The following is a 144179-nucleotide window of genomic DNA, read 5'->3' as shown; positions in this document are numbered from 1 at the left end:
ATTTCCTGATATCAAGATGATATATTTTAAAAAAAGCTTTAGAATAATTTACAGGACTAGAGACATGGCTGAGCCCTTAATATAAGTTTATTCCCAGGACCAATGTCAGGTTTTTGATGACTTCTAGTAATTTTTGGCCACAAAAAGGGTCTAACCTGTTTGGCAAACAGAATGCACATGCACATACCCACACAAAGACACACTGAAAGAGCATAATTAAAATTAAAACAAATCTTTAAACTAATTTTCACTCATGAATGTTTTTCTCTTATAATTCCTGTAACATAGGTGTTGAGGCATCTAAAGGCTTACAGGGTTTTTCTCGCTCATGAACTGGTTCATGTAATAGAAAGCAAGCATATAGGCTTGAGGTCAGGGAAATCAATCATTCTCAGTCTGTGATATCATGTTTGAAGATTTAGAAAATGCTGCCCTGCTAGAAGAAATATTTCACTGGTGGTTAGCCTGAGAGTTTACATCTGCATACCATTTCCAATTTACACTTTCTGCTTCATGCTGCAGGTTAAGGATATGAATTTTTAGCTCCCTACTTTGGCTGCCATGTCTGACACTTGTTTCCATGCCACTTTCATGGTGATCCTGTATTGCTCTGGAATCCAAGGACAAATTAAACATTTTTGCAAGCAAATATAGACATGATGTTATACCACAGCAACAGGAAAGGCACCAATATACGTACAAGTTTTACACCTGGATTCATTATCTCATGTAATTGAGAATTATGAAATATAAAAGTTACTTTATCATTTAAATTCATAGGCCTTGTGTCCATGTGAGCTTGCAGGTGTAAACAAAATAAAAAGAAGGCCTCATATTGCTTGAACCAATTGTTGAAACTTGTCAGATTGTTTTCTCCAGAATAACTAATTTTGTGTAATGTAAGAGGGTTGGCTAAAAATACTACCAAATCCTTTATATTCAGATTCCCTTCAGCATGAGTTTTTCCAGATCCTCAAAATCTAATGCTATATTCAAAGGCTTTAACAGAACAATTAAATATTAAAAGTTACTCATGTAGGTTTCTCTCCAGTATGTGTTCTTTCATGCATTTGAAGAAGACTACGATATGCAAATACTTTACCACACTGATTACATTCATAGGGTTTCTCTCCAGTATGTGTTCTTTTATGTATTCGGAGACTACTGTGACATGCAAAGGCTTTACCACATTGGTTACATTCATAGGGTTTCTCTCCAGTATGTGTTCTTTTATGTATTTTGAGATAACTATGATATGCAAAGGCTTTACCACACTGATTACATTCATAGGGTTTCTCTCCAGTATGTGTTCTTTTATGGATTTTGAGATAACTGTGATACGCGAAGGCTTTACCACATTGATTACATTTATAGGGTTTCTCTCCAGTATGTATTTTTTCATGCATTTGAAGATGACCTTGTTGTGCAAAGACTTTACCACAGTGATTACACTCATAGGGTTTCTCTTCAGTATGTATTCTTTTATGCATTTGAAGATTACTTTGTTGCCCAAAGGCCTTACCACATTGATCACATTCATAAGGTTTCACTCCCGTATGTGTTCTTTTATGTAGTTGGAGACAACTGTGTTGTGCAAAGGCTTTACCACATTGATTACATTCATAGGGTTTCTCTCCAGTATGTGTTCTTTCATGCATTTGAAGAAGACTATGATACGCAAAAGCTTTACCACATTGATTACATTCATAGGGTTTCTCTCCAGTATGTGTTTTTTTATGTATTTGGAGACTACTGTGGCATATAAAGGCTTTACCACATTGATTACATTCATAGGGTTTTTCTCCAGTATGTGTTCTTTTATGTATTTTGAGATAACTATGATATGCAAAGGCTTTACCACACTGATTGCATTTGTAGGGTTTCTCTCCAGTATGTATTCTTTTATGTATTTTGACATAACTATGACATCCAAAGGCTTTACCACATTGATTACATACATAGGGTTTCTCTCCAGTATGTGTTCTTTCATGCATTTGAAGATGACCTTGTTGTGCAAAGCCTTTACCACACTGATTACATTCATAGGGTTTCTCTTCAGTATGTGTTCTTTTATGCACTTGAAGATCACTTTGTTGTCCAAAGGCTTTACCACATTGATTACATTCATAAGGTTTCTCTCCAGTATGTGTTCTTTTATGCCACTGAAAAGAATTGTGATGAGCAAAGGCTTTACCACACTGATTACATTCATAGGGTTTCTCTCCAGTATGTGTTCTTTTATGTATTTTGAGATAACTATGATATGCAAAGGCTTTACCACATTGATTACATTCATAGAGTTTCTCTCCAGTATGTGTTCTTAAATGTCTTTGAAGATGACCTTGTTGTGTAAAGGCTTTATCACATTGATTACGTTCATAGGGCTTCTTTTCAGTATGTACTCTTTTATGCATTTGAAGATCACTTTGTTGTCCAAAGGATTTACCACATTGATTACATTCATAAGGTTTCTCTCCACTATGTATTCTTTTATGCCATTTAAGAGAATTGTGATGAGCAAAGGCTTTACCACACTGATTACATCCATAGGGTTTCTCTCCAGTATGTGTTCTTTTATGTATTTGGAGACTACTGTGACGTGCAAAGGCTTTACCACATTGATTACATTGGTAGGGTTTCTCTCCAGTATGTGTTCTTTTATGTATTTTGAGATAACTATGACATGCAAAGGCTTTATCACATTGATTACATTCATAGGGTTTCATTCCTGTATGTGTTCTTTTATGCCTTTGAAGATGACTATAACGTGCAAAGGCTTTACCACATTGATTACATTCATAGGGTTTCTCTCCAGTATGTGTTCTTTCATGCATTTGAAGAAGACTATGATATGTGAATGCTTTACCACATTGATTACATTCATAGGGTTTTTCTCCAGCATGTGTATGTTTATGTATTCGGAGTCTATTATATGATGTTAAGGCTTCACCATATTGAATACCTGCATAGGGTTTCTTTCCAATATGAATTCTTTCATGCCTTTGAAGACTATGATATGAAAATGCTTTAACACATTCAGTATATTCACAAGTTTGCTCTCCTGTATGACTTCTTTCATGCCTGCAAGGATAATTGGCACATTTAAAAGCTGTAACACATTTATTACACTGTTGAATCTTTGTATCTGTATGAGTTAATTTTACAATTTGGTCTAAATGTAAAGAGGAATCAGATCTTAAGGTTTTATTACTTTGCTTACACTCATGTTGTTTCCCTTCATTAAAGATTATTTTGCATAATTGAAAATGCATATAATGGTAAGAGCCATTACTACCTGGATCACATTTATGGCATATTTTTTCTATGAGATTTTTCACATATTTGAAGACAACTGGTAGAATTCAGACCTTTACCCCACTTATTCCATTGATAAATTTCCTATACTGTAAGTCATACTACATTTGTAAAATGAACCAGGACAAACAGAAGTATTTACATAATACTAGTACTCATAGAGCTTTTCTGCAATGTGTTTGTTGATGTATTTCCATTGAAGCTGGAAAACCAATTACTTGTAAATTTGAATTACATTCAGCAAGTCTACTCAACATGAGGACTACTACATATCTACTAATTGTTCTGAGATGGAGAGAGGTACATTGCTTCTTTCTATATCACTATGTGTGGTGAAATTTTATTTGTGCTGAAATGTGATGATATTTTATTTGTGTTTTAATAAATAAAGCTTGCCTGGAGATCAAAGGAATAGGAACAGCTATAATAAGTAAACAAAGAAGTCAGGCAATGGTAACACATGCTTTTAATGCTATTACTTGGCAGGCAGGGATCTGTCTGGATCTCTGTGAGTTCAAGGCCACACTGAAAACAGAGCCAGGTGTGATGGCAAACAAATTCCAACACTAGTTAACCATGGAGGTCTGGAGGTCTGTACAGAAAGACAGAAAGTGACAGAGCTAGGCAGGAAGGAGGAAGTGATGTAGCTGGACAGACAAAGCAAATCAGATGGCAGAACATCAAGGCATATAGGCATGGGTAGACAGGAATTAACTTGTATTTGGAAGCTGAAGAGTTGGTGAGGTAAGGCTAGCTGAGGCTTTCCCTATTACCTTGATCTCTCTCTATATATATCTGGTTCCATGTTTTTTAATAAGATCATTTAGAAATGTGTCTACAACTATGCATATATGGCTTGTATCCAGAGTAACATATGATGTACCTATTAAAAGAAGAATAACAAATAAAAGATTTCTAAATTGCATTCACACAGTTTGACTTTCTGTTCCTCATACACATGGTATAGGAATTAAGGTTTCTCCACAAAAACTCTCACTAAACTCGACTCTAACTACCCGTCTCACTAAACTTAGCAATGATAGAACCACTAAGAGTAACACTGGTTTTACTATGAACTATTTGTTTATTAGAAGGTTTTGGACATACACTTATCACATAAGTCAACATGTAAACCTTTTGTAATATGAGTGGTATGAAACTAAATGTATTGGCAGTTCTACAGAATAGCTCTGATGGAGTTATGATTCAAATGGTGATACATGTTAAGGCATTGATTTCTTGTCTTCCTTCTTGTTTTTATTTATTTATTTTTTTGTTTTTTGTTTTTTGGCTTTTCAAGACAGGTTATCTTTGTACCTCTGAGCCTTTCCTGGATCTTCCTCTGTAGACCAGGTTGGCCTCGAACTCAAAAAGATCTGCCTGCCTCTGCCTCCCGAGTGCTGGGAATAAAGGCTTGCACCACCACGCCTGGCTTGTCTTCTTAAAAGAATGACTTGCAAACACAGTTCACTTACCTGTCATTGAGGTATATGGGTTTGTGAGCAATCATCAATGCAATTTAAGCTGTGATTATTTACACTGCTACTTTTCTTTAAAACTTCCAGATACATTAAAATATCTCCAGAGGCACATTCGTATCAGCTTGTACATAAAAATTACCTTCCGTATCTTTGAGAACTTTGACAATGTTCTTCAACTTTATGATCTTCCCAATTGTAGCCTAAAATATAGTATGAGGAAATATATGAAATAGTACTATAAATTGTGCAAAATTGAAGTTACTATCATCAGTGATCCTTAGAACCATGCATGATTTATTCACCCCATTCTTCCTCATTCTCAATCAACATTAGAGAAGCACATCAATAACCAAAAAAAAAAAAAAAAAAGTTGTCCCCTTATTTTTAAATGTGAAGGAAAATTTATAGCATTACCTATATCAGTGAGGTTCATATAGATCTCTAGCATCACATCTCTGTAGAGATTCTTCTCAGAAGGATCCAGCAATGCCCACTCTTCCTGAGTGAAGGTGACATTCACATCATTATAGGTCACTGCATCCTAAAATATGCCAAACATAAATATGCCATATATATACAACAAAAAGCATAATACTGATAATATTGTAAAAGTACACTTCTTTGACAATAGTCATATAATTCCTCTACTTCCCACCCTTATTTTATGACATAGACATTATAATATAATCATCAAGTCATTTTAGAAGGAAATTGAATAGAATGTTTACCTCTATCATTTCTGAACACTTTGAATGGGATATCACATTGCAAGAAAATTACCTATTAATAGACATAGAGAGACAAGCAAACACATCAACAGTATTGAGTACACATCAGAGAAATTGTATAAACAATTACTAACTGTGCAGTATTGTGTTCCCCAAAATATTGTGGACCCTAATAAACTTATCTGGGGTCAAAGAACAGAACAGCCATTAGATAGAGGCTAGAAAATGGTGGCACTCACACCTTTAATACTAGCATTCCAGAGGCAGAAATCCCTCTGGATCTATGTGAGTTCAAGGCCACATGGAAACAGCCAAGCATGGTGACACATGCCTTTTTAATGCCAAGAAGTGAGCCTTTAATCCCAGGGAGTGATGGCAGAAAGTAGAAAGATATATAAGGCAAGAAGACCAGAAACTAGAAGCTTTTAACTGGTTAAGCTTTTAGGCTTTTGAGCAGCACAGTTCAGCTGAGATTCATTTGGATGAGGACTCAGAAGCTTCCAGTCTGAGGAAACATGATCAGCTGAGGAATTGGCAAGGTGGGGAAGCTGTGGCTTGTTCTGCTTTTTCTGATCTTCCAGCATTCACCCCAATAACTGGCCTCAGGTTTGATTTTATTAATAAGACCTGTTAAGATTCATGCTATAACTAACTACAAAAAAGATGAGCAAGCTGGGTATATTGGTTCATGCCTTTAATCTCAGCACTCAGAAGGCAGAGGCAGATATATCTGCTTCTGAGTTGATAGATAGCCAAGGCTATGCAATCAGTTCCTGGACATCAAGAAGTAAATATTAAGTAAATATTGTCTCCACTGCAAAAATCAATCAATCCAACAAAAAAGTTAGGAAGAAATACTGAAGTTCCTACAAAGAGTTATACATTCACTCCAGTTCTGTATTCATCTTTCAGGAATATTAAGTGTTCCAGTTTAAACTGTAATTTTAATAAACCTTACTAAAAGGAACTGTGCATTTAAACACTTACAAATATATAGATGAAAACATTAACAATATAAATTTTGATCATAAATAATCAACACAGGGCAGGAGAGATGGCTCAGAAGTTAGGAGTTCTTGCTGCTCTTGCATAAAGGTCGGCTAAATTGCCAGTACTTACATGGGCTATCATAACTATTCCAAGCTCATGGATTTCAAGACAATATTTTGACTACTGTGAGGACCAAGCACATGGTTGGTACATATCCATATATACAGGTAAAAGAATCATATTTATTAAAAAATTAAAACAAACACAAGTAGGATGAATGTCACACACCTGTAATCTAATGACTCAGAAGGCCTAGGCAGTATTAATGTCATGAATAATACTACCATCTTGGGAAAAAGAACAAAACCCTCTGCCAAATTTCAAAATTAAAGCTGAGAGTGAAGCTCAGCAAAACAGTATATGATTGACATGTACAAAAATATATACTCTAGGCTCATCACCCAATACCAGGAATGTTGGCGAACCTTTAATCCCAGCATGTAGGAGCAAGAATCAGGTGAATCTCTGATTTTGAAGCCAGCCTTGTCTACAGAGCAACTTTCAGAACACCCAGGGCTACTCAGACAAACCATCTTCAGAAACAAGAATAAAAACAATAAAATTTAAAACTTCAGGCAAGCAAAATGGCTTAAGATTTAATAGCAATTGCTTCAATTCTGAATATATTGTGTGATTTAGAGATACCATCTATGAAAGTGGTGAACTCATGATAGCACAAGAAGGGAGCTGGCTGATCTGTTTCAACCATAACACAGTAGATACAAAGAACAGAAAATGGGTAGAGGCTATTGACATTCAAATCCTATCTCCAATGTGGAATTTCATCTAGAAAGATTCCTCCTACTAAAGGTTCTACAAACAACCCAAACAAAGCCACCAAGGAGAGACACATGTCCAAATACCTGATTTTATATGATAGCTTTTTATTCAGTCAACTAGCTGCTGACCCAGGTCACTATAGGCTCAGGGTCATCTATGAAGAAAACACATTTAGTCACTTCAATGATCCTCATACTCTGCAACAGCCCCTACACTGTCCAAATGTCCAGTCTTTTTTGACACTCAAGACAATCTCTTGACTGTGTCATCTTGTAAAATCAGAAAACAAGTTAAACCTTTCAAACATCCAAATGGCACAGAATAGACATTCCCATTCCAAAAGAGAAGAAGTGAGACATAGTGGGGGAAGATTGTACCAAGGCAAGGCTGAAACCCAGCAGGGCAACCATCAAATCCAGTAGCTCTGTGTCATACACATAAGGCTTCAGATTCAAAGGGCTTAGATGTCTCTCTCTCTACAACTTTCCTTATATCTCTATCTCTGGTTACTTCCACTCCATATATGCAGCTCTCCCTGGAAGATGTCTCATAGCTTAAATAGCTCAGCACTTTATGTTCTCAAAATACAAACCAGGCTTCATTATCACAGCATCAAGTCTCCTCACTGGAGCTCTTACTATACCAAACACAGATGCCTACAACAGTGCTGAACTGAAAATACACAGTAAGAATGTATGGCCTTAAAGTTTGCATCTTTCTTGTTTCCAGAAGCAGTTAAACATCAATGATTCCCCCAAAATTTGGCTTCTAAGTTGTGATGGACCCTGCCATGCTTGGACCAGAGTTGCAACAGGCTTTGTATGAAGTTGCTTCCTGGGACTGGGAATCACTTTGCTCAATTCTTCCCTTAACTTACGGCATAGAAGGATGGATTATTGCCGTTATGGCACCTTGTTAGTCTGCCAGTGTAGAGTAAGGCCCTTCTATTTAATGGTAATAATCTCCCTTAAAACCCCTGAAACTGTTCAGCACTTGAGGGTCAAATGGAACTACCTAGTGTTGTTTTTGTCTTCAACCCACAGACTTTCTATTTATTTTTGACCCACTTGTTCATTTTTTCACTGTAGTCCTGAATGAATCATAATAGCCATCCAAGAGTTAGTATTCCATCTAAGATATCAGCCCCATTATTTTTTAATTCTGCCTTACTCAAGTTCTTGGGGGCTTGAGCATAATAAGAAAGGTTAGGGGCCAAAATATCCCACAAATGACCTCTAGCTTAATTTATCATGGAGTCTATTTTCCACTAAGATCCTGTGACCTTGACTTCCACTGTTTGCATTACTCCCCACAGTCCTTTATCTCAAGTCTTCTAAGACTAGCTGATTAAGCTTTGTGTGTAGCTTTCTATGTCTTTTGTCATCTAAATCTGGGTATCTTCAACATTCCTCCAACAGTCATCATTCTCAGGTTCTTTGCAGCAACAAAATCACTTTTGGTGTACCACATTCTGTTATATTGATAGAAATTCAAGCTAGCACTGGAGGCAAAACATATGAGGAATCTTTGTTTCCTAGCCTTTTCTCTTACTTGGAATTTTCTTATGCTCAGCTAGCTCTCTTATCCAGTCCAGGCCAACTTTCTTAGTCTATTGCACCCTCAGAGCTTTCACACCTCAATCGTCAATCAACAAAATTTCTTGAAGACTTAGCAACCAGCCATTCTAATGGGGGCACATCCTCAACTGATGTTCCCACAGATGACTCCAGGCTCTGATATGTTGTCATCTGGAAGTAATTAAGACACAGAGACAATAATATATGAGCAGGTTTTACAAGCCTAAAACCAATGTATCAACCTCATCAATAACGTAAATAGCAAAAACAAAAACATTGATGATAGCAACATCTGGAAAACACAGACATGCCAAGAAATGATGAGAGATAAGCTCTAAGATCAAGAATAGTAAATTAAGACTGTTTCTCCAGAGAAAGTCTCCAAACCAATAAACTTAAGGAAATCATGATATGTTGATTAGTGAGTTCCCAGTTTCCCACTACTATAGCCTGAGCTATATTCCTCATGCCAGACCTGGGGGGGGGGGGTGTCCTTGGGCTTTGCGGGCACTGACTCATTCTCTCTCTTGATGAAGGGGTCAATGCTGTCAGACTCCCGGGTGGTCCTTATGCTATGTACGCTCCCAGCCCTTAATCCTCTCTTGACGAAGTGGGGAATAACCTATGCTGATTCATAGATCCTTCTACTTCAGGGATGACTGGGACTAGAGTCTGATCCCAGTTTGTTATTTTAATTTCTTATTTTTCTCTCTTGGCACTGCGGCCATGGGAAATAGGGGTGAGTACCAGTAAATTTGGCTGTTTCAACTCCAATATTTTATGGGAATTATCTAACTTCTGCCAGTGAATGAGCAAATGAAAAGAGTTACCTTATCCCAAGCTTTCTACTGAAGCTCTGAACCCTTCTCCTCCGTTTCTGATTCTTTCCCTGCCATGTGCAACCACTTCTGTCTTTCTGACTTCTGCTTTCCCCTCTCTGGCATTGGGCGGGCTTTAACTCACCTTAACTCCTCCCACTTGTTTTCAAGCTGCCCTGAGAGACACAGATGGGTCTGAAAGCAGGTTAGGATCCATGCAAATAGTTTACAGTAATCAGGATGGCTCTGTAGCCAGAGATCAGTTTGTAGACTGCCTCCTGCTGGGTCTTCCTAAAGCTGCCCCCAAGTCAGCAAACATCAAAAAAAAAAAAAAAAAAAATCAAGACACGGAGTAAAATCCGTCTCTTGTTCCCCAGACCTCCCCAACCCCAACATAGGGCTAAAACTTAAGCATCTGGAAAGCAAGGCTCCTGACCCCACAGATGAAAGTTTCAAATGTGGCATTTAAGGTGTACCAGGGAGAGATGAAAAAAGCCCAATAACAGAACTGCCAAGTGCTGGCACACGCTGGCTCCCAAAAGCTGTTGGGTCCCTATTTTAAATGCAGGGGGGGAAAGACCACACAAGCTAGTGCATACCCTGCCAGGTTATCAATTGAGCCTCATTCAAAGTGCCACCTAGAAAGACAACTAGTCAGCTGACAGCACCCAGGCACCAAGAGGCAGGGGGACAAAGACCTCCAGCAGACCTCTAGGCTTGGCCACAGGCTCATTTGCAGGAAACACAGAATGCAGTATGGAAGTGATCCATTTCTTTCCTTCTGGACACCAGAGCCACTAACCCAGTCCTGGGAGTTTTGGGGTCTCACCTCTGGTTTCCCTATTGTCTAAGTAGGGAGGACAGCCTTACTTACCTACCAGATTTAATTGTACTTTCAGGGTTACTTAATGAGAAAGATTTTCCAGCTAAGATAGGAACTTCCATTTCATTGCTCCCTCCATGTGCCTCACTCCTGACCTGTCAGAAGTACTTCTCCTCATGCACACAGACAGGGTCCTGATCTCTGCTTTGCCCCTAATTCCAAAGAAATAAGTTCTCATGCACCACAAGCTTTTCTCTTCCCAGTTCCCTTTTCTAATTAACTGCTCAGCTAATGGCTGCTTTGGACCACCATAGAACTGGAATCTAGGAATCATCAAGTAAGAAACTGTAACAGCTAAAAGATATTTACATCCCCAGACTCAAAAGTATCTGAGCTCTACAAAAATGGACTTTAATATAACCATCTATTACTGTTAAATGCTCTCAACAATTGATCACCTGTGTCTCCTGGATGCTAAACTAGTAAAGGAAACAGGTGCCTTAAATAATCTGTCTCTGATAAAGCTTAAAAACATGTTCCAATCTCTCTGTCTCTCTCATTAACACTGACCAATATAAGCAGAGTACTAAACACTACAGTGGTCACTAATTTTCTCATGCCTGCTTCTTAACATGTTCAAAATTTTTTCCCAAGCTCCAGAAACCAGCTTAAATCCGTCTGGACAGGTCAGATCTACTTCAGGCTTTTTCTGTCTCACCAGCATTCTGTCAGACACAAAAGCAGCCAGAGTGCCAAGCCAAGAGGGATGGATGACTCCAGGGCAGCAGGACAGCCCACCATCCCAGGATGCTTGTCTACCTCAGAAGGCCCCCTTCCCTACCCCGTCCCAAGAGCCAACTGCCACCCACCAAGTCAGCTGGAAGCAGTTTTTCTGGGAGAAACGACACCAGTATTCCTATTTACTCACTTTTTTTTATAATAAACAAACAGTCTAGAATGTTAGGATCCTGCCCTCACTCCTGCACATGCGCAGCTCAGGGTCTTGAGTCTTAAGTCATCAGGGGGCACTGGCGACTACATACACACAGTATGGTCATGCAATCTACACCTTAAAAGTCAGATGCAGACCCTACACTCTCTCTGCTCTGCTCCCCTCTTCCCCCACCCTACCATCTTTCTCTCATCAAGCCTGGTCCCCACTGCCTCCCCCTTTTCCTCCTAATAAAGCTCTGAATACTGATACTGGGTTCTGTCATGACTGTGACCTTTCCAGGTGGTAACTGGCACTGACACCAGCACCGATTATCATCCTTTCAATATTAAATATAGAAGTCCGGCAATGTTAGCACATGCCTTTAATACTAACATTTGGGAGGCAGAGATCCATCTGGATCTCTGTGAATTCAAGGCCACACTGGGACAGAGCCAGGCATGGTGGCACACACCTTTAATTCTGAGCAATAGTTAATCATAGAGGTCTGGAGGTCTGTACAGAGAGACAGGAAGTGATATACCTGGGCAGAGAGAGGAAGTGAGATGGCAGGGCAGAGAAAGGATATAAGCATGAGTATAGAGAAAGTTGGTCTCTCTGGAGGCTAAGGAGTTGGTAAGATGAGGTTGGCTGTGGCTTGTCCTATTCCTCTGATCTCAGTTTTCACCCCAATGTCTGGCTCTGGGTTTTTTATTAGTAAGACCATTTACCAATTCATCTTACATATTCCATGATAAAGTCAAATTTAAACAATATCTATGTACAAATCCAGCACTATAGAAGGTACTAGAAAGAAAAATCCAACCCACGGAAACTACACACATGAAAACACAGTAAATAAATAATCTCACATCAGCAAAACCAGAAGGAGGAAAACACACATACACACACAAACCAAACAAACATACTCTCATACACATACCACCACCACCAAGAACAACAAGAAAAATGACAAAAATTAATAATCATTATTCCTGATATTTCTCAATATCAATGGCCTCAATTACCCAATGAAGACACAAATGAACAGTAGGAATTCAAAAACAATATCCAACCTTTCACCACATACAGAAAACACACTTCAACACCAAGGATAGAGATTACCAAAAGGTAAAGAATAGGAAAAACATACAAAGCAATTGGGACTAAGAAGGAGGCTTGTGTAGCCATTTTATTATCTACCAAAATACACTTCAAAAACAATTAATCAAGAGATGGGGAAGATCACTCCTTGTTCATCAAAGATAAACTCCATGAATATGACATTTCAATTATTAATACCTATGCCCCAAATACAAGGTCATCCATTTTTGTAAAAGAAACACTTCTACAGATTAAATGACACATTGATTCTCACACAGGGTTTGATATTGGTAGACTTCAATACCTCACCCTCAACAATGGACAGGTAATCCAGACAGAAACCAAACAGAGAAATACTGGCACTAATGGATTTTATAAACCATATTAATCTCAGATAGTACAGAATATTCCACCAAAAGAAAAAGAATACACCTCCCAGCACCACAAGAATTTTCTTCAAAGTTGATGACACACTTGGACACAATTCAAGTCTCAACAGATACAACAAAACTGAAATAATTCCCTGCATCCTATCAGACCACCATGGGTTAGAGCTGGATATAAAAAAAATGAAGAGATCTCATACAAGCACTTTAACAGCACACATAAAAGCACTAGAACAAAAAGAAATAAACATACCAAAGAGGAGTAGACAGGAAGAAAGTATCAAATGAGTATAAAAATTAATAAAATAGAAACAAAGAAAACACAAGGAATCAGTGAAACACAGATTTAGTTCTTTGGGAAAATCAAAAAAAACAGACAAACCTTTATCCAAACTAAGAGACATAGAGGATATCCTAATTATTTAAATAAAAAATAAAAAGAGAGCCATAACAACAGATAAGGAAAGCCAAATAATCATAATGAAGTACTTTAAGAAGCTGTACTCCACTCAATTGGAAATTCTAAAAGAAAGGGATAATTTTTTTGGTAGGTACCACTTACCAAAGTTCAATAAACATCACATAAACAATGTAAATAGACCTATAACTCTAGTAAAATAAAACGAATCATTCAAAAAAAAAAAAAAAAAAAAACACACACACACACACCTAAAAAACAAAAACAAAAGAGCCCAGGGACAGGTAGTTTTAACAGAATTTTACCAGATTTTCAAAGAGTTGAAACCAATACTCCTCAATTTTCCCATAAAATAGAAGCAGAAGGAACACTACCCTATTCATTTCATGATGCCACATTTATACAGATATTCATAAATTCAGGCTCTTGTTTTTAAATGATCGTAGGTAATTTATATCAGATGCTGTTACATCAGATATGTTGAACCTGAGAAGGGGTACAGTGGAAAGTTGTATTGGCCCTTAACAATCTGGAGACTGCAAAAATCTGGAGTTAGACAGACTCTGGGGATTCCAATTTCAGGTATTCAGTAGATTATAAATAGAGGTGGAGCTTTCTATCCTGTGTGACTGATTATACCCAGCAGTCACTTCACAAATTACCACACAGAGGCTTATATTAATTGTAAATCCCTGGTCGATGGCTCAGGCTTATTACTAACTAGCTCTTACATTTTAATAAACCCATTTCTCTTGATCTATGTACAACCACATGGCCCATGACTTACCAGTTCTCTGGCATCTTGGGTCATGGGCAGCCGGCTGGCATCTCCAGACTTCACCCTTCCTTCTCTGTGTATCTGTTTGGCTATCCCACCAGCCATATTCTGCCTAGCTATATGCCAAATCACCTTTTTTCATTAACCAATGAGAGCAACACACATTCACAGCATAGAGAAGGATCCTCCTACAGCATTTCCCACTTTCTGTCTAATAAAAAAGGAAGGCTTTAACTTTAATATAGTAAAGTTACAAATAACAAATAGTCATTGAGCAAGAATTACAGTTACAATATCTAGTCTTTTATTTGACAAAAGCAGAGAAAACATTCAATTATCTATCCTATCTTGGTGAGTCTAAAGTTTTATATCTAATTTATTCTTTATCATAATTAAGGAAACTATAACTATTTAGTCTTTAACTCCATCAAAGACCTGAGAAGAAAATAATAATATCTGAGTAAGCAGGAAGTACAAGCAAGCAACTTTCAAAAAGTTTAAGAAATGACAGAAACAGCTGGCTGCCTGGACAGACACCCAAGTTTCCTCTGTAACATCAGGGCATGCAATTTTGGCCTACAGGCCTACCTAGCATATCTGACAGACTTTCTTGTGATGCAGGAAAAAAGTTAAGAACTGTCTTACCTTATCTTGGCAAGGTTTGGCAGTCACCTTTCTTGCATCCTGCTGTTCCAATCTGGCCAATAACTATCATTAACTGAGTCAATGGCAGGTTCTTTGACAACATGGCTAGCTTTTGTCATAAAGAAAACAAACCCCATACAGATTTTCTTTGATGCCCATCATCTTTTTGTACATTGATGCTGCCAGGAGCAGATGTGTCTCAATGTTATTAAAACATTTTAAATGCTATATTCTGTAGGTCTTTGAAGTATCCGAAGATTATTTATCTGAAACATATCTTTGTATACCTAGGAAACTTAACATGAGTATAAGTTTGATTATTATAGATGACTATTAATCTGCATCTTTAAATTATACATTGCATTTTTATTTTTAAAATATGTATGTATGTATGTATGTATGTATGTATGTATGTATGTATTTATTTATTTATTTATTATGTATAGTGTTTTGCCTGCATGTCAGAATATGGCATCAAATCTCATTATAGATGGTTGTCAGCCACCATGTGGTTGCTGGAAATTAAACTCAGGACCGTTGGAAGAGAAGTCAGTGCTCTGAACCTCTGAGCCATCTCTCCAGCTCTACATTACATTTCTAATTGAGCTGCATAAACATAATACCTTTAAAAGGAGGAAAAATATACATAGAGTATGACAAAATTGACTTAAATATCTTGAGATTAATAGTTGTCTTTTGGATTAAAGTAGATTCAATAATCTACCCCTTCTCTATCATTTTTATATCATATTCCCCTTTCTTCTTTAAAAAGAGATTGACTATGACCAATAATGATTTATAACCAATCCCTTTAAATGAAAAGAAACATTCATAAACAGTATTTTGGGAACTTGGATGTAGTTCTCTAGACTACTTCCTGCTGATTGGGCACATTGGTTATCTTATGGGGACCCTGAGAAAATTTGGAATTATGGTCAAGTCTTGACTGGAGTATTTTGTGAGGTTGGTCCATCTTAGCCAGCAGCCTTGAAGCTGCTTTGGCTGCAGAACTCAGAGGAAATTATAACAGGTATATTGAGATAGTAGGTCATCTGGGCCATTTGTTTTTAATGGTGTCTGGTCCCCTTGTTCTGAAAATATGTTCTAAAACTCAGTATTAATATAAACTGTGTATTGTAAACAAGCCAGCCAAAGATAATTTTTTGTTTTATGTTTGAGCAGGTAAAATATACATCACATGTCTTGTACTTACTTTAGGTTTATTTTCTATGTCTCTAGTCAGGATTTTCAGGGAGTCTTCCTCAATCAAACCTGATTTTTCTTACCTGAAATGAATCCATATCCTTTCCTTTCCTGTGGACATAAAAGCAGAACCTCTTTCCCAATGTAACATATCTAATTTAGCAGATTTTATAATCAAATGTCTTTTACCAGTTAGTTCATTAACAGTCAAAAAATCCAAAGAAAACACAATAAAATATAAAGTCCAGACTCTGTGCATTTCCCATTTTAACATGGTCTTATGTTTTTATTACTCTAGTTCTTTTGTAAGGACTTTGCTATCATTTAATCTACCCCCTTTCTTCTCTCTCCCAAGCCTACACATTTTTTAAACATATTGTAATGCTTTTAGAGGCCTTTTTGTATAAATTTGTTTTTACTATGTATATTTAACCCCTTTTTGTCAGTGTGAGCGCAAGCCTTAAACTCACTGCAGGTTCTGTACCATGACCTGTTTGTGACTGCAAGACTCTATGTTGCAGCTTGAGTTGCATACCACCACAGAGGCCAGGGGACTTGTCTCTGTACCGTGGCCTGCATGAAAGACATGAAATATGAAGCTGCTCTTAGCTCTGTTTTTGTGTGCCTAGAACCCTTAAACTTTCTCAGGCTTTATGTAGATGTACATGTGGCATGTGACCACATGATCAAGGGAGTAGTGGCTTGAACTGGAGCACACCAAGGAATACTCACACCATTTCTTTCAGGCTGTACAAATCTTAAACATGGAAAATAAGAGTTCTGTTAGGCAGGGCCACACAATTTATCCAGATCTTCTATTTTAGTTGAACTAGAGGAACTACAGTAATTTGGTTTCATGAAAGTTCAATTCTTTATCCAGATTCTTGATTGCCGGTCTGTGACCAGTCAAGACACTTGGTGATCATCTAAGATTCATTAATTTAGTACTCACTGCTAATGTCCACTACTGTCACAACAGGAAAGCTTTCACCTCTTTCTTGCCCATCCCTTTCTTTGCTGTGACTACACTTGCTTTAAAGTTACACAGGTTCCTCTTCATTTATACATTCCCAATAGAAGCCAGAGAGATTGGAGGACTCTCATCTACCAGTATATTTCTCCTTCACACTGACTAGTGAAGGCCCAGACTAGAAGGAGTGGCAGGACTGTCTTTGAAGCTCTTGGCAAAAGAGGCAGGATTAAATGATCAAAGTGTGAAGCTACCCTAAACTAATGGAGAATCTGCTCTAAACAGAAATAATCAATAGCACCTGAGAAAAAAAGGAAAGAAATTCTTAATGACTGGGAAACATTGGAGAATAAAACAAATAAGAAATTGGAGCAGTGATGCATTTGAAGAAAATTTAAAAAGTGAAATCAATAACTGACACACTCTGGTAGAGCAAATTGCATTAGTAAAATACATTTTGTTTGACCTTGCTTCTGTGTGAAATGTTAGCTGCTGAGATTTATAACCAGACACACCTATAGACAATGGCCTGTCTCAACCCTCTGACCTAACAAATATGCAAAGAAGAGCCACCTGCTTGGAAAGTGGATGTTCATTAACCTCCCAAAATTGGATACCCACCAATCTGGTCTGCTTTCATTCACATGACATGAATTAATACATGATGAAAAATTACAAAATCACTATACCTGCTACAATCAGGTCCTTTTCCAGCAGCTGATATCCTTATATTATTTACCCCATGCAGTATACACAATAAACTATTCATCCTATTCTGACCGAAGGCAGAAGCCATGCTCCACACACAAATCCTTTTGCTGGGACTGCAATCGACGGTTGACTACAGCCTCTAAAGGGTAAAGGGTGTCAGTGGTGGGACAGTCCATTAAGAATTTAGTTGGTTTGCTCAAGAGCAAAGTAAGGTCATTGTCCTAGAGAGCAATAAGTTGGAAGAAAGGCCATTTGAGTCAAGATAGTAGAGCTTATGTCAGAAACATTCTCTAAAAGGCAGGATGTACAGCTGTTCTCAAATTAATATGTCCTCCCAAGGAGAATTCACTCCACATAATTAAATGATTAATAAACAAAAATCTCTTTAATAACAGCAGGAATCAAGCTTTGGATAATGCTCAAAGAGGAGCCAGCCTAGAACACATTTTACATTCCATATATGATATCATCTCTATAGCTCTTTTAGTAGTAGGACCCAGGTTATACTTTGAACAATTTAAATAAAGACAGGAGACTACAAGTTTAGCCACTTTGACAGATACAGATTTATAGAGATTTCTATCTATCTTTTAGATCATACATTATGATCTACAGTTAAAAGATGTATCAACACATTTAAAAGATATCTCATTGCCTTTAATTCTCACACATACAAAGGACAGAGAACACAAACACACAAAACATCAAGGAAAAGTCACATATTAGCACTATGTATGCTGTTCTTAGGTGAGCTATTTTAACTTCAGAATAAGGCTGCTTTTTGCCTGTGAGCATGCCGCCTCAGAGGAAGTACAGTTGCTTCCATGCAGGACCTGAGAGAGTTCACTTTAACTAGCAATGCCTGCTGTCTGCCTAAGGGCTGTGACATCACTGTAGGAAATCATGGAGGGCCACCTCCCACACTTATTTACCCCAGGGACTCTTGAAGAATGAAGGATAAGAGACTTAGTTAGAAATACAAAGGAGAGAAAAAACACAGGATAGACTTATGTGAGCCTGGATTCTTATCCACTGGCCCAGAACTTTATTCCAAAGGTCTATTTATAACAATATTAAGGGATGAAGCAAAAGACCTCCCCCTTGCTAGTTACAGTACCCTGGCACCCAGGCTCATGGTCCAATCAACCTCTTATGCAGTTATGCTAGGTACAGTCACTAGGAAACCTAGTAGGCTCCCACAGGAAATTCCATTTTTGAGCTTTATTTTATTTTAATTATATGGTTGTTTGTCTCCAGGAATCTGTGCACAGTACCTGCAGAGGCCAAAAGAGGGTATGAGATCCCCTGGAACTGAAGTTACAGAAGATGGCTAGCTGCCAGGTGGTTTCTGGGAATGGAACCTGTGTTCTCTGTAACAGCACCCAGTGCTCTTAACTGCTAAGTTGTAACTATATGCAGCTTCATTTAACATTTATTTTAAGCAAAAATTTCCCCCATCTTTGTCTTTTCTCCATCCCTCATCCAATTTCTTCCCTTCCAATTTCTTCCTTGTAAAGCATGTATGATTATGTATGTACAAATATATGAATAAAATCTGCTGAGTCCATTTCTATTGGATGTGTCTATAGGGTTTCAGGGCTGAACGCATTATATTGGATATACAATAAGGGAGCTCATCCCTGACTGAGGCTAATTCTCCCACCTACAGGAGAATTCTACTCTTTAATGAGCAACGAGAGTATGACCCCAAAGTGATCTATGCTGCCTTGGACAGGAAACATTATCAAGAATAGAAAATTTGGGGTGGTAAATACCTCAGCTAACAATTTCAGGTGCCATGGCCCTGAAGGTCTGGAGCTGTGGGGAAGACTATGGACACTCTCCTGAGCCAATCATAGCCTCCCTTGGTTCTGTGGTCCTCCTACCATACCTCATTGGCCATTCTCATTTTAGATGTCTTTGAAAACCTGGAATTCTTGCCTCCACATTCTAAGTACCATGATTAAAGGCCTATGCTAACATGCTTGGCTTAGGTGGCTTCAAATGTATTTAGTGACGCATTAGATTGATGGATGAGGAACATGAGCAGTTACACTTAACTATATTCAAAAACTAATTATCTCTAGGAGCCTGGGTTTCACCATTTGCAGAATAAGGAAAGAACTCTTCCTAGGTCATTGATAAATTATAACAGACTCAATAATAAAGAAAAATAGAAGTTCTGATAGTTGGAAGATAGTGGAAGACAGGAAGGCTGCATTTGGTGGGAACCTTCTTCTGTTACTAGAGATAGGACCAGAACCTGTGCCCTGGTGACCCTAACTAGCCAGGCTCAGCCATATATCCTTAGAAAGCCAATTAAATGAACTAACTTATTCTGGGAGGTGATATCCCCACCTATAATTCAGGCACTATGGAGGTAAGGTAGACAGATCTCTCTTATGTCCTAGGACAGCCTAGTCTATAGTGTGAGTTTCAGGCCAGACAGGGAGTCATAGTTATACTATTCTTTACAAAGAAGAAAATAGAAAAGGGAAAAAAGCAAATTATTAATGAAAATTTAAAACATAATATTTGACTGATTTGGAATAATAAAGAAAATATAAGGTAACTAATCCATGCTTGGGGTCCAAACAGGTTTAAATAGAAGGCAAAGATATGCAAAACTAAGTAATCTAATGAAGCCATATAATGATTTTTTTCCAATCTCTAAAACCCTCCCACTTTCTCAGCTTCTTTCTCCTGCAAGGTGATCAGATAAGAAGTAAATGTTTTTTCAATAGAGAGATTCTCATCTTGGAGGATTCAGTCTTTTCCCACAATGAGATTCCCAGGGAAATTAGAATTTCTTGTGGTCCACTGTTTTACTAGTTATTTGCTAAAGGGAGAGAGATAAATGTCTCTTTATAATACCCTTAATCGTACCAGAAATGTAAGTTATAGGGATTGACAAGATGGGGACTGAAAAGTGTTAAGGCCCAAGTTAGGACCACAAACTGTGGGACTGCAGGGAATTGTCACTGACAGCTACATATAGTTGTCAAAAACAGGAAGTGTTGAAGACCTGGAGTGCACTTGTTCACCACAGCTGAGTGTATACAGAGAACACAATAGAAGCTAGCTTGTCCTCAGTTACAACCCAAGCATTCTTCTCTGGTCATTTGATCTTGGGCTTTCACATCCAAAGCTCCCTCCCTAACAATACCTCTATACTCCATAGCTCTTTGTAAATGCCTGATTACCCCAGCCTTACTGACTTCTGTTTTAAGTCTCAGGATCTCCTGACAATTTGGATGTCATTTGGAGTCACCACCATTCAGGGTTCCTAACTGAAAGTTTTACAAGTATCAAGACAGCAGAATACCATACCGTTCAGACAAGACAGTCTTCATGCATGCAAGTTCCTCATCTCTCCTTACAGGAGGTATAAACTCCAGCATGGGTACACCTGACAATTGTCCTTGTGGGCTCACATTGCTGCTCATTTACGGCATTGGAGATAAACTCAGTCTTGTTGCTTTCATCAAGCTATCAAACACTTTAAAGATTTGTACTGTCAGTTTCTCACCTCATCTTTTTTTGTATTCTTTCCTCATTTTGTGGAAATGGGGCTTGGAAATTTCTTTCAGAGCCATTCTATGTTTGTTTTGGGTGCTGTCAATTTTGTATTTCTTTTGGGTGATTGTAGTTAGAGTATTCCTGCCTGGCCCACAGTCAGGACAAATCTCTCTTACCCGCCAGTCCCACAGTCGCTCAGACCCAACCAAGAAAGCACACAGAAACTTATATTGCTTATAAACTGTATGGCCGTGGCAGGCTGCTTGTTATCTACTTCTTCTATCTTAAATTAACCCATTTCTGTTCATCTATACTTTGTCACATGGCGTGTGGCTTACCAGTGTCTTTACATGTTGCTTCTCATGGCGGCAGCTGGCGGTGTCTCTCCCCAGCCTCTACTTCCCAGAATTCTCTTCTCTCTTGTCCCGCCTATACTTCCTGTCTAGCCACTGGCCAATCAGAACTTTATTTACACAGAGCGATAGCCACAGCAGGTGATCAAGGCTGAGGTAAACATGAAATCAGGATCATCTATTCACACCTACTGCTATGACATGTTCATAGGGCTGTATAGATGGTTCAACACCTGAAAGCATCAGCTACTCATCCACAGTTCCCCCTCCCTCCCTTTCTCCCACCTCCTCACCTCCCTCCCACTCTGCCCCCATCCACTCCTGAGAGTGGATAAAGCCTCCCATGGCAGTCAACAAAGTCTGGCATACCAAGTTGAAGGAGAGTCTAGCCCCTCCCCATTGTATCAAGGCTGAGCAAGGTCACAGGGAATGGGCTCCAAAAAGCCAGTTCATGCGTCTGGGATAAGTCCTGGTCCTGCTGCCAGGGACATCAGCAGGTCACCTTATCCGTCATGGAGACACCTGTCCAGGACACACAGGTGTTCTGTCTTAGGTTGGTGAGTGCCCCCCCTAGGCATTACCCGTCTCTGAATACTCATTATCATACAGGTTCAATTGTGTGAGAGCTGCAGAGTTGACTGTTGCCAAAGATCTCTAAGTGGTGCTGGGCTTGCAATCTCTGTGTTTGACTCAGAAAAGACTAACGGAAGTCTTAATCCACCTATAGCTGGTAGGTTAAAGGCAACTGAGCCATTCCCTTCCTTAATGAGTTTTACTGCAAATTGGAGACCTTGTAAGATGGTATCCTGAGAGCAAGTGGAACTTGAGTTTGTAAATTTATAGCTTTCAAGGCCAATTGAACTGTATATAACTATTGATTTCAATTTGTCATGCCCAATAGAATGAAAGATTAATTCACTGTGGTAGCTACTTTTGCTTCCAGGGTCCACACTGTGTTAGCTGCAGTAACCAATTATGAAATGGCAATCCCCGAAACAGTAATAGCAGTGGTTGCCACTGTTATACCAGCAACAATGGCAGCAGCGATGTCAAATTCTCTTCAGGAACACGAACTGCTAAGACCTATTATTCTTGATCCCAGCATGACCCAAGCTGGCAGCTCTTAATATTGTGATGTTTCATTGAGGGTTGCTCAGTAATTGCGTAAAACCAGATCTTATTATAAGCAACAGTCATCCTAAGATCCTCCATGTCATATATATATATAGCCTTATGGTTCTGTGGGTTGCAGTCTGATTGTTCTTTGCTTTCTATCTAGAATCCACTTATGAGTGAGTACATACCATGTCTGTCCTTCTGAGTTTGGGTTACCTCACTCAGGATGATTTTTTCTAGTTCCATCCATTTCCCTGTGAATTTCATGCTGTTTTGTTTTTCTCTGCTGCATAGTACTCCATTGTGTATATGTACCACATTTTCTTAATCCATTCTTCAGTTGATAGGCATCTACGTTGTTTCCAGGTTCTGGCTATTACGAATAATGCTGCTATGAACATAGTTGAGCATGTATCTTTGTGGTATGGTTGAGCATTCCTTGGGTATATGCCCAAGAGTGGTATGGCAGGGTCTTGAGGTAGTTTGATTTCCAATTTTCTGAGAAACCACCATACTGACTTCCACAGTGGTTGTACAAGTTTGCATCCCCACCAACAGTGGAGTAGTGTTCCCATTGCTCTGCATCCTCTCCAACATTGACTGTCATTAGTGTTTTTGATCATAGCCATTCTGACAGGTGTAAGGAGGTATCTCAGAGCTGTTTTGATTTGCATTTCTCTGATAATTAAGGATGTTGAGCATTTCTTTAAATGTCTTTCAGCCATTTGTTTCTTGTTTTGTGAATTCTGTTTAGCTCTTTAGCCCATTTTGTAATTGGATTGTTCAGTATTTTGATGTCTAATTTCTTGAGTTCTTTATATACTGTGGAGATCAATCCTCTGTCAGATGTGGGGTTGGTGAAGATCTTTTCCCATTCTGTAGGCTGTCTTTTTGTCTTATTGACCGTATCCTTTGCCCGGCAAAAGCTTCTCAGTTTCAAGAGGTCCCATTTATTAATTGTTGTGCTCAGTGTCTGAGCTGCTGATGTTATATTTAGGAAGTGATCTCCGGAGCCAATGCGTTCAAGAGTACTTCCTACTTTCTCTTCTATTAAATTTAGTGTAACAGGATTTATATTGAGGTCTTTGATCCACTTGGACTTGAGTTTTATGCACGGTGACAGATATGGATCTATTTGTAATCTTTTACATATTGACATCCAGTTATGCCAGCACCATTTGTTGAAGATACTTTCTTTTTTTACATTGTATGGTTTTGGCTTCTTTGTCAAAAATCAGGTGTTCATATGTGTGTGGATTAATGTCAGGGTCTTCAATTCGTTTCATTGGTCCATATGTCGGTTTTTATACCAGGACCAGGTTGCTTTTATTACTATAGCTCTATAGTAGAGCTTGAGGTCAGGGATAGTGATGCCTCCAGAGGTTGCTTTATCATACAGCATGTTTTTTAGCTATCCTGGGTCTTTTGTTTTTCCATATGAAGTTGAGTATTGTTCTTTACAAGTCTGTGAAGAATTGTGTTGGAATTTTTATGGGGATTGCATTGAATCTGTAGAATGCTTTTGGTAAGATTGTGATTTTTACTATGTTAATCCTACCTATCCATGAGAATGGGATATCCTTCCATTTTCTGATATCTTCTTCAACTTCTTTCTTTAGAGATTTAAAGTTTTTATCAAAAAGGTCCTTTACTTGTTTAGTTAATGTTATCCCAAGGCATTTTATATTATTTGTGGCTATTGTAAAGGGTGATGTTTCTCTGACTTCTTTCTCAGCCCTTTTTTCATTTGTGTATAGGAGGGCTACTGATTTTTTTTTTTTTTTTAGTTGATCTTGTATCCTGCCACTTGACTGAAGGAGTTTATCAGCTGTAGGAGTTCCCTGGTAGAATTTTTGGAGTCATTATGTATACTATCATATCATCTGCAAATAGTGAAAGTTTAACTTCTTCCTTTCCAATTTGTATCCCTTTGATCTCTTTTTGTCTTATTGCTCTAGCTAGAACATCTAGTACTATATTGAATAAATATGGGGAGAGTGGACAGCCTTGTCTTGTTCCTGATTTTAGTGGTATCGGTTTGAGTTTCTCTCCATTTAATTTGATGCTGGCTTGCTGTAAACTGCCTTTATTATGTTTAGGAATGTTCCTTGTATTCCTGATCTCTCTAAGACCTTTATTATGAAGGGGTGTTGGATTTTGTCAAATGATTTTTCAGCATCTAATGAGATGATCATGTATAGTTAGAGTTTTCCTGCCTGGCCCAGTCAGGACAAATCTCTCTCACCTGCCAGTCCCACAGTCGCTCAGACCCAACCAAGAAAGCACACAGAAACTTACATTGTTTACAAACTGTATGGCTGTGGCAGTCTTCTTGTTATCTACTTTTTCTATCTTAAATTAACCCATTTCTGTTTATCTATACTTTGCCACATGGCTTGTGGCTTACCAGTGTCTTTACATGTTGCTTCTCATGGCGGCGGCTGGTGGTGTCTCTCCAGCCTTCTACTTCCCAGAATTCTCTTCTCTCTTGTCCCGTCTATACTTCCTGCCTGGCCACTGGCCAATCAGAACTTTATTTACACAGAGCGATATCCACAGCACTTCCCCTTTTCTTTTTTTTTTTTTTTTAAGGAAGGTTTTTAACTTTTACATACTACAATTACATAAAACAATTATCAAGCAAGAATTACAGTTACAATATTAAAGAAGATATCCTATCTATCTTATATTTCTGAGTCTAGGTTTTATATCTAACGTATCTTTTATCATAACTGAGGAAATTATAACTATCTAGTCTTCAACCACATCAAAGACCTCAGAAGGATATAATATTACCTGAGAACCAGGAGAAGGATGTAAGCATTTTTCAGGAGTCTTGCAAGAGTAGACAGAGACAGCTGGCATCCTGGACAGTCACCTAATGTTCCTTTGTAAAGTTGGGGCATTTGTCTTCAGCTCACAGGGCTAGAGTCTCTCGGTCACTTCTCTCAGTGTCCTGTAGAATGTCTGGCAGTTTCCTCTGCGAAGCAGGAACCTGAAGGACCATTTTGTCAAGCAAAGTTTTGTGGTCACCTTTCTATGGGTCCTGCATGTCCAGTCAATCAAGCAGTCCAAGCAAGAACAGTTTCTTACCCAAATGGCTATTTTTGCCAAGGTGAAGATAAACTCCATATGAAGTGTCTTCAATGCCCATCCTCCTCTCTGAAGTAAATCAGTGCTGCCAGGAGCAGACATGTCTCACTGTCCAGAAAGTCTAAATTTTAAAAGTATTTTAAATGCCATATTCTGTAGGTCTTTGAAGTATTTGAAGATTACCTATATATCTGAAATATCTCTGTGTATACCTAGAAGACTTAACTAACATGGCTACAAGTATGATTATCCTAGATGACTAATTATTAATCTATTTTTAATTATCCATTACAATTTTAAATGAGCTATACAAACATAATACCTTAAACACAAGTAGAAATATATACATAGTATAACAAAATTAACTTTAAGTTTGTATCAATAGACTAAAATCTATACCAATGTAAAACATTTTAAACAAGTTGTTGCTCTTTAGAAGTAAGTTCCTTAATCTACCCTTTCATCCTTTATATCTGTATCATTTCCCCTTTTCTTCTTTAGAAAGAGATCTCATTTATAATCAAACTGCTTTAAAGAAAAATATTGGTTTTTCTCTGTCCCACACCAGAGGGCTCTTCTGATTTGGGACACAAGAATCTCTTAACCTTTTCTTTTAGCAATATGTCTGGGTTTAGAGAAGGAGTGAGCTAATTCCATCTCCAAAGCCAGCTTGATAATTTTGGGAATGTGGGCGTAGTTTCTCTTACTACTTCCTGCTGGAGGGGGTCGCTCTATCTTATGGGGACAAAAAGAAAATTTTAGGATTATGGAGTAGTCCATTAGGGTGAACCTCTGAGTCAGTTGCCTTGAAACCATTCTGGATGTTGGATCATCTGGGCCATGGTGTCATCGGAGACCTTTCAGGTGGTCTTGGCTGATCAAACCTGATATATCTTAATCTGGAACAAATCCACAGCCTCTGGCTTTCTGTGGAAACAAAAGCAGAGACTCTTTTCCAAAGCAACATATCCTTATATCCAAATTTTGAAGTCAAGTTACCTTTAAAATTTACATATTTATTTAACTCAACAGCTTTTACGATCAAACCTTTTTCTTCAGTTAAAAATCCCAAAGACAACATAAACCAGATTCTCTGTGTAATATCCATCTTTGTAAGCCTGAAATGCCGCTGTGGCTGCTGGCTCTGCCCACCTCAGCTTCCCAACATGGAGGTGGTGCAGTTTACTGCCAGCTCTGGGTCTGGAGCCATGTGTACCATCAACTATCAGAAGCAGTTCTATCAAAGCAGTGCATAGCCCAGAAATCTTTTTTTTTTTTTTTTTTTTAACTAGCAAAGGCTAAATCCACCACGCAGCAGAGTAAAGTGCCCCTTGTAGACTCCTCATTCCCGCCACACTGCAGGTCAGACGCACCCGCCAGGAACCCACCATAGTAGCTCAAACCGGCAGGCTGCCGCTAACTTGAGAGAGACAATTAGGAAGCTGTTTTTAGCTCCGTCTTAGAATCGTTTTTCTCAGGTTTTAGGTGGAAACTCTTGCCAACACGTTGGATGCCATTTGTAGTTAGAGTTTTCCTGCCTGGCCCAGTCAGGACAAATCTCTCTCACCTGCCAGTCCCACAGTCGCTCAGACCCAACCAAGAAAGCACACAGAAACTTACATTGTTTACAAACTGTATGGCTGTGGCAGGCTTCTTGTTATCTACTTTTTCTATCTTAAATTAACCCATTTCTGTTTATCTATACTTTGCCACATGGCTTGTGGCTTACCAGTGTCTTTACATGTTGCTTCTCATGGCGGCGGCTGGCGGTGTCTCTCCAGCCTTCTACTTCCCAGAATTCTCTTTTCTCTTGTCCTGCCTATACTTCCTGCCTGGCCACTGGCCAATCAGAACTTTATTTACACAGAGCGATATCCACAGCAGCCTTTCCCCAGCCCTTTACTCTGAGGAAGTATCTGTCTTTAAAGTTGAGGTGTGTTTCTTGTATGCAGCAGAAGGATGGATCCTTATTCATTCTGTTAGTCTGTGTCTTTTTATAGGTGAGTTGAGACCATTGATATTGATGGATATTAATGACCAGTGATTGTTAGTTCCTGTTATATTTTGTGGTCATGTTGTGTTGTCCTTCTTTGGTGTTTGTTGGTGTGGGATTATCTATTGCCTGAGTTTTCATGGGTGTGTTTAGCTTCTTTAGGTTGGATTTTTCCTTCTAGTGCTTTCTGTAGGGCTGGGTTTGTGGACAAGCATTGTTTAAACTGGTTTTATCATGGAATATTTTGTTTACTCCATTTATGGTGATTGAGAGTTTTGCTGGGTATAATAGTCTGGGTTGGCATCCATGGTCTCTTAGTGTCTGCATAACATCTGTCTAGACCTTCTAGCTTTCATAGTCTCTATTGAGAAATCTGGTGTTATTCTGATGGGTTTGCCTTTATATGTTACTTTGTCTTTTTCCTTTGCGGCTCTTAATATTTTTTCCTTTGTTCTGTATGTTTAGTGTTTTGATTATTATGTGGCGAGGGGACTTTTTTTGGGGATCCAGCCTATTTGGTATTCTGTAAGCTTCTTCATAGATATTTCTTTCTTTAGGTTAGGAAAGTTTTCTTCTATTATTTTGTTGAATATGTCTTCTGTGCCTTTGAGTTAGTATTCTTCTCCTTCTTCTATCCCTATTATTCTTAGGTTTGGTCTTTTCATGGTGTCCCATATTTCATGGCTGTTTTGTGTTACAACTTTTTTGTCTTTAGTGTTTTCTTTGAGTGATACATCTATTTTCTCTATTGTGTCTTCATTGTCTGAGATTCTCTGTTCCATCTCTTGCATTCGGTTGGTTATGCTTGTTTCTGTAGTTCCTGTTCATTTAGTCAGGATTTCTATTTCCAGCATTCCTTCAGTTTGTGTTTTTTTTTATTGTCTCAATTTCATTTTTCAGATCTTGGATTGTTTCCTTCCTCTGTTTAATTACTTTTTCTTGGCTTTCTTTGATTTCTTCCAATTTTCTGTTTATTTTTTTCTTCCATTTCTTTAAGGGAATTTTTTGTTTCCTCTCTAAGGGAGTTTCTCACTTCCTCTTTAAGGGATTTTTTTATTTCCTCTCTAAGGGAGTTTTTCATTTCCTCTTTAAGGGCCTCTATCATCTTCTTAAAGTCATTTTTAGGGTTGATTTCTTCTGTTTATTCTGCCTTGGTATGTTCAGGTCTTGTAGGTGTAGAATCACTAGGTTGTGATGTTGTCATATAGGTCTTCATGTTGTTGCCTGTGTTTCTGCACTGGCGCCTACTCATCTCTTCCCCTGTTCAGTGCAGGCAGTGTCTGTGTCTGAAGGTGCCTCTCTTGTTCTAATTGTTAGTCTTGGTTCACTAGGATTTCTTTGTTAAATTGGTGCTGTTGGTCTGATTCTGGTGATCTGGTTTGGTGGCCAGGCAGCGCCACCTTTTGTGTTCTCAGGTCACGTTTTGCTCTTTCATGAACCCCTCAGCTGTTCTTGTTTCCTCAGACTGCAGACTGTAGGTTTCTGATTCCTCTCCCAGATGGATTTCAGCTGAGTAGGGTAGTCTCAGTAACACCTCCAAGTTGTTGGGTTTTGCAGGATCGGCAGCTGGGCCCTGGGTTGGCCTCAGACAGTGTTCAGATCCGTTCCAGTCTCCTCCCACGGTGTTGGTATTAAAGGCATCCTTGTTCCATGCTCTTGATCAGGAGCTTGTTTTCATCAACTCCTCAGCGGATGGCAGCTCAGCTCCTGTTTTTTATTATAATTGCATCTAGGCCAATGCCCCACCGCTGGGTCTGCCTGCCTCTGCGGCCCCGCCATGCTCCGCTCTACCTGCCTCAGAATTTTTTTTAAGATAGGATACCTCTACATAGCCATAGATGTCCTGGAATTCACTATGTGAACTAAGCTGACCTCAAACTCAGAGATATCAGCCTTCCATTGTCTCCCAAGTGCTGGGATTATAGGCATGCACATCTAAGTCCACTCAGATAGGCTTTTAAAATGATCTATCTTTGAATGAGAGAATTAAGGGATAAAATAAGATTTTAAAAGAAACCATCAATATTTACCTCTTGAAGTTCTGTAATAATAATGTAAATTGTCAAATTATTTCATATATTCTCAATAATTGGTTTATTTGATTTGTTAATTTCATCCATTTAAAAATGTTTGAACTATGTGTGCATAAAACTTTGCCATCATGTGTATGTGGCAGTGAGAGGGCAACTTAAAGGTGTCTTCAATCTATTTCTTCTCTGTGAGTTCTAGAGGAGAAACCCAGGGAGTCATCTGGCTGCAAGTGACCTCAAGGGACTTATTTGCATTTAAAATTAATTTATATATGTGCCAGTGTGGGAGTGTGTATATGCCAAAGCACAAATGTAGAAATAAGGGAAAAATTTGTAGGAGTTATTTAGGTCTTCAAAAGACTGAACTTAGGTCATTAGGCTTAGCAGCATCCAACTTATCCACTGAGACAACTCTATGGCATTTATTTGTGGTTCTGAGAAAGTGTAATGAACAAGCGTTTAGTCCTCAGAATGAACTAACCCAAAAAACGGAAAAAGAAAACAAAAGAAGTAGCAGTGTATCATTTTCATCTGCAAATAGGATCTATTATTTGTGAAAGCAATATGAAGGCCTAGACTTGACTTTACAGACTCCATCTTAGGGAAAGGCCATCATCTTAGACAACCTGGTGACTAGGGGCTATACTCAGTTCCAGGAAGAACCTCAGCAATGTGCCAGAACACCTCGAACAAATACAGGACAGTAACGTTTCATAAGATCCAGATGCTCCTGTAGACATCCTGTCAGAGGTTTATGGCCCTTGCAGATATCTAGATAGTCCTGCCAACAGGTTGTGGTTCCGTGCCAAAAGTCTAAATGTGGTTTCATGCCAATCACCTTGGCCCATATTCCTTCTACCAAATCCCAAGATGCCAAGGCATATATTTCCTAGCTTGTGGTTTTTCCCTTTAAAACTCTACTACCCCTGGGCCTGCCAGTACCACTGCATTTCCCTCCATCTGCTGTGCAGTGGCCCAGCTTCAAACCCGACAATAAAAAGACCTTGGGGCTGGAGAGATAGCTCAGAGGTTAAGAGCACTGCTTGCTCTTCCAAAGGTCCTGAGTTCAATTCCCAGCAAGAACATGGTGGCTCACAACCATCTGTAATGAGATCTGGTTCCCTCTTCTGGCTGGCAGGGATATGTGCAGACAAATCACTGCATACATAAGAAAGAAAGAAAGAAAGAAAGAAAGAAAGAAAGAAAGAAAGAAAGAAAGAAAGAAAGGAAGGAAGGAAGGAAGGAAGGAAGGAAGGAAGGAAGGAAGGAAGGAAGGAAGGAAGAAAGAAAGAAAGGTCTTTAAAAAAAAAAAGAAAGAAAGAAAGAAAGAAAAGACCCTTATGTGCTTGCATAGGAAACAGGCTTCTTGGTGGTCTCTGGGGGTTTTGTGACACAGGTACAATATAATTCAAATTGTCTTATTTTCCTCTATCCTTAGATGCAATATGTTTGCAATCTGAAAAGAATACAATATTTTACTGATGTAATGTTTAAACTAATCTTATTTGAGAACCAGTGAAACAGCTAAGTGGGAAATGTCTGTGAAAGGCTGGGACCTCACCTTGAGAACCATATGAAGAGAGCCAAAGTAGACCTCACAAAGTTGTCTTCTCGTCTTCACATATCTGTCATGGCCTAAAATTCCATAATCACATAACACACACACTTAACAGAAATGGTTCTTTTTGTCTGTTTTGTTTTAATAAGTCTCATTGCTATTACATCTCTGGCATCTCTAGATATCCTCTTAGAAGGCCTTTCATCCTGATGAAGAGCCAAATTAGTAACTAATGGGGATATGAAGAAACATGGAACTTCAAATAATATATATATATCCTTACACATCAAACTATGCTGCAAAATATTGGTGTGGAACTCATGGTGACCATTGCTGCTTGCCAAAGTTCCAGCATTTTGACATTGCAGACCACACTTTTTCAGTACTGTTTTACTTTTATTTTTAATGATTCTCACTGTTAATGCCTTTCCCTTTGAGACATTTTGTTCAGTCTTTGGTAAAGGATAAAAACGTGTACACTGGAAACCTCTCTAAATAATATAATTCTTTGGCAAAAAAATCCCTGCCACCATGGAACCAGGAATTTCATTGTGCCCTCATAATTTGACCAATAACAGGAATGTTAAACATTTACTAGACACACCTGATCCCAAGGATGAACTGCCTATAGTACAGATCCAATGCTGAGCCATTAATGACTAGAGTTCAGTTAATAAATATAGAGAAGTTAGAATAGTATGGTATAGTATAATGAGAAAAATAAAAAAAAAGACATCAGGACCTTTCCTTTTGAGAGCATTATGAGGGGAACAGGCCCATATAAGAAATTGTAGTATAGTGTCTGCTCCTTAGAAGTCTTTTTCCCAAGGTTAGGCATTCGGATTAGAGTCTTCATTCCATTGGGGCTTGTGTTAATTTCAAGCTTGTTAAAGCAGTCATTCCCCTTATCTCTGGCAGGAGCTACTTGTGTCCCTTTCATTAACATTTGACTGATACCTAATGTCAAAGGCAAGGTTATCCTCCTCAACCCGTGATTTCAAGCCATACTCCAGCTCACAAGCCTCCTTTTCTCTGGTCTAATCCTCCATGGAACTATAGAGTATAAAAGGTGTAGTCTTTTTTTCCATTAAACATGGCTGGTAGCCACTCCATTTTACCCTAAGATGCTGTCAATCTAGTCTTCTCTCACCACTTCCAACTCTACACATCATCTTTGGGACCTGAACCCCCTCCCCAAGCAGGTCTCCAGCAAAATATACAATTGACTTCTGGTTACTCTCCATTGTTAAATCTCTACTAGACAGATGAAAATGATGCCTTGGATACACACAGGGGTATTTTATGTTTTTCATATTTTCTTTTACTAAGCATTTTAATGTTAACAATGTTGAAATATGTTGACAAAACAGCACACATTGGGGATATAACATCTACACTTGGACTTGTACTCAGGAGGCTGACACATAAGGATCATGTGTTCAAATGTATCCCTGACTAATTACTGATATTCAAGCCAGACTGAATAACAAACAATATCTTGCAGGTGTAACAGAATCTTAAATGATCTGAGGCCAGTTATTGGGATGAATGCTGGAAGATCAGAGAAGCAAAACAAGCCACAGCTTCCTAAGCTTGCCAATTCCTCAGCTGATCCTGTTTCCTCAGACTGGAAGCTTCTGTGTCCTCATCCAAATGGATCTCAGCCAAACTTGTGCTGCTCAAAGCCTAAAAGCTTAACCAGCTAAAAGCTTCTAGTTTCTGGTCTTCACGTCTTATTAACCTTTCTGCTTTCTGCCATCACTCCCTGGGATTAAAGGCTCACATTCTGGGATTAAAGGCGTGAGTCACCATGCTTGGCTGTATCCTTGAACACACAGATATCCAGGTAGATCTCTGCCTCTGGAATGCTAGGATTAAAGGTGTGAATCCCACCATTTTCTAGCCTCTGTATCTAGTGACTGCTCTGTTCTCTGACCCCAGATAAGTTTATTAGGGTGCACAATATTTTGGGGAACACAATACCACCATAATTTGCAAAATTATGAAAACTAAAACTAGGAACAATCTTTTGGTATATGCCCAAGAGTGCTATATCTGGGTCTTGAGATAGATCAATTCCCAATTTTCTGAGGAACCATTGTATTGATTTCCAAGTTGTTCAAGTTTGCACTCCCACCAGCAATGGAAGAGTGTTCCCCTTAGTCCACATCCTTGCCAGCATGAGCTTTTACTTGTGTTATTGTTCCTAGCCATTATGACATGTGTAAGATAAATCTCTAAGTAGTTTTGATTCACACATCCTTAATGACTATGGATGCTGAACATTTTTGAGTATTTCTCAGCCATTTTAGATTTCTCTGTTGAGATCTGTATGGGAGCCCATTTTCGGGTTCCTCATGGCTTCACCCAGCAGGTCCACATACAGGATGATTAGGGCCACAGGCCTCAGTGCAGGTGTCTGAGATGGTCTGCACTTGGGTGTGCTGGGGAAGAAGGTCTTTTGCTCCACCACTTAGCATCTCTATAAATACTCTGAGTCAGAGACAGTCGGGGCCTGTTCGAAAAGGTTCCAGGCCTTCTTGAGGCTATCCTTTATTTTCTGTTTGTCTTCGCAATATAAATCCTTCTATCTAATATTTCCTGCTGCTCACACTCAAGAAAACTCTTGGGAGCTGTGGGGTTGGTGGGTAAACACCCTACAGAATGGCGCCATGAACAGGGACTAAAGAAAAAAGAAAAAAAAGGGGACTAAAGAAAAAAAAGGGGGGACTAAAGACAAATGAACAGAGACTAAAGACAAAGTAATAGGGACTAAAGAAAACGGGGGGGAAAAGTTTTATTACAGAGTCTTTGGCAAAAGTGTGAGTCAGCCCTGCCAGTGGAAAGTGGCATGCTAGTGTTATGGAATATATATATATATATAATTGAGGGGTAGGGGGTTTTACCCTTGAGAGAAAAGGAAAACAGACTGGAAGGATGTCTGATGCTGCAGCGCAAAATTCTCTTCTGTCAAAATTTTCTATCTTCTATCCCTCTCTCAATTTCTATCTGTGAATAAGTATAAGGTATAGGGTAGTAATATAGTGTAGGAAAAACTTAGAAGTGTAAGATCGTGTAGAAAAAATTAAAGCAATTAGACAAAAAAAAAAAAAAAAACCACAAACCTTCAATTTTCTAACTTTGGGGGCTATGAATGCAAACTGGGAGAAAAATCTTTCTTTGAGCTTTATGGGTAGTAAAAGAAAACTATTCTTTGAGCTTATGGGGAAGAAAATGTTTCCTATGGAAGCTTTTGTCCTGGGGACAGCTGAAATGCCAAGTCCAAGGGGCAGGAGAAAGTGTTTTCTCCCTGAGACAAAAATGGAGGTGTAAAAAGCCAAAAAGTTTAAAGTTCAGAAGTTTGGGGGAAAGTTGGTCCTTCTCTTTTGGGGAAAAAAACTTTCTCTTAAACTATAAAGCTTTTCTTGAAAAATCTGGGGGAAAATATCTCTAAAAAACCTTAATCTGGGGTTGGGGATTTAGCTCAGTGGTAGAGTGCTTGCCTAGCAAGTGCAAGGCCCTGGGTTCAATCCTCAGCGCCACAAAAAAAGAAAAGAAAAAGCCTTAATCTTCCCTCTTAAAAAACTTAAAAACTAAAGCCTTTAATGATAGAGATTACATGTCCACACAGTTGGGCTTGCCCGGCAGACCGCCTATTTCCGGTTCAGAATAGCCATATCCGGGTCAGACATCTCCTGGGACCAGGACTCTGTGGCTTTACATGGTTGCGTAAAGCGAGCGCGAAGCCATGTAATCTATACGCATGCATGGAATGCCTACAGGAGTTCCTGTACGCATGTGCGGCCCAACCTTTAAAAAGCCGGTGCCATCTTGCATGAGTCTCTCAGTCTCTCTCTCCCCACTCATGTGTGTTTCACACAGGCCTGTCACCTCTATCCTCTTTAATAAAACTCTTCTGTCATTTTGTTGTGTTCGGGACATGTTCCTAGCGCCACTTAAATACTAACATTGGTGCTGTGCGGGAACGGGCGCTTCCGGGCGCTCTGTGCCTGGAAACCCGGGAACCGGACGGAAACTGCGCTACACACCGGGAACTCTGCTCCGTTCGCAGATCACTCTCCATTAGCCTGGTCGCACAAATCCGCATGCAACACCGCTACTGATTGGTGAGTTTTCCCCTTTTCTTTACTGGCTACAGCTGGCCCCCATTGCAGGCCCGGATTTCCAGCCACCTCCCACGTCTGCAGCTTGAGATATTTCGTGAAGGGACCACCACCATCAGGTGCGTCCTGGGGGCTGTGTGAAGCCGGCACGTTCTTCGCACCCTACTGGGTGGCTGAGCATCAAGGGCTCCCGGGGAGACCTTGCTTCACACAGCGGGGAGCCCCCACATATCGGCTGACGAGCTGATAAGGCGACTTGTGCCCGAGATCTGTCCAGACCTCCTGGAGGTCTTGGCTCCGGATCATGTTTGTTTTTCGTTTTTGCCTCTCCACTGCAGACATGGGAAATAAGGCTTCCAACTCGATCAGCCCTACTTAAAGATTCCTAAGCATATCAGTCTCTGTACTGAGAGATAGCCCAAGTATGCTTTAAGAAATAACAAAAATCCCAATCTTTTATGGGAGTTATCTAATTCTGGCCAGTGAACAGGCAAATGGAAAGAGTTGCTCTTTATCTTAGCTTTCTCTCTCTCTAAAAGCTCTAAAAAGGTAACCATGGCTTGTGATTCTTCCGCCAACCAGCACACACCTCCAGCTGGCTGCCGAGGGTGGTGGCCAGCCACGAGAAGTGCGGCTTTCCATTATTGATACCGCCACGATTTTTCACAGTGAGTCTGCTGTTCTAATGGCTGAAATCTGAGCTATATGTTTGCGGCGGACAATCCCGGGGATTGTCCAGGCTGTGTTGGCATTGGCAGGCACATTTTTGCTCGGAGCAAAAATGGCATCTGGGGTCTACGGGGTGGACCCACGGCAGCACAGTCGCAGCTCCTCCCATCCCTTGACAAAAGGGGGGGACTTGAGCTGATCTTAGATCTTACTTCATTCTCAGGACGCCTGAGTTGAAGTCTGATCCTGGTTTGTTATTTTAATTTTTTATTTTCCACTCAGTTACAGCCATGGGACAGAGGGCAGATACCACCCACTTACATTGGCGGATGGGGCAGGTACCGGTAAATCTGGCCGCTTAACCGCTTTGCGGTACAGGTAAACCTGACCACATAACAGCGTGGCAGGTACTTCAGCCAGTGAACGGGAAAATAAGAGTTGCTTCATCTCCAAGCTTTCTGCTAAAGCTCTAAACCCTTTCTTTCCTTTCCAACTAAGGCGTCTGCCACATGTAACCTTTTCTGTCTGACTTTCGCGCGGGTGGTGGGCGGGCTCAAATGCGTGGGCTTGGGCGGTTTCTAAGACTTGCCCTAACTTACCTTAACTCCACCCACTCATTCTCAAACTGCCTTGAGAACCACAGATGGGTCTAAAAGCAGCTGAGATCTAAACAATTAAGTTTACAATAATTGGGATGGCTCCTAAGCCAAAAAAAAAAAAAATCAGCTTATAGCCTCAAGCAAGTCTTCCAAAGGATCGGTTTACAGTCTGCCTACTGGCAGATCTTCCAAAAGCTGTCCTTAAGCCACCAATCGTCAGGAAAAATTCAGGACATAGAGTAAAATCCATCTCTTGTTCCCGGCTAAAAGTTAAGTATCTGGAGAACAAGGCTCCTGACCCCACAGGCAAAAGAGTCATCTGTGGCATTTAAGGTGTGCCAGGAAGGAAAAGCCCGAAAACAAAATTGCCAAATGCTGGCACTTGCTGACTTCTGAAAGCTGTTGGGTCCCTGTTTTAAATGAAAAAGGCCACGGGCTAGCGAATGTGCTGCCTAGAAAGACAACCAGTCAGCTGACTGCCCCCAGGCGCCAAGGTGCATGGGTACAGCAAGCTAAGACCTCCAGCAAACCTAGGCTTGGCTACAGACACAGCAGGGAACCCAGAACTCAGCAGGGAAGCGATCAGTTTTATTCCTTCTGGACACCAGAGCCATTGACTCAGTCCTGGGAGTTTTAGGATGTCACTCCTCCTTTCTATTGTCGGGAACAGAGGACAGCCTTACTTACCTCACCAGATTTAATTGTACTTTCAGAGTTACTTAATGAGAAAGATTTCCAACTAAGATAAGAGCTCATTGTCTCATTTCAAAGTTACCACCTGTGTTTCTCATGTGCATACAGACAAGGCCATGATCTATAACAATCTATCACTGTTCAATACTCAGCAACTGATCACCTGTGCTTCCCAAACACTAAACTAGCAAAACAAACAGGTGCCTTAAATAAACTGCCTTAAATAAGATTTGTCTCAGATAAAAATTAAGCAGAGTACTGAAACATCACAGCCACTTTTAACATGTTTCCAACCAGACAGGCCAGATCTACCTCAGATAAGTGTCAACTCCAAAAACAAAATAATGAGTCTTTTCTCTAAGCTTTTTATGTCACCAGTGTCTTGTCAGATAGAAGGTTCCCAGACACACCATGGAGGACAGACAGCTGCAGGACTTCATCCCAGGACTTCAGGCAGCTTCCCCATCTCCCCCCAAGAACCAATCAACGTCCGTCCACCAATCAGCCTGAAGCAGTCTTTGAGAGAAACGGCGTCCCATACCCATCTATCCACATTTTTTTCTTTTTTAAAACATATGAGTCGGGAATGATAGAGATTACATGTCCACACAGTTGGGCTTGCCCGGCAGACCGCCTATTTCCGGTTCAGAATAGCCATATCCGGGTCAGACATCTCCTGGGACCAGGACTCTGTGGCTTTACATGGTTGCGTAAAGCGAGCGAGCGTGCAGCCATGTAATCTATGCGCATGCGTTGAGTACCCACAGGAGTTCCTGTACGCATATGCGGCCCAACCTTTAAAAAGCCGGTGCCATCTTGCATGAGTCTCTCAGTCTCTCTCTCCCACCATGTGTGTTTCACACAGGCCTGTCACCTCTATCCCCTTTAATAAAACTCTTCTGTGGTCTTGTGTTCGGGACATGTTCCTAGTGCCGCTTAAATACTAACATTTAACTCTCTCAAAAGGACAAATTAGAATCACCTGAAGATATTAGTATGGGGACCACCTGTGATTAGTTCTAAGGGAAAACAACAAACCTCTTAAGACAGCAAAACCTAAGTTATCTTTCAAGTTTTAAAATCATCCCTGCAATGCAGCGACAAGTTCCTAAAAACCTCTACTAAGCTCTGTCTCTTTAAGCTAGTAAAGAACAGTGGGTCAAAGTTCCCTGAGGGAAATGCTGGGAGAGTGTTGGTGAAAAGCTACAGAGCCCAAAGGGCAGAAAACCTCACCTGAAAAAAGCAAAAACAGCCAAGCTTTTCAGTTACAGTGAGCTGAGGCATCAAGGGTTTTGTTTCTGAGTGAGCATTTCAGAATGAAAAGGTGCTCCTAATTGCCCTAACACAAAGATCCCCTGAAGTGATACAAACTCTGTTACCATTGTATCCTCGCGTCTAACCAAAAACCCAGAGGTGACTGGCCAGCGTCTGAGTTGGAGTGCATGTCAGGGATACCAGGGATCCTGCAGTTGCACACTTCCTGGAGCACAGAGCTGAGGCAGGAAGGTGCAGGACCCTGGGGAAGATTGCTAATAAAGCTAAAGCTGGTGGGAACAACACAGTTGTCCTCTTTCCTACAAGTCCCGGGTTGATAGGTCCACAGCTGCAAAAAGAAATCAAAAGCTTCCTACCAGATAAAAGGACCTTTCTGGGAAAACAGTAAAGCTGAACTGTGTCTGAAGCAGTTGTGCTGCTGAGTCAGAACGCTGTCTGGGGAAAGAGCCCGGCCAGGGCAGAACAGAACTATCTAGGAGTAAAGCTTCTCTATCAGAGAAAGCAGGTCTTTGAGAAAAGCTTTGTTTCAACTGACTCCTGGTGACATGAGGGAGTGTAGCCTTAAGGGGTGATTGCCTCTGGCATAAGCTCTGTCCTTTTGAGCACCCAGACAAGAAATGCAACCCACTGGGGGACTGGGTCAGGTGAAAGGCCTGAGGGAAAATCACCTGTCATAATGTGAGCTTAGAGATGGCAAACACCTCCCTTGTTAGATTTTCAGTCTGTACGGAAACCACACAGACCCTGAAAACAGATACTGACAAAAAGCCCCTACCTTCAATAGCAGGGAAAGCCACCACTGTATTGTCGGAAACTTTCTGGGGCAGAAGGGATAAACTGAGACGGAACTGCCAGCTGAGAGACCAGAAAGCTCCCAGTGTCCCATGGTTGAAGATATAAAATGTTTGTTCAAATCTCCCATTGCAAAAGCAAACTACTTGGTTCAAACCTACCGGGCAAGAATTTGTAAGCAAGTCTGGTAAAAGAGAACTGGAAGTTGACTCCCAGACCCAAAAAGAATTATGGGAAATGGAGTCCATAAACTAGCTCTTAACAGTGAGCTGTTGAAGAGAAATGAATTCTGGGAAATGTAGTATTTCAGCTAAAGATGGTGATACTGGCCAAAAACTTTTCAGCTCTGAATAAAGTTCTTTCTCAAAGCAATGGTAGAAAGCTTAATCTTACCTCCTAAACTCAGATCAGACAAAAAGCTAACTATAAGCGCAATCCAGCCACTTTAAAATCCTTAAGAAAGCAAGAAAAAGCAATTTATACACTGAACTTTGTCTTTGATATGAAGAAACTTATGTTGAAATTAAAAATTCTTTGCCTTTTGAGCAAACTGCATGCAATGAGTATTTCCTTTGCAACTCTAATAAGGAGACAAGGAAACAGGCATTCAAAAAGAAATGACTGCTTTATAGATGGGAACAAACCAGAAAACCTAGCTGTTTTACAAATAGAGTTGCTTCACCTGAAAGTTCCTTATACGAAATCAACACTAAATATCACAGCTGCTAATAATGATAATATCAGGAGTTAAAGCTAATGAAGTGAAAATACTAAATCCTAAAAATCCTTTTTCTCAGAGTAAGCTAATGAAGGATACGTTTCATGAAAGAACATCTATGTTCTTGACTCCTTTGAATAGTAACAGTTTTGGTGAAAATATTGGAACTAACGACAATCAAGTCAAAATGTTTCAACAAATTCAAGACGCTATTCACAAAAGAAAGCTGCCATGCTTTGTGGGCCATATTAGAGCTCACTCCAATCTTCCTGGTCCTTTAGCCTGAGGGTAATGCAATGGCTGATAAGTTAACAAAGATAGTAGCATTATCCCAGGTGGAAATGGCTCAACAGTCGCATGCTCTTCATTATTCAAACAGCAAAAGCTTAAGAAAGCAATTCAATCTTACCAAAGAAGCAGCTCGTCAAATAGTTAAACAATTTGGGGTATGTCCAAAATATTTTCCTGTCCCTCACCTAGGGGTAAACCCCGAGGTCTTCTTCCTAACCATCTATGGCAAATGGATGTTACTCATATTGCAGAATTTGGCAAATTAAAATATGTACATGTGACCATTGACACTTATTCAGGATTGTTAATGGCTAGGGCACAGTCTGAGGAAGCTACAAAACATGTAATTATGCACTGCTTGAAGTGTTTTTCATGTATGTGGGTGTACCAAAAATTAAAACTGATAATGGTTCTGGATATAGTAGTAAAGCATTTCAACAGTTTTGTACCCAGTGGGAAATCATACATAAAACAGGTATTCCTTATAATCCTGGGGGACAAGGTATTGTAGAAAGGGCTCATAGCAGTCTTAAAACACAACTTCAAAAAACAGAAATAAAAAAGGAAGAAATTTACCCTCAATCGCCAGATAATGCATTAAATCGTGCTCTTTTTGTTCTGAACTTTCTGAATATGGATGTCTATGAACAGTCTTCCATAGATAGATTTTGCCCCAGTAGCAACAAAGTGACTTTTGCTCAAGTGTAATAGAAAGATCTCTGCTCAGGATTATGAAAGGGTCCCGATCCTGTTTCAATATGGGGTCGAGGACATGTTCGTGTTTTTTCACAAGAGGAGAATGAAGCTTGGTGGTTACCGGAACATTTGGTAAGGAGCATGGAACTAAGAAAAGTCAGCTCCAATGATGTTCCTATAAAGGAACCAGAATGAAAGTGGTTTGCTTATTAGTGTTTGAGGTTTTTCACTGGTTAATGCAAATAGTGAGGAAATGAGTTCGGAGCTGTGCTGCTTTTGGCTTTACTAGCTCCTTTAGAAAAATACTTTATATCATCTAATAGCTGTGTAGTACTTTGCGAAGAGCTTTACAGCAGTTAAATACGGTAATTTCACCCTCAGTGTGAAGTTTTCCGGTAGAACAAACCAAAAGTACTGCTGTACTAGAAACATTTGTCTGAACTGAAGCACTTGGGGAGGCTATCATGAATTTGGGTGAAGGGACAGCCTCTAGTTAAAAACGGTTTACCACTGACAGTGCATCTCTGCCGGTTCCGGAATGGCTGAGAACTTGGCAACTTTGGGGTGTGGCTTCGTCCTGAGAATGTTAAAACCCCTAGCAACATGTATCACAACTCTATAACAATAACACTCACTAAATCCCAGTGTTGTATAGCAAAGCTGACTATAAACTCTAAACTTTCAAAATGATGTATGTACTTCCTGTCTAGTTAAGAGAATCTAATACAGATAGTGATAATCAAGAGTAAGTAGAATTATTCTGTCTTAGAAAATGTTAAATCTCTAAGTGTTAAGAAATCTTTAGGTGTTTGCTAAGTAGATATATGCTGAAGAATATAAGCTTGTAAGAAGTATATGGTAATGGTAGCCCTAGAGTTTGCTTAATAGTATAAATGTGTAAAATCAATCGATAGAATTTAAAGCATGTACTAACTAGCTTATAAGAAGTAAAAACATGTAGAAAATGGCCAAGATGTAAGTTTAAGAAGTAAAGATCTAAGGTAGTTCTATAATCTTGTAAGAAGTATGTAAGTTTAAGAAGTATAAATAAGTAGATGTTAATATGTTGAGTTTGTAAAAGTGTAAATATTAAGTGTGAGTCTATTCTTAATGTATATGGTGAAAGAACCTGAGATACAGAAGTTAGTGTCCTAGTAGACTGCAAAGTAGGCAGTCTGAATGGTTTCAAAAGCTCCAGAAGCCACTAAGAAGCTAAGAATGGTGGATGCCAGAACCAGCATAAGGCATCTGCACCTGAGATCCGTGGAAAATCAATGCAACGCAGAAAAACCTGAGCTAACATCAAAAACAGTGCAGTTTAGAATACTACTGTAACTAAAAAGATCTGTCTGTGAGAACAAAAGTTGCACAGACACTTGTTTGAACTAAAATTGTTAACTGCAAAAAGTTTTGGTTATAAAACGTCTCTTCGTACTTGGAAGTGAAAGCCTGATACCAGAATTTACTTTTTTGAACTTTTTGAACTTAAAATAATGAGATAAAACTACAAAAAGATTTTGGTTATGGATTTCTTCATATTTGGAGGGCTAGTACCAGAACTTATTATTTTAATTTTGGGACTTATGAAATGAACAACAGTGATTTTACTGCAATGGGACAATTTTGAATTTACTTATAGTGATTACCTAGAAACTTGTCTGGAATTTTGTGTTAAAAATGAAACTGGTTAAATGAAGAAATTTTTTGTTTCTACCTAGACTCAAGATGCAGTTTTGTGTACGCATATATGCTGGTGATTTCATGAATTGTTCTGTGTTAAAAATGTTTTATGGAACAGTTTATGTAAAAATGGAATTGTGGAACTCATTTTGTTACAAATTGGAACTGTTAAAAGGGAAAAGTTCAGGTTTGCTAACTACGCTTGAGATTTTGCTTGAAAAATTATAAAGAAAAGGGAGAGTTAATATTCCTTACTCTTAATTTTTAAAAATGTCTTATTTGAGTGAATTAATGTTATGTTTTGTTAGTAAGAAATGTAAATGGGTATAATAAGGTTACTTTAAAGTGTAAAGAGTTTTATTAAGAAACTGCTTTTAGATGTTTTGCTAAGTTTTCAAAGTATTAATGGTTAGATTGAAAATATTGCTTTTCAATATGGGTTTGTAGAAATTGTATAAGTTTTGGTCTTTTCAACTAGGTTTGAGATTTTGTTTAAAAAAATTATAAAGAAAAGGAGGAGTTATGAGTGAATTAAGGTTGAATGTATGTTTGCAGAAATAATGTTTAACCTATTGGTATTAATGCACCCTGGTTTTGTGGAGTTAAGGAAATATTTAAGTTTGATGTGAATACATCAGGAAGTTTTTTCTATGTTCTGTTAGCAAGAAATTCAAATGATTCTATTAACAGTTAAAGTTGTAAAACTGAGAAAATGGCTAACTATATATAGCACCATTTATGTTAATTCAAATGGTTCTGTAAAGAGTTTGCTTTGAGTTGTAAGACTGGGAGAATTGTGACTATGTATAGCAATATTTATGTTAACCTGTTAATGTAATGATGAAGTTAAGGGATTCTTTAAGTTTGCGATTGCATTAAGTTTTTGGTTTAGAAAGGGCTTGTGCAGCTAAGACTGCTGTAGTCACCTTGGACCTCATCGAAAAGAGAAATGCCATCTTTATCATCCTCTACTCCCATACTGGGAGGTATAACAGCTATGGAGATTGCTGTAAGCTATTAATGAGTTGTTTTTTACATATTAAGAAAGGGGGACCTGTGGGAGCCTGTTTTCGGGTTCCTCCTGGCTTCACCCAGCAGGTCTGCATACAGGATGATTAGGGCCATAGGCCTCAGTGCAGGTGTCTGAGATGGTTTGCACTTGGCTGTGCTGGGGGAGAAGGTCTTTTGCTCCACCACTTGGCGTCTCTATAAATACTCTGAGGCAGAGACAGTCAGGGCCCATTGGAAAAGGTCCCAGGCCTTCTTGAGGCTATCCTTTATTTTCTATCTGTTTATCTCCGCAATATAAATCCTTCTATCTAATATTTCCTGCTGCTCACACCCAAGAAAACTATGGGGAGCTGTGGGGTTGGTGGGTGGGAAAATGCATTTAGTTTAACTTCAACAATCCTCATAGTCTGTAACAGCCACAACACTGTTCAAATGTCCAAAGTTTCTTCTGAGACTTGAGACAATCTCTTATTGTGACATGTTCTAAAATCAAGAAACAAATTAAAACTTTCCAACATAACAATAGCAACAATAGCCCCACAATTCTGTACTCCATTTTTATGATTATTTTGTATGTTGGTATCTAGTTTATTGAGTTCTTTATTATCCTTAGACAACTAAGAGCCACATAGACAAACATGATATTTACTCACTTATAAGTGGATATTAGCTGTTAAGTAAAGAATAATCACAGTATAATTCACATACCCAGAAAAACTAAGTAACAAGGACAGCTGTAGGGGGGGATGCAAAGATTCCTTCCCTAGGAAAAGATAGATTTTTGTGGATAGACTGGGGCAGGAACAGGAATGATCAGATGAGGAAGGGAAGGACAGAGAGAGAGGATACAGGGAGAGAAGACTGGATTAGGGGAGATTTTAGAGAACAATGTGGAAATCTAGTGCAGTGGAAACCTCCTGGAAGCTATGAGTGTGTCCAAAGTGAGGACTTGAAGTAATTGAGAACAGAGAACATGAGCTGGCCGACTGCTTTAGCCACCCAAGGCTCCCAATGGTGAGAATGGGACACCAACCCAGCCACAAAATATTCAACACAATCTTACCCTGTCTGCAAGATATACTGGGTCAATGGCAGCTCAGAACTTGTTCAGTGTCCAAGAAATGACTGGTATAATTTAAGGCCCAAGCCAAAAGAGGGAGCCCATGCCCAACACTGCCTGGATCAACAGGAATTGGAAGTTGAATGCTCAGAGAATTAATGTAGAACCAAATATAATTGACCAAAAAGAAAAAAGTCAATGAAGTGATTCCTAAGTATTTTCTACTATAATCAGAGAATGGTGCCTAGCCCACTTGTCATCAGAGGGGCTTCTTCCAGCAGCTGTTTGGAGCAGATGCAGAGATCCTCATTAAACACTAGCTGGAGTTCTGGGAACCCTGATGAAGATGAGGGGAGGGGAAATTATAGGAACCAAAATGATCAAGGACACAAGGAGAATATAGCCCACAGAATCACCTAAGCAGGGATCATAGTGGCTCACAGAAACTGAAGTAGCAATCATACAGCTTCTATGGGTCTGTGCCAGGTCCTCTGCATATATGCTATGGTTGTGTAGCTTGGTATTTTTGTGGGACTAATAGTAGGAATGGAGGTGTCTCTGACTCTTTGGTCTATATTTCAGACCCTTTTCCTCCTACTGGGTTGCCTAATCCAGCCTTAATATGAGAATTTGTGCCTATTCTTATTACATCTTGTTATGATGTATTCAGATGATATCCCGAGAGTCCTGTTCTTTACTGAAGGGAAATAGAGGAGCAGTGGATCTGGGTGAGTGTGAAGGTGGAAGGGAGGGTGAACTTGGAGGAGTAGAGAGAGAAGAGGCTGTGGTCAGGATGTATTGTATGAGATAAGAATAAATATAAAGAAAACAAAAAAAAAAGAAAATGCATTTAGTTTAACTTCAACAATCCTCATAGTCTGTAACCACAACACTGTTCAAATGTCCAAAGTTTCTTCTGAGACTTGAGACAATCTCTTATTGTGACATGTTCTAAAATCAGGAAACAAATTAAAACTTTCCAACATAACAATAGCAAAATATATGTAATCATTCAGATAGAGAGGAATGTGGCCATGTTCCAGCCTCCAACAGACATCTCATGCTCATATGTAGGATATATCAGCCAGAAGTACATGTATGCCACCAGCCCATGGAACTTCCCCATTCCTTTAGTTCCAACAGACACAATTCCCCACCAATCCTCCAGACACCACCCCTCCAGTCATGTTTCCAACTCCAATTTACTGGACATCCTCTGCTCAAGTGCAGGACATACCAGCTAGAAGAACAGGTAGGAAAACTCAGGAGGAGTCTCCCTGCTGAGAGACCATGTCAGCCATCAGAAATCCAGGAAGGCTACTTACACTTGGACCTCCTCCACTCTTTCAGTACTCCCCAACACTAACCCTAACCCCACTTCCCTCCTTATCATTGTGTCCTAGACCCCAATTTGGGCAGAGATGCTCAAACAAAAGTCACACCAGCTGTCAGAGATCCATGTAGGTCAACTGCCCACAGATTTTCCCCACTCTCAAAGTGCCCCACTGCACAATCCATAGTTCACCATCCCAACGAGGATGGAGACTCCTTGGTGGAACAGAGGCCACATCTGTTGGTATCCTGACACACTCCTTGGAGACATACCCAGAATCCTAATATAAAGTCCTCTTTAAAAAGAAAACTGCCCCTTCCCCTGCTTTCTCTCTCTCTCCATTCCCATGAGGTATACACCCTCAACCCATCTCCTCCCCCTTCTATCTCTCCATCTCTTTCTTTCTTTCTCTCTATCTTTCTAATAAACTCTCTCCATGTGGATGCAGTGCCTGGGGTGTGAATGACTTTCTACAAACTGGTGCCTGCTGCTACATCTACACAGCATGCTTCCCTGCACATGTGGGACACCCTGGCCCAGCCAGCTGGGGTCCCCTGCACGATATATCATAACAACATCTGCCACCAGATTTCTAACCCCCAATTTGGGGGTGAGGGAATGTCTGTTCAACCATAGGCCACACAGACCAGAGGAGCAAAGCAACCATCCAACAAATAAAAATTGAGAAATAGGCACTTAGATCCATAATAACCACAACTCCAGATAGACACCTAGACATCAGCTTCAGAACACAATCCACAACAGCCAGATCAATATGTCACCACCAGAGCCCAGCTCCTCTACCACATGGGCTCTAAATATTCCAACACAGCTGAAGCACAAGCAAAAGACCTTAATACCAACTGTATGAAAATGATAGAGGTCCTTAAAGAGGAAGTGAATAACTCCCTTAAAGAAATCAGAGAAAGAATAAACAACATATTAGAAGAAATGAATAAATCCATAAAGAAAGCCAAGGGAAAAAAAGTTGAAGAAAATGAGTCAAACTCTTCAAGATCTGAAACTGGAAATGGAAGCAATACAAAGAGCACAAGCCAAAGGAATTCTGGAAATGAATATCTAGGTAAGCCAACAGGAACTTCAGAGGCAAGATTCACCAAAAGAATAGAAGAGATGGAAGAGAGAATCTCAGGCATTGAATATATGTTAGAAGAAATGGTTATATTAGTGAAAAAAAGATGCTAAATATAAAAAATTCCTGAAACATAAAATATAAAATATGAAGAGACCAAACCTAGGAATAATAGGCATAAAAGGAAAAGAATCCCAGAAATTTTCTGGCTTGTAGGCCCAGAAAATATTTGCAAAACAATCATAGTCAAAACTTTTCCTAACTGAAATAAGGACACCAGGAGAACACAGCCCACAGAATCAACAAGCAGGGATCATAGGGGCTCATTGAAGCAGCAATCATGGAGCCTAAATGGGTCTTTGCCAGGTCCTCTACATATATGTTATGGTTGTGTAGGTTGGTGTCTTTTAAAGACTTGCAACACTGTGTGTGAGGGTGTGTTTCTTTTTTGCCTGATTTTGGGGCCCTTTTTGTCTGACGGGGTTGCCTTATCCATCTTGATTATGATAGTCTGTGCCTAGTCTTATTGTAAGTTGTTATGTCATGTTTGGTTGATATCCCTGGAAGATTTGTTCTTTTCTGAAGGGAAATGGAGGAGTGGATCTGGTGGAAAGAGGAGCAGTGAAGGAGAGTTGGGAGAATATAGGGAGGGGAGACTTCATTGCATGAGGGGATATATTGTATGAAGGAATAATAAATTTAAAAAATAAGAGAGGAATGTGAATACAGTGAGGGAAGATTGGACCAAGGCAAGAAAAAAAAACTTAGGAAAGAAAACAGCAAATCCTATAGCTCTGTCTCAGACACGTGGAGTTTTCTTCACAAAGAGATTAGATAGCTCTATCCCTGCAAATTTTCATACATGTTTTTCCTTGCTGCTTCCAATCCCTGTATGCAGTTCTCCATGGCAGATGTCTCATAGCTTGTGTATCTTAATATCAAATGGTCTGTCTCAAAGCACAACACAAGCTTCATCTTCACAGCTTTATGCAATGGACTCTCAAGAGTCTCCTCACTGGGTTTTTGACGCATGCCAAACAACAGTGCTGAACTAGAACCACAGAGAAAGAATCCATGGCCTTTAAAATTGCATCTTTCTTGTTTAGAGAACCATTACAACATTAGTGATCCCCCTCAAACACCCCAAATTTGACTACTAAGTTCTAAGTTGTGATGGACCTTATGCTTGGACCAGGGTTGCAGCAGGTTCTGTATGAAGTTCTTTCCTGGGACTAGGAATTGCTTTGCTTACTCCTTCCATAAACTGAAGGAAGTCTGAAAGGAGTCTTATCCTTATGGCACTTTCATAGGCTTTTACTCTAGAGCAAGTGGCTTCACTTTAATAGTGACAATCTCTTATTATGTGTTGTTAGCTTCTCACTTTTCTTTTTTCATTTTTCTTTACTAAGAAATTTTCTACTCACTCTACATACCATCCACAGATCCCCCCTCCTCCTCCCACCCTCCAGCCCTCTTCCTAGGCACCCCACATCCCCACATCCCCCAAGTTAAGGTCTCCCATGGGAAGTCGGCAGAGCCAGGCATGCTCTATTTTTTATCCAAGGGTTGAGATGTGCTTTGATTCTGAAGGGTTTTGTTTGCTTTTTAATGCAGGGATGACCTCCTAGTTGAGGGTACCATGCTCTGCATAACTGAGCTGCACCCAAAGGACTGGCCACTTCCAAGCCATAGAGCATCACCTCCAGAAGCAAAGCCTCCCTCCAGATTCAACTGCCAAAGAGGTCAAAATCATAGTCCATGTCACCAATAGACCTCCTTACACTGTCCCCCACACACAAAAAAAAGTGACAATCTCCTTAAAAGTTCCTGCCTGTTTCAACATTGGACTGCCATCTGAAACTACCTATTGCTTTTCTCTACAAAACAGATTTTGTTTTTTGTTTCTTTTTCACTGGAGACCTAAATGAGTCATCAGTAATAATCATTCAACAAAATCAATATTTTGTCTAAGAAATCAGCCCATTACTTTTTAATTCTGGCTTACTCAATTTCTCAGGGAATGGAGAAGGTAAGAATGATTTGGAGCCAAAATATTATACAAATGCCATCAGGCTAAATTTTTCATGGATAGTTTCCCACTGAAATCCTGTGACTTTGAACTCCTCTGTCTGCATTACTGTCAATATTCACACCTCAGTTCTACAAGAACCTCTAATTAAGCTCTGTGTACAGTTTCTATGGCTTTTGCATCTAAAGTCCTAATATCTTCAACATTCCTCCAAAAGTTATCAATCCCAGGTCCTATACAGCAACAAAATCACTTCTGGTGTACCATGTTTTTTTGTTCTAACTTGGTTGTTTCTTGGTGTGATTAAATTTTCCAACATGGGGCTGGAGAGATGGCTCAGCGGTTAAAAACACTGGCTGTTCATCCAGAGGTCCTGAGTTCAATTCCCAGCAACCACATGGTGGCTCCCAACCATCTGTAATGAGATCTGGCGCCCTCTTCTGGCATGCAGCCAGAACACTGTATACATAATAAATAAATCTTTAAAAAAAATTTTCCAATCAAAAGCATCTTAGGTAATGATCGAGCTGATCTGGCTGATACTGCCATATCACAACCCATCATTGTGGGAGCTTAGGTTAGAAAGTCAAGTTAGCAACTGAAGGCAAAATCCATGGGGAAACTTTTTTATTGCCTTTCTCTCTTGCTTAGTCACTGTCTTGTGCTCAGCTAGTTTTCTTATCCAGCCCAGGCTCACTTGCTTAGAAATATTGCGTTGCTCAGTGGAAAAGCCTTCCCACATTAATCATCAATCAACACACTCTCTCACAAAGTAACTAGCAATTCTGATCTGTGCACACCCTCAACAGATATTCCCTCAGATGACTCTTGGACTCATCATGTTGATAGCTAAAGGTAATTAAGACAAAGAGACAATATACCAGAAGGTTTTAGAAACACAAAACCAAAGTATTAACCAAATAAATCACTTAAGCAGAAGACAAAACAAATATGAAGATATCAAGAACTGGAATACACAGATATGCCTAGAATTAAGGATAGGCAAACCTCTAAGATCAAGAAAAGAAATCTAAAACTGTCTCTCTACAGAAACTTCTAAAACAAACAAACAAAAAAAATCTCAAGGAACTCATAGCAAGGAATTTTCTGAATACAAAATTGGTGAAGGTCCATCATTTTCCAGAGAAGCAACAATATAAAGAGGTGTTAGTAAAACTAACAATGATGGAACCACTAGGGGGAAAAAAGACACGAAGACATACCTACAAATATATATCATGGTCCTTTAACAAGAACCTCAAGATTATAATCGAAATCAAACTCTAAGAAATCAATGGCCATCACTCATCCTGTGCATCCCAGTTCTCTACTTTGTTAATCATAGAAAATGGGTTGGGTAAGGAAGGCTGATCTAACAAAATTGGAGAGATTCACTTGAAGCCTTCTGACATTTTAACTTCATAGAAAAAGTTTTGACTACTAAAAAGATCTGATTGTCTTATGATAAAGAAAAGGATGTTTGCTAGGAGACACCTATTTGTTTCCTATGATTGATGATTGAATGTAAGTCTGAATCAGTGAGGAAATGAAAACTATTCCAAACCAAATGCAAGATAACAGTTTTTTAAATAAACAGTGTATGATTTCTATGATATACCTAAAGTAACTTGTTTTGCTCTAATTGCTTTATAAGTCACAAGAGCTTTTGAAAACCAATTTATGCCCATTTTTATGTGTATGTTTATATGTGAAAGAAAAGAATGTCTTCCATGTGTGTACAGGTGACACATCAGAGAAGAGTGTGTCAGATCCCTGGGATCTGGAGTAGCAAGTGCTTATGAAACTCCCAACTTTGGTATTATGATATGAACTCACATCATCCCCAAGAAGAATATGTGCTGAGCCCCTGGCCAAGCCTCATAGTATTTTTTAAGCAATAAACTAAAAGTCTTTCACAGATCAACAACAAGAACAACAAAGCATAAATAACTACAAAAGTTAATAAATGATCCTTAGGAACATGATGCATCAACATTAAGATATTGTATATGGTAAATTTGCAGCATGAATTGATTATAATCCAAAGAAAATTCACAATAATTTATAAAAGGATACCTGATTCCAAAGCTACATGCAAAGTGGTAACTCTCAGAAAGCTCAATAGTATTATGAAAAAATAGTACACATATTGACAAATTGTGACTTCTGTATTTACCACAAAGCTTCAACCATCAAGAGAGTGTTCAATATTTGTGAAAGAATAAAGAGGATTGAGGGAAACTGACAAGAACAAAAGCAGAAAAACAGTACTAACTTTTAATTAAAAGACCAAAGGAAACTCAGCCAGGAAAACTGTGATTGTGACCAATGTTATCTAGCAACCTTTGATTCTATGTGTATAGAAACTTAATGAACATTGATTTCCCAACTCCCACAAAATTAACTCAAAGTGACCACTAATCTGTTAACATTCTGATCTTCCAGCTACTGATATTTCTTACAGAGAGGCCCCATGCTCTAGAGCCCTTTCTGCCAACGGAGGTGATCTCCTCCAGAGCCTACTATGGATCTAAAATCCCTCGTGTTTCCTTGTGGTTTCAGGCAAATCCAGCCCTAATGTTGTCCAATTACAAAACAATGTTGAAGAATAATTTAATGTTTACTTCTTGATGCATGGATTATGTCACAAGATGTGGCATCTGCCCTATTTATCTGCCCAACACCATGCAACCCCGAGATACCTCTATAGCTCAGACACTTATTTGTGCCCTGGAACTGAACTTCACAGAATCATACCATGGTGGCTGGAAGTAGCTAAAATTTGAAAACATTCTAATCATGTATTGCTGAAGTATTATGCCCATCACCTCCTTTCTACCAGTTTCTAAACTATCTGCAACGTTTATAAGACAAACCTGAAAGTGGAGTGTAACATTTAGAACTTCCAGAAATCTTCAGTTTTCCGATCTGTCTTCCCACTGCACAACAAAAGCAATGCCTGTGTATGCACACTGGACAGTGATATTAGAAGCTCATAGTACTCCATGTCAGGATGGCAGAGCCTCCCCCGCCCCAGGTAATTGACATTCAACAAACTCAGAGGCCAAGGGCTACTGCCCAGGTCACCACAGGGACCAAAAGAACCTCAGTCTGGCTCACTGTCCATCACAGATTAAGCAGCTCTGACAGTTCAGCCAACCTGCTCTTCCTGGTTTAGGGACAGTGGCCCCCACTCACCATGACATGGCTTCTGGCCATCCTTACAGATCCCTACAGCAGAACAACAGGAGAATCCTAGAAATAACATGTAAGCTACCTCCTGCTGGTGCTCCTGATTGCTAAGCCTTCCCAGAGTCTCTCATTAGCTAGGACTACCCAGCTGGGCTTCAGAACATAAGATTAGCAGTTACCCTTCTGGTGAGCAGAAATCAAATGACTGAAGAAGGACACACTCTCCCAGGTTAGCCCATCCACACTAAGGTCAGACAGGACCCTACTCTGGGAAATTTGTAGTTTAGTAAAATCTTCCATTCTAGCAGAGCACTTCCTGTTCCTCTTCTAAGGCACAGGGTCCTGTGTGTGTACACTCCATTACACATTCAGTGTCCAGTGCAGTGAACCCTTTACTTCATAGCTGGGAGATCCTGCAGCCAAACACATGTCACACTCAAACAGTAACTGTTGTTAAACAAAAAGAGGCCATGAATTAGAAAACAATGAAGGGTCTATGGGAAGGTTTAGAGGCAGGAAGGAGATGGTGGAAATAATGTAAATATAATCCAAAAAAATTCTGTTAAAAAGTTGAAACAGGATTTATGGCCATGTGCTCCAGAGACTAGAGATTTGTATTAGAGTATACCAAGTACTACTCACATCATTTCTCTCAGGGTATACATCTTAAACACAGTCATAATAGACAGGGCCACACCATTTTATCCAGTTCTATTTAGGCTGAACTGGTGCAACTAAAGTAATTTGGTTTCATAATAGCTCAGTTTTTTAACCAGATTCTTGACTGTATATGGTCTGGGGACCCAGAAAAATAGCCAGTCAGAATATTTATTGATCATCTAAAATTGATTACCTCACTACTCAATGCTAATGTCAACTACTATCACAGCAGGAAAGCTTTCACCCTCTTTCTTGCCAATCTCTTTGTGCTGTGACTATGCCTGCTTTACAGTTGGTCAGTAATTCAATTATTACACAGGTCCCACTTCATTCATAAATGCACAATAAAATCTAGAGAAGTTGAGAGATATTCATTTACTGATCTATTTTTCCTTCTCACAGACCAGTCAACACCCAGTATGAAAGGAGCTGCAGGACCATCTCTCCAGCACAGGGCAGCAGAGGCAGGATTAGGTGTTCAAAGCAATTCTCAGTTATATAGTATGAAGCATGCCTAAGCTACATGAATCATTGATTGAACCAGTGGTTCTCAACCTTCCTAACGCTGTGACCCTTTAATATAGTTCCTCATGATGTTATGTCCCCCATTTATAAAATTATTTTCACTGCTACTTCATAACTATAGTATTGCTACTGTTATGAATTGTAATATAAATACCTATGCCTAGACCAGTCCTGTGATGGTGTCATTTGATTTCCCAAAGGGAGTCGTGACCCCCCAAGGTTGAGAACCACTCCTCTAAACTGATATATATAAATAAATAAATAAATAAATAAATAATAAACAAGCAGCACTTAAGAAAAACATGGAATGAAATTCTTTAACTGGGAAACATTGAAAAATAGAAAAAAATAGCAGTAATGCATGTAAAGAAAATGAATTTTTAAAATGTACCAATAATTGACATTTTAAAATGACAAGCATAATTGGAATAACATTTAGCTTTATACTGACTTTAAAACAGAGTAGATACTTCCCTGAAGAGAGAATTAATATGAAACTGTATGCCTTTGTCCCATGTAAAATGTTAGCCATTGAGTGCTATAAGCTGATACACGGAGTTACAGCCAATGGTCTGTGTCTCAAATCTCTCAGCTGATTTAACTGTGTCAACCATGATTGCAAATATTTGCATAGGAGAGTTCTCTAATTGGAAAGTGAATATTTAATAGTTCAAGCTATCCTCCTTAAACTGTACACCCACCAATTCTGTCTGTCTTCATTCAACTAGAAGGAATTAATACATGCAGGGAAATTACAGAGAAAGTCACTCACCATGCTCCATCAGTCCTTCTTTGTAAAGGAGACCCCTGCAGTTCACTGCCTCCAAATTCACTCTCTGAGCTAGCTACTGTCTAGTCTGTTTCCCCTACAGTGTACAGAGTACACTGTTCCTCCTCTTCTGGTCTGAAGGGAGAAGCCATGCTGCACATGCAAATCCTTTTCCTGTTACTACAAAGGACGCCCACTATATGACTCAAACTGGTAATTTTAGAACTCTGCAGTGTTGCAGGCCTGTAATCCAAGAATTTAGGGTGGTTAGTCAGGAGGATAACAAGAGCAATGCCCTCTGGGGCTACAGACAGGGTTCAAGTACACATCAATTGTTGCACTAATCCTAAATGGTCTTATAATAAAAACCCAGAGTCAAATATTGGGGTAAATGCTGAAAGATCAGAGGAAACAAGCCACAGCCACTTCTTACTTTGCCAACTCCTCAGCCAATCCTGCTCCATGAATCCTCAGACTGAAAGCTCCTGAGTCCTCAGCTGAAAGGCCTCCAGTCCCTGTCTCTGCTTATATGCCTTTTTCCACCCAGCCATATCACTTCCTCTCTCAACTTTCCTAATACTGAGATTAATGTCATGTGTGCTTCCCAAATACTGGTAGCAAAGGCATGAGATCTCAAGTGCTGGGTTTAAAGGGATGTGACTCCCAAGTACTGGGGTTAAAGGTGTGTGCCACCATTGCCTGGCTATTTCTCTCCTAGACTGGATCAATCTCATGTAGCCCAGTGTGACCTTGAACTCACAGAAATCCAGACGAAGCTCTGCCTCTGCTTCCCAAGTGCTAAGAATAAAGGTGTGTGCCACCACTGCCTGATCTTTCTGGCTAATTCTGGCTATCTCTGTCCTCTGATCTTCAGGAGAATTTTATTTGTTCAAAACATCATCACACTCAATCATTATAGGAGACCTTGACTCAAAACTGCTTTTCAAAAAGGCTGGAGATGCAGCTGTTGTAAAATTATACCTTCATGGCATACCAGAACCTAATGTTGGTTGTGACCTGTAATGGCCCCTTGAGCAGCATGTTAGAGACCTTTGATGGGGAGGTGGGCCTTTTTGCTGGTTGTAAATCAGGGTTGTCTCACTTCTTATCAGAATATACCTTAACAGCTGATTAATCCTGGTGAACAAACATTTACAACACCCCCTTACCTAAATTCTACTTTGTGTGACTTAATGTCTCCTAAGAACTGGTAAATCCTTACACCATTAATTCCACTACCATCAATTTTACTCTTCTACATCACAGTTTAGCAGCGGAACGCTTCTCTACACAGGAAATAGTGTTTACAAGCCCCACAGCATTAACTCCAGATGAATTCTAAGCCTAATTGTTAAATATTGAAAGTGCAGAACTTCTGGAAGATATTAGAGAGGCCATTACTCTACGAGTTTGGTAAATCTGATGATGTTTCTCCACACATGACAATATAAGCACTACAGGCACCAGAATTTCACAGTGTTATTAACAACAAGGATAGTTCTAAGCACAGATCTGCTCCCAATGCTCTGTGCAGATACAGCCATGGGTGTGAAGTTATTCAGAGGCTGCCAGCCCGGCCCAAACACTGGCAAGGATCACACAGGACCACGCTGGACCGTGGATCAGGTGGAAACATGCTGAACTCTGTCTGGAAGCTGGCTCCCACCCAGCCAGGGGAGAACCCATCAAACCAGCTCCCGAGCCTCAGCCGGCTGCTCCACCTAGTCTGGGGACAGCAGCACCTCACTTACCATGTCTGGCCACTCCTCCCGACCTCGGGACAGCGGTCCCTCACTCAACTGGCCCATCGCCCCTCTCCATCTGTGGAAAGCAACCCCTCACTCACCATGGTGTTGCTGCTTAGCTGACTCCCTCACTCCACAATGGAGCCCAAGGTGCAGCACACATGTCTACTAGTGACTTCATCAGGAGAAGAGCTGAGCCAGAAGCCTGGCTCCCGGAAGAACCCACCCATCTGACTGGCGGGTCTACCGAAGACTCTGATTGGCTAGTGAGGCCTGAGTGACAGCACCTGGCGAGCAGGAGTACAGCACAGTGGTTCCCAGCCCTGGCTTCTAGTCTAAGGACAGACCTATCCCAGATTGGCTAGAGATTTGTCCCAAATTCAACAGCAAGCCTCTTGTTAATGTAAATCAATGGGTTCAGTTTTAAAATAAAGTATACAAATTCAGAAGGAGGCTAAACAATGTTGCAAAATAGGAACAAGGAGCAACTCAAGAACATTGTAAACAAAGTCCACAGTAGTGTTGGTACTGAAAACCAGTCCCTTGTGTGGAAAGTATTGGGTTCTTAGGATCTGAAGAAACCCTTCCAAAAGGCCCTGGTCTCAGATTATTACCAGCTCTCCCAAGCATATTCCTGGTATTAGAGATGGAGCTCTGATTGTGCTCTATGCATCAGTGTCTTACAGAAACTTCCCAAAGCCTTGGCAGGTTGGCAAACTTTGAGAGGCTAGATTTAAGTATCTTCTAGAAGTTCTGCATTTTGCATTTGACATTTAGGTGTAAGATCCATTTGGAGTTAGTTTGTGGAGATTGTAAATGGCATATCATGTGCTAGGTAGCTCGCCACTATTAAGCTGCAATTTAGAAGACTAGAATTGGTGATATAAAGGATTTACTAGTGCTTAGGAAATAGTAATTCACACAAAGAAGAACTTAGCTAAGGGAGGGCTACCCCAAAGATAAATAGTATGTTAACCAAGGCTATTAGAGATTTGGATGCTAGGATGTAAATGTTTATTCACCTTTTATGTGTACTGTTATTGGTCACATGTCTGTAGTAAAAACAGTGAATGGGATACTCATCCATGGAAAGCATCCTCTGTATGAAGATCTCTCTATAGTAAGCTGGGGCATCATAGTTTAAAGAGGGATTTCTTTAGTTATGTTGTACTGGATGCTGCAAACATCAATTTCATGATGTTTTGTTATATATTTGCTGTTTCTTGATATCAACTAAATACTCACATTAAAATCCCGAAGCATGGTTATAGTATTGATGCCATGTATTATATGAAGACTGTATTGTGTTTTCTCTAAGGTTTACTTTAATAGATTGTGCCTAGTAAATATTAATTTATTATATAATCTTTTTTTCCCCTGGTTTTTCAAGATAGGGTTTCTCTTTGTGTAGCTTTGGTGCCTGTCCTAGATCTCGCTGTAGACTAGGCTGACCTCAAACTCACAGAGATCCATCTGGCTCTGTCTCCTGAGTGCTGCAATTAAAGGCGTGCACCACCGCTGCCCAGCTTCATAATCTTTTGTTGTTTTTTGTTTTGTTTTGTTTTGTTGAGACAGGGTTTCTCTGTGTAGCTTTGTGCTTTTTCTGGAACTCACTCTGTAGACCAGGCTGGCCTTGAACTCAGAGATCCACCTGGCTCTGCCTCCCAAGTGCTGGGATTAAAGGTGTGCGATTAAAGGTGTGCCGCACCACTGCCCGGCTATTACATAATCTTATACACAGTTTCTATTCAACATTCTTTTAATTGTTGTTCAGCACCATCTTAAGACAAACAATTGGCACCCTCCTATGATCAGCTGTGCCTGCTTACAAAGGATGACCACCACCAGATTTTGTTGACTGTTGATGTTCCATCATGGAAGGAGGTAGCACCTCCTTCTGAGTATACTGCCTGTTTTCCAGGCAACTGTGTGCAATTCAGCCCTAATGACATGTGACCTTGTGGTTTTTATGAAGGAGTTAGAGTACATAGCCTGGGGAAGACTTGGGAGGAGGTAGATTGTGTGTATGCACCTATGAAAAAGCCAAATTTAAAGGTGGGAATTTACCTTGAGTGCTATCAGGCTTACTCTTTATGGTCACTAAGAAATGGAGTGTAAATGGAGTGTATCTGGGCAGTGGAAGAGTAGAGAGAAGGTGAGCTCCACATTTGCAACTATGGAAGAGCCACTGTACATACTGGGTGGAGACATTCTTGTGTAGCTGTGGTGATATTTTGTTGTACACTAATAAAATTTGCCTGAAGATCAGAGTACAGAGCTAGCCGCAGAGTTAGCCAGAGGTCAGGCAGTGGTGGCACACACCTTTAATCCTAGCACTCAGGAGGTAGAGATCCATCCGGATCTATGTGAGTTCAAAGCCTGGGCTGCACAAAATTAATCCAGTTTAAAAGAGAAACACACAGAAAGTGGTAGCACACACCTTTAATTCCAGCACTTAGGATCACATACCTTTAATCTCAGTACTTGAGAGTCACATGCCTTTAACCCAGCACTAGGAAGGTTGAGACAGGAAGTGATGTGGCAGGGAAGGGAAAAATATACGGCAGGAGGAGACAGAGGTCAGGTTTTTTGGCTGTGGACTCGGGAGCATTCAGGGAGGATTCATGAAGTTGGAGAGGTGAATAGTGACTGTGGCTTGTTCCTTTGTCTCTCTGCTCTTCAGCATTATTACTCCAATATCTGGCTCTGGGTTTTTATTATAAGACCATTTAGGATTCATGCAATATGTGACTGCTTTGGGTATCTTTTTTCTATTGCTATGAAGACACCATGACTACAGCAACACTTTAAAGGAAAACATTTTACTGGGGCTGACTTACAGTTTCAGGGGGTTTAGTCCATTATCATCATGGCAGATAGCATGGTGCCATGCTGGCAGACATGGTGCTGGAGAAAGAGCTAAGAGTTCTACATCCAGATCAGCAGGCAGCAGAAAGTAACTGTGACATAGTTCCTACAACAAGGCCCCACCTCCTTTAGTGCCACTCCCAATGGGATTTTAGGGCCATTTCTATTCAAACCACTACAGTATCTTTTCAACAATGTTCAGTAAGTAAACTCAATAAACTCATTAGTTCCCCAAGATGGACTTTGGTGAAATTGTAGGCCGCTAGAATCACTTTGAGATTTGCATTGTCATTGGGACTTATGGGAATGGGATAAACAATGCTTGTTCCCCTTCCACCAGGGAGAAAATTCATACAACAGATTATAAACATATTTGTTAATATTCCTATGTCTCATGGTGTTAGAAAAAGCACTACATAAAAGAACATGTTAGAAGAATATAAATGTGGAAATGACCTGAGGCTTAGTTATATAAGAATGATGATACCTAGATAGCTCCAGAATAAGGAAGATTGGAAAGGTTTTGCAAGTTATAAAGGTCTGAGTAAGTTGTTTAAGGTAAATAAAGGATAAGATTTAGAGATTGTGTATTTACTAAAGTTGGCAAGATCAAATATCAACTACTTCAAGGACTGGCTAAAATGTATGTCAAACAAATTTTATTGTGTTATGTCTGGCTATTGAAATATTATACAGTAATTAAAAGTAACAGGGTTGGGGATTTAGCTCAGTGGTAGACCGCTTGCCTAGCAAGCACAAGGCCCTGGGTTCGATCCCCAGCTCAAAAAAAAAAAAAAAAAAGAGTAACAAACTGGTGTAATTCTGATCTTCTGGGTGTTTACTAATCATTCTTGGAGGTTATTCTAATATGGTTAGATGGATTAAAAGGGAGAATATTTCTCCTCTTTCCATACAAGGTCAATGAGGTCCCTGGGAACAAAAGCACTGATCATTAGTTGTTTTGTTCATGGAGTCTATGGAGACCCCACTCAATGAGTTGAAAACATTATTAAGTCTACACAAGGGGGGTCAATGTGGGAAGGAGTTCCTCAAGACTTCAAAAGAAGCCACAGTATGTAAAAGAAAGCCTTTGGCTTATCCTCACATGGATGGACAACTGGTAAAAGAAAGACTAGAAGATAGTCTGAGGTTCCTTTCAGGGACAAATGACCCCTGAGGACTAGTTGCTCAACTGGCCTTGACAGCACAGAAAGAAAGATTAATTTTGGCCACCTGCATGGTTTTCACCACTAGGAAGACTAAGAGAATTGGTTTAACCAAAGACTAAGAGAATTGGTAACAACTCAAGGGATCACACTCCACAGACATTGGATGTAAGTCAATATGAGATGTTATTTAGACAACCAATCTCAATGTTTTCTTCTTGATAAAAAGATGTTGCCCAGATGTGAGACATCAGACCTTGGATCCCTAAGCAATCTAATAGATGAGGACTATTGTGAGTTCATCAAGAATATCTTATGAACTTTGGACATTTTAGTCCTTCCCAGACACCAATAAAGGAATTCCTTTCCTGTATACATTTGAGAATTTGGTTTTTATGAGGAGCCCTCTGGAAGGGTATCCCAATACTGCCACCTAATAATACAAATTCAGCTTGAAGAAATCAGATCAGTCACTGCCCAAATCCAATAATGGCAGTAAGGATAACCTCTCCAGAGGGAGGTGGGATAAAAACTGGGGGTAGAAATGAACTAGACAATTTAGGGTAAAAAGAACCCCTGAAGAAAAGTAACCAGTTGCTTTCTTGACTAACAGGCAGAAGTGTCACTTGGACTCTGAGCAGTTTCATCTTGGCCAAAGATACCAAAAGTATTTTGAAAGTTCTGATCCCTGATGCTAAGTGATTCTAGGGGACTTAGGAAGGAGGAAAGTTAAAAGTAGTAATGACATTTATTTATTTATTATGTATACAGCATGAATGACTTCGGGCCAGAAGAGGGCACCAGATCTCATTACAGATGGTTGTGAGCCACCATGTGGTTGCTGGGAATTGAACTCAGGACCTCTGGAAGAGCAGTCAGTGCTCTTAACCTCTGAGCCATCTCTCCAGCCCCTCAAACTGTACATCTTAAACTTAGTAAATAACAGTCCTGTTAGGTAGAACCATATCATTTGCCCATACATTCTATTATGGTTGCACTAGAAACAACTACACTCATTTGACTTCATGAAAGCTTCTTTTTCCAGATTCTTGATTTTCTGGTCTGTGGCCAGTCGGGACACTTATTGCTCATCTAAGATTGATTACTTCAGTACTGATTGCTACTGCCAACTACTATCACTGAATGAAAGCTTTTACCCTCTTTCTTCCCCATTCCTTTCTGTGCTATGACTATACATGACTAAAGTTGGGCAGTGAATTCAAGTATTGCACAGGTCTGTATTCACCTGTATATTCCCCATAAAAGCCAGAGAGATTGGAGAACATTCATAAACTGGTCTATTTTTCCAGTCAAGGCCCAGCCTGGAAGGAGTTGCATGACTGTCTTCCTAGCACTGGGCAACAGAGTCAGGAATGGACGTTCAAAGCAATTCTTAATTACATAGCATGAGGTAAGCCTGGGCTACAAGAGACATTGCTCTAAACAGAAATAACCAACAGCACTTGAGAAAAAAAGGAGAGAATCTATTAATGACCTAGATTGGAGAACAAACACAAATAGAGATAATAGCAGTAATACAAAATGTAATTTAAAAAGTAATATCAAAATAGACTTTTTAAAAAGATAAATATAAGCCAGGCAGTGGTGGCACATGCCTGTAATCCCAGCACTCAGGAGGCAGAGGCAGGTGGATCTCTGTGAGTTTTGAGGCCAGCCTGGTCTACAGAGCTAGTCCAGGACAGGCACCAAGGCTACAGAGAAACCCTGTCTCGAAAAACAAAAAAACAAAACAAACAAAAAAAAAGATAACTATAATTGAAAAAAACATAACTATCCTAACCTTGAAAAAGAGCAGCCATTCTTTGGTAGAAAGAATGACATTACTAAGGTACTTGTTAATGTACCTTGTCCCTATGTATAATTTTAGCTGCTGAGATCTGTAACCTGACACATATATCCATAGCCAATGGCCTGTGTCTCAACCCTCTGCGCTGACTTAACTGTGCCAACCAGGCTTGAACATACCTGAAAAGGAGCACCCCAATTTAGAAATTCAATATTCATTGGCTCAAGTTAACTCCCCAAATTGTACACCAATCAATCTGGCCAACTTACATTCACATGACATGAATTAATATATATTGGTAAATTACAAAATCACTAACCCTGCCACAATCAGGTCCTTTTTCACAGTGGTGACTCCAGCAGCTGACTGCCTATCCCGTTTCCTCCTGCAGTGTACACAAGAAATTATTCCTCCTATTCTGGTCTGACGGCATAAGCCATGCTTTACACACAAATCTTAATCCCATGACTGCAATGGATAGTTGACTACATGACTCAAATGGGTAATTTTAAAACTGAGTCATGGTACAGATCTTTAAGAATTTAGTTGGTTTATCCAGGCAGAAATGGTGCATGCCTTTAATCCCAGCACTTGGGAGGCAAAAGCAGATTAATCTCTGTGAGTTCAAGGCCAGCCTGCTCTACAAAGTGAGTTCCGGGACAGGCTCCAAACGGTACACAGAAAAACCCTGTCTCAAAACAACAACAAAACAAACAAACAAACATAACAAAACAAAACAAAAAAACCCACTTGGTTGCTTTAATCAAGAGGACATTAAGATCATTGCCCTGGGGAACAACAGATTGGAATCAAGGCCACCTGAGTCAGCATAAGAGTTATTGTTCCAGAAACATTTCCCAAAAACCAGGAGGTGCAGCTGTTCTAGAATTAATATGCATTTATAGGGAGAAATCACTTTACATGGTTAAGAGATTAATAAACAAAAATTTATGTAATAACAGCATGCATCCAACATTACATATATGATGTCATCCTTAAATTTCTTTTAGGATTAAGCCCAAGGATATACTTTGAACAATTTAAATAGGGACAGGAGACTGCAAATATAGCCACTTAGACACATGAAGATTTAGAGAGAAAAATCCATCTTTTAGATCATATACTAGGTTCTACATTTAAAAGGTATATCAATACTTTTAGGAGATGTATCATTGTCTTTCATTCTCACACACACAAAAAGCTAGCACAAATACAGAAAGTATCAGGGAAGTCACTGTGGATGCTGTACTTAGATGAACAGTCCTGCTGAGATATTCAAACTTGAGACAGAATAAGGCTGCTTTTGCCCCTGAACATGCTGGCTCAAAGAAAGCAGTTGGTTCCATGAAGGATCAGGAGTTCATTTTAACTACCCTGCTATCTATCTCATGGCTGCAACATCACAATAGAGGATTTTATTTTTTAAGCTTTATTTTTGTTTTATGTATGAGTATTTGCCTTCAAGCATCTGTGCACAGTACCTGTAGAGACCAGAGAGGGCATCAGATCCCTGGGGACTGGAGTTACAGGAGATAGCTACCAGATGGTTTCTGGAATGGAACATGTGTCCTCTGTAACCACACCCAGTGCTCTTGACTGCTGAGCTATCTCTCTAGCCACATTTTCATTTAAAATTAGCTACATTTTTACTTAAAATATATTACATCACTTTCTGCCATCTTTGTCCTCTCTCAATCCCTTCTCAAATTCTTCCCTTCCAATTTCTTCTTTGTTAAGTATGTGTGAATATATATGCATAAATATATAAATAAAAACTGCTGAGTCCATTTCTGTTGGTTGTGTCTATAGGGTTTCAGGGCTGACATTGCATTGGATATGCAACTAGGAAGCTCATCCCTGCTTGAGGCTAATTCTCTTATGTAGGAGAATTCTACTCTTTAATGAGCAACAGGACTATGACCCCAAAGTTGCCTTGGACAGGAAACATTATCAAGAACAGAAACCTTGAGGTGGTAAATACCTCAGGTAATAATTGCTGGTGCTATGGTTCTGAAATTCTGGAGCTGCAGGGAAGACTATGTACACTGTCTTGAGCCAATCACAGTCTTCCTAAGTTCCATAGTCCTCCCAACATACCCTATTGGCCATTCTCATCTTGGATGACTTTGAAATCCTGAAATTGTTGCCTACAAATTCTAAGTATCATGATTACAGGCCTGTGCCACAATGTCTGGCTTAGTTGTCTTCAACTTCATTAGTGAGGCATTAGGAAGACAGGATGAGTACGATACGCAGTTACATTTAACTATATTAAAAAACTACAGCTGGGTAGTGGTGGTGCACGCCTTCAATCCCAGCACTCGGGAGGCAGAGGCAGGCAGATCTCTGTGAGTTTGAGGCCAGCCTGGGCTACAGAGTGAGTTCCAGGAAAGGGACAAAGCTACACAGAGAAACCCTGTCTCGAAAAACCAAAACCAAAACCAAAAAAACAAACTACTTATCTAGGTGGGCCTGGGTTTCAACAACTGTAAAATAAGGACAGAACTATGCTCGGGTGTTAGTTATTTGGCGGCGCTCTTACCCCATGAGGAACACGTCCCGAACGACAAGACTACAGAAGTTTTTATTAAAAGAGGATAGAGAATGTGACAGACCTGTGTGAAACACACACGAGTGAGAAGAGGAGAGAGAGACCTGTGCAAATGGCTCCGGCTTTTTAAAGAGTGGGCCGCACATGCGTACAGGACTGCATGTGGCTACTCCACGCATGCACGAAGATTACATGGCCGCGTGCACTTTACGCAGCCATGCAAAGACACAGAGTCCTATTCACGCGAGATGTTCTGACCTGGAAATGGCTATTTTGAACCAGAAATAACTAGGCGGTCTGCTGGGCAAGCCCAACCATGTGGACATGCTGTGATTTCCTATCATTGGGTTCTTTGATGAGTTATAACAGACTCACTGATAATGAAAAATAATATTGTTCATAGTTGGAAGACAGTGGACTTTAATGAGGAGGCCTACATTTGATGGGAGCCTTCTTTTGTTACTGGAGTTAGACAAGAGTCTGTGTCCTTGCTACCCTAACCAGCCAGGCTCACCCACACATCCTCAGTAAGTCAATTAAAAGAACCAAGTTATACAGTTATGAACTGGCCACCTATAGTGTGGGACCTTTGGAGGCATGGTAGGCAGACCTCTCTGATGTCCTAGGACAGACTAGTCTATAGAGTAAGTTCCAGGCCACCAACAGATTCACAATAAAGTTACTCTTTAAAAAATGAAAGAAGATAATAGAAAGAAAATTACTAATGAAAGCATATTTATTTAGTTTGACTAATTTGCAACAGTGGTGAAGATATAAGGTAACTAACCCAATCTTGGGGTCCTAACAGATTTTGTTAGAAGGCAAAAGATGTGTAAAACTAAGTAATCCCATCCTTCAGACCCCCAAAACTGCTAAGGCTGGTCCCAGGCAGCTTGTATCTAGAATGACATATGAAATACCAATTAAAGGAAAAATGAAAAATAATAGTTTTCCATATTAAATTCACAGTTTGTCTTTTGGTTCATGGACCTGTGCTATAAGGATTAACATTTCTCTACAACATTCTTGACTAGTATAAAATGCCCTTCACAAGTATATGAGTAACAACAGTTTTACTATGGATTATTTGCTTATGAGAAGGTTTTGGACATATACTTACCACATTTTCAACATGTATACTTTTGGTAAAATTTGAGTGGTATGAAACTAAACAGATTGCTACATGAGAACTATGCTGTAGAACTGACAGTGATTCAAATGATGATATCTGTAATGGCATTGTTTTCTTTCTTAGAGGAATGCCTTGTAAACACCTATCAGCCACCTGACATTGAGGTACATGATTTTGGGGGAATTTAATAATAATCAATACACATTAAGTTGTGCTTATTTTATTTACACTGTTACTTTGCTTTAAATTTTCCAAGACACTTTAAAATTTCTTCAGAGGCACATTTGTATCCATGTGCATGTAAAAATTAGCTTCCAAGTCTTCTAGAAATTTGACAATGTTCCTCAATATTATGGTCTTCCCACTGTAGCCAAAAATATAAAACCAGAAAATGTATGATTTATAATTGGATGTTGTACAACGTTTAAATTACTATCTTCAGTGAACCTTAGATTCATGCCAAATTTATTCACATCATTCTTCTTCTTTCTCAATTGAAGTGACAGGAGAACATCAATAACCAAGAAACATTCGTGCCCCTCTTTTAAATTGTGAGGGAAAATTCAGTCTTACCTATAGCATGAGGTTCCTGTAGGTCTCCAGCATCACATCTTTGTAGAGACTCTTCTGGGAAGGATCAAGCAAAGCCTACTATTCCTAAGTAAAGTTGACATGCACATCTTCATAGGTCAATGCATTCTAAAATGTCCCATACATGTGTACAGTAGAAAGTGTGACACTAACAGCATGTAGGTATGTACTGATATTCATATAATTCTGGTGCTAGCCACACTTATTCCATGACACAGAAATTCTAAAGTAATCTCCAAGTAATTTTAGAAGTAAACTGAATAGGGGGTTCCCATGTGTCATTTCTTGGCCCTTTGAATATATATAGCCTTGAAAGAGAAACATCAATTAACAAGTATAAAGAGAGAGAAGCAAGCTGATCAAAGGTACTGAGAATAAATCAGAGAAGTTGTATGAACAATTACTAACTAGAAAAAAGATGGGCAAACTGGGTGTAATGGCTCATGACTTTAATCCCAGCATTCAGGAGGCAAAGACAGATGAATTTAATTGAGTTGGATGCCAGCCTAGTCTATGTAGTGAGCTCCAGGACAGCCATAGTTATATATTCATCAGACCCTGTCTCCCCCACAAAAATCAATCAAACAAACAAAAACAGTAGAAAGAAATCAGATTTTTTAAAACTGAAGTTCCTACAAAGACTTATGCATTTTCTCTAGTTCTATATTCATCTTTTAGAAAACTGAAATGTCCTAGTTTAAGTACTTTTTTTTTGGTTTTTCGTGACAGAGTTTCTCTGTGTAGCTTTGCGCCTTTCTTGGAACTCACTTGGTAGCCCAGGCTAGCCTCAAACTCACAGAGATCTGCCTGGCTCTGCCTCCCGAGTGCTGGGATTAAAGGTGTTCTCCTCTACCGCTCGGCCCCTAGTTTAAACTGTAACATGAATAAGATCTCAATAAAGGCAATGTGTGTTTAAACAGTTACAAATTGATAGAGGAAAATATCAGCAATGTAAATATTTAAAAATAACATAGGACCGGAGACATAGCTGCTAGGAGCTCTTGCTGGTCTTGCAGAGAGGTGGATTCAATTGCTAGTACTTACATGGGGGATCACAACTATCCATTACTTCAAGTCCACGGGATCTGAGGCCATCTTCTAACTACTGTGATGGCACACATGTGGGGCACATTCACGCATAGTGGCAAATGAATCATATTCAAAAGAATTAAAAACAAACACAATAAATGGGGAGAATGTCACACACCTGCAATCCAATGACTCAGAAGGCTCAGACAGTACTAATGTCATGAATGCTGACATCCTGGAAAAGAGAATAATGCCCTTTGCCAAATTTCAAAATTCAAGTTATGGTGAAGCTCAGCACAACAGCATGTACAAAAAACTCCATTCTAGGTCTATCAGCCAATAATATCAAAAAACAAACAATAAAAACCAAGCAGAAAAAAATAAAAATAAATAAATAACAGCCAAGCATGTGTGGCCCAACTTCAATCCCAGTACTCAGAATGTAGAATCATTTGGACCTCTGATGTTGAGGCCAGCCTGGCATACAGAGGTACTTTCTGGACAGCCAGGGCTATGAAGACAAACCTTGTCTTCAAAGGAGGAAATAGCCGGGCATTGGTGGCACACACCTTTAATCCTAGCACTCAGGAGGTAAAGGCAGGTGGATCTCTGTGAGTTTGAGGTCAGCCTGGTCTACAGAGTGAGTTCCAGAACAGGCTGCAAAGCTACACAGAAAAAACCCTGTGGGGAAAAAAGGAAAAAAATAAGTAAAAACAATAAAAATTAAAAAGCAAAATACAGGCTAGCAAAATGTCTTAGAATTGAATAGCAATTGCATCAACTTTATGTGATTTAATGATACCTTCTGTAATGGTGGAGAAGGCATAACAGAATGAGATGGAAGCTGGCTTATCAGTTTCAACAAAAAAATAGTAGATACAATGAACAGAAAAAGGGTAGAGGCTATAGACAAGCATATCTTATCCCTAGTGAGGAATTTCATCAAGAAAGGATCCTCCTACAAAAGGTTTCCCCAAGCACAAGAAAACTGCCAAGGAGAGACAAGTGTTCAAATACATCATCCCATCTGGAAGCTTTCCATCTAATCAACTACACTCTGACCCAGGTCACTGTAGGTTCAGGGTCATCCCATGATGAAAGCGCATTAAGCCTAACTTTAATGATCCTCATAGTCTGCAACAGCCCCAACACAGGTCAAATGTCCAAAGTCTCTCCTGACACTCAAGACAACTGCTTGACTGTGGCATCTTGTAAAACCAGAAAACAAGTTATATCTTTCCAAACACACAATAACACAGAATACAAATTTACATTCCAAAATAGAGGAATGGGATATAATGAGGGAAGATTGGACCAAGGCAAGGTTGAAATCCAGCAGGGCAACCATCAAATCCAGTAGCTCTGTGTCAGACACATGGGACTTCAGTTTCAAAGAGTTTAGATGGCCCTATCCTTGCAACTTTTCATACATCTTTCTCTTGGGTTATGTCCACTCCCTATATGCAGCTCTCTGTGGCAGATTTCACATAGCTTAGGTATCTCAACCTTGAGGTCTCAAAATGCAACTTAGGATTTATCTTTGCAGCTTCTTGCAATGAACTCTCAGTCTCCTCACTGGGACTCTGACTCTGCCAAACATAGGGGGGTGCAACAGTGCTGAACTGAAATCACAGAGGAAAATGCCATGACTTTAAATTTTGCATCTTTCTTGTTTCCAGAACCAGTATATCATGGATGATGCTCCTGAATTAGGCTTCTAAGTTGTGATCGATCCTGCCACACATGGACCATATTTTTTAGCAGGCTCTATATGAAGCCTCCTGGGACGAGGAATCACTTGGCCTATTCCATAAATTGAAGGCTCTGCTGGATGGAGTCTTACCCTTGGGGAATCTTTCTCAGCTTCCAATACAGAGCAAGAGCCTTCCCTTTAATGATTAAACTCCCTGAAAATTCCTGCCTCTGTTTCACCATGGGACTGCCAATTGAAACCATCTACTTCTGTTTTTCTCTATGAAACTGACTTTTTGTTTTTCTGTCCCACTTGTTTGTTTTCCACTGTAGACCTGAATGAGTCATCAGTAACAGCCATCCAACAAAATCAATACTTTGTCTAAGAAATCAGCAAACACTTACAAGCAATTAAGTCTTTTCCATGCATAATCCAGCTTCCAGGAGTCAAAGGGAGAGGTGAATGGATTTACCCAAAGAACAGTGATTGTCAGTTTCATTTACAACACAAAGGAGAGTGAGTAAAGGACGTGGGGTCAACTGAAGGCTGAAATCAGTTGAGAGATACTGAAAAGGGAATTTATGTCCTCAAACTATAATCTTAGAAGTGGCTAGGAAAAATGTTAGGAGTCTATAAATCATGAGTAAGATAAAACTGCCTATATTTCTTTAGGGCTCTATCTATCTCAGTATAACTCAGCTGTGCCATTTTCTGGCAGGGCTGGGGCACCTAGGTAGCTGTGTCACAGCTTGATGTTCCTGATATGCAAAAAGCCCTTTTGTTCTAAGTTAAATGTCAAAAGGGAAGTCTAGAGATACCACTAAGGCTGTGTAAGAAAGGAGGGTCTGAGCTTAATTTTCACAAGAATCAAAGCTATGTACCTAACATCCACCTGGCCTAGGTGGTGTCTCCATATGGATATTTACCTTAATTCTGGAGACTAGCAGGTGGTCTGTAATGTGTACTCATCTGTCATTTATCCTTGGCTGTTTGAGAGGTATGTCAGATAAAATGCTTTTGTCCAGAGCTGTCCCTGGCCTTAGATGATAGCTAGAGGAGATATTTGATTCTAATGTTAAAAAAGAGAAACAAAAACTCTAGAAGAAGGAAGCCTTGCCTGAGTGACTGTCATCCAAATATCTCAATTGTATATGCCCAAACAATGATCAATCCACACTGTTTAGAAGTTCTTAGAAAAAAGAATCAATTGGGAAATCTATAATAGTGCACATTGAAATTCATAGCAGAAAACAACTGATATATTCAAAAACCAAATAATACCAATACTCCTTGAGTCTTAGCTTTCTCTGGAAAAATCCTTGACTCTTCCAGCTAATAGCTTTGCCGTAGTCAGCTGAATTTCTACTTCGTATTTCTTCATTCTGTAGCACACATACCCACACAAACACTGACATCACATAATTATAATTAAAATTAATCTTAAAAAGACAAATTTTCACTCATGAAAGTTTTTCTCTTGTAAGCGTTCATCCCTGTAACACAGGTGTTGAGGCATAGACAGGATTACTTACAGGGTTTTTCTTCATCAAGAATTGGTTCATGTAACAGAAAGCAAACATGTAAGATTGAAGTCAGAGAAATCAGTCCTTCTCAGTTGGTGGTATCATTTGGAAAAATTTAGGAAATGCTGCCCTGCTGGAGGAAATATATCACTTGGGGTAGGCCTTCAGAATTTGCATCCACACACCATTTCCTGTTCTCACTCTCTGCTTCATGTTGCAGGTTAAGGATGTGAAATCCTAGACTCCTGCTTTAGCTGCCATGTCTTACACTTATCATCATGCCATTTTCATGGTGATCCTATATCCCTCTGAAACAAAGGGCCAAATCAAACTCTTTTATAAGTTGACATAGACATTATATCACAACACAGAAAAGGCACTAATACACATCCATAAAGTTTTATACTTGAACTAGCTGTTTCATGTAATTGAAGGTAAATATGAATTTCTCTAAGGGTTATCTTCTTATTTAAATTCATAGGTTTTTTTCCCATGAGTTTGAAGGTGCAAACAAAATAGAGACAGACATCATAATACTTGAACAGGTTGTTGACACTGTAAAAATTTCTTCTCTAGAATACATATACTTGTGTAACTGAATGTGTGTTGACTAAAGATCTTACCAAATACTTTATAGTATGAAGATTTTCAGTAATAGTTTTTTCAGGTACTCAAAGACTATTGCAATATGCAAAGGCTTTAACAGATTGATTGCACACAAAAATTATTACTCTTATATAAAGTGCAAAACTTTATCACATTGACTATATTTAAATGGTTTCTCTGCAGTGTAATTTTTTCATATGACTTTGAATACTACTGATACATGCAAAGGCTTTACCACACTGATTACATTCATAGGGTTTCTCTCCATTATGTGTCCTTTGATGCATTTGAAGATGACTATGCTGTGCAAAGGCTTTACCACACTGATTACATTCATAGGGTTTCTCTCCAGTATGTGTTCTTTGATGCATTTGAAGATGACTACAACGTGCAAAGGCCTTACCACACTGATTACATTCATAGGGTTTCTCTCCACTATGTGTTCTTTCATGCCTTTGAAGAGTACTAAGATCTGCAAAGGCTTTACCACATTGATTGCATTCATAGGGTTTCTCTCCAGTATGTGTTCTTTCATGCCGCTGAAGACTTTTGTGAAATGCAAAGGCTTTACCACATTGATAACATTCATAGGGTTTCTCTCCAGTATGTGTTCTTATGTGTATTCGGAAATAACTGTGACTTGCAAAAGCTTTACCACACTGATTACATTCATAGGGTTTCTCTCCAGTATGTGATCTTTGATGCATTTGAAGAGTACTAAGATGTGCATAGGCTTTACCACAAATATTACATTCATAGGGTTTCTCTCCTGTGTGTGTTCTTTGATGCATTAGAAGTTGACTGTGCTGTGCAAAGGCTTTACCACACTGATTACATTCATAGGGTTTCTCTCCAGCATGTGCACTTTTATGCATTTGAAGAGTATTGAGATGTGCAAAGGCTTTACCACACTGATTACACTCATAGGGTTTCTCTCCAGTATGTGTTCTTCCATGCCTTTGAAGATGACCAAGATGTGAAAATGCTTTACCACATTGATTACACTGATAGGGTTTCTCTCCAGTATGTGTTCTTTTATGCATTTGAAGATTACTGGGTTGTGCAAAGGCTTTACCACATTGATTACATTCATAGGGTTTCTCTCCAGTATGTGTTCTTTCATGTCGTTGAAGAGAAGTGTGAAACGCAAAGGCTTTACCACACTGATCACATTCATAGGGTTTGTCTCCAGTATGTGTTCTTTTATGCATTAGAAGATTATTGTGACGTGCAAAGGCTTTACCACACTGATCACATTCATAGGGTTTGTCTCCAGTATGTGTTCTTTTATGCATTAGAAGATTATTGTGACGTGCAAAGGCTTTATCACATTGATCACATTCATAGGGTTTCTCTCCAGTATGTGTTCTTTTATGTATTTGGAAATAACTGTGACTTGCAAAGGCTTTACCACACTGATTACATTCATAAGGTTTCTCTCCAGTATGTGTTCTTTCATTCCATTGAAGATGAGTGTCATATGCAAAGGCTTTAACACATTGAGTATATACAGGTTTCTCTTCAGCTTGACTTCTTTCATGCCTGCAAGGATAATTGGCATATGTAAACACTTTACCACATTCAATACACTGTTGAATGTTCATAGCTGTATGAATTAATTTTATAATTTGGTCCAATTGTAAAGAGGAATCAGATCTTAAGGTTTTATCACTGTGTTTACACTAATGTTGTTCCCCTTCATTAAGGATTGTTTTGCCTCTTTGAAGATACTTGTGATGGTAAGATCCTTTATTACATGGTTCATGTTTATAGCATCTTTTTTCTATATGAGATTTTTCACATATTTGAAGAGAACTGGAAAAATTCAGAGATTTATCACCCTTATTATATTTATAAATTATCCTGTGCTTTGAGTCATACTACAATTGCTAAGTGAACTAGGACAAACAGAAGTATTTACACAGTCCTAGTACTCATAGGGCTCTCCTGCAATGTGTGTTTGTTGATACATTAACAATGAAGCTGGAAAAATCAATTACGTGTATACTTGAATCAAATTCAACAAGAATACTCAATATGAGGACTGCTACGTATCTTCTAATTGTTCAGAAAGAGAGGTTATGTCTTTCCATATCCCTATGCTCACAGGGCTTGTGTCCAGAATAGCATATGATACACCTAGTAAAGGAAAAATAACAAATAAAAGGTTTCCACACTGAATTCTCACAGTTTGACTTATTGTTCCTCATAGACGTGTGGTATAGGAATTAAGGTTAGTCCACAAAAACTGCCCCTTGACTCTTTACTCCCTCATCTCACTAAATTTAGCACAGTTGCAAAAAAAATATAGGAGTTACACTAGCTTTACTATGGACTATTTGCTTATTTTGAAGGTATACTTATCACCTCTTCAATATGTATACCTTTTGTAATATGAGTAGCATGAAATAAATGGATTGACAGTTCTACAGCATAGCTCTTGTGGCACTATGATTCAAATGGTGATATCTGTTAAAGGCATTTTTTTTATTTTCTTCTTTCTTAAAAGTATGTTTTGCAGATGCAATTTACCTACCTAAAATTGAGGTATATGGATTTGTGAGAATTTAATAATCATCAATTCACTTTAAGCTATGCTTATCTACACTGTTGCTTTTATTTAAAACTTCTAGGTCACATTAAAATTTCTTCAGAGGCACATTTGTATCATCTTGCACAAGAAAATTACCTTTCATGTCTTCTAGAACTTTGACAATGTTCTTCAATATTATGGTCTTCCCAATTATATCCTAAAATGTAGTACCAGAAAGTGTATGTTATATTATTGAAAATTGTGCAAAATTTTAATTTATAATTTTCAGTGAACCTTAGAAGCATAACTGATTTATTCACTTCCTCCTTCTTCTTTCTCAATTAAATTACAGAAGAGCATCAATAACTAAGAACAGTTGTCCCCTTATTCTAAAACCTGAAGGAAAATTCAGTCTTACCTATAGTAGTGAGGTTCCTGTAGGTCTCCAGCATCACATCTTTGTAAAGATTCTTCTGGGAAGGATCCAGCAAAGTCCACTCTTCCCAAGTGAAGTCAACATGCACATCATTATAGATCACTGCATCCTAAAATACGCCATACATTTATAAAACAAAAAACATGGTACTGACAACACTGTAAATGTATACTTTTTTGACATTATAATCATATAATTCTAGTGTCCCCCACATTTATTCCATGGCATGGTCATAATAAAATCACCAAGTTGCTTTAGAAGGAAACTAAATAGGAGGGCCACCTCTGTCATTTCCGTACCCTTTGAATAGGATATCACCTTGCAAGAAAAATGACTATTAACAGAGAGAGAACAGTATAAAGTACACATGCGAGAAATTATATGAAAAACTACTAACTTCAAAAATAAAAATAAGATGGACAAACTAGATGTACTGGCTCATACCTCTAATCTCAACACTCAGAAGGCAGAGGTAGGTAAATCTGTCTCTGAGTTAAATGCCAGCCTAGTCTATGCAGTCAGGTCCAGGATAGCCAGAAGAACATATTAAGAACCTGCCTCCCATACAAAAATCAGTCAAACAAACAAACAAAAAAAGATAGAAAAACTCAGAGGTTTTTACTGAAGTTCCTACAAAGAGTTATATATTCACTCCAGTTTTGTATTTATCTCCCAGAAACCTAAAATGCCCTAATTTAAACTGTAACATCAATAAGATTTTACTAAAGATACTCGCTGTACGTTTAAACAGTTACAAATGAGCAGATGAAAACAATAGTGATGTAAATGTTGCTCAAAAATAATCAACACGGGGCAGGAGAGATGACTCAGTAGTAAAGAGCTCTTGCTGGTCTTGCATATAGGTGGCTCAATTACCAGTACTTACCTGGGGGATTACAACTATCCATTACTTCAAATTCAGAGTTTCTGAGACCATCTTTTGATCACTGTGAGAACCACATGGTACATATCCATGCATACAAGTAAAATACTCATATTCATTTAAAATTTTCAAAACAAATACAACAGGTGGGAAGAAGGTCATGCACCTGCAATACAATGACTAAGAAGGCTCAGACAGTACTAATGGCATGAATATTTGCTATCCTGGGAAACAGAATGATACCCTCTGCCAAATTTTAAATATTAAGCTATGGGTGAAGCTCATAACAACAGCATATGCTTGACATGCACAAAAACCTGCATTCCAGGCCCATCACCCAATAATATAGAAACAAAAAAAGCCAGGTATGTTGGCCCACCTATAATCCCAGGACTTGAAAGCCAGAGTCAGGGGGATCTCTGAGTTTGAGGCCAGTCTGGTGTACTAAGCTACTTTCAGGACAGCCAGGGCTACACAGACAAACCTTGTCTTCAAGAACAAACAAACAAAAAATTAAAACAGTAGGCTATTAAACTGCCTTAGCACCGAATAGCATTTGCTTCTACTGTATCTTATATGATTTAGAGATAGAGTCTATAATGGTGGTAAAGGCATGACAGTACAAGAAGGAAGCCAGCTGATTAGTTTCAAACACAACCCAGTAGACACAAAGAAAAGAAAATGAGTTAAAGCTACAGAGACTCATATCATACCCTCAATGAGGAATTTCATCCAGAAAGGCTCCTCCTAGTAAAGGTTTCACAAGCACACTAAAGAGAGCTACCAAGGAGAGACACATGTTCAAATACATCATTCTGTCTGGGAGGTTTTTCATTCAATCAACTACATTCTGACCGAAGTCACTATAGACTCGTAGTAGTCATCCATGAAGAAAATGCATTTAGTCACTTCAATGATCCTCATAGTCTGCAACAGTTCCTACACTGTTTAAATGCCAAAAATCTCTTCTGACACTGAAGGCAATCTCTTTACAGTGACACCTTGTAAAACCAGAAAACAAGTTATCTTTTTCCAACATACAATGGCACAGAATACCATTCACATTTCAAAAGAAAGAAATGGAGACATAGTAAGGGAAGACTGGACCAAGGCCAGAAACATAGCAGGACAAACATCAAATCCTGTAGCACTATCTCAGATGCATGGTGCTTCAGTTTCAAAAGGCTTATGTGGCTATATCCCTGCAAATTTTCATACATCTCTTTCATTGGTTACTTCTATTTCCTATATGCAGTTAGGTTTCCATGAAAGATGTCTCATAGCTTAGGTATCTGAACATCTTGTAGTCTGAAAATGCAACACAGGCTATAGTGGAATACTATTTTAAGATGCATTTTATTTATGCTTTGGAACATTTGTTTTAATGATACAAAGATGTGCTGCATTATTTTATGTTGCATTTGTTTAACTGTGAAGCTGTAATACTTTGCCTGACTAAAATATCTGATTGGTCTAATAAAAAGCTGAATGGCCAATAGCTTGGCAGGAAAGGCTAGGTGGGGCTAACAAACAGAAAGAATAAATGGGAGGAGAAATCTGGGAGGAAAAAAGAAAGGAGGAGTAAGAAAAGAAGAGGGCACTGGGGCCAGCCACCCAGCTACACAGCAAGCCATGAAGTAAAAAGTAAAGAAAGGTATACAGACTAGAGAAAGATAAAAGCCCAGAGGCAAAAGATAGATGGGATAGTTTAAGAGAAGTTGGCTAGAAATAAGCCAAGCTAAGGCTGGGCATTTATAAGAAAGAATAAGTCTCTGTGTGTATGTGATTTATTTGAGACCTGGGTGGCAGGCCCCCAAAAGAGTAAAGAGTTTTGTTTTTGTTTTGTTTTGTTTTGTTTTTTAAAGGCAACAACACCAGGTTTCATCCTCACAGCTTCATGCAATGAACTCTCACAGTCGCCTCACTGGGTTACTGACTCTACCAAACATAGATGCCTGCAATAATACTGAACTATATCCACTGACTAAGAATCCATTCTTTCTGTTTCCAGGACCAGCACATGACAGGTGATCCTGCAAAGTTTGATTTCTAATTGCAATGGACACTGACACACTTGGACCACGGGTACAGCAGGTATGAAGTTACTTCCTGAAACTAGGAATCACTTTGCCTACTCCTTCCATAAGTTGAAGGTTTAGCTGGATAGAGTCTTACCTTTAAGGCACCTTGATAGGCCTCCATTCCATAGCAAGGTCCTTCTTTATACCAGTGATAAACTCCTAGAAAACTCCTGCCTGTCTCTGCACTTGATTGCCATCTGAAACTACCTTCTCATTTTCATTTATTTCTGCCACACTTTTTTTTCCACTGTAGACCAGAAAAAGGTCATCAGTAATAACCATTCAACAGATTCAATATTCCATTTAAGAAATTAGCCCATTATTTTTTAATTCTGCCTTGCTAAATTTCCAGGGCATAGGCTGAATAAGAAAGAGCAAAAATAAAACACAAAAGACCTCTACCTTAATTTTTTATGGAGTCTATTTCCAACTAAAATCCTATAATCTCAATCTCCATTTTCTGCCATTACTCTTAACATTCTTATCTTCCTGGTCCTACAAGAACAGCCAATTAAGTTCTGGGTATAACTTTCTATGGTTTATGTGACCCAAAGTATTGATATCTTCCACAGTCTTCCAAAAGACAATATTCCCAGGCTCCATCTAGTAACAAATCACCTTTGGTATTCCATTTTTGTTCCAACTTGCTTTTATGCTGCTTTGATTAAATTCTCTAGCCAAAAGCATTTTAGTCAATGAATGGGTTTATTTGGCTGATGGTATGAGATCACACCCCATCATTTTGGGAGCTTAGGATAGAAACTCAAGCTAACAATCCAAGGCAAAATCCATGGGGCAAAGACTGTTTCCTGGCTTTCTCTCTTGCCTAGTCACTTAGATAGCTCCCTTTTCCAGCCCAGGCCCATTTTCTTAGGGATATTGCCACCCACAGTGGAGGAGCCTTACCATATCAATCATCAATCAACACAGTCTCTCACAGACATAACAATTTCTAGCTATTATGAATAAAGTCACTATGAATATAGTTGGGCAAGTGCCCTTGTGGTAGGATGGAGGAGCATCTTTTGGGTATATGCCCAGGAGTAGTATACCTGGGTCTTGAGGTAGATTGATTCCCAATTTTCTGAGGATTGCATTTGATTTCCACAGTGCCTGTACAAGTTTGCACTTGCAACAGAAATGAATCCCTTTGCTCAATGTCCTTGCCAGCATTAGCTGTCACTTGTGTTATTGATCTTAACCATTCTGACAGGTTTAAGATGAAATCTCAAAGCAGTTTTGATATGCATTCCCCTGGTGGCTAAGAATGTTGAACATTTCTTCAAGTGTTTCTCAGCAATTTTAGATTTCTCTACTGAGAATTCTGTTTAGAGGTGTACCCCATTATAAATGGATTATTTGGTTTGTTGTCTAGTTTCTTGAGTTCTTTATTATTCTGAGTGAGGCAACCCATAAGCACAAAGATAAACATAATATGTACTCACTTACAATTGGAAATTAGCAGTTAAGTACAATCACAGTAATCACAGTTAATCACAGTACGATCCAGAGATACAGAAAGGGTAAGTAACAAGAACAGCTCTAGGGAAGATGTATGAATCTCCCTGGGAAGAGGAAATAGAATAGATTTTGTGGGTGCACTGGAGGCAGGTAGGAATGAGAACAGGATAGATTAAGTGAGCATGGAAGGGAGAGGTGGAGAATACAGGGAGAGATGACTAGAATAGGGGAGGTTTTAGCAGGAATATGGATACAGTGCAGTGCAAACTTCCTAGAACCTATACAGGTGATCCTAGTGAGGACTCCTGGTAATCAAGAATACAGAAGCTTAATTAGCCATTTTATGTAGCCACATAAGTCTCCCAGTGGTAGGAGTGGGACACCAAGCCAGTCACAAAACATTAGACCCATACTTATCCTGCCTCCAAGATATGCTGGGACAGTGGTGGCCCAGAGCTTCTATAGTGATCAACCAATGACTGGTCTAACTTGAAGTCCAAGCTGTGAGAGGAAGCCCAAGCCTGACACTGAACTTGGATGGCTCAGAGAACTAGGATAGAACCAAATACAACTGACCAAGAAAAAAATTAATGAAATGATTCATAACTATATTCTGCTATAATCATAGATTGGTCCCCAGCCCAATTGTCAACAGAGAAGCTTCTTCCAGCAGATGATGGGAGCACATGTAGAGATCCCTACCCAAACTTTAGCTTGAGTTCTAGGAGTCCTGTGGAAGGAGGGAGTAAAGACTGGAGGATCTAGAGGGGTTGAGGAAATCAGGTAAACATGGCCCACGGAATCAACTAAGCAAGGCTCATAGGGCTCAGAGAAACTGAAGTGGCAATCATAGAGTCTGAATAGCTCTATGTCAGGTCCTCTGCATACATGTTATGGTTGTTTAGCTTGGAGTGTTTGTGGGAACTAACTGTAGGAATTGTGGTATCTCTTGATTCTTTTGCCTGCTCCTGGAACTCTTTTCCTCCTATTGGATTACCTTGTCTAGCCTTGATATGAGGGTTTGTGCCTAGTCTTATTACACCTTGTTATGATGTGTTTGGCTGATATCCTTGGGAGGCCTGCTCTTTTCTGAAGGTAAAGAGAATAGCAGTGGATCTGGGGAAATGGGAATTTTGGGAGGAGACTGGGAGGATTGGAGGAAGGAGGAACTGCAGTCAAAATGTATTATATGAGATAAGAATAAATACAAATAAAAAATAAAAAATACAAATGCATTTAGTCTAAATTCAATTATCCTCATAATCTGTAACAACCCAAACAGTGCAAATGTCCAAGGTATCTTCTGACACTCAAGACAATCTCTTGACTGTCGTATCTTGTAAAATCAAGATACAAATTAAGAATTTCCAATATACAATGGTCACTGTCTTGTCCTAAGCCAGATCTCTTATCCATTTCAAGCCCACTTGCTTAGGGTATTGAAACCTTAGTGGAAGAGCCTTCCTACATCAATCATCAATCAACACAATTCTCACAAACATAATAACTAGCAATTCTGATCTGAGCAAAGCCTCAATTAATGTTCCCTCAGATGATTCTAGGCTACATCATGTTGACATCTGAAGCTAATTAAGACAGAGACAATTATATATGAGAAGATTTTAAAAACACAAAACCTATATAGTAACCATATCAATAACTTAAGCAGTAAAAACCCAAACATGAAGATAGCAACAACTGGAAAACACAGATATATCAAGAAATGAGAAGTGTAGCTAGAGAGTTTTTTTTTTCTCCAGCTCCTGCCAAGCACTGGCAGTCCTGCAGCCACTTATAAAATAAACACAGAGACACTTATATTATTTAAACTGTTTGGTCTAATGGCTCAGGCTTCTAATTAGCTGTTTTTAATATCTTAAATAACCCATTTCTAATAATCTATCTATAAGTTGCCACGTTGCTCGTGGCTTACCAATACCTTATATCTCGCTTATCATGGCAGCGGTGGCTGGCAGTGTCTCTCTGACTCAGCCTCTCTGTTACCAGAATTCTCTTCTCTCCTTGTCCCATCTATACTTCCTGCCTGGCTACTGGCCAATCAGTGTTTTATTTATTAACCAATCAGAGCAACACATTTAATATACAGAATATCCCACAGCAGATAAGTGAGCCTCTAAGATCAAGAAGAGAAAACTAAAACTGTTTCTCCACAGAATCTTCCCAATCCAACATAAACTCAAGGAACTCATAAAATAATATAAATTTTCTGAAAAACAAAAACAAAAAACAAAGGTGAACTGTGATGATTTATTGTGTCACCTAATATACTGTGTCCCCCAATAAAATTTATCTGAGGATCAGAGAAAAAAGCCAGTCATTATAGCCACTATAAATAAACATAGAAGTCAGACAATGGTAGCATATGCCTTTAATCCAATCATTTGGCAGGCAGGGATCTGTCTGAACCTCTGTGAGTTCAAGGCCACACTGGGAAACAAAGCCAGGCATGTTGACAGCACTAACCATAGAGGTCTGGAGGTCTGTATAGACAGACAAGAAGTGACAGAGCTGGGTAGAAAGAGGAAGTGATGTAGCTGGGCTGAGAGAGCAGAACAGAAAGGCATATAGGTATGAGTATACAGGAAGTAGCTCTCTTTGGAAGCTGCAGAGTTGATGAGGTGAGATTAGTTGTAGCTTTCCTATTCCACTGAACTCAGGCTTCACCCCAATTTCTGGCTTCATGTTTCTTATTTAATAAGATTGTTTGGAAATTTGTCTACAGTGAACATCCATCATTTTCCAGAGAAACAACAAAAAATTTAGATAATTAATAAAACAACATAGATGGCACCACTGAACAAACAAGACAAAAAGACCTACAAATATAAATCATGGTCCTTTAAACAAGAATGGCAAGATTATAATCAAAATTAAACCACAAGAAATCACTGGCCAGCACTCATTCTGTGCATTCTGATTCTGTCCTTTGCCAATAACAAAAAATGGATTGGGCAAGGAGATCTATTCCACCAAAATTGGAGCGATTCACTTGAAGCTTTCTGATGTTTAAACTTTGTAGAAAATAGTTATAATTACTAAAAGGGATCTCATTCTCTTAAAGAAAAGGATATTTGTTAGGGTCACTTAGGCAACATTTTGTTTCCATGGACTGATGACTATCTGTAAATCTTATCAGAGTGAGAAATTAAAACTTTTCCAAACCAAATGCAAGACAATAAATTTTTTTAAGATTTATTTATTTATTACGTATACAGCATGTATGACTGCAGGCCAGATCTCAGAGGGGACCAGATCTCATTACAGATGGTTGTGAGCCACCATGTGGTTGCTGGGAATTGAACTCAGGACCTCTGGAAGAATAGCCAGTGCTCTTAACCTCCAAACCATCTCTCCAGTCCCAAGACAATAGATTTTTAAGGAAACAATATATGACTTGTATTATACACCTAATGCAACTTGTTTTGCTCTAATTGCTTTATGAGTCACAAGAACTTTTGAAAACAAGGTTATCCTCACATTTTGTATATGTTTGTGTGAGAGAGAACATCTTCCATGTGTATACAGGTGACATACAAGAAACGAGGATGTCAGATCCAATAGATCTGGAGTAGCAGGTGGTTATGAGACTCTCAACTTGGATATTGGGATATGAACTCAGGTCATCCCCAAGAAGAATACATATTGTGCCACCTGCCCAGCCCCATAGTACCTTTTATTCAATAAAGTAAAAGTCTTTCACAGACTAACAACAATAAAATGTAAATAAACAAAGAGATAAATAAATGATCCATGGGCACATGATGTATCAATATTAAAATATTGTGTATGGTAGATTAACTGCATGAATTGAATACAATAAAAAAATACTCAAAATTTATAACAGAATTCCTGATTCCAATGCTACATGCAACATGAAAACACGCAGAATGATCAAGAGGATTATGAAAAAATAATATACATATTAACACGATTTGACTTCTATGTTTACCATAAAGTTAAAACAACCAAGAATATGTATAATAGTTATGAAAGTATAAAGAAAATAGAAAGAGTCAAGAACAAAAGCCAAAAAATTATAGTCAACTTAAACAAAAGGCCAAAGGAAACTCATGACCCAGAAAAAGTGTGATCTTGACCAATGTTACCCAACTACCTATACTTCTATGTGTATAGAAGTTAACACAGAGTTCACAATTCCCACAAAATTAACTCAAAGTGACCCTTAAACTGTTACATTTCTGACCCGCAGCTACTGTATTTCATCCAAAGAAAGATGTCCCAGCTCGAGAGCTCTCATGACAGTTGGAGGTCATCTCATGTGATGGTCCTGCAAACTTGTGGCTTCAAGCACACTCAGTCCCACTGATTCCCAATCACAAAACAGTGCAGAAGAATAATTTAATGACTATGTCCTGCCACATGGGTTAGGGCATATGATGCGGTATCTGCCCTATCCGCCTGCCCAACAACATGCAAACCTTAAATATCTCTACAGCTCAGAAACTTCTTTTCTCCCCTGGAACTGAACTTTTCTGAATCAGATTGAGACTGATATCAGAAATTTTCAAACATTCTAATTACATATTCCTGAAGAATGATCCCCAATACTTCTTTCTACCAGTTTTTAACTATTTCTAACATTTATAAGACAAATCTGGAAGCAAAGTGCAATGTTAAGAATTTCTAGAAACCAGACCCTCAGTTTTCCATCTGTCTTTACACTTCACACTAAAAGCAATGCCTGTGTGTGCTCACTGGACACATCTATTACAAATATCAAAGCCTCAAATAGCCAGAGCAGCAGAGCCTCCCCTCACCACAGAATCCACATTCAGAGAGTCATAGAGAAGAAGGGCCACTGCCCAGATCACCACATGGACCAAAGGAACCACAATCTGGCTCTTATACATACTAGTCACAGAAGCTGACAGATCAGCACTGCTGCTCCTCTTGGTCTGGGGTCAGTGGCCCCCACACTCACTATGGCATGGCTTGTGCTTTCCCTCATAGCTCCCTACAGCAGAGTCAGAGAAGAATCCTGGAAAGAACCTGCAAGCTACCTCCCACTGGTACTCCTAAGTGCTAAGCCTTCCCAGGGTCCCACATTAGCTAGGGCCACCCAACTGGGACTCAGGATAGGAGCAACTCCCTTACTTGGGTGATCAGAGATAAAATGACACAGACAGTAGAGGCCTCCCCAGCTCTTCCCTTCCACCCCAAGGGCAGACGGGGCCCTAACCTGGAAAATTAGTATTTTAGTAGAAATGCTTCCACTTTCTCAGAGCACTTCCTATTCCTCTTCCAAGGCACATAGTCCTTTGTGTACAAATTACAATACACACTGATTGTCCAGTGCAGCCAACCCTTTGCTTCATAGCTGGAAAGTACTACAGCCAAACACAGATCATATTCAAATAGTAACTGTTGTTACTGTGTAACTGTTGTTAATGAAAAATGGGCCATGAATTAGAAAATGATAGGCGGTCTATGGTAGGGCTAATAGGCAAGAAAGAGACTGTGGGTATGATGTAGTCATAATCTCAAAGACTTATTTTGAAAAGTTGAAACAATTTATGACTATGTATTCCAGAGACTAGGGATTCGTATGAGAGCAAACCAAGGATTATTCGTATCTTTTTTATTTATTTTATCATTATTATTATGTGTTTTAATTTTATACATCAGCCATGGGTTCCCCTGTCCTCCCCCCTCCCGCCCCCCCCCCCACTTTCCCCCCAGCTCCTCCCCTCTATTCCCATCTTCTCCAGGATCAAGACACCCCTGGGGATTCATTTAAACCTGGTGGATTCAGTACAGGCAGGTCCAGTCCTCTCCTTCCAGACTAAGCAAAGTGTCCCTGTGTAAGTCCAAGGTTCCAAACAGCCAGCTCATGCACTAAGGACAGGTCCTGGTCCCACAGACTGGGTGCTTCCCAAACAGATCAAGCTATTCAACTGTCTCACTTATCCAGAGGGCCTGCTCCAGCTGGGGGCTCCACAGCCTTTGGTTCATAATTCATGTGCTTCCATTCAATTGGCTATTTGTCCCTGTGCTTTTCCAATCTTGGTCTCAACAATTCACGCTCTATTCATATCTTTTTTATCTGAGGTGATATATCTTAAACAAGGAAAGTAATAGTCCTGTTAGGCAGGGCCACATCATTTTACCTAGATCTTCTATATTGGTTGAATTAGTGTTACAGTAATTTGGTATCATGATAAAGTCAGTCCTTTATCTAGATTATAAAATGCTCTGGTCTATGGACCCCAAGAAATGGCCAGTCAAGATATTTATGGATCATTTTAAATTGATTACATGACTCCATATTGCTAATCTCAACTACTGTTGAAGTTAGTTCTCACCCACCTTCCTGCCCCTCCCTTTCTGTACCATCACTACATCAACTTCAAACTTTAGGGTTAGGGTTAGGGTTAGGGTTAGGGTTAGGGTTAGGGTTAGGGTTAGGGTTAGGGAATAAAGGCCAAAGAGATTGATGGACATTCATTAAGTGGTCTATGTTGTGCCCAGACCGTGACCCCCAAAGAGACCACAGAAGACGACAGAAGACGAGCATGCTGGAATGCAAAAGCAAGGTTTATTCCTGTTACAAGTCATGGCAGGGAACTCATCTCAAGCACTCACTGGCCGCAGCACAGTGAGGCAGGGAGGAGTTCCTCTTTCTTGGGGAAGTTAGTTTTTATAGGCAAAACCCATAAAATTTCTTAGAGGGGAGGGGGGTTAGTACGGGTCCATCCTTGATTGGTCCAGTTTTTTCTGGGCCTGGACTTTGTCTTATTTCAGCTTATCTGTTTGCCCTGTCAGGAGTTTTACAGCCCATCTCCAGAGAGGGGCATCTCATGGTTAATCTGTCACCACCAGACATCCTGGCTTTGTTCTTTTGAGAACACCTGGCTTCACCCTCTCCAGAGAGGGGAACTGACTCAGTTGTTTGTTTTAAGATATCTCTTCCCTCAGCTCCTTTTGGGTTACTGGGGGAACTGTGCCTGCGACTTTGGTGGGGGGTCTTTCAGTCTATTTTTCCTTCTTACTGAGCTGCCAAGGCCCAGTCTAGAAGGAGTTGCAGGACTGTCTTTCCAGCACTGGTCAGCAGAACCAGGATTAGGTTTTCAAAGCAATTCTCAATTCCATAGCATGAGGCAAGCCTAAGGTATAGGAGACATTGCCCTAAACAGAAATCAATAATCAAAATCACTTGAGACAAAAGGAATGAAACTATTAATGACCTAGAAATATTAGAGAACAGAAACAAATAGAGATATATTGATTCCCCAGGGTTCAAGGGGGCTTTGCTATGTCCAGCGTGGGATATTAGGGGAAAAAAATCTACATACACTATGTTCCTATGTCTGTTAACTTCATTCTTCTAAGACAAAATTACATCAATTCAGCTATAGCTCCACCAGGCATTCAAGGCAGGAACAACTCTAGGCATACCAAGCTCTATATACATCTACTTTATTTCTCTGGGATGAAATCCTGTCTCCATAACTGCAGTTCCATCCAGCTCCCAAGCTCATAATCCAGCTAATGACTAAACTCCTATACTTTCAGCCTCATCTTCATCCTCTGTATCCTCTTTCTCCATCTCTGCTGCTCTCTACTCCTGGCACTCAGAAAACTCTACTCGAGATCTGCTTACCCTCTTTAGAACCTGTTGTCCTCTCTTTTCTCTCTCCATGCAGTTCTGTCCCTGTCTACAGAACACACCCGCCTTTTCTTTCCCTGGGCCCCTCCTTCCCTACCTCCTCAGGAATGTTGTTTTATCTCTCACCTTGAAATGTAAAAACATCTGCTGTTTTCAAAGTGCTCTGGAGAACCACTAGGCCTCCTTAAGCGGAAGAGATGATCTGAGCTTCATTAGCACAGGAAACAAAGCTAGGTGTCTCCAGCCAGCTTTCCTAAACTCAGCAGGGCAGTTAGTAACTTAGTAGGTTCAGCAGGTCTGGGGAGCTGATTTACCAATTAATTGGTCTGGGCACATACAGATTTCATAGCAGAAGACAGCTGAAATATTAAAGGCTAGGTAACACCAAATATTCATAAAAAATGGCTTTGCCTTTTGACAGACCCTTGGCCGGTCAAAGTTCAGCTTTAATACACAGCTAAATCTCTATGATATAGTCTTGTGGCCCAAAAGAGAAATAAGAGCAGTAATACACTTAAAGAAAACATTTTTAAAAGTAATACCAATAAGTGACATTTTAAACTGATAAAAACAATGTATTTTTAAGATAGAAAACTTAACTATATTGACTTTGAAAAAGAGGACCTTCTCTAGTAGAGGGAATTCCATTAATAAGAGACTGATTGATTTTTCCCATATGCACTTATTGGCTTCTGAGATCTGTAATCTCACACACAGAGTTATGGTCAGTGGCCTTTTTCTCAAACCTCTGAGCTAACATAACTCAGAGCATATTTGATTGAGCATATTTGCATAGGAAAGTTCAATTGCCTAATTGAAAATTCCATATTCTTTGGTGCAAGATGACCTTCTCAAATTGTACACCAACCAGTCTGGTCTGTCTTCATTCACAAGACATCAATTAGTAAATGCTGGGAAATTACAAAACCACTCCCCCTGCTACAATCAGGTCCTTTTTCATAATGGTGACTCCAGCAGCTGATTACCTACTCTGTTTCCCTCTGCAGTATGCACAATGAACTATTCCTTCTATTCAGGTCTGAAGGTAGAAACCATGCTCCATATGCAAATCCTTTTCCTTTTACTGAAGTACATATTCAATTGCATGACTAGAATGGATCATTTTGAAACTCTTGAGGTGGTACAATCATTTAAGATTTTACAAGTGTAATATAAAGGACAGCAAGGTCATTGCCCTGCAGAGCACCAGACTGAAACCAAGGCCACCTGTGTCAACATAAGAGAGTTTGTTTCAGAAACATTTTTCTAAAAGGCTGGAAGTGTAGCTGTTCTAAAATTAACATGCCTTCCCAGGGAAAAATCACTCCACACACTTAAAGGATTAATAAAGAAAAATATCTTTAATGATAGCATGCATTCATCTCTTAAAGTGGTATTTGCTCCACCCATGACCTTGGGCTATAGGGCCCAAAAGAGGTAGTACTTCTTGCCATTGTACATGACCTCCTAAAAGGAAAGGGAGAAGGGTCACAAGTCCCTTCTCCCTGCTACCTGTGAAGTGGATTTGCTCCCAGTTAGATCAGAGGACTACTTCAGTGGCCTACTCTATTCTGTATTGGTGAGTGTATGTCCTCAATGTATATCTTTAATAAATCCCTATTTCTCATAGATTGATCTTAATAAGTGACCCCCAAGTGAAAAAAGATCCCACACTCCCTGTAGCTCCTGCACACAGCCTCCACAGCAGTGGTGGCAGGTATGCTGAGAGGCTCATGTGCTCACTGCAAGCCTGCCTTGCTAGCACCCCACACTGCTCAGTCCCAACCACATGGATCTGAGCCCCACATGCCCCACTGTGGCTACTCATGTGACCAAACCCTAATTCATGCAGGTGGCTGCTGGTGAGTTTCTCCACCCTGCAGAGCCTGTGTGCAGTCCAACACCCCCCCAACTATCTGATCTCTGCTCAGGTGACTGCCTGCATACAGTGGCTGTGCCGGGAGCCTATAGGCCAGGTGGCTCTTGCAGCTTACAAAAACCACTGGCAGAAGCACAAGTGATCTGTGGCGATAGAGCACTGCATCAGAGAGAAAGGTGCCCATGCTAGGTGCCTTTCTAGTTCTGGGTTTGTAGTGCCCAGATCGGGCCACAGACTCCCCACCTGGTTAGAGACTACCAGCAGACTCTTCCTTTTCTTTTCTTTTTTATTATTAAATATGTTTATTTATTATAATTTTTTTCCATTTTACATACCAACCCCAGTTCCCCCTCCTTCCCTTTCTCCCACCTCCTCACCTCCCTCCCACTCTACCCCCATCCACTCCTCAGAGTGGGTAAGGCCTCCCATGGTAGTCAACAAAGTCTGGCATACCAAGTTGAAGGAGAGCCTAGCCCCTCTCCATTGTATCAAGGCTGAGCAAGGTATCCCACCGCAGGGAATGGGCTCCAAAAAGCCAGTTCATGAATCTGGGATAAGTCCTGGTCCTGCTGCCAGGGACCCCACAAACAGATCAAGTCACATAGCTGTCACCCACATTCAGCCGGCCTAGTTCGGTCCCATGCAGGTTCCCGAGCTGTCAGTCCAGAGTCAGTGAGCTCCAACTAGCACTGGTCAGCTGTCTCTGTGGCTTTCCCCATCATGATCTTGACCCCCTCTTCTTTTTTCTTTTTTTGAATGTCAAATGCCATTTATTGAAGGAGGGAGGAGGTCTTAAATACAGACTTACAGCACAATGGGGGAACCCCGGTTGGCAGAAGTTCGCTAGTGCTCTACCATTGACCTAAATCCCCCCCCCCTCCCCCCCCCCCCCCCCCTTCCCCCCACCACCCCCACCCCCCGCTCCTGATGTTTTGCAATCTTGCATCTAAGCAGTTAACAACCAATATGCTGGATTCACAGATGAAGAGCTTCCCTTAAGCATTCAGGAGGGTGGAATCTCGCAGGGAATTAGCATAGAAATTAGCATTTTGTGCACAGCAGCTGCAGTTCATGCAGCCAGCCCTGTAGGCTATCTGCAGATGTCCCAGCAGAGCTTCTAATTGTTCAGTATATTGCCTCATCTGTTGTGATCCAGGCCGTTCTGCCCAGTACTCACTGGTAGGGGCTGCCTGATTTAGTGTTTGATTCACAGAGCCCATTTGGAAGATGAGTCAGCTCACATCTTGTACACTACACCTGTGACACCTGCTGGCCAAACATGGCTACTACACTAAAAAAACCATTGCACGAACTGGGACATCTGGAACATGTAGAGAACTGTTAGGACCAGCTCTCAAGGATTTCATCTGAGGTAAAATTACTCAATACTTTACATATTAACTGATTAATAAATAAACAATAAAATGTTTCTTTACAAATTTTGAATATTTCTCAAACAATGGCAGACAATTTCACCACTAGGAATTTAAAAACTTTCTTGTTTCTACTATGAATGAAATTTTACAATATACAACCAACCTGGGATGTATACAATGTTCAACATAATAGCAATTAGCAAGTGATATATCTCATATTATAGAAAAATTGGCTTAATAATAACAGCAAAAATTAGATATTAATGAGACTGATACAGGCTTTACAAAGTAGTAATGAGGACTTAAATAGAAAGATTCTTTCTATGGAATCCGCTAATTTACCACAAGAACTTCAGATTTTGCAAAGTGGCAATAAAGACTTAAAAAGAATTCTTCCTTTGCAATCTGCTAATTTACCACAAGAACTCCAGTCCATTAAAAATAACTGGACAGTCAGATGTAATTTTATTGATAATATAAATACTTAATGGATAAAACAATAACTCTTTAGATCAACTTTAATGCCATTCAGATATTATCTAAAAAGGAAAGATCATTGCTAATTGATAGAATAGTCTTTGGAATCATATGTTTCTGGTGAATATAAAAAATTGTATGATTCAATGAAATCTCTAGAATCCTTTACAACAGGAGGATTAAACACTGAAACAGGTGGTAATTAATTGATTTCAAGCTCTGGAGTAGTCCCTCAGTAAAGATAATAAAGAAACAAATACGCAGAAGGGGAGAGCCATGCAAGTAATAACATCGCCAGGTGGCTCTTATAAAATGGCATATCCTGTCACCATACACGAGAAGCCACCAGATAATACACATCTTGAAGAATATATGGAATATATCTGCCATTCATATAAGAGATTTAAAAAATATTAAGGAAGTGGTAGTCACCTATGGAATATATTCAACATAAGTAAAACTGATGTGTGGTCTTCTAGAAATAGAATTATACCAGATGACTGGAATCAATTCATCTCAGCTGTGTTCGAATATAGCCAGCAGTTACAATGGAAAAGCTGGTTGAGAAAAGAAGCTAAAGCCCTTGAGCAACAAGGAAAAAATTTGAGGTTTTGAGATCACCCAAGGTCCAATTCTTGGTGAGGGCTGTTTTGCTAATATAAATGTAAAAGCTACCTTTGATGTGCATACATTATCCCTATGCCATATAGCAGCTTTAAATACTTGGGGAAAAGAATCCCAGAACCAGAGAAAACAACTGAGCTATATATACTATTGTTTTCCAAGGGTCCAAAGAAATGTTTACTGATTTTTTTTTTATAATGGCTGACGACAGCTGTAAACAAGTCAATATCAGACCCACAATTAAGACAAGCATTAACTCAATCTTTGGCTTTTGATAATGATAACACAGAATGCAAAAGAATACTTACACCTTTAAAGGTCAAGTAAGCACTTTTGGAAGAATGGATTGAACATATAATCAGTGTTATTGTTATGCCCAGATCATGACCCCAAAGAGACCACCGAAGACCGTGGATGTCCAGAATGTAACAGCAAGGTTTATTTTGTTTAAGTTTACAAGTCTAGATAGGAAACTCATTCCTACACCCAATACAGTGAGGCAGGGAGGAGTTGCTCTTTCTTTGTGTGGCTAGCTATTTAAAGCCCTTCGGGGCAGTTTGGGGGTTGGCTTGGGTGCTACTGTTATTTTTATCTCTGTTCTCTTTTAATTGGGTGAGGGTATGTAACCTTTGAATTTATTGGTTGGGGGTCACATTTATCATTTTGGGGGTTGTCCAGGACAAGTCCCAGGCTTTGTCCTTGAGCTTCCATGGGGGCTGGCTGGCCTAGCATGTACTGACTGCGGGGGCTGGCTCAGTGGTCCGGGCTCTGTCCTTGAGCTGCCATGGACATAGTGAGGGGTCCCAGACATTATTAAACATGTAAATACCTGTAATTACCATGTAATACCCAGACAATAAATACTGGCTGAACTTTGAGCAGTCAGAGTATGTGCAGAAAGGGAGCTACTGCAAGGACTATGTCTTTTGTTCACGGCCCTCCCAGAAACTGCTTGCTCAAGTCTCAGGAAACTGAAATTGAGGCCTGATCTCTGAGAGAAGACTGAGCAGCTGGTTATGGCATCTGCTTGGTCCTTTCATTATGTCTCTTAATTATGGTAATGAGGCTTGGACAGGAGAGATGATTTCCAAAGGTGGAAGGAGGCATCAAGGTAACAAATGGTTTAACTGTGGTACACCAGGTCATATAAGAAGAAATTGTATACAGGGTGCTCCTAGAAGCAATGATTCTTCTAGAAATAACCCAAACAGGAGACCCCAACCTTCTAGATTATGCAGAAGATGAGGCAAACATTGACATTGGACCAATAAGTGCAGATCAACAAGAGACATATGAGGCAACCCTTTACCAGTGGGAAACACCTCAGTGTGCCTCTCACAGGCCCCCAAATCAAACGTGGTCCAAGCATTTCCAATCACTGTAGGACAAGTAAATAATCTGGTGTCTAATATAAAGAACGATACTGCACTGGATGGTAGAACAACTTTGATAGATGGGTCAAAAATTCCAAAAAAAACCACCATAAAATGAATATTTTGGCAGACTTCCATAAATATACAAAGACAAAAGTGTGAATTAACAACATTGTCCTAGAAGGATTGGTGACACAGGTGTGAATGTGACTATAATTACACCAAAATCATGGCATCCGAATTGGCCAATGTCCAACTTTTAGTGATTGGAACCCTATCTCAGGTAAAACAGAGTTCAAGATGGGTTGAATGCATAGGGCCAGAAGGACAGAGAGAAAGGCTGAAGCCATATGTGGCAAATGTAGCAGTGACTCTTTGGGGCTGAGATCTGCTACAGCAATGGAATACCCAGATTAGCATTCCTCCAATCTCAGAAGTGGAATACAGACCAATTCATGTTTCTGAGAATAATATTATAGATACTATTAAAAAAAAAAAACCATTCAGGCTGTACATAAACAGCACAACTGCTGTTGAACCCTCAGAAGTACCAATGGCCTTACCTTTAAAATGGCTAACTGATAAACCTGTCTGGATTGGACAATGGCCTATGACACAGGAGAAACTACAAGCTTAGAACAGTTGGTTCAGGAGCAGTTAAATGTTCAACACACTGAAGAATCTACCAGCCCTTGGAATTCTCCTGTATTTGTTATTAAAAATAAATTTGGTAAATGGAGAATGCTGACAGATCTGAGAGCCATAAAGTAATTCAGCCTATGGGCTTTCAACAGAATGGGATGCCCTTGCCCTCTCTGTTACCTAAAGAATGGCCTACTATAGTAATTGGCTTAAAAGACTGTTTCTTTACCATACCTCTACAAGAAAAGGATAGAGAAAAATTTGCCTTGACAGTACCTACTTACAATAATTCCCGGGTTGGGGATTTAGCTCAGTGGTAGAGCGCTTTCTCTCTTTAAAAAACTTAAAAACTAAAGCCTTTAACTTTCTCAGAAGGACAAATTAGAATCACCTGAAGATATTAGTATGGGACTCACCTGTGATTAGCTTTAAGGGAAAACAACAAACCTCTTAAGACAGCAAAACCTTTCTAAGTTCCCTTTCAAGCTTTAAAAATTCTCCCTGCAATGCAGAAGGCAGGGATGGAGTTCCTAAAAACCTCTTCTAAACTGTCTCTTCATGCTAGTAAAAGGCAGTGGGCCCAAGTCCCCTGAGGGAAACGCTTGGGAGAGTGTGGGTGAAGAGCCACAAAGAGCCCAATAGGGCAGGAAACTGTTTACTGGGAAAAGCAAAAAAGCCAAGCTTTTCAGTTACAGTGAGCTGAGGCATCAAGGGTTTTGTTTCTGAATGAGCTATGAAAAGGTGCTCCTAATCATCCTAACACAAAGATCCCCTGAAGCAATGCAAACTCTGTTAGCATTATATCCAGCTTCTGACCAAAAACACAGAGGCGACTGGCCAGCGAATCAGAGTTGGAGTGCATTTCGGGGAGACTAGGGTTCCTGCAGTTGTAAACTTCCTGCAGCACAGACCTGAGGCAGGAAGGTGCAGGACCCAGGGGAAGTCTGCTAATGAACAGAGCTAAAGCAGGCAGAAACGGCACAGTTGTCCACTTTCCTGAAAGTCCTGGTTGTTAGGTGGGATTATGCAGTGTCCACAGCTACAAAAAACTCTGAGAAAAGCTTTCCTGTCAAAGAAGAGACCTTTCTGGGAAAGAAGTAAAGCCAAACTACATCTGTAGTAAGTCTGCCAGGTCAGAACTCTGTCTAGGGAAAGAGCCCAGCCAGGGCAAAACAGAGAACTATCCAGGGCTTTCTTTTCTATCAGGGAAAGCATCTTTTTGAGAAAAGCTTTGTTTCAACTAACTCCCAGGGAATTGAGGGTCTGTAGCCCTGAGGGGTGATTGCCTCTGGCATAAACTCTGTCCTTGAGCACCCAGACAAACAATGGGGGACTGAGCCAGGTGAAGGCCTGATGAGGCAAAACACCTGTCCTAATGGGAGTTTAGAAATGGCAAAAACCTCCTTTGTTAGATTTTCAGTCTGTACGCAAACAACACAGCCTCGAAAACAGAAACGGACCAAAAGCCCCTACCTTCAGTAGCAGGAAAAGATGCCACTTTAGTGTCAAACTTTCTGGGGCAGAGGGGATAAACTGAGACCAAACTGGGAACTGCCAGAGAAAGAGACTCTCTGAAGAAATGGAGAAGGGACAGATTCCTCCCAGAAAATGCATGACTTGAGAAAGCTGCTAGAGTTTGAGGCAGATTTTGGGGGGGGAGCCCCTATCTCCAAAGGCAGCTAGCAGAGGTACAGAGCCGCAGACAGATACTGAAGCTCTGCATCTGGGGGGTAAGGAAGAAGCAAAATATGATAAAGATCTATCAGTGGGAGAAAATGTCTCTGAAGGAGCTATTGAAAAGCTCTGTTGTAAATGTTTTTGTTTTTCACTGACTGGCTAAGGTAAACACAAGCCCCAAGGAAAGTTGCTCTCTGAAATGCCAGCCTCAATGCAGGTGCAGTTCTGATTCAGGGCCAGTGTCAGATTAAGCAAAGACACCTGTTGAAGCCAGCTGAGGAGAGAACAGAAATCTCCCAATCTCCTGTAGTTAAAAACTTAAAATGTTTGGTTCAAATCTCTTGTTGCAAAAACTTCTAAAGCAAGTTGGGTAAAAGAGAACTGGAAGTTGACTCAGGGACCCAAAAAGAACTATGGGAAATCTAGTCTTTAAGCTAGCTCTTAACAGTGAGCTGATAGAGAGAAATGCATTCTGAGAAATGTAGTATTTCAGCTAAAGATGGCGATACTGTCTAAAAACTTTTCAGCTCAGAATGAAGTTTCTTCTCAAAGAAGATTAAGCTAGAAAGCTTAATCTTACCTCTTGAGAACTCAGATCAGACAAAAAGCTACATATAAGAGCAAACAAGCCACTTTAAAATCCTTAAAACAAGGGAAAGCAGTTTATACATTGAACGTTGTCTTAGATATGAAGAAACTTATGTTGAAATTTAAAAAAAGTTCTTTGCCTTTTGAACAAACTGCCTGCAATGAGTAATTCCTTTGCAACTCTAATAAGGAGACAAGGAAACAGGCATTCAAAAAGAAATGACTGCTTTATAGATGGGAACAAACCAGAAAACCTAGCTGTTTTACAAATAGAGTTGCTTCACCTGAAAGTTCCTTATACGAAATCAACACTAAATATCACAGCTGCTAATAATGATAATATCAGGAGTTCCAGCTAATGAAGTGAAAATACTAAATCTTGAAAATGGTTTTTCTCAGAGTAAGCTAATGAAGGATACGTTTCATGAAAGAACATCTATGTTCTTGACTCCTTTGAATAGTAACAGTTTTGGTGAAAATATTGGAACTAACAACAATCAAGTTAAAAATGTTTCAACAAATTCAAGACGCTATTCCACAAAAGAAGGACATGTTTGTTTTTTCACAAGAGGAGAATGAAGCTCTGTGGAGCATGGAACTAAGAAAGTCAGCTCCAATGAGGTTCCTATAAGGAACCAGAATGAAAGTGGCTTGTTAGTGTTTCTGAGGTTTTCTCACTGGTTAATGCACACAGTGAGGAAATAAGAGTTCGGAGCTGTGCTGCTTTTGGCTTTACTAGCTCCTTTAGAAAAATACTTTATATCACCTAATAGCTGTGCAGTATTTGGGCTAAGAGCTTTACAGCAGTTAAATACAGTAATTTCACCCTCAGCATGAAGTGAAGTTTTTCAGTAGGACAAACCAAAAGTACTGCTGTACTAGAAATGTTTGTTCAATTGAAGCACTTAGGGGAGCTATTATGATTTTGGGTGAAGGGACAGCCTCTAGTTAAAAACTGTTTACCACTGACAGTGCATCTCTGCCGGTTCTGTAAAGGCTGAGAGAACTCAGCAGCTTTAGGGTGTGGCTTCGTCCTGAGACTGTTACAGTTCCCTAGCAACAAGTATCACAATTCTATAACAACAACACTCACTAAATAAATCCCAGTGTTGTATAGCAAAGCTAACTATAAACTCTAAAGTTTAGAAATGATGTATGTACTTCCTGTCTAGTTAAGAGAATATTTCTAATAGAGATTGTGATAATAATTAAGAGTAAGAAGTAGAAAAAGATGAAAAGATATGTGAGTTTGTAGAAATTCTGTCTTGTTAGATCTGTGTTAAGAATTCTTTAGGTGTTTGCTAAGTTAAATATATGCTAATGGTAGCCCTATATAAGTTTGTAAAATAGATCTATAGATCCTTTAAGAATATAAGCTTGCAAGAACTATCTAAGGTAGTCTTAAGACATGTAGTAATAAGCTTGTAAGAAGTAAAGATGCCAGTTGTAAATTAAGTTTAAATAAGAATTTGTAAATGTAAGTTTAAATAAAATTATAAGAAGTAAATAAAGATTCTAGTTGTTAAAGATGAACATAAGTAAATAAGAAATATATTTGCTAAAGTAGTTCTATAGTTTTTTAAGGAGTATAAATATGTAGATGTTAATACATTATATGAGTTTGTAAAAAAGTGTAAATGTTGAATGTGAGTCTATTCTTAATGTATATGGTGAAAGAACCTGAGACACAGAAGGTAGTGTCCTAGTGGACTGCAAAGTAGGCAGTCTGAATGGTTTCAAAAGCTCCAAAAGCCACTAAGAAGTAAAGAATGGCAGACGCCAGAACCACAAGGCATATGCAGCTGAGATTCGTGGAAAAACAACGCAACGCAGAAAAACCTGAGCTAACATCAAAAACAGTGCGGTTTAGACTACTACTGAACCTAAAAAGGTCTCTGGCTTGAGAATAAAAGTTGCAGAGATGCTTGTTTGAACTAAATTGTTAACTACAAAAAGTTTTGGTTGTAAAATGTCTCTTCATATTTGGAAGTGAAACTCTGATACCAGAATTTATTTTTCTTTTGAACTTTTTGAACTTAAAACAATGAGATAAAACTACAAAAAGACTTTTGTTACAAATTTCTTCATATTTGGAAGGCTCATACCAGCACTTATTATATGAATTTTGGGACTTAAGAAATGAAATGAACAATAGTGATTTTATTGCAATGGGGTAATTTTGAGTTTACTTATAGTAATGACCTAGGAACTGTTTTCTGGAATTAGATTAAAAATGGAACTGTTTAAATGAAGAAATTTATTATTTCTACACTAAAGATGCAATTTTGTGTTATGCATATGTGCTTCATTAACTGGTGATTCATGAATTGTTTTATGGAACTGTTTATGTAAAAATGGAATTACTTATGGAACTGGTTTTGTGTTACAAATGGAACTGTTTAAACAGGAAAGTGTGGGTTTTCTAACTAGGCTTGAGATTTTGCTTAAAAAATTATAAAGAAAGGGGAGAGTTAATATTCCTTACTCTATTTTAAAAAATTGTTGTTTGAGTGGATTAATGTCATGTTTTGTTAATAAGAAATGCAAATGGGGTATACTAAGAGACTACTTTAAAGTGTAAAGCGTTTTATTAAGAAACTGCTTTTGGATGTTTCGCTAAAAGTTTTCAAAGTGTTAATGGTTTGAAATGCCCCCTCCCCCCCCTCCCCCCCCCCCCCCCCCCGTCTCAGTAACTTAGCCTAAGAAACGGCCTTGAGAAAGATAATTGAAAAAATAACCTTGAGTCAAGGCAGGAGATATCAAACACCCGGTCTTGGGAGGAAAAAACCTTGAGTCAGAACAAGATATCTATAATTGGCTACCTGGCCTTGGAGAACAGACAGCTGCACATTCCTGAAAATTAAAGATAGCCCCCAAGTTCACCCTGGCCTTATTTGAATTAACCAATGGGGACCCTGTAACTATGCTTCTCGCTTCTGTAACCATGCTTCTGCCCCCAGGACTCTATAAGAAGTCCCCCTTCCCCTAGGAAGGCGCGCAAGTCCTCCGAGAGACTTGTCGCCCCAGGTACCTGTGTATTCAAATAAACCCTCTTGCTGTTTGCATCTGATTCATGGTCTCGGTGTGTTCCTTGGGTTTGGGGTCTCTCTTGAGGAAAGATCCCCTGTGGGGGGCTTTCTTTCAGGTTAAATTGAGAATACTGCTTTTCACTATGAGTTTGTAGGAATTGTATGAGTTTGGGTTTTCTTCTAACTAGGTTTGAGATTGTTTACAAATTATAAAGGAGGAGTCATGAGTGAATTAAGGTTGAATGTATGTTTGCAGAAACTATGTTAAACCTATTTATTAAGGCACCCTGGTTTTGTGGAGTTAAGAAAATATTTAAGTTTGACGTAAAATCATCAGAAGTTTTTCCTATGTTCTGTTAGCAAGAAAATTCAAATGATTCTATTAACAGTTAAAGTTGTAAGACTGAGAAAATTGTTAACTATATATAGTACCATATATGTTAATTCAAATGGTTCTGTGAAGAGTTTGCTTTGAGTTATAAGATTGGAAGAATTGTGACTATGTATAGCAATATTTATGTTAACCTGTTAATGATAATGATGAAGCCAAGGGATTCTTTCAGTCTGCAATTGCATTAAGTTTTTGGTTTAGAAGGGGCTTGTGCAGCTAAGACTGCTGTAGTCACCTTGAACCTAGTCCAAATAAGAAATGCCATTTTTATCATCCTTTACTCCCATACTGGGAGGTGTAACAGCTAGGGAGACTGCTGTAAGCTATTAATAATGAGTTATTTTTTACATATTAAGAAAGGGGGACCTGTGGAAGCCCATTTTCAGGTTCCTTGTGGCTTTACCCAGCAGGTCTGCATAGAGAGGATGATTAGGACCACGGGCCTGAGTGCAGGTGTCTGAAATGGTCTGCACTTAGCTGTGCTGGGGGGTGGTCTTTTGCTCCACCTCTTGGCATCTCTATAAATACCCTGGGGCAGAGACAGTCAGAGCTCCTGGGGATAGGTTCTAGGCCCTCTTGAGGCTATCAGTTTATTTTCTTCTGTTTATCTCCACAATCTAAAACCTTCTATCTAATATTTCCTGCTGCTCGCACTTAAGAAAACTCTGGGGAGCTGTGGAGTTGGTGGGTAAACATCCCACAGAATACCTGTACAAATTAAGACTGACAATGCTCCAGCATATGTCGCAAATAAAATGAGAGTTTTTTGCTTATTACAATATAAAGCATGTTACAGGTATACCACACAATCCCACAGGCCAAGCAGTCATAGAAAGATCTAACCAAACTTTAAAGGATATGCTAAAAAAACAGAAAGAGGTAACGATGACTCTTAGAAATAGATTACATAATTCTTTATTAACGTTGAATTTTCTCAGTGCTGATGAGAAAGGAACAACAGCTGCAGAGAGACATTGGACAACAGAAAAACTCCTGAGCTAAACCAACCAGTTTTCTTCAAAGATGTGTTGACTTCAGAATGGAAGCCAGTATACATCCTACATTGGGGAAGGGAATTTTTGGTGGGTTTTTGTTTTGTTTTTTTGTTTTTTGTTTTTTGTTTTCCTTTTCGATACAGGGCTTTTCTGTGTAGCTTTGCGCCTTTCCTGGATCTCACTCCATAGACCAGGCTGGCCTCGAACTCACAGAGATCCTCCTGGCTCTGGCTCCCTAGTGCTGGGATTAAAAGCATGCGCAACCACTGCCCAGCTGGGAAAGGGGTTTTGCTTTTGTTTTCTGCAAGAGAAGAAAAGCTATAGATTCCAATGAAATTAATAAAAATTTGCTTCAAACAGGAGAAACCCCTTGAAAAGGATAAATAATAGCTCATCCACTGATGTGACAATTCTACAATGTGTAAGAAAAAACTCAACAAACAAGGGTTGGGGCAGGGTTCTATATTTTGTCTTTACAGGATAATAAAAATACCCATCTTCAAGAAATCATAAGGCCTTGGACACCTAGACAACTACTGCATAAAGAAAGGACCTATTGGTACCAATACACTCTACAGGGTAATATCTCACTGTGTAACATCAATATCTCTTCAACTCTAGAATAATTGTAGTCCTGATTATATTATAATCAAGCTGGCTTTGGAGTTGGAATGTCACTCTCTCCTTCTCTAAACTCAAGCATATTGCTAAAAAAAAATAAAAATAAAAATAAAATTAGGAAATTCTATCTCATATCAGAAGAGCCAACTGTGAGACAGAAGAAAACCAATAATCTAGGGACTATTGTTGCCAAGATTCTGTTTCTTTCTGTTCTTATTCTTGGTTTCTGGGAATCTTTCCTCACATGTCATGTCATCCTAATATGCAAACTTTCCATTTCAAGATTAATAATGTTCAAGTTTTCTACAGTGAAAAATAAGTCTTTCCAATAGAAGGAAGATGGGACCCCACAAGAACGACTCTACTTGGTCAAGAATGATGTCATTACATCTAAGAATAATACTCAATGATCAGCCTTGTATTGATAATTCTTCAGGACAGTTCCAAGATGATATGCTCCATCATACTACACTTCTAGCCAAAATCTCAGACAGTCTTACCCATTATTTTGAGACTGACTACAGACTCTACAGCTAGTCCTATTGAGACCTAACTATCTAAGCTTTCTTACAGGACCCCACAGAGATACTATCACCCCTTAAACAGCAGGAAATGACAACCCTCTTCCAAAGGTTTCATTTTTCTCAAGGTTATGGGTGGATAGTTATAGGGTTGGGGTGGAACAATAAAATTTAGACTCAGTATTCTCCTTTAGAAAAGAAAATGGGGAATGGATAGGTATAGTACATTAAGGTAGATTATTGTATCTACTAGTAAACTGATTTAGCAAACTATCACCCTTAGATAATTTGCACTGATATAGATTCTTGTATGTTTGATACAAATGTAAACTATTCCTATATTCCTATTTAAGATACTTTGTATATTGATACAAATACAAAACTATATTTGTTGTATTGTGTATATATATATTTCTACTCCTGTTTGAAATATTTTGTATATTGATACAAATGTAAAATTGTATTTGTCATACTGTATGTATGTTCTACCTCTGATTAGGATATTTTGTATATTGATACATATTAAGGATATTGTTGTCATATTGCATTGTATTGTACTTTACTATACACTTCTACCTCTGTTTAAGATATTTTGTGTATTTTGTCATAATTTTTAGGTCATTGTCCCTATACGGTAAATCTGCTTATAGACTGTTTACTTTGTTAATGTGTATCCTTAGTCCTTAGGTTGTTTAGGGAGCTAAGACTTACAGAACTATAGTCACCCATGCTTGTCATTTCTATAGTTACGTTAGTTAGGTTGTCTAGATTTAGAGAAACATCTGTCAGATAGATAGTTAATCTTCAAACACTTCATAGACCTAGAGAATATGGCATTTAAATGTTTTGATAACTTAGAATTCTGTTGATGTGAGACACGATTGCTCCTGGCAGCACTGATCTGATCCCGAGAGAATGTTGGGTTCTAAGACATTTCTGTTTGGAAGTTATCTTCTTCTTGGCACAAAGTGGCCTCCTGGGCAAAGAACTGCCCCTGCCTAGACTGCTGACAGTATGAACGCTGTCATTTCCAGATGAGCAGGACACAAGGAAGAGCGACTGTGGAACCTTGCCAAGACAGGGTAAGATGATCTTTCAAAATTCCTGCTTCTAAAAATGCTCCATCAGATATTCTAGGCCTGTAGCAAAATTGGATGCCTCAATGATGCTGAGAAACCTTAGGTGACTGTCCAGGCTGCCAGCTGTCTCTGTCTATTCTTGCAAGAATTTCGGAAATTTCTTGCTTGCATTTTCCATTTTCTCAGATATTATTATGTTCTTTTTTAGGTCTTTGATGGAGTTGAAGACGAGACAGTTACAGTTACAATCTTCTTAGCTAGAACATATTAAGTACTAGAGTTAGAATCTTCAGGATAGGACAGCTATTGAAGTAATCTCGGTAATTTGCCATTTACATATGATCTGGACATTTAGCATGTCTTTCTTATTTGATGTTCTTGTTGGTTGTAGTTCCATTTTTATGTTATCACCCTTTGTTTTTCTTGAACAATACTCGATAATCATTCTTATTGTATACAGTTCTCATTAAGTTTAGAACCTTCTTATTTAAACAAAAAGGGGGAATGTAGTGGTATTTGCTCTGCCCATGACCTTGGGCTATAAGGCCTGAAGGAGGTGGTGCTTCTTGCCATTTTATGTGACCTCTTAGAAGGAAAAGGAGATGAGTCACAAGTCCCTTCTCCCTGCTGCCTGTGAGGTGGATTCACTCCTGGTCAGATCAGAGGATGATTTCAGCTGTCTACTCTGTTCTGTATTCATGAGTGTATTTCCTCAATTTATATCTTAATAAATCCCTATTACCCATTAAATAGACTCATGTGGATTGATCTTAATAATCTCTGGCTAATGCTCAAAGAGGCACTCTAGAATAGATTTTGCATTCCACATACACTGTCATCTTTGTATCTTTTAGGTTCAGGCTCTAGGCTACACTTTGAAGAATTTAAATAGGACAGAAGTCTGCAAGTCTAGCCACTTAGGCAGATGTGAGACATACATAGCAAAGATATTCCTAGAATAATTTCTTAAGTGTACCAGTGACCTGAAACAGTAGGACCTTTTTCAGTGACAGGATCCTGAGGTGGAGGTGCCAGGGGATGAGAAAGATAGGGAAAGTATAAAGTAGAAAATATAAAAGCTGGATTGGGGAGGTCTTACACAAGCTATGTCTCATGCTAAGAAAGTTTCTTAAGATGATTAGCATCTTATATACTACTATTTCCAGGGGGCAAATGGAAGGAAATGGAGAACTTCTATAAATCATTAGAAAGTATCATACAATGGGACAAACTCTGAAGGAGGCTAGTCTTAACAATGTTGCATAAGTGGAACACAGGGTTTCTCAAGAACATTACTGACTAAGCCCACAGTGGCATTAGGACTGACAACCATAGCCCCATGTGGTAGGAAGAATTAGGTTCTCAGGATCTAAAACAACCCCTGCACAAAGGACCTGGGCCCAAACCATTACCATCTCACAAACATATTCCTGTTTCAAAGAAAGAGCTATTTTTTTATTCTCAAACATCAGGCCCTTGGGGATAACTCCCAAGGCCTAGGTCCCAGGCCATTTCTGGCTCTGCTGAGCACATTCCTTCTCCTTGTTTGAGAGCCTAAAGGAAAAGTTGTTGATCAGGCCAGCCCTCAACACAACAGTGTTTTCCTTTTCAAATAGTTGTCACCTGGTGTCACATTGCCCATCTATCAGTACTTAGCTTTTCTCAAGAAAATTGGAACCTTTATGGCACACCAGGCCTGAATGTTGCTTGTGACCCTGTAATGCCCCCTTGAGCAGTTTGTTAAGAGTCCTGTTCTTTGATATGGGGATGGGCCTAGTGGCTGGTTGTAAAACAGGGGTGGTTTCTTTGAAATAGTTTGGCCAAATGTCTGGATAATCCTGGTGAACAAATGTGTATCCTAGCTTCCTAATCTCTAATAAGCCTGGTTAGCATATACTTATCTCTTGAGTGTTTAGAGGCAGTCCTCCCTCAGCTAAATTCTGCTTTGTGAGACTACTGTCTAAGCATTTGGAGATCCTTTGTATCACCAATTCTATTCTTCTATTTCACAGGAAGTAGAGTGCTACCCAACATAAAAGATGCCATTTTCAACTTCCAAGAAATTAAATACAAGTGGATCTTTCACCTAAATGTTAAATGTGAAATATAGAACTTCTAGAAGATACTAGAGAAACTAGGCCTCTCTGAATTTGGTGACCTGCTTCCATAGATGCACCAAAAGCATGTTGACCTGGATTACAAAGATGTTTTGACACACAGCTCCCTGCTAACAATGCTGTATGCAGAGGTAGCTCGTGGAGTTAAGTTATTCATAGGCAGGCACCTGTGTCTAGGGAGTTTCAAAGACCACATAGGACCTCACTGGATATCAAATCTGACTGCAAGCTCCCACCAAATCTCAGAGGGGAACACCACACCAGCTCAAGGCTAACCATCCGCTCCTTCCCATATGGGAACAACAGCCCCTTGTTCACCATGTCATGGCACCCCAGATTGCCCATGCTACCCACTCAGCTCCCTGCAGAAGCACTCAAAACACTGAGTAGAATAGCACAGGAAAACACTGAAGCCCACTCTGCCACAAAGCCAAGCCTGTATTCTAGCCCCAGTAAGAGCCCTGAACACTTCTGACTGGCAGGTCAGACTGGAGGCCATGATTGGCTAGTGAGGCCTGGTTGACAAGAGAAACACCCTTAGGATGACACTGTGCTTAAAGACACAGCACAGTGGTTCCTGGTCCTGCCTTCCACTTCAGACCCAGACTTTCCCAAATCTACAGAGATAAGCATTTCAATAGCACTTGCCTTGGCTCCAATAGCTGACCCTGCTATCTTCCTGCACTCCATAGGCATTTCCCATTCTTCCTCCTGGACACAATGTGGCGAGCTTGCACAGCCATTACACAATGTGGAGAAGAATGATTCCCCTCTCCCCTAGATGGAAAGTTACCCACAATATTAACAATTAAGAGAGATTTTATGACAAAAAAGGAGATGTTTGTTCTGTGGCTTCACACTGAGGTACTTTTTATCTGAAGGTACTTTTTATCTGGTTGTCCCAAGATGTCACAGGCCATGACATAAATACAACAGATGGCAATTAATAAGTCAGGTATCGACCAACCTGATGGAAGAATCTTGTTAATCAAGACTTACAGGACTACAGACTCTGAAAACCAGTTGCTTCTGTCTAATTTTCTTCATGTGCCAGTACATTCTTTCCTAAAAACAGCTATGGGTATTTTCCCCATTGCTTGTGTGTTAATCTTGTGTATATATTCCATCAATCTGGCACACATATATCTGTGGATGGTCAGGAAGATGATCTCTTCTTAAGGTATATAATTTTGATGAATAGAAATACTAGGATATTTTTCATAACTCATACTGATATAGAAAAATAGCAATATTCTCAGTTACAAAGACAGCTTTTTACACCACTAGACCACGAAACAAACAAAGCAGACTAGTCGGCCCTGCAAATGAAATGCACAAGGACAAGTCCCCAAGTGTCAGGCATGAAACAACTTTAGTGCCACTTTTTAACTTGCAAAAGCTTGACAGATAACATTAAAGATACAAAATTCCTGTACAAATCCTCCTAACAATTGACTTTCTGCACATACTCCTAACCTCACTTTTATGATATAAGGCTCAAGGTTTAGCCAACTAACCATTTATTGCTTAGGTCCTGAATTTCAATATCACTCTCCACAATGTCTCACAGGCTACATACCTCTCATCTGTATGGTCAAGCATTGCCATGGTTACTTACTTCCAGCTGGTCAGTGTGACATCCTGAGAGAGACTCTGTTATTTCTCATGGTTCTGTTTCTTATTATTTATTCAAGAAATGCTATGTGATCCTGAAAGTGTAATTCATCTCTGTCCAGAGTTTGTTCTGTAAGGAGGGATGTAGAAGAGAGATGTGTAGAGAGAAGACAGAACTGTGTAGATGAGCTGTATAGCTATGAGGAGAATGTAGCTTTGTTGAGACAGAGATTTTCAGAGAGAATTTTTCAAGATGAAGTAAGTTACCATCAGAACATGTTACCCCTCAGATAGAAAAGTCTAGCCTTGCTGCATTCATGAATATTTTTGCATACCTAAGTCTTCAAACAAACAGGAGAGAAAAGCAGGAACCAGATCACAAACAAGATAGTCTTTCTCCCATTAGAAGGCTGGATGATGGCTCCATTGCTTTAGGAGTTTTCTTTTAAAATTCATTTCAATCTCTTGACAATTTAACAATAAAAAGTGTTGTCTTCACAATAAGCTGAATATTTAGAGAGAAATGGAGCAAGGAAGAATGCCTTTATGAGCACTATTGTTAGCTCGCATATCTCACTCATCAGGCAGCTGAAAAAAACACAGCAGTATTAGTCAAGGTTCTCTGCTTGAACAAAACTGATAGGATAAAACTCTGTATGTATTTAGAAAGTGGATTTGTTAGAATGTCTCACAGGCTGTGGTCCAGCTAGTCCAACATTGGCTGTCTACCAATGTAAAGTTGAAGAATTCAGTCCATGAGGCTGAATGTCTCAGCTGATCTTCAGTATACACTACAATTCCTAAGAACCAAGCTCTAAAGAGGGTAAAGAAATGACCTTTCTAGCCACAGCCAGGGCAATCAGCTGAAGAGAAACAGCTTTCTTCTTCAATATACTTTATATATGTAGACTGCCACCAGAAAGTCTGACCTAAATTAAGGGTAATCTTAATACCTCAAAAGATCCAGATTAATGAAGGGTTTTCCCATTTCAAACCCTTTAATTAAGTAAAATCCCTCACAGGTATGCCCAATTCTTTGTGTATTAGTTAATTCCAAAGGTAGTTAGTTTGACTACCAAGAATAGCCATCACAACAGCCAAGACAGAAGAAATGAAAAAAAAATTCTTGCCTGCAGGAGGCAAGGAGAGCATGGGAGTTATTTCTAAAACGATGCTTTTTCTTAAAAAAGGAAGCATGTCCATTTTACTTAGGGAATCTGGACATGTTCATGTAGAGTTCTCTCTCTTCCTAAGCATGCTCAGTTAACAAATGCACTTCTAAATGTGACTACATGTAAAAGCAGAGACATTTAGGGACATTCTCACCTCAGAGTCATACAGAAACATATATAAATTATAAGAATGATGGAAAGAAATGTCTCTGGTATGTCCATCTTGTACCACAAAGCCTTCGCTGAAAATCAAGGAAATGGTACTGTGAAATTAGATTGCTGTGTAGCCTGCAATACCTGTCAATCATGATGTTTCATCTACTATAATAGATAGATGTATCAACGCCACAATTCTCACAATAACCGAGGACAGAGAACACAAATACAAAAGGAAAAGTCACCTATCAGCACTGTGGTCACTGCTCTTAGTTGGATGGCTCTGCTGAGCTATTTTGAGCTCAGAACAAGATTGCTTTTGCCACTGTGCAGGCTGGCTCAGTAGAAGGCCACAGCTACTTCCATGCAGGACAAGAAGGAGTTCATTTTAACTATCCCTGGCTCTGATATCACTGCAGGAAATTCAATTCTTTTCTTTTTTTTTTTTTTAACCTCTTTTTAATTTTAGTTATATATGTGTCTGTGCACAGTACCTATAGAGGCCAGTAAAAGGCAGGAGATGCCTGGGACTAGAGTTACAGCAAATGGTTAGCTACCATGTGATCCTGGGAAAGAAACCTGGGTCCTCTGTAACAAGACCCAGTGCTATTAATTGCTGAGCCATCTCTCTAGCCCCTCCTTTTATTTAAAATTTATTTCTATACATTTCATTTAAAAGATGCTATAACACTTTCCCCTTTTATTCTCTTCACTCCATCCCTTCTCAAATACTTCACTTCCAACTTCTTTCCTGTGAAGTATGTATGAATAAGTATGCTGAAATATATGAAATATATGAAGATAACCTGCTGGGTCTGTTTTTTTGTTGGTTGTATGCATATGGGTTGTAGGGCTAATGATAAAATAGAGAGCAGTAAAAAGATTATACATTAGTAACACAGAAGAAGATTCAAACATGTATGTCAAAGATCACTATTATAAGTGTGTTTCAGCTGGGATGTGGTGGCTGGCACATGTCTTTAATCCCAGCACTTGGGAGGCTGAGGCAGGTAAATCTCTGTGAGTTTGAGGCCAGCCTGGTCTCAAAGTGAGTTCCAGGACAGGCTAAAAAAAAAAAAGCTACACAGAGAAACCCTTTCTCAAACACAAAACAAAACAAAAAGTATGTTTATAGTGATATTTTATTTGTATTGAAATGTGATTTTATTTGTATGTCAATAAAGTTGCCTTGAGGTCAGAGCAAGCCAGAGCAGAAGCTGAGCAGTAGTGGGGCACGCATTTAATCCCAGCACTTGGGAGGCAGAGCTAGGCGGATCTCTGTGTGTTCAAGGACACAGCCAGCATGGCAGACACACGCCTTTAATCTCAATACCAACCATAGACGACCTGGAGGTCTGTACAAACAGGCAGTGACAAGGAGGTCATGTGGCTGGGTTTACAACCAATGAGAAAACAGAACAGAAAGTCTTTAAATAGACAGGACGCACAGAAGTAGCTCTCTTGCGGAGAGGAGGAACCGCAGAAGCAGTGAAGGGTAAGGTTTTCCGCTTTTGCTCTGACCTCGTGGTTTTTAACTCTGCAATCGGTTCTGTGTTTCTTATTTAACAAGCTGGTTACATCTACATATGTTAGTATGTTTCAATAGGAGACCATGCAGATGTCCATGAACTAATATCCAGGTTCTTTTTATTTTGAGCAGCTAACAGGGCAGTGAAGTCGTCTCATTTCTAGTAAACACCTAAAATAACTTGACTCAAAGTAACTTTGTGGAAAATATATTCATTTGAGTCATCATTTTATGGTATATCCCTATCAATCTAGACATTCCCATCCATGGTCCCCAAAGTCTCATGTTAATCATAACATTAAACATTTTCAAATTCTTAAGTCCATAGTCTTTAAAAATTCCAACATTTGCCAGGCAGTGGTGACACACGCCTTTAATCCCAGCACTGAGAGGTAGAGCCAGGTGGATCTCTGTGAGTTTGAGGCCAGCCTGGGCTACCGGATAGGCACCAAAATTACACAGAGAAACCCTGTCTCAAAAAACTGGAAAAAAGAAAAGAAAAGAAAAGAAAAATTTCAACGTTTAAAAAGTCTACAGTCTCCTTAATGTATATTCTATGGGGGAAATGAGTAACAGTCCACTGTTTTCAAAAAGGGAAGAACAGGAGCACAGCAAATAATCTCACATTTAAGGAAACTAAACCAGTAAGCTATGCTCCTGTTCTTCCCCTTCGGAACAGCTTCCTGTACCACACTGTGCAAATTCTGAGATTCTTAATGAAATTCTGGGCTCTCATGGACTGGGGAAGCTCCATGTTTCAAGCTTTGTCATCCCTAGCATATATAGCTTTCCTACCACGTCAATTCTACTCCACATATGGAGCTATCTATTCTTTGTTATCCTATGGGTCTAGACTCTACACCCACTGTAATCAGTATCCTCTCAAGTCCTCTCTGCAGGTGTTTCAAATCTGTTACAGGGTCAACAACTCTCCCAGAGCCCTTAAATTTTGGATTGGCAGTCAAGACACCAAAGCAAAAGAATCTCAGCAAACTCCCAGTCTGGGCCAAATAGCAAGCAAGGCCAGATAGCAAGCAAGGATAGTTTCTATTCCTTCAACCTACTGTATGTTGATTCTACTATTAGCCTGATCACACTGTATCCAGAGTCAGGAGCCAGAGAGTAATAAATGTTGGTCCTTATTACATAATCCAGTAACAAGACCATGGAATGGAATGGTGCTACTGTTTCTGGAGGGGGAAGAGTCTTCTCTTCTCAATGAACTCAATATACAATTTGTCATAAGTACACCCCAGAGAATAACATGATCTAGATAAGCCCTCACAGGTGTGTCTGGAGGAATGTCCCTTGGCTAATTCTAGACCTCATCAAGTTGAAAATCAGTATTAACCATCACACAAAATTAATAAAATTTGCTATGTAGAGAGAGAAAACCCTTCTTTTTTAAAAAAGTGATATCTCAAATACCAATGAGCCATGTTTGAGGCCAAATTATATAAAACCTTTTGAGTATGGACTTACTCTTTGGCCAGTTGCAAGTAGCAATTTTCCGATGATTGCCAAAACAGAATAATGAGCCTCACTGAAGAGTAAGGCACAGTGCAGAACTCTTCTGACCCATGCTTTTACCTTTGTAAATCAGAATCCTACACAAGCCTCCTCTGGAACTGACCTATTATCCATTACCAAAGAGAAGGAGAGACAGAGAGACAAAGAGGAGAGTGAGATAGAGAGAGAAAGAGACTGAGGAGAGTGAGAGAGAGAAACACACATAGAGAGACTCCCTAAGAACCCATTAAAATAGAACATACAAGTCACCAAAACTGTAACATGACTTTGTATCAATTCTTAAGTGCAGCTCTCCCTCACAAGACTACACTTTTCTAAAGTCCATCCTTTCTACTAATATCTGTGCTAAATCCATGATAAACATCTTCTTACCCAGGTGTGACCACATGAGGTGGAGGCAGGTGGTTCTCTTCAAGTTCCAGGCCTAGCCTATATATTACATAGTGGGTTCCAGGCCAGACAGGGTTAGAAAGTGAGACTGTGTATAAAACAGACTCACTTCAAAAATCTCTACTTAAAAAACTTTAGGGCTGTGAAAATGGTTTAACAGATAAAACACTCACCTTGCAACTATCCCTTTACTTCTGCATTATAAAGACAGTTGCCTATAATCCAATGCTTTTAAAGCAAGACAAAAGGCAGACAAGAGAAATCCTGCAAGTCTATTTACATGTGAATGCAAACTAGAGACCATGTCTCAAATATCCAGAAGGGAAAGGATCAATACTCAAAACTGTTCTCTGACTTTTACACCCAAACCACGACACACATGCACAACTTTGCACACATAAATGAGCACATACATACAGACATGAGTAAATAAATAATAAAATTATAATAAGATGATTTGGCATACACCTTTTATTCCAATACTTGGGCAGCAGAGGCTGGCAGAGTTCTGGGAGTTTGGGGCCAACCTCATCTACATTCTGAGTTCAAGGATAGCCAGATATACATAGAGAAACCCTGTCTCAAAATAAAATTCCAACTCTGATTTGTATTGACTCACTCTGAAATCTCTTTCCAAAATGCACTGAAGTGTCCCAGCTTAATCTCAGCAGAGGTCCTGAGGTTCAGGGACAATATCATTTCTTGTGTCAGCCACTAGTCGCTGTCAAATTATTCTCAGAAGACTATAACCCATAGCTCCAGAGAAGCTAGCTAACAAGGAGGACCCAAAGAGGGATGCATGGATCATCCTGGGAAGGGAAAATAGATGAGATCTACATGAGTAAACTGGGGGTTGGGGGAGGGTAGAGGGTGGGGGGTGAGAACATAAGGGATGGTCAAGCTGGAACAGGGATGGAGTGGGAGAACAATGAAAGAGATACCATGATAGAGGGAGACTTCATGGGGATAGGGTTAGCTAGGGAAGTTCCCAGGAATCCGCAAACATGATCCCAGCTTAGACTACTAGCAATAGTGGAGAGGGTGCCTGAACTGGCTTACCCCAGTAACCAGATCGGTGAATACCCAACTGTCATCATAGAGCCTTTCTCCAGTAACTGGTGGAAGCAGATGCAGAAATCCACAGCCAAGCACCAGGCTGAGCTCCAGGAGTCCAGTTGAAGAGAGAGAAGAGAAACTGGACTAGGCCCTCTGCATAAGCAAGACAGTTTGTGTAGCTTGATCTGCTTAAGGGGCCCCCTGGTAGTAGAACCAGGATACATTCCTGGTACATGAGCTAGCTTTATGGAGCCTGACTCCTTGCACAACCTTGAGGCAGGAGGAAGGGCTTGGACTTGCCTCTACTGAATGTACCAACCAGGGTAGGAAGGAGTGGGACGTGGGTTGGGGGGAAGGCTGGAGGGGTGGGAGGAGGGAAGGAGGGATCTGTGATTGGTAGGTAAAATGAATAAAAAAAAAAAACTTTTAATAAAAAAAAAAAGAAAGAAATGAACATAGCCAAGTATAGTAGCAGAGCCAGGTAGATCTCCTTGAATTCAAGCCAGTTTGATCTACATAGTGAATATGATAGTAAGATATTCCTCAATAACACAAATACACACACTGTATTTGTATTATATATAGTTGAATATAATTTTGCTTTGTTGTTTGAGACAAGATCTCATTAGAAAGCTCCAGCTAGCCTAAATCTCACTGTATAATTTAATGAATAATATATACTGAATATTTTAGAACAAATTAAACATTTCATTCTATATCATTGGCTCGTTATTCAAAGCATGACAGTTTTCTATACAAGAGGGAGCTTCCAAACAACTGTCTTCATATTTACTTACATTTCAAGAGAACTCAAAGTGGGAGAAATTGTATACTGTTTACATTCCTAGGCTGTTTTCCTCATTCCAATTATTCTATGAAATCAATAAATTTTTTCTTGAACTTTTTCTACTTTAGAAACATTTTAACTAGTTTATTTGTAAATTGACACATTTTGTTTTAATACTAAGACTCCAATTGTGGAAGCTGAAACAATGACTATTAAAGTAAATATTAGAGCTGCCAGTTACCCAATGGATTTTGGTCTGTTTTGTTTTGTTTTTGTTTTTCGAGACAGGGTTTCTCTGTGTAGCTTTGTGCCTTTCCTGGATCTCCCTTGGTAGCCCAGGCTGGCCTCGAACTCACAGAGATCCACCTGCCTCTGCCTCCCAAGTGCTGGGATTAAAGGCGTGCGCCACCACCGCCCGGCTTACCCAATGGATTTTAAGAATGTTTTTCTAAAATTGTTAGAAAATTTCCAAGTATTGTATTGAAATTTTTCAAATACCAGTCTATTTTTAATTTTACTGGAATCAAAAAATAAAAGGTGGTTGCTGATCTCAAGAGATCTTTTTTGTTTGACTCTAATCTTTACCAATGTTGATGGTATCTACACCCCCCCACTGTGAAAACAAAAGCAAAACCTCTTCCCCAACATAACACATATCCTGGTTTTTATTCTGAGGTCAACATATCTTAAAAGTATACAGGTTGGTTTAATTTAGCAGGGTTTTTTTTTATTATTATCAAATGTCTCTCTGCAGCTGTCATTTCCTATTTATGAGCATTTAAAAATTTAAAGTTAATAAACTATTATGTAATCTATCTCTGGGGGTCTTAATTACCCATTTATTAAGCATGTCTTTTAAGGTGCCAGATGAAGCATTAATCTAATATCTTTATCAATAAAAAATAGGAAGTCAGATTTCAGGGTAAGAACCTGAAAGATCAGAGAAGCAGTGGAGCAGCCATCAGTAACTCCAGCCTCTTCAGTTCCTCCAGTCAAAAAGGGGAAAGATCCTCTCTCAGTCCCACCTTACTGCTTCCTGTCTCCTATCTGTCCACAGTCCTTCAAATTTCTACAGTATTTGGCTCTGCTCTCTGACTCCAAACAAGTTTTATTATCAAAATATCACACAACACCCTGCATTTCTCATATATCTCGCTCTTTTGTTACTTTCATTCCCCATATGCAGCTCTCCATGGCAGATGTCTTAGCTTGGACATCTCAACATCCTGTGGTCCCAAATGCAACCCAGCTTCACTCACCACTTCATGCAATGAACTCTCACAATCTCTTCACTGGGACTCTGACTCTGCCAAACACAGATGGGTACAATAGTGATAAGCTGACCACAGAAGAATCCATGACCTTTACATTTTGCATCTTTTTTGTTTCCAGAATCAGTGCCAAGATTTGATGGACCCTACCAAGCTTGGACCAAATTTACTGCAGGTTCTGTATGATGTTGCTCCTAGGACAAGGAATTATTTTGCATATTCCTTCCATAAATTAAGGACTTAGCTGGGTGGAGTCTTACACTTGGAGTACCTTTCTAGGCTTCAAATGCAGAGCAAGGGCCTTCCCTTTAATGGTGTTAAAGTCCTTGAAAATCCCTGCTTCTTTTTTACCACTGGACTGCCATCTGAAACTACCTACTTCTGTTTTTCTCAAGAAAACAGAGTTTTCATTTCATTCTACTTGTATTTCTTTTTCACTGTAGACCTGAATGAGTCAACAGTAATAACCATCCAACAGAAGCAATATTTTATCCAAGAAATCAGCCCATTTGCCTTACTCACCTTTTTAGAATATGGAGAGAATAAGAAAGATTTGGGGCCAAAATATCACAGAAATTAACTGTAGCTAAATTTTTCATGAAGGTTCCTAAGTACCTGAGCTTACTTACCAGGTCAAGATCACCTGATAGGGCCACAAGGAATAAAGCCAGGCTTGGGCTGGAGGGGCCACAGCAAGACAAGGCTGTGACTGTTTTATTGAGAGCAATCAGACTGTTTATATCTTTATCAGAAACAGAACATAATGGCAATTTCCAGGATCAAAACAGTTGTAGTTGCCAAGATACAATGAAGTTTGTGAGCTATACAGGGTACACAAGATTAATGTCTAAGACCAATTGTCTTGTTAAGTTTCAATGCTTCCTTGACTACTAAAGGATCATACAGAGAAATACAAATCAGCCTGAATGCTTCACTGCCTGAGGAGTGCCTCAGTCTGTCAGGAACTAGAAGGCACATTGTGACCCACAAGCCATGGACTTTAACCTGAAAAACTTATGACACATGTCTCTCAAGGTGTGTAGGTCAGGCCAACTCCATGGTTCCCTGCAGAGTCTATTTCCCATTAAAATCCTATGACCTTGACCTCCACTGTCTGCCATTACTCTAAATATACCTATCTTCCAGGACCTGCAAGAACAGCCAATTAAGCTCTGGGTCTAGCTTTCTATGGCTTTTGCCTAATCTTAAGTCCTAATATCTTCAATATTTTTCCAAAAGTCAACACTCCTGGGTCTTTCGCATCAACAAAATTGCTTTTGAGGTACCATTTTTTGTTCTAACCTCCTTCTCTGTTGCTGGGTTAAAATTATCTAACCAAAAGCAACTCAGATAATGAACAGATTAATTTGGTTGATACCCCTAGGTCACAGTTCCTCCTTGTGAGCTTAGGATAGAAACTCAAGTTAATAACTGAAGGAAAAACGTGGAACCATTGTTTGCTGGCTTTCTCTCTTGCTTTGTCACTGTCTTATGCTCAGCTAGCTCTCTTATCCAGCCCAGACCCATTTGCTCAGAGATATTGTCAACTCAGTGGAAGAGCCTTCCCACATCAATCAAAATCAACACAATCTTTCTCAAAGTAACCAGATATTCTGATCTAGGCACAACCTCAATTGATGTTCCCTCAGATGACTCTAGGCTATGTCATATTGACAGCTCAGGCTAATTAAAAGAGACAATAATATATGAGAAGGTTTTAAAGATCCAAAGCTAATGTATTAATCATATCAATCACTTAAGCAGCAAAAACACAAACATGAAGATAGCAGCAATTGGAAAACACAGATATGCCAGAAAATAGGAAGAGGGAACTAATATCAAGAAGAAAAAACTAAAACTGTCTCTCCATAGAAACTTCCCAAACCAGCAAAAATTCAAGGAACTCATAAGAAATTTTCTGAATAGAGAATTGGTGAAGGTCCATCATTTTCCAGGAAATGAACAATATAATTAGATTACAATTAATAAAATCAACAACATAGATGGCACCACTGACAAACAAAACACAAAGGAAGACCTACAAATATATATGATGGTCGCTTAAACAAGAACTACAAAGTTCTAATCAAAATCAAACTCCAAGAAATCACTGACCAGCACTCATCCTGTACACTGGTTCTCTCCTTTACCAGTAACAGAAAATGGGTTGGGTGAAGAGGGCTGTTCCACCAAAATTGGAGAGAGTCACTTGAAGCCCTCTGATGTTTTAACTTTGTAGAAAATAGTTTTGACTACTAAAAGTATCTCATTCTCTTATGATAAAGAAAAGGATGTCTTTTAGGATCACTTAGACACCATTTTGTTTCTTATGCTTGATGATTAGAAGTCTGTATTAAAGTAAGGAAATGAAAGCTTTTTAAAACAAAATGCAAGATAACAGATTTTTAAGGAATCAGTATACACCTAAAATCAACTTGTTTTACTCTAATTGCTTTATAAGTCACAATCACTTTTAAAAACAAGTTTACTGCTAGTTTTTTGCATATGTTTGTGCAAGAGAGAGAATGTCTTCCATATGTGTACAGTTGACATACAAAAGAGGGTGTCAGATCCTCTGGATCTGGAACAGTATAGAGTTATGAGCCTCCCAACTTGACTGTAGGTATCTGAACTCAAGGTATCAAGTTATCCCCAAAAAGAATATGTGCTGAGCCACCTGCCAAGACTCATAATACCTTTTATCCAATAAAACAAAAATCTTTCACAGATTAACAACAACAACAAAACCTAAATAAATAAAGAAATGATCCTTCAGAACATGATGCATCAAAATTAGGATGTTGCGTATAGTAAATCTGCACCATAAAATGAATACAATCCAATGACAATACCCAACAATTTATAATAGGAAAGTTGAGTACAAAGCTACATTCACACTGGAAATACTCAGAATGCTCAATGGGATTATGAAAATATAGTACACAGATTGACATAATATGACTTCTATACTTACCACAAAGATACAACAATCAAGAATGTGTACAATACAATACAATACAACGTGAAAGAATAAAGGGGATGGAGAGAAAAAGCCAAGAACAAAGGCAGGAAAATATAGACAACTTTTAATCAAAAGACCAGAGGAAACAGCCAAGAAAAGTGTGATCTTGACCAATACTACCCAATTACCTATGATTCAATGTGTATAGAAATTAAACAAACACAGACTTCACAACTTTCATAAAATCTACTCAAAGTGACCCTTAAACTGTTGTTTTTGACCCTCCAGCTACTGATATTTCATCCAAAGACAGAAGCCCCATGATCTAGGGCTCTCTCTACAAATGCAGATGATCTCTTGCTGTGGCTCTGCAGCCCCTTATGCCTCCATGTTGTTTCAGGTAAACCCAGCCCCACTGATTCCCCAATCCCAAAATAACATAGAAGAATAATTTAAAATCTGCTTTCTGACACATTTCTTACAGCACAAGATGTGGATTCTGCCCTATCTACCTGCCCAACACCATGCACAACTGAGAAATTTCTGCAGACCAGAAACTCCTTTTGTCCCCTGGAACTATAAACTTCACTGACTCACATCATTGCAGCTGGTGGTAGCAGAAATTTAAAAGCATTCTAATCATGTATTGCTGAAAGGTGATCCACATCATCTTTCTACCAGTTTCTAAACTATGTGTAATAGTTATAAGAAAAACCTGAATGTGGAATGCAATATTCAGAACTTCTAGAAATTAGACCTTCAGTTTTCCAATCTGTCTTCCTACTGCACACCAAAAGCAGTGCTTGTATGTGCACACTGAACAGTGGTACTACAAGTATCATATCCTCCCATGCCAGGGCTGCAGAGTCTCCCTTACCCCAGAAAATCCATACACAGGGAGATACAGAGGACAAGGGCCACTGCCCAGGTCACCACATGGACCAACAAAACCACAGTCTGGCTCATGGTCCATCCAAATCCCAGCAGAAATGACAGCTCAGAAGACCTGCTCTGAGCACCCTACAACCACCATGGCATTACTTGTGGTCTTCCATACAACTCTCTAAAAGCAGAAGCAGAGGAGAATCCTGAAAAGAACCCACAAGACACCTTCCACTTCTACTCCTGATTGCTATGGTTCCCCAGAATCCCTCATTGGCTAGTGCCACCCAGCTGAGCCTTAGCATATTAACAGCTCCTCCTCTGGATGATCAGAGATCAAATGACTCAGACAGCACAGTCCTTCCAGCTCTACCCTTCCATCCCAGCAGACAGGGCCATAGTCTAGAAAGTTTGTATTTTAGTAGACATTCTTCTACTCTCGCAAAACACTTCCTATTCCATCCAAATATAGGATCCTTTGTGTGCACATTCTATTACACACTCAATGTCCAGTGCAGCCAACCCAATGCCTCATAGCTGGGAGATCCTGTAGACAAACACAGGTCATATTCACACAGTAACTGTTGTTAAAGAAAAATAGGCCATGAATTAGAAAACAATGAGGGGTCATGGTAGGGCCTGGAGGCAGGAAGAGAATGTGAATATGATATAGTTATAATCTCAAGATTATTTTGAAAAGTTGAAACAGGCTTTTATGGCCTTGTGCTCCAGAAACTAGAGATTTGTATTAGAGCACATCAAAGATTTCTCACACCTTTTCTCTAGGGATGAACATCTTAAACCAGAAAAACACCAATCCTGTTAAGCAGGGCCATGACATGTTACCCAGATCTTCAATTTTGGTTTAACTACTGTAACTATAGCAATTTGGTTTCATGATAAGGTCAGTGTCCTTTACCTAGATTCTTGATTGTCCTGATTTGTGGGCCCCAAGAAATGTCTAATCAGGACATTTATAGAACATCTAAAATTGACTAATTCCACATTGCTAATCTCAACTACTGATGAAGTAGCAAAGCTCTCAACCACAGTCCTGCCTCTCCATTTCTGTACTGTCACTACACCAGCTTCAAAGTTGGTCAATGAACTCAATTCTTGCACAGGTCCCTCTTCATTTATAAGTCTCCACTAAAAGCCAAAAAGATTGGAGGTCACTTGTTAACTGGTCTATTTTTCCTTCTCACTGACTAGTCAATGCCCAGTCTGGAGGGAGTTTCAGGACTGTCTTCCCAGCACTGGGCAGCAGAGGCAGGATTAATTTCTCAAAGCAATTTTAAATTACATACCATGAGGCCAGTCTAAGCTATAGAAGACTTTGCTCTACACAGAAATCCATAACATCACTTGAGAGAAAAGGAATGAAATTATTAATGACATAGAAACATTAGGAAACAGAAACAAATAGAAATAATAGCAGTAATGCACTAAAAGAAAATATTTAAAAATAGGTGAAAAAATAATGTATTTTTAAATTAAAAAAACTTAGCTATATGGACTTTGAAAAAGAATAGGGCCCCTTCCCTAGTAGAAGGAATGTCATTAATAAGACAGAGATTGATGTTGCCCTTTTGCATATGTTGGCTGCTGAGATCTGTAACCTGATACACAAAGTTAAAGTCAATGGCATTTTTCTCAAACCCCTGAGCTGACTTAACTGTGTTGAGCAGGACTGAACATATCTGCATAGGAGAATTGCCTAATTGAAAATTCAGTATTCTTTGGTGCAAGACAACCTTCCCAAATTGTACATCACCCAGTCTGGTCTGTCTTCATTCACAAGACATGAATTAAAACATGCTGGGAAATTACAAAGTCACTCTCCCTACCACAGTCAGGTCCTTTTTCATAATGGTGACTCCAGTAGCTGATTGCATATGTTTCGCCTGAGGTGTACACAAGAAAATATCCCTCCTATTTTGATCTAAAGGCAGAAGCAATGCTCCACATGCAAATCCTTTTCCTGTGACTGCATTGAATAGTCAACTACATGACTCAAATGGATAATTTTAAAACTCTGAGATGGTACAGTCATTTAATTTAAGAATTTTGAAGGTGTAATATAAAAGACAGCAAGATCATTGCCCTGGAGAACAACAGACTGGAATCAAGCAAGACAAGCTGAGTCAAAATAAGAGAGCTTGTCTCAGAAACATTTTTTCTAACAGGATAGAAATGCAGCTCTTCTAGAATTAACATGCATTCCCAGGGAGAAATCACTCCACACACTTAAGAGATTAATAAAGAAAAACCTCTGTAAGGATGGTATGCATCCATCTCTGGCTAATATTCAAAGAGGAGCCAGCCTAGACAGATTTAGCATTCCACATATGTCATCATCCTTAAGTGTCTCTTAGGTTCATGCTCCAGGTTATACTTTGAACAATTTAAAGACAGGCAACTTGCCAGTCTAGACACTTAGGCAGATGAGAGAGTTACACACAAAAGATATTCCCAGAACAATTTCTTAAGTACACCAGTGACCTGAAACAGCAGGTCATTCTTCATTGACAGGGCCCTGAGGTGAAGGTCACAGGAGATGAGAAAGATAGGACAAGTAGAAGGTAGAAAAGGTCAAAGCTAGAGTAGAGAGGTCTTGCACAAGCTATGTCACAAGCCAAGCAAGCTTCTTAAGAAGAATAACATCCTGTATACTAGTTCTGGGGGGGGGGGGGGGGGAATGGAAGGAAATGAGAGACTTCTATGACGTTAGCAGAAACTATATACAGTGGGACAAATTCAGAAGGAGGCTAATCAAACAATGCTACACAAGGGAAACACAGGGTTTCTCAAAACATTACTAAGCCCACAGTGGCCTTGGGACTGATAATCATAGCTCCATGGGGTAGGAAGAGTTGGGTTCTCAGGATCTGAAGAAATCCCTCCAAAAAGGCCCTGGCCCCAAACCTTTACCAGCTCACCCAAGCATATTCCTGGCTTTAAATATTATTAAATACATCAGGCCCTTAGGAATAACTACCAGGCCTAGGTCCCAGGCCATTTCTGGCTCTGCTGAGCACATTCCTTCTCCTTGTTTGAGAGCCTAAAGGAAAAGTTGTTGATCAGGCCAGCCCTCAACACAACAGTGTTTTCCTTTTCAAATAGTTGTCACCTGGTGTCACATTGCCCATCTATCAGTACTTAACTTTTCTCAAGAAAATTGAACCTTTATGGCACACCAGGCCTGAATGTTGCTTGTGACCCTGTAATGCCCCCTTGAGCAGTTTGTTAAGAGGCCTGTTCTTTGATATGGGGATGGGCCTAGTGGCTGGTTGTAAAACAGGGATTTTTTTTTTTTTTTAAATAGTTTGGAGCCAAATGTCTGGATAATCCTGGTGAACAAATGTGTATCCTAGCTTCCTAATCTCTAACAGGCTGGTTAGCATATATTTATCTCTTGGGTGTTTAGAGGCAGTCCTCCCTCAGCTAAATTCTACTTTGTGAGACTTATATATATTCTTTATATCACCAATTCTACTCTTCTACATCACTGTGTAGAAGTGGAGTGCTACACAACATATGAGATGCCTTTTACAACCTCCACAAAATTAACTATAAATGGATCTTACACGTAAACGTTAAACGCAAAGTGTCTAGAAGATATTGGAGAAACTAGGCCTCTCCAAGTTTGGCAACCTGCTTTCCATGGATGCACCAAAAGCATGTAGAAGTTTACTAGAAAGATGGTTCTACACACAGCTCCTTGTTCCCAATGCTCTGAGCAGATTCAGCCCACAGAGTTATTCAGAGGTCTGCCCCTGGGTCCAGGGAGTTGCAAGGACCGCTCGGGACCTCACAAGACAGGGAATCTGGTGCAAGTTCCCACCCAGCTCCGGGGAGGATCCACCACACTGGCTCCCGCACCTCCCCATCTGGGGACAGCAGCCCCTAACTCACCATGTCGTGGTTTCACAGCTCACCCAAGCTCTCCACTCAGCTCCCAGCAGCAGTAATTTCAGCACGCACAGCACACAAAACTACTGGCGCCAGCTCCTCTTCAAAGCCACGCCTGAAGCCTGGTGCCCGGAAGAGCCCTGCACCACTTCTGACTGGCAGGTCGACTAGAGGGTCTGATTGGCTACTGAGGTCTGAGTGACAAGAGCACCTCCCATAGGGTTACAGTATTCTTAAAGACACACACACTGGTTTCTGATCATGCCTTCCACCCAGACACAGACATTTTCCAGATCTACAGAGATATGCATTTCAATAGCACTTGCCCCTGGCTCCAGACCCTGCTATCTTCCTGCACTCCATAGGCACTCTTCTTCTTTCTCCTGGACACAATGTAGCTAGCTAGCTTGTCCAGCCCACTATACTATGCAGGTGGAGTTATCCCCTGTCCCATGGGTGGAAGGGTGCCCATAACATTAACAATTAGAGATTTAAGGACACAAAAGGAGATGTCTGATCTGTGGCTTCATGAGGAGATCAGATGAACTGAAGGTACTTTTTACCTGGTTGTCACAGGGACTTGAGACAATCAAGAAAGAAAAGCAGGAACTAGATCATATTGGTCTTTCTCCCATCAGAAAGCTGGATGATGGCTCCATTGCTTTAGGAGTTTTATTCCTGAAATTCAGAGCAAACTGTTGGCAAGTGAATAATAATAAAGTGTAGTCTTCATGGAAAGTTGAATACTTAGAGAACAATGGAACTAAGAATGTCTTTATGAGCACTATTGTTAGCACATCTTTCTCAGTGGGCAGATGAAAAAACAAAACAACAACAAAAACAACCCAAACCAACACAACTGCATTATTCAAGGCTCTCTACAAGAACAGGACTGGTAGAATGAATCTCTTCATGTATGTAGAAAGTGGATTTATTAGAATGTTTCACAAGCTGTGGTCCAGATAGTCCAACAATGGCTGCCTACCAGTGGAAATCTGAGCAATCCAGTAGTTGTGCAGTCCATGAGGCTGTATATCTCGGCTAGTCCTCAGTATACACCAGACCAAAGCAGTAGACTCTAATGCTAGTAAAGGAGTGAGCTTGGTAGCCAGAGCTAGGGCAAGCAGGCAAAGAGGGCTTTCTTCTTCAGTATCAGCTGCTACCATTAAAGGTGGATCTTATTCTTTGATTGTTTAGGGGTTTTTGGTGGGGTGAGGTGGGGAGGTTTAGTGTTTTCAAAACAGGGTTTATCTGTGTAGCCCTGGAACTCATTCTGTAGACCAAGCTGGTCTCAAATTTAGAAAATCCAATGCCTCTGCCTCCTGAGTGCTGGAGTTAAATGTGTACACTGCTACCAAGCAGCTAAGTGATCCAGATTAAAGATAGGTCTTTAATTTCAAAACCTTTAAGAAAAATTCCTCACAGGTGTACCCAGTTCTTTGTGTATTAGTTAATTCCAGAGGTAGTAAATTTGACAACCAAGAATAGCCATCACTACAGCCAAGACAGAATAAATGAAAAAGATTTCCTACCTGCAGGAGTCAGGGAGAGCATGGGAGTTGTTTCCAAAACAATGCTTTTCCTAAATAAAGGAAGTATGTGGATTTTACCTAGGGAGTCTGGACATATTCGTGTAGAGTTCTTCCTATTACCAAGCATGTTCAGTTAAGAAATCCACTTCTGAACATAATCACAATGTAACAGAGACATTTAGGTACATTCTCACCTCAAAGTCATATAAGAACATATATAAATTATAAAAATGATGGAAAGAAATATCTCTGGTATGTTCATCTTGTACCACAAGGCCTTAGCTGAAAATCAAATAAATGACACTGTGAAAAATAAATTTTTTGGAGCCTATGTGACCTGTCAATCTTGATGTTTGATCTAAAAGATAACTGTATCAATGCCACAATTCTCAAAGATACAAAAGATTAAGAACACAAATACAAAAAAAAAACTTCAAGGAAAAGTCACTTAATAGCATTGTTTACTCTGCTCCTAGATGAACAGTAATGATGATCTCCATTAACCTCAGAACAAAGCTGCTTTTGCCTCTGAGCAGGCTGGCTCAGCAGAAGGTCACAACAGCTTCCATGGAAGACCAGAAGGAGTTCATTTTAAATAGCCCTGGCTTGCTGTCTGTCTCAGGGCTATGACATCACTGTAGATAATTCCATTCTTTCCTTTTTCTAACTTTTTTTTAAAGTATAGTTATATGATGTTTTGCCTGTGTATGTCTGTGCACAGTACCTACAGAGGCCAGAAGAAGGCAGGAGATGCCTGGGACTGGAGTTACAACAAATAGTTAGCTACCATGTGGGTTCTGGGAATAGAACGTGGGTCCTCTGTAAAAACACCCAGAGCTCTTAATTGCTGAGCTGTATATCTAGCCCCTCTTTTTTATTTAAAATTTATTTTCATAAATTGATAATTAAAATATATCACATCACTTTCCCCTTTTATCTCTTTATTCTATCCCTTCCCAAATCCCTTCCAACTACTCCCTTGTTAAATATAAGTGAATAAGTATTCTTATATACATGAATACAGCCTGCTGCATACATTTTTGTTGGCTGCATATATATGGATAATGGGCTGACCACATTGTATTGAATAGATAATTAGGGACCTCATCCCTGCCTAAGGCTAATTCACTCAAATGGAGGAGAGTTCCACTTTTTAATCAGCATCAGGTGTCTGACCCTGACTAGGCTGCCTTAGACAGGAAATATAATCAAGAATAGAATACATAGGGTGGAAAATACCTTACTGGTTAAGAGCACTAAAGTTTCTTTCAGAATATCCAGCTTCCATTCCCAGTACACACAGAAGCTCACTGCTATCTGTATCTCCAGTATTAGGGGTTCTGAAACCACTTCCTGGCCTCCTGGCCACCATAAGAGGAGACTTGCATCATAAAAATTATTTTTCAGCTATGTGTGGTAGTGCATTCTTTCAGTACCAGCAATCTGGACACAAAGGAAGGAAGATCACTATGAGTGTACACTACATAGTACACACACACACACACACACACACACACACACACACACTGAAAAAGAAGAAAACTGAATAACATAAAAGAAAAGGAACCCTGGAGAATTGGGACAATACAATACCTCTTAAAATCATTTTAAGTGTCTGCCACTGGTGCCCATAGAATCATTTTCAAAAAGAAATATGGCCAAGCATGTAAGTACATATCATAAATCCCAGCTACTGGGAGAAACTGAATATTTGACAGTGGGCCACTCACTTACCATGCAACCTGAACTGCCCAGCATGAGCCAGGTGTTATTGGATCCACAAAGTCATAAAGTAGGACATGCACAACAGCAATCTGTTATCAAATGGGAGTGGTACATAAGATATCAGGCTCAAGCAGGTCCTGAAGGCACAAGCAAGTTACATGAAAAGCTGTCCAAAAACCTATGGTTTCTACTCCTGTTACAATGCCTTCTGCTGCCAAGCATACACCTATAGCCTCATGGGATGTTCTCTATGATTGGTTGATTGAGGAAGAAAAGACTGGTTTACTGATGGTTCTGTACATCATGCAGGTACCATCCAGAATTGGACCCCTGAAGCACTACAACCCCATTCTGGGATATACTGAAAGGTACTGGTGAAGGGAAATCTTCAACATGGGTAGAAGTTCAGGCACTACACATCATCATACAGCTTGTTTGGAAGGAGAAATGGCCTAATGTGCAACTATCCACTGATTGATGGGCTATAGCCAATGGATTGGCTGGATGGTCGGGGACTTGGAAAGAGCATGATTAAAAAATTGGTGAGAAAAGACATCTGGGGAAGAAGAAGTATGTGGATAAATCTCTCCAAATGGGCTAAGGGTATGAAGATACTTGTATCCCATGTAAATGCTCGTCAAAAGGTGACTTCAGATGAGGAGGAGTTCAATAACCAAGTAGATAGGATGACTCTTTTTGTGGACAGTCAGACTCTTTACGCAGCCATTCATGTCATTGCCCAATGAGCCAATGAACAAAGTGGTATGGTAGCAGAGATGGGGGTTAGGCAAGGGCTCAACAACATGGACTTTTACTCACCATGGCTGATCTGGCTACAGCTGCTGCTGAGTGCCAGATCGGCCAACAGCAGAGACCAACACTGAGCCCCAGATATGGCACCATCCCCAAGGTGACTAGCCAACAATCTAGTGGCTGGTTGAGTACACTGGACCATTTCCTCCATAGAAAGGAGAACTCTTTGTTCTTACTGGAGTAGATACTTATTCTGGTTATGGATTTGCCTTTTCTACATGTAATGCTTCTGCTACAGAATGTATTATCCACTGACAAGGTATTCCACACAGTATTGCTTCTGATCATGGAACTCACTCCACAGCCAGAGAAGCATGATAGTGGGCCCACAATCATGGAATCCATTGATCTTATCATATTCTCCAGCATCCTGAAGAAGCTGGCCTGATAGAAAGATGGACTGGCCTTTGGTCTTTTGAAGACACAGTTCAGCACCAGTTAGGTGGCAGAATCTTGAGGGCTGAGGCAAGGTTCTCCAGAAGGCAGTATATGCTCTGAATCAGTGTTCAATATATGAAATGGTTTCTTCTATAGCCAGGATCCATGGGTCCAGGAATCAAGGGGTGACTAGTGACTGACTAGGAAAGTTTTTGCTTCCTGTTCTCACAACCCTAAGTTCTACTGGCCTAGAAGTTTTTGTTGGGCATGGGGGCTGGGGTGCTCCTGCTAGCCACAGCATTCCATTGAACTGGAAACTCAGACTTTCCTCTGGTTATTTTGAGCTTCAAATGTCCTTAATCCAACAGACTAAGAAAGAAACAACACCATTAGGAGGGGTTATATATCCAGATTACAATGGGGAAATTGAATTCCTCTCATAATGGAGGTAAGAAGGATTGGAGTGCAGGAGATCCTTTAGGGTATTTCTTGGTGCTACTGTTCCCCGTGATTAAAGTTAATGGGAAACTACAACAATCTAATCCAGGAAGGATAATAAAGGGCACAGACCCATCAGGATTGAAGGTATGGGTTACTTCTCTAGGAAAAGAGCCAAGACCTGCTGAAGTGCTTGTAGAGGGTAGAAGAAATACAGAATGGGTCATAGAGAAAGGTAGTTCTAAATACCATCTAAGGCCATGTGACCAGTTGCAGAAATGATGATTATGACTGACATGAGTGTTTCTATTTTATTTTGTTAATTACGTATTTGTACAGATATTTGTATGTGCTTTCCATTTGCTTATCATATGTTGCAACATCAATTAAGAGAGTAGCCGTGGTTATCACATGTAAGTTTGAAAAAACTAGAAAGATGTTCCCCCAAAGGATATTACCACTATTCTAAATATTTAATGCATTTGCAATTGTATGTGGGATAGTTGTGGTATGTTTAGGCAAAATTATGACCTGTTTATTGTTTTTCATTTGGAAATTAATCATGGCATAAGGCAATATGATTGCATGCCAAGTTGACAAGGGGTGGATTGCGATGGCTATTCTTGGTTATCAACTTGACTATGTGATCTGGACCTTAAGGCAAAAAAACAACATGCTTTTGATCCAGATCCTGAGGCTGGAGGACACACACCATTAATCCAGACCTTGAGGCTGGAAGGCACACCTTTAATCTGGGTCCCACCTTCCGCTGTCTTTGTCTTCTTTCCTTCACCTTATCAGCATATCCATTCCTTCACTGGCATTGAAGCTGACTTCTTTGGGATTCCAGCATATACTAAAAGCCAGCTGAGACACCCAGCCTCATGGGACTGAGCAGTTACTAGGTTCTTGGACTTTCCATTCACAGCTAGTTATTTTTTTACTGTAGCCTTTACGTCATTCCAATAAATTCTATACACACACACACACACACACACACACACACACACACACACACATACATATATATATATATATATATATATATATATATAGAGAGAGAGAGAGAGAGAGAGAGAGAGAGAGAGAGAGAGATTAATTCTATAAATTCTGTGACTCACTTGGGCTTTCCAGTCAATTACATTTCTATACCTTTAGGTCCTAAAAGTATATTTTTTGTTTGTTTGTTTGTTTTTGGTGGGAGGGTTTCAAGATAGGAGTTCTCTGCAGTTTTGGAGCCTGTCCTGGACTAGCTCTGTAGACCAGGCTGGCCTCGAACTCATAGAGATCTGCCTGCCTCTGCCTCCCAAGTGCTGGGATTACAGGCGTGTGCCACCACCGCCCAGCCCTAATTTTTGATTTAGACTCTACACATCTGAAACACTTTTAGTAAATACCTCAGTACCACATTACATACATTTGCAGAAAATATCCTTTCCTATTGTATAAAGCTAAAGAATATGGGAAACAGTGAAGCATAGGGATAGGTGTTATTTCTGATAAAAAAAATTATAGAACAGTATGAGCCATTAGATACGTGGCAAGATTTGGTTATTTGTTTTCATCAAGTCGAATCTACTCATTTATTAATTTAATCTTGTAGGTATTCATTCTTTAAACCTATTAAAATTCAAAAATTAAGTAAATTGATGCTTAAACGGGAAAAACCATCATCAAAGCTCCAATCCTTCTCCAAGGAAGGAGAAAATAAACTGTCTTCATTTCTAAAGCCACCATTAGAATTGTAGTTAGGACTGAATGATGGAGCTGGAGAGATGGCTCAGTGGTTAAGAGCACTGACTGCTCTTCCAGAGGACCTGAATTCAATTCTCAGCACCCACATGGTGGCTCACAACTGTCTGTAACTCTTGGTCTAGGGGACCTGACATCCTTACACAGACATACATGCAGACAAAACACCAAAGCACATAAAATAAAAATAAATAAATTTAAAGTACTGAATGAAATTTAACATCACTTTCTAAATGGAGGTTAGGTATCTTATTCTATATCATCTTGACTTAACAGATTTCCCAGAAGTATGTTTGTATGCTTCAGTTGCTAAACCTGAAGATATAAAATTAGAACATTAAAGCCTTAAATGTATGGGTTAATAATGAAGTTAGATTCTACAAAACAATGTGCACACAAAAGTTTTTGGGGGTTTTTTTGGGAAGTGAATGGAATAATGAAGTTTATTTCACATATCATTTTACTTGAAAATGTACAGTAACTTAGACATCTTCAACACAATCTCTACTATGCTCTCTCTCACACACAAAGCTTGTTATTTAATGGGTTTTCACTGACATTTGCTTTTGTTTTATGTTTGAGTTATTTGCCATGTTTCAGGGATTTTTGTGTGTGCATGAATTAGTAATTTTTTTTTTTTTTTTACTCTTTGGGGACATACCACCCTGCTCCCAAATAAATACACAGACTTATTCTTAGTTATGAATACCCAGCCTCTGCTTGGCTTGTTACTAGCCAGCTTTTCTAACTTAGATTATCCCACTTCTTTTTAACTATACTTTGCCTCTGGGTTTTTACCTTTCTCTATTCTATATATCTTTCTTTCCTTTTCACTCTGTAGCTGGCTGGGTGGCTGGGTGGTTGGCCCCTTGTATCCTTTTCTTCTCCTTTCCTCACTCCTCTCCATTTTTAGCTATCTCCTTCTCTTTAGTTTCTCTGTCCACCAGCCCCACCTATTTCTCTCTCTGCCTAGCTATTGGCCATTCAGCTCTTTATTAGACCAATCACGTGTTTTAGACAGACATAGTAACACAGCTTTATAGAGTTAAACAAATGCAACACATAAGAATGCAACACATCTTTGCATCATTAAACAAATATTCCACAGCATAAACACATGTAACACATCTTAAACTAATATTTCACAACATAAATTAGTCCACAACATTCTATAGGCAAGACCTAGGGTTTATGTGAAATTTACAGTGACTGAGCTATGTCTACATTAAGATAACTATGTATTGTGTGAGTTGTAAATTACAGTCACAGGAAGAGCTTGCTATAACTGAATAATATGATTGATAAACCACAATTGAACTTAAAAATAATTGTAATGGCATTTTGCTTTTTGCTGTTAAGTAGAATGTATCTTGTAAACTGTTGATATATTCTAAGTGGAATTTTAATTGTTTGTGTCAATGGGTAGTAAATAGTGTGTAAGTGCTGTTTTGAGTGCACAGGATCAGCAGGTGAAATGTTTCCTCTCAAAAAGAAACCCAACCTTAGTCATAACAGAATGGCACACTTGTTCTCCAGTGAGATTCATGCTCACTCCTCTACCTGGCAAAAGTCCAAAGGTCTTTCAGATCCATGATAACACTAGGGAGCTCAGGTCACTGAATATCATTGCACAATTCAGGCCAGTGTCTTCTGTCTAGTCCAATGGCACACTGCTCTCCAAATACCCAGCGAAAAGTTCATACTCTACAAGCCATGTCAGATGTCATGGCAGAAATCTAGTCATTATCTTGAATCCCACAAACAAATATTATATTTTATAATGATCCAATAGTAACATGATTGTTTGTGGTTGTAGGACACCAAGAAGAAACTCCCTGCCATGGTGGTGCCCACTATTAGTCAGAGAACTCAAGGAGGAGGGCAGAGGGAGGAAAATATCAGGGAGTAGAACAGCCTGGTCCATATAAATGACTCCAGGCTAAATACACACAAAAGAAATCTTCTGTTCCAAAAATATTATTTTCAGTAACTGGCAACCAAGATGAACATGTCATTGCAGATATAATGTGTATCCCTTATGCATGCAGAGTATAAGATCAAACTTTATCATGCTAAGAGAACATTCATGACAAACTCAGAAACCTGAGCACCCAGGAAGATAATAACAGAAGTGATTAAAACATTAATATAAAAATGTAGCCAGGCAATGGTGGCACATACCTTTTAACCCCAACAAGCAGATCTCTGACTTCCAGCCCAACCTGGTTTACAGAGCTAGCTCTAGGACAGCCAAGGGGACAGGGTAAAACTAAGTTTTACATTGGGTCTTTTGGAAGTGGCTGATCCTGTACTATTATTAAAATAAATAAACAAAAAGTAGGCTAGAGGTCTACATTTATTTTATTTAAAAATACAACTGTGGTCTTAAACTCTATGCTGTTTTAGTATCCCATCAGTTCCATGTCTTTAAGAGCAGTGTTATTTGTTAAATAAAACTTCAAACTAAGCCATACACACACACACACACACACACACACACACACACACACACACACACACACACCACTGTTATTCAAAGCTGAAAGAGATAACATTTAGAGAGAATAAGCTTGTTCCAAAGTTTTCTGGTCTCTGAGTATCCATTCAGAAAGATCTTCTTATGGTATGGTGAGCAACTTTGCCTACCATTTCCCATCAAGCAATTCTTTCCATGCAAATGAGGCCATTTCTGTGGTATCTGGTTGCAGGCAATTCTGATTGGCTGCCTGATTCTGACCTTCTGTGGCTCTAGTAGAGTAAAGAGGTATCCCGGGTCTTCTGCCTAAGGAACGCTTTTTGTAACTTGGTCAAAACGTGAGTATGTACCCATCTGTGCTTTCTCTCCTTCCCTTTCCCCCTCATCTCTCCTTTTATTATTTTATGTCTATGAGTGTTTTGTCTGCTTGTATGTGTAGGTGTACCATGTGTTTGCCAGGTGTGGGCGGGTTCAGAAGACAGCATTGCCTATCCTGGAACTGAAGTACCAGTAGCTGTTAGCCTTTGTGTGTGTGCTAGGAACCTTCCCAGACCCTCTGAAAGAATACAAGTGCTTTCAACTGCTGAGGTATCTTTCCAGCCTCCACCCACATGCTGCTCTCATACCCTTAGCTCTTCCTCTACACTTCAGTCTTTCTGTAACCCTTTTGATGCCACCTGCCATAACAAAATTACTTCCAGGATTGCACCATCTATTTAAATTAAGAAAATAAGCAAACAAAGGAACATTTCTGTAACCCTGGGCTCCCTTGTAACTTACTCCAATTAATTAATTAATTAACTGACCAATGACATTTGACAAAAAGGAGAGAAGAATAGATAGCGTGTCCAGCCCTCTGTGAACCACTTTATTTCTCCATGAAAAATGCATAAAAACTGATTTGTCAAAAGAGGTCGCCAAAACACCATCTTTAGATTACACCCTTTGCATTGGAACCTGTCTTTTTTTTTTTTTTTTTTTTTTTTTTGTTTGTTGAGATTCAGTTTCTTTGTGTAGCTCTAGCTGTCCTGGGACTGGCACTATAGACCAGGCTGGCCTTGAACTCAGAGTTCCTCCTGCCTTTGCCTCCTGAATCCTGGGATCAAAGTCGTGTACCACCCACCCCAAACCTTAATTGGGACCTTCTTTACACATGACTCAGGGCTATGGAGCGCACATTTCTGTTCTGGCAAGGGCAGGAATGGGGGGGAGTGGCTGGGGCCTGGGGGTGATAGGTGTGTATGTGAAGGTCAGAGGACAAATGCAGGTGTCTTTTCTCTTCTAACAATTAAGTTGTTCTGCTCAGTAGCAAACACTTTTATCCCAATAATGGTCTGCCCTCACTGGCTATGTGTGATTTGTTAATTTGTTTGCTTGTTTGTTTAAGATACAGTTTAGGTAAGCATTCCTGGCTGTCCTAGAACTTATTAGGTATAACAATCTGGTCTTAAATGATACATACATCTCCCTATCTCCCTAGTATCTGTATTAAAAGCCTATATAACCATGCAAAGCCCAGATGCCTTTTTTTTTTTTTTTTTTTTTGACAGTCTTTCTATGTAGCCCCAGCATTCCTGGAACTCACTAAGCACACCAGGCTGGCCTGCAAATCAGAGATCTGCCTGGCTCAGCCTCCTCAGTGCTTGGATTAAGGCATGGTCACCTCAGCCAGCCCAGAAGCTATTTTTAAAGGACTGTCAGTTGTGGTGGCATTTGCTCTGTCCATGACCCAAGGAGGTGGTGCTTCCTGCCATTGTATGTGACCTCTTATAAGGGAAGGAGAGAGGGGTCATGTGGTCTCTTCTTCCTGCTGCCTTCTTCCATTTATTTATTTATTTGTTTGTTTGTTTGTTTGTTTACTATCCTGGCATAATCAGACTCCAGACAACCTGAGAATTGAACATGGTTCTTCTGGAACATCAGTCAGTGCTCTTAACCACTGAGCTACCTCTCTACTCTCTTTATAAGAAGTCATATATGCACCATGCTGCACTCAAGCTCAAATGCTGCGACGTTTTGGCTCCATTTTAGAATCTCTTATTAAGTTCTCTCAGGTTTTAGGTGAAAATTCTTGTTCCACATTGTGCAACCAAGGTGAAGACTAAATAGTTATAGTTGCAGTTTTTCTTTGTTATGAGAGAAAGTAAGTTAGGTGTAAAGCTTTGGATTAATTAAGATAGGCTAGATAATGCATTATTTTCTCTGAATATGCTAAGTACAAATGGACAAAATGCAGTGAATACAATCCTTACTTGATCATTGTTATTATATATAGTGTTGTATTTTTAAAATGATAAGTGGCACTGGTTACCATGCAGAAAGGTCATGAGGCATGACCCATGACAAGACCCAGTATCAGAGCTTTCTTAGGAGGAGCCACACACACATAATCACCAGCATGCACTGATGACATAAGACGCAAGACCCCTTTGCTTAGCTCCTAAACTGTGCATGTGTGGTCATGCAGTTGGAGTGGGAGCAGAGTCATAACATTCTAAACTTTTTGTTTATTATAAAAAAAAAAAGTGGGTGAACAAGAATAGAGGAGTAGTTTCTCCCAGAAAAACTGCTTCCAGCTGACTTGGTGGGCATTGACTCTTGGTGGGGTAGGGAAGGGGGCTTCTGAGGTAGACAGGCATCTTGGGATGATGGGCTGTCATCTGCCTCGGAGCTGTTCATCTTTCTTGGCTTGGCACTCTGGCTGCTTGTGTCTGACAGGATGCTGGTGAGATGAAGAAAAGCTTAGAAGAAAGAATTATTGTTATTATTATTATTATTATTATTATTATTATTATTAATTTCCTTTAGGGGGTTCCCAGGGTGATAGAGGGGATCCCAAGACCAGGAAAGTTTGGGTTTCACACTTGTCTTGAAGTCGATCTAACCTGTTGAATGGGTTTAAGCTGGTTTCTGGAGCTTGGGAAAAATTTCAAACATATTAAGAAGCAGCCATGAGAAAATTAAAGGGCTGGTGACCATTGTAGTGTTTAGTATTCTGCTGGTTAATGTTAATGAGAGAGAAAGAGAGAGAGAGATTGGAACATGTTCTTAATTTTTACCAGAGATAAGCTTTATCAGAGACATTATTTTAAGGCACCTGTTTCCTTTATTAGTTTAGTATTCAGGAGACATGGGTGATCAATTGCTGAGGGCATTTAACAGTAATAGATGGTTATATTAAAGTCTGTTTTTTTGGAGAGCCCAGATCCTTTTTGGTCTGGTGGTGTAAATACCTTTTGATTGTTTTTTGTTTTGTTTTTTTTCTTACCACCTGGATATATCTGATGGTCCTTGGATTCGGGCTCTATGGTGATTCTGTAACATTTAGCTCAGTAGTTAATTAGAAGAGGGAACCAGGAAGAGAAAAGCTTGTGGGGTGAGACCTCATTCTTCTGGAATTGGTGACAAGGCATTGGATCCTGATGTCCTCTGGAACTTGAGAGAGAGCAAGACCCTACCTGTGTCACTGTACATGAGAAGAACTTCTGACTGGTCTAGAGTGAGGCACATGGAGGGAGAAAATGAAATGAAAGCTCTTACCTTACCTGGAAAAATTTTTCCCATTAAGTATCCCTGAAAGTACAATTAAGTCTGGTGAGGTGGGTAAGTCTGTGCCCTACCCCAGCAATAGGGAAACATGAAGGAGAGGTGGGACCCCAAAACCCCCTCAGGACTGAGTAAGTGGCTCTGGTGTCCAGAAGGAAGGAGATGGGTTGCCCAGATATTATTATTACTACCCTGGGTTCCCTGTATGAGATGGGAGTGGCCGGGCCACTAAGAAGTCAGCTGGAAGGTGGTCCTGATCTGCCATTCCCATGCCGCTAGGTGCACTGGGGCAGTCAGTTGACCAGTGGCCCTTCTGGCAGCACTTTGGGCAAGGCCCTATTGGTGCCCCCCATGGGTGCAAGCCTGAGCCCAATGGCCTTCCCCCCCCCCCCCGTCCCCGCACTTAAAATACATACCCAGCGGCTTTCAGGGAGCTGGTCGGATAGCATGTGCCGGCATTTGGCAGTTTCTTTTTGGGCTTTTTCATCTCTCCCATGGTACACTTTAAATGCCACCACTAACATTCCTGCCTGTGAGGTCAGGAGCCTTACTCTCCAGATGCTTAAATTTTAGCCCCAATGTCAGGGAGCTCTGGGAGACAAGAGATGGATTTTATTCCGTCTCTTGATTTTTTTTTTTTTTTGATAGTTTTCTGGCTTGAGGATAGCTTTAGAAAGACCCACCAGGAGGCAGGCTGTAAACTGATCTCTGGCTAGAGAGCCATCCAGATTATTGTGATCCCCATGTGAGTCCTGATCAAAACTTACTTGCATGTGTCCTAGTCTGCTTTCAGACCTGTCCATGCTTAGCAGCCCACCTGGTACTGGAGAACAGAGCAGAGAACAGGTAAGATAAGGAGTCAGAGATTCCTTACGTTCAGGAATGCATGTGGTCAGGAGAGAGAGAATCAGAAAGGGAGGGTTTAGAGCTTAGGTAAAAGTGTGGGGATAAGGTAACTCTTTTCATTTGCCTGTTTGCTAGCAGAAGTTAGATCATTCCCGTAAAGTATCAGGGTTGAAGCAGCCATTATGTGGCCAAAATTACTGGTATCTGGGGATATTTAAGGCATTAATCAGAGAAGGAGTTGGACTGCAAGGAGGAAGCCTCCATGTCCCATGACTGTAGCCGGGGAAGAAAAAAAAAAAATTAAAATAACAAATGGGATCCCAGGCTCCTATCTTAGGCATCCCCAAGATAGTTAGTCCATGGATTGACATAAATTAACAGCACAAATCACCCAATTGCCGCCACAAAAAGGGCAAGGGCTGGGCATACATAACAGAGGACTCCCCAGGAGTCCAGACAGCATTCCCCCAGGAGTCCAGACAGTATTCAATACTCCATCAAGTGAGAATGTGTCATGGTACTCAGCTGAGGACCTGCTGGGGGTCCCGTGCAAGGAATATATCTTAGGCTACAGTCATGAGAAATGGTGGGGAATTCACCAATCTTGGCAGCATGTGTGTTGAGTGAAGCAGTCCAGGTGGTTGGTTGTTTGGAGTGGTCCCAACAACTGGGCAAATGAAAAAAGTGGAGTGGGCAGTCACAGATCCAATAAACCACTGTACAGGATCCTGGATGCAGAGCCCCAGATGCAGAGTGCCAGAAGAGCCTGTCTCGTCACAGCACCAATATTGTTTCTTAAAAATGATAAGTGGCATTGGTTACCTTGCAGAAAGGTCATGAGGCATAAGCCACAACAGTATCAGAGCTGTATTAGGATGGGGGAGGACCAAAAGAACCAGGCCAGGGGAGAAGCAAGTGCAGAGAGCAGAGAGAGAAGGAACAGAGAAGGGAGGAGGTGGGGGGTGTGTGTGTCTGGCTTTCTAAGGAGCAAATGGGCTTACAGAGCTATGCCAGGCACGTGCTGATTGCGTGACCACACCACGCACACGTAGTCACCAGCACACACTGATGATGTAAGACGCAAGACCCCTTTGTGTAGCTCCTAAATTACACATGTGTGGTCATGCAGCTGGAGTGGGGACAGAATCCTAACATATAGTCTTACTGTGTTTAGGTTAAAACCTTTTCATTTTTATTTAGACAAAAAGGGGGAGCCAGGCAGTGGTGGCGCATGCCAGTAATCCCAGCACTCGGGAGGCAGAGGCAGGTGGATCTCTGTGAGTTCGAGGCCAGCCTGGTCTACAAATCGAGTTCCAGGACAGGCTCCAAAGCTACAGAGAAACCCTGCCTCGAAAAAAACAAAAAAAAAGAGGGGGAAATGTAGAATATTATTTTATGGTGTGTTACTTTACATTTGTTTAACTCTGTGAAGCTGTGTTACTATGCCTTTGTAAAACATGCGATGGTCTAATAAAGAACTAGCCAATAGCAAGGGAAGGCAAGCCACAGAGTAAGAGTAAGATTAACAGAAGTTAGGCAAACGGAAAAGTCCAGAGGTAAAATGTAGTTGGGATAATTTAAGTTAAGGAAAGCTAGCTAGAAACTAAGCCAAGATAAGGCCGGGCATTCATAATTAAGAATAAGCCTCTGTGTGTGACTTACTTGGGAGCTGGATGACAGGCCCCCAAAGAGCTAAAAGAGCAAAAACCTCCAACAACAGTCAGTAAACTCAGGAAAACCAACCATCCCCTCCTCTATCGATGGGGTGGTACTAAGCAATCACAGTGAGACCTGCTTTGTCATTCAGGTCAAAGTTATCAACAGATGTCATCAAAGTATGTTACCAGTCAGTAACATGTTCAGCAGCAATCAACTGAAGGCTCACAGAAGGGGTGTGCAGGTCTCTCAGGGAGCATATGGCAGTCATGCAATACCCTCACCAAAGATATCTTCCAGGACAATATAAAAGGTAAGATACATAGGGATGTTGCTGTAACAACTCAATATAAAATTTCAGAGGCTGGTGAGGTGGCTCAGAGTGTAGCTGGAGTTTTCTCCAGTCCTGCCCAGCCCCACAGACCCTACAACCACTTATAAAATAATCACTCAGAAGCTCATAACTAATTAAACTGCTGGGCCATTAGCTCAGGCCTACCATTGTCTTGTTCTTACACTTAAACTCAGCCCATTTCTGTTCATCTATATGTCGTCACGTGTTCTGTGGCTTTGCCTGTTGCCTTTACATATTGCTCCCTGGATGGCAGGCTAGTGTCTCCTGACCCAGCCTTCCACCTCCCAGCATTCTCTTCTCTGCTTGTCCTTCCTGTCCTATACTTCCTGCCTGGCTGGCTACTGGCCAATCAGCATTTTATTTATCAATCAATCAAAGCAACATATATTCACAGCATACAGGACATCCCACAGCACTTCCCCTTTTCTGTTTTTTTCAAAAAGGAAGATTTTAACTTTAACATAGTAAAATTACATATAACAGAACAATTATCAAGCAAAAATTACAGTTACAGTATCTAGTCTATTTATAATATCTAGTCTATTTGTATTTGGCAAAATTAAAGAAGATATCCTATCTATCCTATATTTGTGAGCCTAAGGTTTCATATCTAACTTATCTTTTATCATAACTAAGGAAATTATAACTATCTAGTCTCCAACCACATCAAAGACCTCAGAAGGATATAATATTACCTGAGAAATGGGAGAAGGATGCAAGCAACTTTTGGGATTCTTGCTAGAGTAGACAGAGATAGGTGGCAGCCTGGACAATCATCCAAAGTTCTTCTGTAAAGTTGGGGCATCTATCTTCAGCCCACAGAGTCTCTCAGTCACTTCTCTCTGTGTCCTGTAAAATATCTGGCAGTTTCCTCTGTGAAGCAGGAACATGAAGGACCATTTTGCCAAGCAAAGCTCCCAATCTAATCAAAAGAGGGTGAACTAATAAAATCAGAGATGAATAGGGAGTCAATAGAAAAGAGTCCAATGAAATTCAAAGAAGTATTAATAAATACTTTAAAACATATTCCCAAAAGTTGAGAAATATAGAAAAATGAGTAAATTCATAAACATATACAGGCTGCCATAATTAAACCAAGAAGATATACACAATCCTAATCAACCCATGGAGATTAGACAGATAGAAGCAATAAGTAAAAGTCTCCTCCCAGGATATTCCACTTTCACTGTGGAATTGTACCAGACCTTCAGCTTTTAATAAATTATTTGTTTTTGTGTCAATCTGCTTATTACACACTCATATAGATGTCAGAGCATGATTTTGAGTAATTAACTCTCTATTTCTACTCCTGAATCAAAAAGCACAGACACCTTTGCCCTCCTGAATCCAGCCTGAGAAAATTGGACACTACTGGACCTCCATTTATGTTTTCAGCACTGCTGGGTAGTCTTGGATGCCAGAACTGTGTGAGAACTTTTCCTTGGAGGCAAGTTCCAACACTAGAGTTTCAGAAGCCTTTCCCTTCCCCAGCTTGAAGGTCCTTGAAAAGATAAGGCCAAACACATGTGTCATTATAGTATCTTATATTAGGATTATTGCATAATGATGAATTGACAGGAAAAGATGGTATGCTGGTTGTTTGATTGATTTATGATTATGGAATCTTGGCTAAACTATTCTTGTCCTGATCTTGTTTTGTTTTGTTTGTTTGTTTGTTTTTGGCTCTGATTTGCAAAGAAGTTTTAAGAGAAACAAGGCACATTTGAAATCTCTCATTTCATGGGCATAGTTGATGTTTCCTGAGTCATTATTGTGACAGTACTGTGCAGACTTAGTTAGTTTAGAACAGTGCTCACTTTATTTGACATACTGCCTATGCCAGCATAGCACTCATCACGTTACACTTTATCTCTATATTAAAGTGTGACAGCCATTTAGGCTCACTGTGGGTCATGTTGCAGCCTGGTTGTTATGAGGTAAGTAGTATTCTCTGAGTAGTTATTTTTTGGTACTTGCATTATATGATAAAGATTCAATGGGCTAAAGTTTTCAGAAATTTGTCTTTTTCATTTGAATCTGCATAAAATTTTAAATCTCATTTATAATTTGTGTAGGCATGGGGCATACTGTCTATGCTCTCTTGGTAACATTGAGGAAGAAGGCTAGCTAACTGGTCCTTTTGCAATCTCAAAGTTTACATTTAATTAGCAAAATTTATTTTAGGTGTCATTTTTGTGTTTATCCATGTATTTGAAATTAGCTGTAATGTCACAGTGCTTTCTTTTATAGTTTAATTTGAAATGTATGTGTGTGAATGTGAATATTTTAAAGAAAATTTTAAAACTTTAGTTATTTTTCCTGTTCCTTATCCTGAGTATTGAATATATTTATCTCAGCCAGATGTACCTGAAATGCAGACATCCAAAGATTAACCCTGACTGAAGAAAAACAATGTGTCATTTTAAGCCTAAGTGCTTGCTACCAGCATAGAGGTTTCCAAAACAGGTAGTAATGTGGTTTACAATAAAGGATTAAAATAAAAGCGGATTACTTTAATTTCTTCCACAATCATAATTTAAATGTTCATAGATTTTAGTAAAACTATATTGTTGTACTATGCAAACGTATATAATACTAACTTCTTAAACATTAAAAGTGGTACACCTGCACCTTTGTTTGTTTGTTTGTTTCAAGATAGGATTTCTCTGTGTAGCTTTGGAGCCTGTCCTGGAACTCGCTCTGTAGACCAGGCTGGCCTTGAATCACAGAGATCCACCTGCCTCTGCCTCCTGAGTGCTAGGATTAAAGGTGTGCGCCACCACTGCCCGGCCACCTGCACCTTTTAAATATGCACCACTATTTAGTCTATGGAACAAAAGCAAACATTTCAGGGAGATGGTAGCTTCTATGATATGTAATGCGCATAGTTATGGTAACGTGATAGCTAATTTTGGATTTCAGCTTGATATACCTGGGGAATTCAGCTCAGGAATTGCTTCCAACAGACTGGCCTTTGGGCCTTTCTGTGGGACATTTTCTTGATTCCAACTGATACAGGAGGGCCCAGCCCACTGTGAACCTTGCCAACCTCTGACAACTGGGCCTCAGCTGCAATGAAAGCTGATCCTGAGCCTAAGAGCAAAACAATGAGCAGTGATCCTCTGTGGTTTCTATTTCAAGCTCTGCCTGAGATCCTGCCTTAGTTTCCCTGGATGTTAGACTATAACCTGTAAGATGAAATAAAACTTCCCCAAGTTGCTTTTGGTCATGGTGATTATGGAAGCAACAAAGCAAACTAGAACAATTATAATAGTTTTCATTAACTCACAATATAAAAGTTTTGTTAAGTTTCACAATCTTATATTGAATATGTAGATTTTGATAAGGATTTTCTTTGATAACAAAGTCTAAATTTTATAATTTTTCCCCTGAACATTCAAGGATAATATAAAATAAAAATTGTTAAAATGTTTTATATATGGTAACCAAAATTAATTCTTCTGAAAGCATTTGAAAATTAATGAATGAAAAATCAAAATATTATGTGACTTCCTTGACAAATGGAGAGTTCCAAGGATGAGCTTGCTTTGATATAAATATTCTAGCATATAATAGTAGAAAAAATCAAAATACCACTGAATTCTGTACATTAAAAATATTTTCATTGGTTTTTTGCTGTTGGCTATATTTTTATAAAATAGTTTTATAGCTAAAATTATTTAATTGTATTAAGGCTATGATGCAGATAGATTCATGATATGTATCTTTTCAGATAATTATGTTAAATTAATGAGACATTTTTATATGAGATTATAGAAGAGTTTTTTGCTTGGATAAATGAATGATAATTGCATAGAATCTGAAAGATTAGTCAAAGCATGAATCATAGGCTAGCCAGGACGACAACCTGAGCTTTTAGTTTAACTATTTGTGTATAGGTGTCTAAGATAGTAAATAAATTTGGGTGGATGTGACAAAATACATGCACCATAAACTGTGTTTGCCCAAATGATAAAAATAATTTGTGTTCCTGGTGGTCCATGGAAAGAAGGAAAATCGTCTAACCAAGGTGGAATTTTCAATGAGAGAAACTTAACAGCAAACTTTAAGATAAACTATGGGCATGATGTTTGGTGTTTTCGTTGCTTACTGGGTAAAGGTTTCAGAGACCAAGTTAATCAATTTGAGTCTCTCTCTCTCTCTCTCTCTCTCTCTCTCTCTGTGTGTGTGTGTGTGTGTGTGTGTGTATTTGTGTGTTTATGTGGGTGCTTCCTTCATACATTATGTCCATGACAGGGCCAAGAATCAGGATAAGGAGATGATGCTTCCACATTGAAATCCACATTAGAAAATGCATGGTATATGCAGCCTGATTAAGTTTCAGTGCTGTTACCTAAGTAGATGGCAGATTACTTTTTTATTATTATTATATTTGTGTTTTAATTTTACATATCAGCCATGGGTTCCCCTGTCCTCCCCCCTCCCGTTCTCACCCCGACCTTCCCGCCTTCCCCTCCCCTCCATTCCCATCTCCTCCAGGGCCAAGACTCCCCTGGGGATTCATTTAAACCTGGTGGATTCAGTACAGGCAGGCCCAGTCCCCTCCTTCCAGGCTGAGCAAAGTGTCCCTGTTTAAGCCCAAGGTTCCAAACAGCCAGTTCATGCACTAAGGACAGGTCCTGGTCCCATAGCCTGGGTGCCTCCCAAACAGATCAAGCTATTCAATTGTCTCACTTATCCAGAGGGCCTGATCTAGCTGGGCACTCCACAGCCTTTGGTTCATAATTCATGTGCTTCCATTCATTTGGCTATTTGTCCCTGTGCTTTTTCCAATCTTGGTCTCAACCATTCACACTCTTACAGTCCCTCCTCTTTCTCGACAGTTGGACACCTGGAGCTCCACCTGGGGCCTGGCTGAGGATCTCTGCATCCACTTCCATCAGTTATTGGATGAGAGTTCCAGCTCGACTGTTAGGGTGTTTGGCCATCTGATCACCAGAATAGGTCAGATCAGGCTTTCTCTTGACCATTATGAGCAGTATACAGAGGATGTATCATTGTGGATTTCTGGAGACCTCTCCAGCACTCTGCCTATTCCTGTTCTCATGTGGTCTTCATCTATCATGGTCTGTTGTTCCTTGTTCTCCCTTTCTGTTCTTGATCCAGCTGGGATCTCCTGCTCCCCTAAGCTTTCTTTCCCTCAAACCTTGATGGTAGATTACTTTATGGTTCAATACAGAAATCAAAGAATGAATAGTATCCTTGAGCACTTGATGCTAGGAGTCACTTTGGATCAAATGTCACTACCGTTTTCCTGTAGTACTATTTGTACTGGTATTTTTCAGGATTTTTGCATGAATTTCCATGTAAGTTTACCCAGTAAGACTGTATAGACTCAGAGTTGTTGGAACACAGTTTGTTAAGGATGAAAACTGATATTCCTCCACTGTACTTAGAAAATGTTGAAACTTCCAAACCATTTTCTATGTATACTACCTAGCAGAACTGTCAACTTAGCTCATCTATGTGCCTTGAGCATCATGAGATCTGGTGACAAGTGAAGAAATGGTTTTAATGATAGACAATGTATTGTTGGTTGCTTTACTCTTTTTTGGGAGGGCCCATCACCAAATAAATCACACATGGAAGCATATTCTTAATTATGAATGCCTGGCCTTAGCTTGGCTTAGTTTCTAGCCAGCTTTTCTTGACTTTAAATTATCCCATCTACCTTTTGCCTCTGGGCTTTTCCTGTTCTCTAACTTCTGTAAACCTTACTCTTACTCTGTAGCTTGCTGTGTAGCTGGGTGGCTGGCCCCTGGTTCTTTTTTGTTTGTTTGTTTGTTTGTTTGTTTGTTTTTGTTTTTTGTTTTTCAAGACAGGGTTTCTCTGTGTAGCTTTGCGCCTTTCCAGGATCTCGCTCTGTAGACCAGGCTGGCCTCAAACTCACAAAGATCCACCTGGCTCTGCCTCCCAAGTGCTGGGATTAAAGGCGTGCGCAACCACCGCCCCTGGCCTCTGGTTCTTAGATTATCCAATCCCAGTTTTCTCCTGCTATATATACTTTCTGCCTGCCAGCCACACCTATCCTTTCTCCTGCCTTGCTATTGGCCAGTTCTTTATTAAACCAACAGGTGTTTGTAGCATGAATCTTAAAGGTACTTGTTAATAAAAACAAACCTGAGGCCAGTTATTGGGGTGAATGCTGGAAGATCAGAGAAGCAGAACAAGCCAAGGCTATCTCACCTTACTAGTTCCTCAGGTGATCCTGTTTCCTCAGACTGGAAGCTTCTGAGTCCTCCTTCACATGAATCTCAGCTGAACTGTGTTGCTCCAAAGCCTGAACGCTTAACCAACCAAATCCTTAACTAACTACATGCTTTACTCAGTTCCTAGCCCTCATGCCTTATATACCTTTCTCTTTCTGCCCCCACTCCCTGGGATTAAAGGTTGGGTTTCTGGGATTAAAGGCATGGGTCACCACGTTTAGCTGTTTCTAAAGTGGCCTTGAACTCAGAGATCTGGCTAGCTCTGACTCCCAAGTGCTAGGATTAAAGGTGTGCACCACCACCGCCCAACTTCTGTTATGGCTTACTCTTCCCATTTTCTAGTCGCCATTTTTGGCTTTGTTCTAGTGGCTGATGAAGGAAAGGAGGAAGATAGTGTGGCTAAAGGTCATAATTACTATGTCAAGCTTGCTGAAGTTATGGTCATGGAACAAAGTCAGGGAAAATGTTAGAGAGACGTGTTTAATGTAAAATTTTAATTGAAAGTGTCATAGCTTGTCAGAAGGTGGTGGCCACAAATTTGAAGGGAGACTAGCATGTGACTTATAAAGTTAGGTTCTAGAGGCTTGTCCTGATCCCATTATTATATGATATAACTAGTTGTCTGTGTTCAGTCTTCAGCCTTCACACTGAAGTTTTGGTTAGTGAACTAGTTGTTGCTCCAGAAACAAGCATTATTGAGTCTATGCAGTCTATCAAACTGGAGAGTGTGTTTCTTTCTAGCAGCTGTATTACCCTGATGCTGAATCTGTGAGATGGTTCCTCAATGGTGGAAGTTTCCTGTTTCACACCACCTTGAAACCATTACCACTCCTGATATTAATGGCCACAGCAAATATTGTAGAAACTCAGGGTAAGTGCAGAAAATTCTTTAGAAATGAAATTTAAAGACATAATTAAAAAGCAAGATTAGTTGAATGAGAAGAAAGGTGATTTGTTTGAGCTAGAGGCCTCAAAATTATCTCTAACTTCTTAGGCTTCAACTCATAAAACTTGGAATGTTCCTCCAATAATGAAAGTTAACTATATAAAGAATTATCATCTGGCCATAGGCCATGTTGATGTGAGTGGCCTATGCAGCACCTGAAGCCATGTTGATGTCTGTGGTCCACGCTGCCACCAAGGGCTATGTTTGGGTCCATAGTCCTTTTGCAGCCAGGGGCCATGTTGATATCCATGACCTGTGTTACCACCAAAGACCATATGGATGTCCATGGTCTGTACTGCTGCCTAAAGCCATCTAAAGCCATGTTGATGTGAGTGGCTAGCACTGTCATCTGAGGCCATGTTGGTGTCCTTGGCCTGTGCACAACAGTAACCATTCCCTCTAGAGCTGGCTACTTTGCAAATCACTAGCAGAGGAAGACACTAGCCATTGTGCCAGGAAGCCAAATGATGACTTATTAGAGAGTGGATTGGCCCT

At 39.7% G+C, this 144179-nt stretch overlaps 1 protein-coding gene and 1 pseudogene across 1 annotated transcript in view; both read right to left on the bottom strand.

The window, feature by feature from the left end:
• The window catches only part of LOC118593680 (zinc finger protein 431-like), a 56773-nt gene extending 243 nt beyond the window's left edge, over nt 1-56530 (bottom strand). Inside the window, exons 1-5 of the mRNA XM_036203128.1 lie at nt 56341-56530; nt 5211-5337; nt 4936-4996; nt 2594-3081; nt 1055-2341 (exon numbers count right to left, since the gene is read on the bottom strand). Coding sequence (XP_036059021.1) covers nt 1055-2341; nt 2594-3081; nt 4936-4996; nt 5211-5337; nt 56341-56397 — 2020 coding nt within the window. The 5' untranslated portion in view covers nt 56398-56530. The remainder of the gene's footprint in view (nt 1-1054; nt 2342-2593; nt 3082-4935; nt 4997-5210; nt 5338-56340) is intronic.
• A 14050-nt stretch (nt 56531-70580) lies between these two features.
• LOC118593946 lies at nt 70581-121111 on the bottom strand (annotated as a pseudogene).
• Nucleotides 121112-144179: the final 23068 nt, after the last annotated feature.

Source organism: Onychomys torridus, chromosome 12 (genome assembly GCF_903995425.1).
Source record: "Onychomys torridus chromosome 12, mOncTor1.1, whole genome shotgun sequence".
In the NCBI taxonomy this organism is placed as follows: Eukaryota; Metazoa; Chordata; class Mammalia; order Rodentia; family Cricetidae; genus Onychomys; species Onychomys torridus.
The sequence above is the reverse complement of the archived record's forward strand: the minus strand, read 5'-3'. Positions and strand labels throughout refer to the sequence as shown.